The 142633-nt window shown below is 52.9% G+C and overlaps 2 protein-coding genes across 4 annotated transcripts in view; one reads left to right on the top strand and one right to left on the bottom strand.

Moving 5' to 3' along the window:
• Positions 1 to 6445: 6445 nt before the first annotated feature.
• LOC140392922 (arf-GAP with coiled-coil, ANK repeat and PH domain-containing protein 2-like) lies at positions 6446 to 82795 on the top strand. Its single transcript, XM_072478704.1, has 18 exons — positions 6446 to 6504; positions 7440 to 7623; positions 9722 to 9766; positions 11799 to 11894; positions 13705 to 13779; positions 21070 to 21179; positions 22313 to 22364; positions 45494 to 45603; positions 46160 to 46274; positions 48923 to 49104; positions 49392 to 49461; positions 50142 to 50236; positions 50888 to 50970; positions 52244 to 52431; positions 53362 to 53471; positions 74457 to 74567; positions 81027 to 81088; positions 82292 to 82795. Exons 1-18 carry the CDS (start codon positions 6446 to 6448, stop codon positions 82399 to 82401), a joined length of 1857 nt encoding a protein of 618 aa, XP_072334805.1. The 3' UTR covers positions 82402 to 82795.
• Positions 82796 to 83443: 648 nt separating this feature from the next.
• Positions 83444 to 142633, bottom strand: part of LOC140392386 (ATP-dependent RNA helicase DDX19A-like) — a 112044-nt gene continuing 52854 nt past the window's right edge. For 2 of the 3 annotated variants that reach the window (XM_072477675.1, XM_072477678.1), the window contains exons 4-12: positions 141140 to 141275; positions 137183 to 137275; positions 135542 to 135644; positions 135059 to 135173; positions 107893 to 108070; positions 93341 to 93578; positions 92246 to 92408; positions 84553 to 84744; positions 83444 to 83843 (exon numbers count right to left, since the gene is read on the bottom strand). In XM_072477675.1, the coding sequence (XP_072333776.1) occupies positions 83782 to 83843; positions 84553 to 84744; positions 92246 to 92408; positions 93341 to 93578; positions 107893 to 108070; positions 135059 to 135173; positions 135542 to 135644; positions 137183 to 137275; positions 141140 to 141275 (1280 nt within the window). In that variant the 3' untranslated portion in view covers positions 83444 to 83781. The remainder of the gene's footprint in view (positions 83844 to 84552; positions 84745 to 92245; positions 92409 to 93340; positions 93579 to 107892; positions 108071 to 135058; positions 135174 to 135541; positions 135645 to 137182; positions 137276 to 141139; positions 141276 to 142633) is intronic. The other variant, XM_072477676.1, reaches the window with a different exon arrangement.

Genomic DNA, 142633 nt, shown 5'->3' on the forward strand with positions numbered 1-142633 from the left:
CCCGTCCCCTCCCCCTCCCCCCGTCCCCTCCCCCTCCCCCCGTCCCCTCCCCCTCCCCCCCGTCCCCTCCCCCTCCCCCCCCCCGTCCCCTCCCCCTCCCCCCCGTCCCCTCCCCCTCCCCCCCCGTCCCCTCCCCCTCCCCCCCCGTCCCCTCCCCCTCCCCCCGTCCCCTCCCCCTCCCCCTCCCGCCCCCTCCCCCTCCGCCCCCTCCCCCTCCCCCCCTCCCCCTCCCCCCCCGTCCCCTCCCCCCCCCCCCCGGTCCCCTCCCCCTCCCCCCCGTCCCCTCCCCCTCCCCCCCGTCCCCTCCCCCTCCCCCCCGTCCCCTCCCCCTCCCCCCCGTCCCCTCCCCCTCCCCCCCGTCCCCTCCCCCTCCCCCCGTCCCCTCCCCCTCCCCCCCGTCCCCTCCCCCTCCCCCCCGTCCCCCTCCCCCTCCCCCCCGTCCCCCTCCCCCTCCCCCCCGTCCCCTCCCCCCTCCCCCCCCGTCCCCTCCCCCTCCCCCCCGTCCCCTCCCCCTCCCCCCCGTCCCCTCCCCCTCCCCCCGTCCCCTCCCCCTCCCCCCCGTCCCCTCCCCCTCCCCCCTCCCCCCGTCCCCTCCCCCTCCCCCCGTCCCCTCCCCCTCCCCCCCGTCCCCTCCCCCTCCCCCCGTCCCCTCCCCCTCCCCCCCGTCCCCGCCCCCTCCCCCCCGTCCCCTCCCCTCCCCCCGTCCCCTCCCCCTCCCCCCCGTCCCCTCCCCCTCCCCCCGTCCCCTCCCCCTCCCCCCGTCCCCTCCCCCTCCCCCCGTCCCCTCCCCCCTCCCCCCCCGTCCCCTCCCCCTCCCCCCCCGTCCCCTCCCCCTCCCCCCCGTCCCCTCCCCCTCCCCCCCCGTCCCCTCCCCCTCCCCCCGTCCCCTCCCCCTCCCCCCGTCCCCTCCCCCTCCCCCCGTCCCCTCCCCTCCCCCCCGTCCCCTCCCCCTCCCCCCCGTCCCCTCCCCCTCCCCCCCGTCCCCTCCCCCTCCCCCCGTCCCCTCCCCCCCCGTCCCCTCCCCCTCCCCCCGTCCCCTCCCCCTCCCCCCGTCCCCTCCCCTCCCCCCGTCCCCTCCCCCCGTCCCCTCCTCCCCTCCCCCTCCCCCCGTCCCCTCCCCCTCCCCCCGTCCCCTCCCCCTCCCCCCTCCCCCCTCCCCCCCGTCCCCCTCCCCTCCCCCCGTCCCCCTCCACCCCCGTCCCCTCCCCCTCCCCCCCGTCCCCTCCCCCTCCCCCCCCGTCCCCCTCCCCCTCCCCCCCCCCCCGTCCCCTCCCCCTCCCCGTCCCCTCCCCCTCCCCCTCCCCCCCCGTCCCCTCCCCCTCCCCCCCGTCCCCTCCCCCCCGTCCCCTCCCCCTCCCCCCCCGTCCCCTCCCCCTCCCCCCCCGTCCCCTCCCCCTCCCCCCCCCGTCCCCTCCCCCTCCCCCCCCCGTCCCCTCCCCCTCCCCCCCCCCGTCCCCTCCCCCTCCCCCCCGTCCCCTCCCCCTCCCCCCCGTCCCCTCCCCCTCCCCCTCCCCCCCGTCCCCTCCCCGTCTCCCCCTCCCCCCCGTCCCCTCCCCCCCCCCGTCTCCCCCTCCCCCCCCTCCCCCCCCCTCCCCCCCCCTCCCCCCCGTCCCCTCCCCCCCGTCCCTCCCCCCCGTCCCCTCCCCCCCGTCCCCTCCCCCCCGTCCCCTCCCCCCCGTCCCCTCCCCCCCGTCCCCTCCCCTCCCCCCCGTCCCCTCCCCCCCGTCCCCTCCCCCCCGTCCCCTCCCCCCCCCGTCCCCTCCCCCCCCCGTCCCCTCCCCCCCCGTCCCCTCCCCCTCCCCCCGTCCCCTCCCCCTCCCCCCGTCCCCTCCCCCTCCCCCCGTCCCCTCCCCCTCCCCCTCCCCCCCGTCCCCTCCCCCTCCCCCCCGTCCCCTCCCCCCTCCCCCCCGTCCCCTCCCCCTCCCCCCGTCCCCTCCCCCTCCCCCCGTCCCCTCCCCCTCCCCCCGTCCCCTCCCCCTCCCCCCCGTCCCCTCCCCCTCCCCCCGTCCCCTCCCCCTCCCCCCCGTCCCCTCCCCCTCCCCCCCGTCCCCTCCCCCTCCCCCCCGTCCCCTCCCCCTCCCCCCCGTCCCCTCCCCCTCCCCCCCGTCCCCTCCCCCTCCCCCCCGTCCCCTCCCCCTCCCCCCGTCCCCTCCCCCTCCCCCCCCGTCCCCTCCCCCTCCCCCCCGTCCCCTCCCCCTCCCCCCCCGTCCCCTCCCCCTCCCCCCCGTCCCCTCCCCCTCCCCCCCGTCCCCTCCCCCTCCCCCCCGTCCCCTCCCCCTCCCCCCCCGTCCCCTCCCCCTCCCCCCCCGTCCCCTCCCCCTCCCCCCCGTCCCCTCCCCCTCCCCCCCGTCCCCTCCCCCCCGTCCCCTCCCCCTCCCCCCCGTCCCCTCCCCCTCCCCCCCCGTCCCCTCCCCCCTCCCCCCCGTCCCCTCCCCCCCCGTCCCCTCCCCCTCCCCCCCCGTCCCCTCCCCCTCCCCCCCGTCCCCTCCCCCTCCCCCCCGTCCCCTCCCCCTCCCCCCGTCCCCTCCCCCTCCCCCCCGTCCCCTCCCCCTCCCCCCCGTCCCCTCCCCCTCCCCCCCGTCCCCTCCCCCTCCCCCCCGTCCCCTCCCCCTCCCCCCGTCCCCTCCCCCTCCCCCCGCCCCTCCCCCTCCCCCCGTCCCCTCCCCCTCCCCCCCCCGTCCCCTCCCCCCTCCCCCCCCCGTCCCCTCCCCCTCCCCCTCCCCCCCCGTCCCCTCCCCCTCCCCCCCCGTCCCCTCCCCCCTCCCCCGTCCCCTCCCCCTCCCCCGTCCCCTCCCCCTCCCCCGTCCCCTCCCCCTCCCCCGTCCCCTCCCCCTCCCCCCCGTCCCCTCCCCCTCCCCCCGTCCCCTCCCCCTCCCCCCGTCCCCTCCCCGTCCCCCTCCCCCTCCCCCTCCCCCCCCCGTCCCCTCCCCTCCCCCCCGTCCCCGTCCCCCCCACGTCCCGTCCCCCCCCCCACGTCCCGTCCCCCCCCCCCACGTCCCGTCCCCCCCCCCACGTCCCGTCTCCCCCCCCCCCACGTCCCGTCTCCCCCCCCCCCACGTCCCGTCTCCCCCCCCCCACGTCCCGCCCCCCCCCCCCCCACGTCCCCCCCCCCCACGTCCCCCCCCCCCACGTCCCGTCCCCCCACGTCCCCCCACGTCCCGTCCCCCCGCCCCCCCCCCCCACGTCCCGTCCCCCCCCCCCCACGTCCCGTCCCCACGTCCCCCCCCCCCCCACGTCCCGTCGTCCCCCCGTCCCCCCCCCACGTCCCGTCCCCCCCCCCCCCCAACGTCCCGTCCGTCCCCCCCCCCCACGTCCCCCCCCCCCACGTCCCGCCCCCCCCCCCACGTCCCGCCCCCCCCCCCCACGTCCCGCCCCCCCCCCCCACGTCCCGCCCCCCCCCCCCACGTCCCGTCCCCCTCCCCTCCCCCTCCCCCCGTCCCCTCCCCCTCCCCCCGTCCCCTCCCCCTCCCCCCCGTCCCCTCCCCCTCCCCCCCGTCCCCTCCCCCTCCCCCCCGTCCCCTCCCCCTCCCCCCCCGTCCCCTCCCCCTCCCCCCGTCCCCTCCCCCTCCCCCCCGTCCCCTCCCCCTCCCCCCCGTCCCCTCCCCCTCCCCCCCGTCCCCTCCCCCTCCCCCCCGTCCCCTCCCCCCTCCCCCCCGTCCCCTCCCCCTCCCCCCCGTCCCCTCCCCCTCCCCCCGTCCCCTCCCCCTCCCCCCCGTCCCCTCCCCCTCCCCCCCGTCCCCTCCCCCTCCCCCCCGTCCCCTCCCCCTCCCCCCCGTCCCCTCCCCCCCGTCCCCTCCCCCTCCCCCCCGTCCCCTCCCCCTCCCCCCCGTCCCCTCCCCCTCCCCCCCGTCCCCTCCCCCCCGTCCCCTCCCCCTCCCCCCCGTCCCCTCCCCCTCCCCCCCGTCCCCTCCCCCTCCCCCCGTCCCCTCCCCCTCCCCCCGTCCCCTCCCCCTCCCCCCCGTCCCCTCCCCCTCCCCCCCGTCCCCTCCCCCTCCCCCCGTCCCCTCCCCCTCCCCCCGCCCCTCCCCCTCCCCCCCGTCCCCTCCCCCTCCCCCCCCCGTCCCCTCCCCCTCCCCCCCCGTCCCCTCCCCCTCCCCCCCGTCCCCTCCCCCTCCCCCCCCGTCCCCTCCCCCTCCCCCCCGTCCCCTCCCCCTCCCCCGTCCCCTCCCCCTCCCCCGTCCCCTCCCCCTCCCCCGTCCCCTCCCCCTCCCCCCGTCCCCTCCCCCTCCCCCCCGTCCCCTCCCCCTCCCCCCGTCCCCTCCCCGTCCCCTCCCCCTCCCCCTCCCCCCCCCGTCCCCTCCCCTCCCCCCCGTCCCCGTCCCCCCCACGTCCCGTCCCCCCCCCCACGTCCCGTCCCCCCCCCCACGTCCCGTCCCCCCCCCACGTCCCGTCTCCCCCCCCCCCACGTCCCGTCTCCCCCCCCCCCACGTCCCGTCTCCCCCCCCCCCCACGTCCCGCCCCCCCCCCCCCCACGTCCCCCCCCCCCCACGTCCCCCCCCCCCACGTCCCGTCCCCCCACGTCCCCCCACGTCCCGTCCCCCCGCCCCCCCCCCCACGTCCCGTTCCCCCCCCCCCACGTCCCGTCCCCACGTCCCCCCCCCCCCCACGTCCCGTCGTCCCCCCGTCCCCCCCCCACGTCCCGTCCCCCCCCCCCCCAACGTCCCGTCCGTCCCCCCCCCCCCACGTCCCCCCCCCCCACGTCCCGCCCCCCCCCCCCACGTCCCGCCCCCCCCCCACGTCCCGCCCCCCCCCCCCCCCACGTCCCGCCCCCCCCCCCCACGTCCCGTCCCCCTCCCGTCCCCCCCCCCCCCACGTCCCGTCTCCCCCCCCCCCCCCCCACGTCCCGTCTCCCCCCCCCCCACGTCCCGTCTCCCCCCCCCCCCCCACGTCCCGTCCCCCCCCCCCCCACGTCCCGTTCCCCCCCCCCCCACGTCCCGTTCCCCCCCCCCCACGTCCCATCCCCCCCCCCCCCACGTCCCGTCCGTCCCCCCCCCCCACGTCCCCCCCCCCACATCCCCCCCCCCCCCCACGTCCCGTCCCGTCCCCCCACGTCCCCCCCCCCCACGTCCCCCCCCCCCACGTCCCGTCCCCCCACGTCCCGTCCCCCCCGCCCCCACGTCCCGTCCCCCCCCCCACGTCCCGTCTCCCCCCCCCCACGTTCCCCCCCTCCCCCTCCCCACGTCCCCTCCCCCCCCACGTCCCCTCCCCCCCCACGTCCCCTCCCCCCCCCCCCACGTCCCCTCCCCCCCCCCCACGTCCCCTCCCCCCCCCCCACGTCCCCTCCCCCCCCCCCCCACCCCACGTCCCCTCCCCCCCCCCCCCACGTCCCCTCCCCCCCCCACGTCCCCCCCCCCCACGCCCCCCCCCCACGCCCCCCCCCCACGCCCCCCCCCACGCCCCCCCCCACGCCCCCCCCCACGCCCCCCCCACGCCCCCCCCACGCCCCCCCCACGCCCCCCCCCACGCCCCCCCCCCCACGCCCCCCCTCCACGCCCCCCTCCCACGCCCCCCCCACGCCCCCCCCATGCCCCCCTCCCCACGCCCCCTCCCCACGCCCCCTCCCCACGCCACGCCCCCTCCCCACACCACGCCCCCTCCCCCCACGCCCCCCCACGCCCCCCCACGCCCCCCCACACCCCCCCACACCCCCCCACGCCCCCCACGCCCCCCCCACACCCCCCCACGCCCCCCCTCCCCCACGCCCCCCCTCCCCCCCACGCCCCCCCCCCTCCCCCCCCACGCCCCCCCCTCCTCCCCCCCCACCCCTCGCCTCCTCCCCCCCTCACCCCTCGCCTCCTCCCCCCCACCCCTCGCCTCCTCCCCCCCACCCCTCGCCTCCTCCCCCCCACCCCTCGCCCCCCCACCCCTCGCCTCCTCCCCCCCCACCACTCGCCCCCCCCCACCCCTCGCCTCCTCCCCCCCCCGCCCCTCGCCTCCTCCCCCCCCACCCCTCGCCTCCTCCCCCCCCACCACTCGCCCCCCCCCACCCCTCGCCTCCTCCCCCCCCCGCCCCTCGCCTCCTCCCCCCCCCGCCCCTCGCCTCCTCCCCCCCGCCCCTCGCCTCCTCCCCCCCCACCCCTCGCCTCCTCCCCCCCACCCCTCGCCTCCTCCCCCCCCCACCCCTCGCCCCCCCCACCCCTCGCCCCCCACCCCTCGCCTCCTCCCCCCCCCACCCCTCGCCCCCCCCACCCCTCGCCTCCTCCCCCCCCCACCCCTCGCCCCCCCACCCCTCGCCTCCTCCTCCCCCCCCGCCCCTCGCCTCCTCCCCCCCCGCCCCTCGCCTCCTCCCCCCCCACCCCACCCCTCCCCCTGCCCCCCTCTCTCTCTCTCTCTGCCTCCCCTCTCTGTCTCTCTAACCTGCCTGTCTTTCTATCTCTAATTGTTCTTCCTTGTCGATGTCTGTATGACAGTTGACACAGTGTTCATTGTGAACCTTTTCTTTCAGATGCTTTTAGATCAAACTGATCGTGCAATTAAAACCCAACTACAGAATATCATCACTCAGTGAGTATAACAGGAGAATGTATCTAACCCTGTGCTGTACCTCTCCTGGAAGTGTTTGATGGGGACAGTGTAGAGGGAGCTTTACTCTGTATCTAACCCTGTGCTGTACCTGTCCTGGGAGTGTTTGATGGGGACAGTGTAGTGGGAGCTTTACTCTGTATCTAACCCTGTGCTGTACCTGTCCTGGGAGTGTTTGATGAGGACAGTGTAGAGGGAGCTTTACTCTGTATCTAACCCTGTGCTGTACCTGTCCTGGGAGTGTTTGATGGGGACTGTGTAGAGGGGGCTTTACTCTGTATCCCCGTGCTGTACCTGCCCTGGGAGTGTTTGATGGGGACAGTGTAGTGGGAGCTTTACTCTGTATCTAACCCCGTGCTGTACCTGTCCTGGGAGTGTTTGATGGGGACAGTGTAGAGGGAGCTTTACTTTGAATCTAACCCCGTGCTGTACCTGTCCTGTGAATGTTTGATGGGGACAGTGTAGAGGGAGCTTTACTCTGTATCTAACCCGGTGCTGTACCTGTCCTGTGAATGTTTGATGGGGACAGTGTAGAGGGAGCTTTACTCTGTATCTAACCCGGTGCTGTACCTGTCCTGTGAATGTTTGATGGGGACAGTGTAGAGGGAGCTTTACTCTGTATCTAACCCCGTGCTGTACCTGTCCCAGGGAGTGTTTGTTGGGGACAGTGTAGAGGGAGCTTTACTCTGTATCTAACCCTGTGCTGTACCTGTCCTGGGAGTGTTTGATGGGGACAGTGTAGAGGGAGCTTTACTCTGTATCTAACCCCGTGCTGTACCTGTCCTGGGAGTGTTTGATGGGGACAGTGTAGGGGGAGCTTTATTCTGTATCTAACCCCATGCTGTACCTGTCCTGTGAGTGTTTGTTGGGGACAGTGTTGTGAGAGGTTTGAAATTTAACAGTGTGTTGTACCATAGGGATATTTGGAGATTGCGGGAAATGAAGAAAGACTTTGAGCGGATTAGCGAGGATCTGGAATCCGCTGTATTCAAGAATGGACAGGTGTCCAGGCATCGGATTCAGGAAGCTGAAGAATGTAGCCATATACTTGTTGCGACTCTCAAATGCTTCCGCCACATTGCACTCGACTACATCCTGCAGGTACACAGAGCGACACATCCAAGTGTTACAGTGAGGGGAATGGGATATATCAGAGTGTTACAGTGAGGGATGTGAGATATATCCGAGTGTTACAGTGAAGGGGTGTGGGATATATCAGAGTGTTACAGTGAGGGGTGTGGGATATATCAGAGTATTACAGTGAGGGGTGTGGGATATATCAGCGTTACAGCGAGGGGTGTGGGGTATATCAGTGTTACAATGATGGGTGTGGGATATGTAAGAGTGTTACAGTGAGGGGTGTGGGATATATGAGTGTTACAGTGAGGTGTGTGCGATATATCTGTGTTACAGTGAGGGGTGTGGATATATGAGAGTGTTATAGTGAGGGGTGTGGGATATATCAGTGTTACAGTGAGGGGTGTGGATATATGAGAGTGTTACAGTGAGGGATGTGGGATATATCAGTGTGTTACAGTGAGGGGTGTGGGATATATCAGTGTTACAGTGAGGGATGTGGGTATATCAGTGTTACAGTGAGGGGTGTGGGATATATCAGAGTATTACAGTGAGGGGTATGGGATATATCAGCGTTACAGCGAGGGGGGGTGGGATATATCAGTGTTACAGTGAGGGGTGTGGGATATATCAGTGTTACAGTGAGGGGTGTGGGATATATCAGAGTATTACAGTGAGGGTTGTGGGATATATCAGTGTTACAGTGAGGGGTGTGGGATATATCAGTGTTACAGTGAGGGGTGTGGGATATATCAGAGTGTTACAGTGAGGGGTGTGGGATATATCAGTGTTACAGTGAGGGGTGTGGGATATGTAACAGTGTTACAGTGAGGGGTGTGGGATATATGAGTGTTACAGTGAGGTGTGTGGGATATATCAGTGTGTTACAGTGAGGGGTGTGGGATATATCAGAGTGTTACAGTGAGGGGTGTGGGGTATATCAGAGTGTCACAGTGAGGGGTGTGGATATATCAGAGTGTTACAGTGAGGTGTGTGGGATATATCAGTGTGTTACAGTGAGGGGTGTGGGGTATATCAGAGTGTTACAGTGAGGGGTGTGGGGTATATCAGAGTGTTACAGTGAGGGGTGTGGGGTATATCAGAGTGTCACAGTGAGGGGTGTGGATATATCAGAGTGTTACAGTGAGGTGTGTGGGATATATCAGTGTGTTACAGTGAGGGGTGTGGGGTCATCAGAGTGTTACAGTGAGGGGTGTGGGGTATATCAGAGTGTCACAGTGAGGGGTGTGGATATATCAGAGTGTTACAGTGAGGTGTGTGGGATATATCAGCGTGTTACAGTGAGGGGTGTGGGGTCATCAGAGTGTTACAGTGAGGGGTGTGGGGTATATCAGAGTGTCACAGTGAGGGGTGTGGATATATCAGAGTGTTACAGTGAGGTGTGTGGGATATATCAGCGTGTTACAGTGAGGGGTGTGGGTATATGAGTGTTATAGTGAGGGGTGTGGGATATATCAGAGTGTTACAGTGAGAGGTGTGGGATATATCAGTGTTACAGTGAGGGGTGTGGGATATGTAACAGTGTTACAGTGAGGGGTGTGGGATGTATCAGTGTGTTACAGTGAGGGGTGTGGGATATATCAGAGTGTTACAGTGAGGTGTGTGGGATATATCAGTGTGTTACAGTGAGGGGTGTGGGGTATATCAGAGTGTTACAGTGAGAGGTGTGGGATATATGAGTGTTACAGTGAGGGGTGTGGGATATATGAATGTTACAGTGAGGGGTGTGGGATATATGAGTGTTACAGTGAGGGGTGTGGGATATATCAGAGTGTTACAATGAGGGGTGCGGGGTATATCAGAGTGTTACAGTGAGGAGTGTGGGATATATGAGTGTTACAGTGAGGGGTGTGGATATATCAGAGTGTTACAGTGAGGGGTGTGGGATATATCAGAGTGTTACACTGAGGGGTGTGGGATATATGAGTGTTACAGTGAGGGGTGTGGGATATATGAGTGTTACAGTGAGGGGTGTGGGATATATCAGAGTGTTACAGTGAGGGTTGTGGGATATATGAGTGTTACAGTGAGGGGTGTGGATATATCAGAGTGATGGTTTAAAAGTTGACTGATGGAGACTCTCCAACTATTTTTTTTTCAGCTCAACTCTTTTGCAATCGACGGGAAGTTTAAAATCATTAACACTGTAAGTCACACACAACATACAAGGATGTGAGTGTTGGTTTTGTCTGGCGCCATTCCCCAGCGCTGAACTTTGCAATGCCCCTCAGGGACTGATGAGGTTTCCTTCTCTCAAGTTCTTTTCCCATCCTGAAACAGGAAAGATAGCCGCCAACGATGTGCACAGCAAAATCCTAGAAATTGCAGTGAGATACTCCCTCACTACTCACCCTCCGACAGTGCGGCACTCCCTCACTACTCACCCTCCAACAGTGCGGCACTCCCTCACTACTCACCCTCCAATAGTGTGGCACTCCCTCACTACTCACCCTCCAATAGTGCGTCACTCCCTCACTACTCACCCTCCAATAGTGCGGCACTCCCTCACTACTCACCCTCCGACAGTGCGGCACTCCCTCACTACTCACCCTCCAACAGTGCGGCACTCCCTCACTACTCACCCTCCAATAGTGTGGCACTCCCTCACTACTCACCCTCCAATAGTGCGTCACTCCCTCACTACTCACCCTCCAATAGTGCGGCACTCCCTCACTACTCACCCTCGAATAGTGTGGCACTCCCTCACTACTCACCCTCCAAAGGTGCGGCACTCCCTCACTACTCGTCCTCCAATAGTGCGGCGCTCTCTCAGTACTGACCCTCCGACAGTGCGGCGCCCTCTCAGTACTGACCCTCCGACAGTGCGGCACTCCCTCAGTACTGCCCCTCTGACAGTGCGGCACTCCCTCAGTATTGAACCTCCAACAGTGCAGCACTCTCTCAGTACTGATCCTCCGACAATACGGTGCTCCCTAAGTACTGACCCTCCGACAGTGCGGCACTCTCCCGGTACTGACCCTCCGACAGTGTGGCACTCTCTCAGTACTGACCCTCCGACAGTGCGGCACTCTCCCGGTACTGACCCTCTGACAGTGCGGCACTCCCTCAGTACTGAACCTCCGACAGTGCGGCACCCTCTCAGTACTGACCCTCCGACAGTGCGGCACTCTCTCAGTACTGACCCTCTGACAGTGCGGCACTCCCTCAGCACTGACCCTCCAACAGTGCGGCACCCTCTCAGTACTGACCCTCTGACTGTGCAGCACTCTCTCAGTACTGACCCTCCGACAGTACGGGCACTGCCTCAGTGCTGACCCTCTGACAGTACGGCACTCCCTAAGTACTGACCCTCCGACAGTACGGCGCTCCCTAAGTACTGACCCTCTGACATTACCGCGCTCCCTCAGCACAGACCCTCCGACAGTATGGAGCACCCTCAATACTGACCCTCTGACAGTGCGGCGCTCTCTCAGCACTGACCCTCCGACAGTGTGCCGCTCCCTTAGTACTGACCTTCCAACAGTGTGGCACACCCTCAGTGCTGGCCCACCGACAGTGTGGCGCTCCCTCTGTATTGAACCTCCTTCTGTACTGACGTCTGATTTTGTACAGCGGGAGACAATGGGAAGGGTTTGGGGCCCATTAGGATTGTGTACATGGGAGTGAATGGAAAGGGTTTTGGGTCCATTGGGATTGTGTACAGTGGTAGTGAAAGGGAAGTGGTTTGGATCCATTGTGATTGCGTACAGTGGGAGCGAACGGGAATGGGTTTGGGCCCATTGGGATGTGTACCGTCGGAGTGAATGGGAAGGGGTTTGGATCCATTGGGATTGTGTACAGTTCGAGTGAACGAAGGGGTTTGGGTCCATTGGGATTGTGTACAGTGAGAGTGAAGGGGTTTGGGTCCATTGGGATTGTGTACAGTGGGGGTGAAGGGGAAGGGGTTTGGGTCCATTGGGATTTTGTACAGTAGGAGCGAACGGGAGGGGTTTGGGTCCATTGGGATGTGTATAGTGGGAGTAAACGGGAAGGAGTTTGGGTCCATTGGGATGTGTACAGTAGGAGTGAATGGGAATGGGTTTGGGTCCATTGGGATTGTGTACATTAGGAGTGAATGCAAAGGGGTTTGGGTCCATAGGGATGTGTTCACTGGGAGTGAATGGGAAACTTTGTTGTGAATTAATCTAATTTCTCTTCAACCCGTTTCAACTATTAAGATGCTGTCTTACCTCAACGCAGAGAACACCTTCTTCCACCAGGGCTATGATCTCATCACAGACCTGGACCCACTCATGAAGAACATGTCAGTTCAGGTATTTCTACTGTTGCACTGCTGTTCCCCATCTTGTCCTGGACGTCTCTCTACAGGGGAGTTTGTTTCTCTTCAGTGCTTGAAATATCTCCTTTCGATCACCCCTCAATCTTCGCCCCCTCATGAAGCCCAGTTTATGTAGCCCATCTTCAAACCTTACCCTTCTCTCTTCAGGATCCTTCCGCTCATTTGGCACCTGTGCCCAGAAACTGCCCTGGCGCATTTCCCCCAAGTCCTGTCCATCCTTCCCGAGGTGAGGTACACGCAACTGGGGCTTGAGCAGTCTCAAATGTAAACGGCAGCGATGGCTCCAACTTGCTTCAGTCTACAGATTCCTTCAAGGTCAATGCCGATACTCCACACGGGGTCATGGGGGTGAATGGGGAGGGATCTGGGTCCATTGGGATTGTTTATGGTGGGAATGACCCGGAAGGAGTCTGGGTCCATCGGGATTAAGCGCAGTGGGAATGAACAGGAGGGGGTTCGGGTCCATTGGGATTGTGTACAGTGGGAGTGAACGGGAAGGGGTTTGGGTCCATTGGGATTGTGTACAGTGGGAGTGAACAGGAAGGGGTTTGGGTCCATTGGGATTGTGTACAGTGGGAGTGAACGGGAAAGGGTTCAGGTCCATTGGGATTGTGTACAGTGGGAGTGAATGGGAAGGGGTTTGTGTCCATTGGGATTGTGTACAGTGGGAGTGAACGGGAAAGGGTTCAGGTTCATTGGGATTGTGTACAGTGGGAGTGAATGGGAAAGGGTTCAGGTCCATTGGGATTGTGTACAGTGGGAGTGAATGGGAAGGGGTTTGGGTCCATTGGGATTGTGTACAGTGGGAGTGAATGGGAAGGGGTTTGGGTCCATTAGGATTGTGTACAGTGGGAGTGAATGGGAAGGGGTTTGGGTCCATTGGGATTGTGTACAGTGGGAGTGAATGGGAAGGGGTTTGGGTTCATTGGGATTGTGTACAGTGGGAGAGAATGGGAAAGGGTTCAGGTCCATTGGGATTGTGTACAGTGGGAGTGAACGGGAAGGGGTTTGGGTCCATTGGGACTTGGTACAGTGGGAGTGAATGGGAAGGGGTTTGGGTCCAGTGGGATTGTATACAGTGGGTTTGTATACAGTGGGAGTGAACGGGAAAGGGTTTGGATCCATTGGGATTGTGTACAGTGGGAGTGAACGGGTAGGGTTTGAGCCCATTGGGATTGTGTACAATGGGAGTGATCGGGAAGGGGTTTGGGTCCATTGGGATTGTGTGCAGTGGGAGTGAACGTGAAGGGGTTTGGGTCCATTGGGACTTGGTACAGTGGGAGTGAACGGGAAAGGGTTCAGTTCCATTGGGATGGTGTACAGTGGGAGTCAACGGGAAGGGGTTTGGGTCCATTGGGACTGTGTACAGTGGGAGTGAATGGGAAAGGGTTCAGGTCCAGTGGGATTGTGTACAGTCGGAGTGAACGGGAAAGGGTTTGGGTCCATTGGAATTGTGTACAGTCGGAGTGAAGGGGAAGCGGTTTGGGTCCATTGGGACTTGGTACAGTGGGAGTGAACGGGAAGGGGTTTGGGTCCATTGGGATTGTGTACAGTGGGAGTGAACGGGAAGGGTTTGGGTCCATTGGGATTGTGTGCAGTGGGAGTGAACGTGAAGGGGTTTAGGTCCATTGGGATTGTGTGCAGTGGGAGTGAACGTGAAGGGGTTTGGGTCCATTGGGACTTGGTACAGTGAGAGTGAACGGGAAGGGGATGATGATGTTGGGAGAGTGAAATATCTTAATGTCTGTATTTCTCTAACTGTCCTTTTCCCTCTCCCAAATCAGATGGACCAAATCGCCACAAATTTAATCGTTCAACAGAAGGATATGGAGAGGAAGCAGATGACTACTCAACAACAGGTTAAAGAAGACCAGGCTTTGACATTGGTTATGCTGGGTATCCCCTGTCCCGGGGCTAACCCAGTCCTGACTGAATACTGACAGGTTTAGATCCACCTGTTCAGCGCCTCTCGAGCATGTTACACACGAACAGGAGAAGGCCCATTCAGCCCCCCTGGAGCATGTTACAGACGAACAGGAGGACGCCCAGCCTGTCCTTCTCGAGCCTGCTACACAGGCAAAGGAGGAGGCCCATTCACCCCTCTTGAGCTTGTTACATTGGAATAGGAGCATTTGTTGCCCATCGTTAATTGCCCCTTTGAGAAGGTGGTGGGTGAGCCACGATCCTGAACCTGGTGCAGTCCCCATGTGGTGTAGGTATACCCACGGTGCTGTTGGGTGGAGGTGGGGGGGTGGCGTGGAGGGGTGGAGTTCCAGGATTTTGACCCAGCAACTGTGAATGATCGGTCAATATATTTCCCAGTTGGGATGGTGTGTGGGGCTTGGAGTGGGAACTTGCAGCTGGTGGGTGTTCCCCATAAGTCTGCCCCCCCATGTCTTTCTAGATGTTAGAGATGGGGCCTGCTGTTGAAGGAGCCTTGACAAGTAGCTGTGGTCCATCTTGCAGACGGTACACACAGCTGCCAGTGTGTGCCGGTGGTGGGGGGAGTGAATGTTTGTGGTTAGCGTGTTGATCGAGAGGGGCTGCTTTGTCCTGGATGGTGTCGAGCTTCTTGAGTGTTGTTTGGAGCTGTACCCATCCAGGCAAGTGGGAGAGTATCCCATTACATTCCTGACTTGTGCCTTGTAGAAGGTGTGATGATATGCACAAAGCAATTTTGTATATAATATTGTACACGACCTCCAACCAGCAGGTGGCAGTGTAAATGTACCATGCGGCTCTATGCCTCAGCGAATTGGGAGTAAGCTGTGTTGATGGATAGATGTATTTTGCAGTAGCTCTATAATAGTTGGTAGTTTGTTATTTATTTATTCCAGTTGTCTTTACCACGCAGTTGTTTCATCATAAATTATTTAAATAAATGTTCTGTAGTGTATCATTCATATCGGCCAGTCTACAAAACAAAACATGTGATGGTTGACTAAGAACAGGAAAATTCTTTAATGACCCGAACAATTTAAAGATAACTTTGACGAAGAAGGAAGAAGACGCAATTTTTTTCACTAACCTTGCAAGCTCCTGGCAGCTGGTGCTCAACGCAAGGTCAAACTTCGAAGCCCAGAATGGAAGGTATCAAGGCACCTCAACGGTTTCGGATTCCCGTTAATGTAGACGAGAATTGGTGGGTGTTTAAGCAGCAATTCAAACTCTATGTTGCAGCCCTTGGTCTGCAGGCACAGCCTGATGAGAGACGTATCGCGTTGCTGCTCACTGTAGCAGGTCCCCAAGCAATGACATTTTCAACACGTTTGTCTTCAAAAGCGAGGCAGATAGCAAGAACACCAATGAAGTTCTCAAGCAATTTGATCGGCATTGCTCCCCTAAAAAAAATAAACCTTTGAGCGCTACATATTTCGCATGCACACCCAGAAAGCAGGCGAATCATTTGCTAGTTTTCTCACCGACTTGCGATTAAAGGCGCAGTTGTGTAATTTTAGTACCCTCCACTCATCAATGATCCACGATCAGATCGTATTCGGGATCTCCAACTATAAGGTACGCGAGAGGCATCTGAGAGAAACAGCTTCAACTTGAAAATGCTATCCAAATATGTCACGCTAGTGAGCTTGCAGCAAAACATATCAGAACATTGAATCTCGTCATTTTGGCGCGAAGGTAGAAGAGGTGGCCGACGCCATTAGTGTGATGACGCAGTTGAATAAAAAACATGGTCCCAGCGCAGGTGGCCATTTTGAGCGACCGACAAGATCCGCTATTTCATGCCAACGATGTGGCAAATGGCATTTGCCACGACAATGTCCACCGTTTGGAAAGATATGCTCCAAATATGGAAGAACAAATCATTTTTCATTTTGCTAGCCAATGTTTTTCTCGTCAAAAAGAGGAACAAACTAAAGCCATCAACACAGTTGATGAAGTGTGCCTTGAAGACATGTTCTTCATTGACATGATTGTTAGCCGGGGCAAGAATAGTCATTGCATGCAAAATGACAATTTGTAGCAACAGTGCAGTTAATGCGGAAACTCAAAAAGATAAATGACACAGTAATAACAAACTCGTCACGGGTGCGAGAGCCAACCTCATCAATTTGTCTGTTGTCAAAAAGCTGCAAATCAAACTTCAAGTAGTAAACAAAACATTGTAAGAGATTAAAATGGACATGAAATCACGCCGTTAGGAGCATGCGTGCTCAATGTCAATGTAAATTTTACACGTTGGCATTTTCCGTTGTGGCGGGGAACACGAGTCTCTGATAGGAGTGGAAGCATGTGAATAACTGCAGCTAGTTAAGCGGGTTTACTGTGCAGACAGCTCTGCAACAAGCCCACATGCCTCTGGAGACTCCATACTAAATGATTTTCCTGAGATTTTCCAAGGCTTTGGCGCTTTGGCATCACAGCTTGGTATGGAGCCTGCTCTTCCCAAGACCGCAGGAAACTACAAAATGTCGTGAATGTAGCCCAGTCCATCATGCAAACCAGCCTCCCATCCATTGACTCCGTCTATAATTCCCGCTGCCTCAGAAAGGCAGCCAGCAAAATTAAGGACCCCACGCACCCTGGACATACTCTCTTCCACCTTCTTCCGTCAGGAAAAAGATAACAAAGTTTGAGGTCACGTACCAACCGACTCAAGAACAGCTTCTTCCCTACTGCCATCAGACTTTTGAATGGACCTACCTTGTATTAAGTTGATCTTTTCTCTACACCCAGCTATAACTGTAACATTATATTCTGCAGTCTCTCCTTCCTTCCCTATGTACGGTATGCATTGTTTGTACAGCGTGCAAGAAACAATACTTTTCACTGTATACTAATACACGTGACAATAAATCAAATCAAACTTTTACTGTACATGTACAGAATCCAATTAAAGGAGAACGCGAAGCCAAAGATTCACGCACAGAGACGTGTATCAGCTTCATTGCGAGACAAATTGAAGGCTGAGCTAGATGAGATGACAGCTTTAGGCATAATTAAGTACATAGAAGAACCTACAGACTGGGTAAACTATGTTTGTGTCAAGAAGCGTAATGGCGACCACAAATGTATGGATCCTAAAGATCTGAACCTCAACATTGAGAGAACATTACCTTATACCAAAAAGGGAGGAAGTAACACGTGAGATGACAGGAACAACATGTTTCAGTAAATTAGACGCGTCACAGGGCTTCTGGAAACTTAGATTAGATAAAGCCCAAAGCTATGTACATTCAGCACACCCGTTGGAGGATATTCTTCTTAAGGATGCCATTTGGCATCATTTCTGCTTCTGAGATTTTTCATCGTGCCATGGATCACATAATAATAATCTTTATTGTCACAAGTAGGCTTACATTAACACTGCAATGAAGCTACTGTGAAAAACCCCTCGTCGCCACATTCCGGCAGTTGAAAGGATTCCAGAAATCCGAGTTTATGCGGTTTGCATCATTTGGGGATTAACACGGGAAGAACATGGCAAACGGCTTCTCGGGGCCCTGCAGAGCATTGAAAAAAATGGCTTGAAGTTGAACAGGGCGAAATGTCAAATAGATGTGGGCAGTATCACTTTCCTGGGAGACAAGCTCTTCGCAGAAGGCGTTCAGCCCGATCAAGATAAAATAATGGCAATCTTGCAGATGCCACGTCCCAAGGATAAAAAATGCATTTAAGAATTGCTGGGATGATAAATTTTGTGGGCAAATTCATTCCCAATCTGGCAGCTAAAACTGCACACCTTAGGGAAACTATAAAAAGAGACGCAACATTCCAGTGGTCTAACAGCCATGAACAAAAATGGTAAGCATTGCAAGTTTCACTGACCACAGCGCCAGTCCTGATATGGAACGCAGGTAAGCGCAAATTGAAAAGGAATGCCTCAGGCTGATTAATGGGCTCACAAAGTTCCATGATTATGGTCTTCCAATGTTTGTAGTGGAAACTGACCACAGACCACTGGTTGCCATAATTTCAAAGAATCTTAATGAGATGTCCCCTGGATTCAACGAATGATCATAATGCTACAACGGTATGACTTTGAGCTGATTTACATACCGGGCAAGCATCTCATTGTTGCTGATACATTATCTGGAGCCGCAGGCATAGAAGAAACACACCAGTTGGATGAGGATGTGCAGGTCCATGAAAACCTGGTCACGGAGTCTCTGCCAGTATCTGACAACAAGTCAAAACTCATTAAAGAAGAAACCACCAAAGAGACAGTCTTGCAGAAGGTGAGGAGATATCTCCATGAAGGATGGCCTAAAGGTTCCTGATCAAGTTTTTACAACGTACGAGCAGAGTTAAGTGATGTGAATGGATTTTTACTGCGGAAACAGGAAATTGTGATTCCACAGTCATTAAGGTCAATGATCCTAACAAATTTCCATGAAGGGCACTTGGGGATGGAAAAATGTGAGTGTAGAGCCAGAGATGCAGTTTATTGGCCAGGGATAAACCACGACATTGAAACGATGGTGAATAACTGGGAAACCTGTCAAAGTTTCAACGAAAACTGATGCAAGTGAGTGAGATAGTCACAATCCTGTGGCAGAAGGTTGGCATGGATCTCTTTCACTTGAATGGAAAGGAATACCTTCAGGTCATAGACTACTTTTCCAACTACCCGGAGATAGCACAGCTGTCGAATTCCACGGCCAGATGTGTCATTAAGGATGTTGAAGAGATTTTGGGGCGCCCTGGGATACCGAATGTAGTCATGGTCCCTGTTTTGACAGTTATGAGTGGACAGAATTTGCACGGCAGTATGATTTCAAAGACGTCACCTCGAGTCCTCTGTACCCTCAGTTGAACGGTAAGGCTGAGAAGAGCGTTCATATCGTTAAACAGCTCCTGAAAAAAGCATTAGATAGCTAAGATGACACCTATCTCGTGCTCCGAAGTTATCATTGTGCTCCACTAATCAATGGGCTTTCGCTAGCTCAGTTGCTGATGAACAGGCAACTCAGAACGACCTTGCCCTATATTCCTCAAGAACCAGTGAACCGTACTTTAGAGAAGTGACTGATCTCTCAAAAAAGGAGGCAAAAGGGATTTTACAATAGATCTGCAAAAGGATTCCAACCATTGCAGCCAGATGACACGGTCAGACTTGGAGATTCCAATGGGACTGGATGGTCTAAGTATGCGAAGGTACTGCGACAAGCAGGTCCAAACTCGTATCTCTTCATCACGAATGAAGGTGTTGTCTTGAGAAAGAACAGAAGAGTTCTGCTGAAAGTTCAGCAACCTTTTGTAATGCAACCACCAGAAGAAGTAGGTAGCGGTCCTAAGACAGCTGAAGAATATACAGTGCAGCATACGGAGCAGCAACAAGAAGAGAAAGACACAAAGGTACAAGAAGATCAACAAGCAGCATTCACAACTACAAAGGAAGATGAAGCAACTTCACAAGTTCAGCCGCCACTCATAAGATCAACAAGGCTAAGACGTAAACCTGAGAGAATTGTAAAAATGATCTAATCAATGTAAATAACTACATTTTCCAAAGGAAAGGGGATGTGATGATGTGCATAAAGCAATTCTGTACATAATATTGTACGCTACCTCCGACCAGCAAGTGGCAGTGTAAGTGCACCATACGGCTCTGTGCCTCGGGGAGTTGGGGGTAAGTCGTGATGGGGGATAGACGTATTTTGCTCTATAACAATTAGTGTTAGTAGTTCTTTATTTATTGAAGTTATCTTTACCACGCAGTTGTTTGATAATAAATTATTTAAACTAGATGTTTGGTAGTGCATCATTGATATTGGCCAGTCTACAGAACATGGTGGATAGGCTTTGGGGGGGTGGGGTGGGGGGTCAGGAGCTGCGTTACTCTCCACAGGATTCCCAGCCTCTGATCTGCTCTGGTAGCCACAGTATTTATATGACTGGTCCCAGTTCAGTTTCTGGTCAATGGTAATGCCAGGATATTGATAGTGGGGATGATTCAGCAATGGTAATGCCATTGAATGTTAAAGAAGGGGAGATGGTTAAATTCTGTTATGGATGCCTAGTCAGCTCAGCAGTGGGTAAGATTCTGGACCAGAGCCGCAACCTTTAGTTTTAAGGCGATGCAGAAAGATCGATTTGTTACTGGTGTGATAATATAAGAAATAGGGTTTGGTTATTTTACAAACACATTTTATCAAAACAAAACAAAAAAATATTTAAACTTCTAAACTTCAAGCCTGACAATAACAAATTACGTGTAGTTTCTTAACTTTAACACATTAGTTCCCACACATTAAACAGCACTTTACATGAACATGCAGTTGTCACGCCACTTGCACAGGAGGCAAACGTGCATACTTTCACTGACTAAACAATTTTTCTTCTGTTAGGGAAATTCTTTCAGAACCCTTTTCTAAAGCATTGGTGGCAAATTTCATGATGCCTCTCGGTCGCTTTCCAAAGCCTTCTTCCTGTACCTGTTCAAAACAGGATCATTCTCTCTCTCTGTCTCTAAGCTCCGTCCAGCTTCTCAAACAAAGGTTCTCCACTGGGGTGCCCATCTTGAACCTATCAGCGTTATCTTGGCTGTTTGATTGCCCACTACTGTTTATACAAAAGAACGGAACCATGCTATTTATATGCAACTAATCTCCCATCAGATTCTGTGATGGCCTAATAGCTGGTCAGACAGGAGTGTCCCGAAGGACAATGGATCTTGAGGGACCCACCCTTGCTAAACAGGGGCATCCTGTGTATTCCCATTAAGTCTGAATGGGGTAACGTAACTTATGTCAGGTGTGGGTGTATCCCCCTGACTTCGTGCTAGCACTTTTTCCCCCCTCAGTCTGTTTAACCCCTAAATTGCCTGTTCCATCTTGGATCTCATTTCTGGACCCAAGTTCCTAATATGTCCCTCGTGTAACATTTCTCTCAACTGGCTGGTCCCAGTTCAGTTTCTGGACAATGATAATCCCCAGGATGTTGATAGTGGGGGATTCAGTGATGGTGATGCCATTAATTGTCAGAGGGGGAGATGGTTAGATTCTCACTAATTGTTGGTCCAATTGAGCTGCTGGTCAATGGTAACCCCCAGTATGTTGATGGTGGGTGGAGGGGGATTTCGCGATTGTAATGGGCTGGGTCTCCCTGCATTCTGCGTTCCAGACTGGGGCCTGGGGCCAGGACTTCGCCACCAGGCTGAATTATTTTATTTCTGTTTTTCTCAGCAGGAGAACGTGGCTAACATCGGCACTGAGTTCCTGAGCAAGGCCCCACCGGGAATCGCCATTGAAGGCTACCTTTTCAAACGTGCAGCGAGGTCTTCGAAGACGTGGAACAGGTGAGGTTGTGGTGCCTTGCTGGGCAGAGCTGCAGGAGCAGGGGAGAGTTCTCTGTCTGATAGTCTTCCATCCTTGGGCGGGGAGAACTGGGGAGGTGTTGCGATGGATTACGTTTCGGTGTCAAGAGAACCCCACAAAATGTTTGCTCAGTACTGAGGGAGCGCTGCACTGTCCGAGATTCAGTACTGCGGGAGTGCCGCACTGTCGAAGGGTCAGTACTGAGGGAGTGCTGCACAGTCGAAGGATCAGTATTGAGGGAGTGCCGCACTGTCGGAGTGTCAGTACTGAGGGAGTGCTGCAATGTCGAAGGATCCGTACTGAGGGAGCGCAGCACTGTTGGAGGGTCAGTACTGAGGGAGTGCCACACTGTTGGAGGGTCAGTACTGAGGGAGTGCCACACTGTTGGAGGGTCAGTACTGAGGGAGTGCTACTCTGTCGGAAGGTCAGTACTTGGGGAGTGTTGCACTGTTGGAGGGTCAGTACTGAGGGAGCGCTGCACTGTAGGACGGTCAGTACTGGGGGAGTGCTGCACTGTCAAAGGATCAGTACTGAGGGAATGCTGCACTATCAGAGGGTCAGTACTGAGGGAGCGCCGCACTGTTGGAGGGGCAGTTGACACAGCTGCTCACCTGATGCTGGTCTGCGGAACTGTCCACGACTCTTGCCACTCCCTCTCTGGCTGACTTTGAAAGTCGTTTTCAGATCATGGGTCGACTTCGGAGCAAGTTTCATTGGCTTTTTGCTTCAGAACTGGGTCTGGAGCTACAGGAGCTACTCTCCTCTTCGCACCAAGTATTCCATAATTCCCATTTACTCCCTGAAGATGCAAAACCACCTTTTAAAACACCGTTTGTGTAACAACCCAAGAAGCACTATCTAATCCCTTTTGCCCATGGTCCACTACGGTAAAGAGGTTTCCAGCTTCTTTAAAACTGCTTTGTTGCCTTTTCTCATGAAAACAAATGTTGTCTTTCTTGGGGGAAGAGGAATAACCCTTGAATTAACCCTTTAAGGAACAGTGTTGTTTTAAAAAAACAAAATTCTTCCGGAATGTTCTTGGCCCTTGAAGGCGATTGCAGCATTTCTGACACTTTGCTCTTGTGTTTTTCTCCTCCTCCCCACCCCACTCCAGGAGCTGGTTCACCATTCAAAATAACCAGTTGGTCTACCAGAAGCATTGGAAGGTAGGGCTGCTGGAGTTCAGGGAGCAATCGGTCGCCTCAGCAACCCCACCTCCCAAACCCCAGGACTTGCTGGGGGGGGGGATCCTGGAGTTGGATATGCCTGGTGGTGAAGGGCGTTCCATGCAGGGGAGCGTAGGCCGCCCTGTTTGTAGAATCTCGGGAACGTTTTAACACGGGAAGAGGCAACTCTGTCCTGGTGTTCCGATCCCAGACCAGACCCCAACAGTGGATCGGACACTGGACACAAACCCCAGTGTTTCATTTTAATTTTGTCAGACAGCGATGAAAGGATACCTCGCTCCAAGCGTGATTTCACAAAGATATAGGGATATAGTATATTAAAACACACTTTATTACTAACCCTGTGTTAAAATATCTTTAACATCACCCCAGAAAATAACTTACAATTACCCCGTAAACATTGCTAATCAATACAGTCACACAATAACCCTTAACTGCTATCTTTATTCCCACTTAAACAACAAAACCATCTCAGCTCTCAATCCACTTTCAAATACAGTTAGCACTCAGGAATGCTTGCTGTAAAGGGATGTCTTGGACACTCCACCTCAGCCTCTGGCTCCTCCCACAGAATCCTAACAGTGCAGAAGGAGCCCACCTGGCCCATCAGGTCTACACTGGCCGTCGAGCACTCTTTCTTGGCCCACTCCCCCGTAACCTCCACCCAACCCTTGGACACTTATAGGGCAAGTCAGCATGGCCATTCTACATAACCTGCACATCTTTGGACTGTGGGAGGAAACCCAAGCAGATACAGGGAGAACTTACAAACGCCACACACAACAGTCACCCAAGGCCGGAATCGAACCGGGGTCCCTGGCGCTGTGAGGCAGCAGTGCTGACCCACTGTGCCATGGTGCTGCCCTAACTACATAATCTCACTAAACTCAGGTCTTTAAACCATACTGAACCAAATAGCTATAAAACAATGTATCTGAAATTCCTACATTTATCACAGCTCCCCCCTTAAAAACGCTGCTGTAACCTTTACTGCACCAAATAGCTATAATACAATACATCTGAAATTGCTACATTCACCACACTGCCCACAACCCACTGGGTGAAAACCTTTTTCCTCATGTCCTCTATAATCTTCCCAGCAATCGCACTCCCCTCCCCTCTCCCTCCCCCACTCGCTGACCTTTCTGCTCAAGCAAAATGGGGCCCCTCCCATCCACACTCTCGAGGCCCCCTGACAATTTTGTCCCACCTTGATCACATTTCCTCACGGCCTCCTTTGCTCCAAGGAAAGTAACCATGGCCTATCCAAACTTTCCTCAATGCTGCCATTTTCCAGTTCTGGGTGGTAAATCTCCCCTGTACCCCCTCTAATGTGGTTACCACATGTTGTGGCCTGGTCAATATGTTATATAGATCCAGCGTAACCTCCCTGCGCCAATGTGCTAATTTCCTGCCCACCTGACCAGTCCATTGGTATCTCCCTTTGAGTTTGGGTCTGTGTGAATTTGGGGGTACAGTGTGTACCTAGGTGTGTACGTACATGTATACGTGTGTGGATGTGTGCATGTTTTTGCTTGTATGTGCATTTGCGTGTGCGTCTATTTGTATGTGTGCATGTCTGTGTGCACGCATGTGTGTGTGCGTTTGGGTATGTGCACACGTGTGCTTTTGGGTGTATGTCGTGCGCACGTTTCCACATGTGTGCACAAATGCCCGTTTGTATGTGTACGTGTGCATTTGAGTATGTGTATTCGGTTGCGTATGTGCGTGCGTGTCCACATGTGCTCGGCTGTGTATGTGCATTTGGGTGTGTGTAAGACCATGTGTGTATGGCTGCGTGTACGTGTGCATGGAGGTGGGTATGCATGTTTGAATGCATGTGTATGTGTGTATATGTGTAGGGCTGTACAAATATATGCTAATCAGTGCTCACCTGCACTGAGTGCCTGCTTTGGCTGAGTGAGAGTGCTTTTGGAGTTGGGTGAACACAGGGAGTAAGATGAAACTGGGGTTGGATTCCTGTCCATCACCAGGGTTGGATTCCTGCCCCCATTGACTTTGCAGTCGGCATCACAGTGAAACAGTCGTGAGTTTCAAAAGTGTTTTCTTTATTTCTTTGTTTGGAGGAGGGGAATAACTGAGAAACAGTACAAAGAAGTGTAATCCAGGGGTTATTATAATGAAGTAATATAAATAAACAAAAGTAGGTTAAAGGAAGTAATATTAGCCTAAGGGAGATAAGTAAATAGTCTAATATAGCTTAAGTTTTGTTAAAAGGGTGTAATTAAGGGTAGTCATGGCAGGAGACCTTGCACCCGTGATATGTTCTGCACCCGTGATATGTTCTTCCTGGACGATGTGGCAAATCGGGCAGCACGGTAGCACAGTGGCTAGCATTGTTGCTTCACAGCTCCAAGGTCCCAGGTTTGATTCCCGGTTTGGGTCACTGTCTGTGTGGAGTCTGCACGTTCTCCCCGTGTGTGCGTGGGTTTCCTCCGGGTGCTCCGGTTTCCTCCCACAAGTCCAAAGATGTGCAGGTTAAGAGGACTGGCCACGCTAAATTTCCCTTAGTGTCCAAAAAGGATGGGTGGGGTTTACTGGGTTACGGGGATGGGGTGGAAGCCTGGGCTTAAGTGGGGTGCTCTTTCCAAGGGCTGGTGCAGACTCGATGGGCCGAATGGCCTCCTTTTGCACTGTAAATTCTTATGATTCTGTGAAATCATGGAAGCTTCAGTTGTGTCTGGTGACCACGTGTGCAGGAAGTGAGTCCAGCTGCAGCTTGTGGCTAACCGCATTTCGGAGCTGAGGGTGGGTTCACTGTGGAGCACCCGCGATGCTGAGCAGGTCGTGGATAGCACCTTTAGTGAGATAAATCCTCACCTGCGGTGTGACTAACAGGCTGAAAGGTGACCACCAGGCAGAGTAGAGGAAGGCAGGTAGTGCAGGAGTCCTCTGTGGCCATCCCCCTCTCTAACAGATATACCGTTTTAGATCTGTTGGGGAGGATGACTGTGTAGGGGAAAGCAGTGGCAGCCAACTTCATGACACCATGAGTGGGTCTGCTGCACAAGGGGGGAGGAGGAAGAATGTCAGGGCTACAGTGGTAGGGGATTCAAATGTAAGGGGAACAGGCAGGCGTTTCTGTGGCCGCAAAATAGACTCCAGGATGGTATGTTGCCTCGCTGGTGCCAGGGTCAGGGATGTCACTGAACTGCTGCAGGGCATTCTGAAAAGGGAGGGCAAACAGACAGATATTGTGATACACAATGATACCAACTATATAGGCAGAAAAAGGGAACAAGGAAGTAGATTAAAAAATAGGACCCAGAGGGTAGTAACCTCTGGATTACTTACGGTGCCACATGCTAGTGAGTATAGAAATAGTAGGTTAGTCCAGATGAATATGTTGCGGAGTGATGGTGCAGGGACGGAGGGCTTTAGATTTCTGGGACATGGGACCAGTTTTGCGTACGGTTGGACCTGTACAAGGCGGACGGTTTGCACCTCAACCCAAATGGGACCAGCGTCCTTGCAGGGAGGGTTTAAACTAACTTGGCAGCGGCCTGGGATCCTGAGAGAAGGTTCAGCAGGGATCGATGCACAGCCAAAATTAGAGGAGACATCAAGTGAGTCAGGAAGACATAGAATGTCTAGACCAATTAAGTCACAAGGGAGTTTGGCGAGATTAGATGGTATTTTAATGTGAGGAGGCTGACGAACAAAGCAGATAAATTGAGGGCACAAATTAAAACATGGCGGCATGATGTCACTGCTGTCACTGAGACATGGTTGAGAGAGGGGCAGGATTGGCAGCTCAATATTCCAGGATACAGGATTGTCATGTGAGATGGGGAAGGAGGTAAAAGAGGTGTCGCAATTTTGATCAGGGAATCAATTACAGCAGTAAGGAGGGACGACATCTTAGACGGCTCTTCAACTGAGGCCATATGGGTAGAACTTAAAAACCAAAAAAGGAGCAGTCACATCACTGCTGGGAGTGTTCCATCGTCCCCCTAACCGTCACGAGAGAAATAGAAGAGCAGATATGTAGCCAAATTTCAGAGAAGTTTAAAAGTAATAGGGTAGTGATAATGGGGGTTTTCAACTTCCCCTATTAACTGGGGAAGCCGAAGTGTGAAAGATTTAGAGGGGTGAAATTCTTAAAATGCATCCAGGAGAGGGCAGCACGGTGGCGCAATGGGTTTGCCCTGCTGCCTCATGGCGCCGAGGTCCCAGGTTCGACCCTGGCTCTGGGTCACTGTCCGTGTGGAGTTTGCACATTCTCCCCGTGTTTGCATGGGTTTCGCCCCACAACCCAAAGATGTGCAAGGTAGGTGGATTGAACACGCTAAATTGCCCCTTAATTGATAAAAAATGAATTGGGTACACTAAATTTTTTTTTTTTTTTTTAAATGCATTCAGGGGAACTTGTTAAGCCAGTACACAGGTCCTACAAGAGATGGGGAGTGGTCCTGGACTTAATTTTCGGTAACTAAGCTGGGCAAATGGTTGATGTATCCGTAGGGGAGCATTTTGCAGACATAGAACGTTACAGCGCAGTACAGGCCCTTCGGCCCTCGATGTTGCGCCGACCTGTGAAACCATTCTAAAGCCCATCTACACTATTCCCTTATCGTCCATATGTCTATCCAATGACCATTTGAATGCCCTTAGTGTTGGCGAGTCCACTACTGTTGCAGGCAGGGCATTCCACGCCCTTACTACTCTCTGAGTAAAGAACCTACCTCTGACATCTGTCTTATATCTATCGCCCCTCAATTTGAAGCTATGTCCCCTCGTGCTAGACATCACCATCTGAGGAAAAAGGCTCTGTCAACCCTATCCAATCCTCTAATCATCTTGTATGCCTCAATTAAGTCACCTCTTAACCACCTTCTCTCTAAAGAAAACAGCCTCAAGTCCCTCAGCCTTTCCTCAGAAGATCCTCCCTCCATACCAGGCAACATTCTGGTAAATCTCCTCTGCACCCTTTCCAATGCTTCCACATCCTTCCTATAATGCGACGACCAGAATTGCACACAATACTCCAAATGCGGCCGCACCAGAGTTTTGTACAGCTGCAACATGACCTCATGGCTCCGAAACTCAATCCCTCTACCAATAAAAGCTAACACACCGTACGCCTTCTTAACAACCTTCTCAACCTGGGTGGCAACTTTCAGGGATCTTTGTACATGGACACCGAGATCTCTCTGCTCATCTACACTGCCAAGAATCTTACCATTAGCCCAGTACTCTGTCCTCCTGTTATTCCTTCCAAAATGAATCACCTCACACTTTTCTGCATTAAACTCCATTTGCCACCTCTCAGCCCAGCTCTGCAGCTTATCTATGTCCCTCTGTAACTTGTAACATCCTTCTGCATTGTCCACAACTCCACCGACTTTAGTGTCATCTGCAAATTTACTCACCCATCCTTCTACGCCCTCCTCCAGGTCATTTATAAAAATGACAAACAGCAGTGGCCCCAAAACAGATCCTTGTGGTACACCACTAGTAACTGGACTCCATACAGTCTGAACATTTCCCATCAACCACCACCCTTTGTCTTCTTCCAGCTAGCCAATTTCTGATCCAAACTGCTAAATGACCCTGAGTCCCATGCCTCCATATTTTCTGCAGTAGCCTACCGTGGGGAACCTTATAAAATGCTTTACTGAAATCCATATACACCACATCAACTGCCCAACCCTCATCCACCTGTTTGGTCACCTTCTCAAAGAACTCAAGAAGGTTTGTGAGGCACGACCTACCCTTCACAAAACCATGTTGACTATCTCTAATCAAATTATTCCTTTCCAGATGATTATACATCCTATCTCTTATAAATCTTTCCAAGGTTTTGCCCACAACAGAAGTAAGGCTCACTGGTCTATAGTTACCGGGGTTGTCTCTACTCCCCTTCTTGAACAAGGGGACAACATTTGCTATCCTCCAGTCTTCTGGCACTATTCCTATAGACAAAGTTGACTTAAAGATCAAAGCCAAAGGCTCAGCAATTTCCTCCCTAGCTTCCCACAGAATCCTAGGATAAATCCCATCCGGCCCAGGGGACTTATCTATTTTCACACTTTCCAGAATTGCTAACACCTCCTCCTTGTGAACCTCAAGCCCTTCTAGTCTAGTAGCCTGAATCTCAGTATTCTCCGCGACAACATTGTCTTTTTCCTGTGTGAAAACTGACAAAAAATATTCATTTAGCACCTCTCCTATCTCCTCGGACTCCAAGCACAACTTCCCGCTACTGTCCTTGACTGGCCCTACTCTTACCCTAGTCATTTGTTTATTCCTGACATATCTATAGAAAGCTTTAGGGTTATCCTTGATCCTACCTGCCAAAGACTTCTCATGTCCCCTCCTGGCTCCTCTTAGCTCTCTCTTTCGGTCCTTCCTAGCTAACTTGTAACTCTCGAGCGCCCTAACTGAACCTTCATGTCTCATCTTTACATAAGCCTCCTTCTTCCTCTTGACAAGTGTTTCGACTGCTTTAGTAAACCACGGTTCCCTTGCTCGACCACTTCCTCCTTGCCAGACAGGTACATACTTATCAAGGACACGCAGTTGCTGTTCCTTGAACAAGCTCCACATTTCCATTGTGCCCATCCCCTGCAGTTTTCCTCTCCATCCGATGCATCCTAAGTCTTGCCTCATCGCATCATAATTGCCTTTCCCCCAGATATAACTCTTGCCCTGCGGTATATACCTATCCCTTTCCATCACTGAAGTAAACACAATGGAATTGTGGTCACTATCACCAAAGTGCTCACCTACCTCCAAATCTAACACCTGTCCTGGTTCATTACCTAGTACCAAATCCAATATGGCCTCGCGTCTCGTTGGCCTATCTACATACTGTGTCAGGAAACCCTCCTGCACACATTGGACAAAAACAGACCCATCTAAAGTACTCGAACTATAGCGTTTCCAGTCATTATTTGGAAAGGTAAAGTCCCCCATAACAACTATCCTGTTGCTTTCGCTCCTATTCAGAATCATCTTTGCAATCCTTTCCTCTACATCTCTGGAACTTTTTGGAGGCCTATAGAAAACCCCTAACAGGGTGACCTCTCTTTTCCTGTTTCTAACCTCAGCCCATACTACCTCAGTAGACGAGTCCTCATCAAACGTCCTTTCTGCCACCGTAATACTGTCCTTGACTAACAATGCCACCCCTCCCCCTCTTTTACCACCTTCCCTGAGCTTACTGAAATATCTAAACCCCGGCACCTGCAACAACCATTCCTGTCCCTGCTCTATCCATGTCTCCGAAATGGCCACAACATCGAAGTCCCAGGTACCAACCCATGCCGCAAGTTCACCCACCTTATTCCGGATGCTCCTGGAATTGAAGAAGACACACTTTAAACCACCTTCCTGCCTGCCGGTACACTCCTGCAACTTTGAAACCTTACTCATGACGTGATCATAACTCCGTTACATTCAAGATTGTTATGTAAAAGGACAAGGATGGGTCTGAGATCAAAGTTCCAAACTGGGGAAGGCCGATTTTAATAAGATCAGATATGATTTGGCTAGAGGCGACAGGGAGCAGACACTTTTAGTCAAATTTGTGACAAAACAGTGGGACGCATTCAAGAAGGAAATGGGGAGAATACGGGGCCAACATGTTCCAATCAAGGAAACAGGTGGGACCAACAAATCCAGTGAACCCTCGATATCGAGGGCTCAAAACAGCAGAAGCTCTAGAGGCATATAGAATGTGCAAGAGGAAACTTAGAAAGGAAATTCAGAGAGCAAAAAGGGGACATGAAAGAATACTGGCAGTGAATCCTTAATTGTTTGACAAGTACATTAAGGGTAAAAGGATAAGGAGGGAAAGAGTAGGCTCATTAAGGACCACAGTAGTACTTTGTGTGTGGAGCCGGAGGTAGGGTTCTAAATGAATACCTTGTGTCGGTGTTCACCCGTGAGAGGGACAGTGTGGGCATAGAAATCAGGGAGGATTGTAATAAAATTAAAGAGATTGACATGGGCAGAGAGGAGAACCTGCGTGGTTTGGCTGGCTTAAAGATAGACAAATCTCCAGGGCTGGGTGACATGTATCCCAGGCTGCTGAGTGAGGCAAGGGAGGAAATAGCAGGGGGCTGGCAATAACGTTCAATTACTCTCTGACTGGAGACCTGGAGGATCGCCATTATTCAAGAAGGGAGAAATGGGCAAACCAGGAAACTACAGGCCTGTCAGTCTAACCTCAGTGGTGGGGAAACTTTTGGAAGCAATTCTGAGAGTCAGAATTAATCTGTATTTGGAGATTAATCAAGAACAGTCAGCATGTTTTTGTTAAGGGGAGGTCATGTCTGACTAACTTGATTGAATTTTTTGAAGAGGTGACCAGGGGTGTAGATGAGGGCAATACATTTGACGTAGTCTACTTGGTCTTCATGATGTGGAGATGCCGGCGTTGGACTGGGGTGAGCACAGTAAGAAGTCTTTCAACACCAGGTTAAAGTCCAACAGGTTTGTTTGGAATCACGTGTTTTCGGAGCGCAGCTCCTTCATCACGCACCTGAGTGATGGTAGACATAAGGTAAGAGTCCATGGGATCCTAGGAAATTTGGCAAATTGGATCCAGAATTGGCTGAGTGGCAGGAAGGAGAGGGGTGGTCGAGGAGTGTTTTTCTGACTGGAAGCCTGTGTCCAGTGGGATCCTGCAGGGATCAATGTTGGGGCCCTGGCTGTTGGTGGTTTATATAAATGATTTAGACATGGATGTAGGAGGGTTGATCTATAAGCTTGCGGATGATATAATTGGTGGGGTGGTAAATAGTGAGGAGGATAGCCTGAGATTACAGGAGGATATAGACAGACTGGTCAGATGGTCTGATCAGTGGCAAATGGAATGCAATCCAGATAAGTGTGAAGGGTTACAGGACATTGAAAACAGCGCGGGAGGAGAGTGAGCCGGGACATTGAAAACAGCGCGAGTGGAGAGTGAGCCGGGACATTGAAAATAGCGCGAGTGGAGAGTGAGCCGGGACATTGAAAACAGCGCGAGAGGAGAGAGAGCCGGGACATTGAAAACAGCGCGAGTGGAGAGTGAGCGGGAGATTTAAAACAGCGCGGGAGGAGAGTGAGCCGGGACACTGAAAACAGCGCGAGTGGAGAGTGAGCCGGGACATTGAAAACAGCGCGAGTGGAGAGTGAGCGGGAGATTTAAAACAGCGCGAGAGGAGAGTGAGCCGGGACATTGAAAACAGCGCGAGAGGAGAGTGAGCCGGGACATTGAAAACAGCGCGAGAGGAGAGAAAGCCGGGACAGTGAAAACAGCGCGAGTGGAGAGTGAGCCGGGAGATTTAAAACAGCGCGGGAGGAGAGTGAGCCGGGACACTGAAAACAGCGCGAGTGGAGAGTGAGCCGGGACACTGAAAACAGCGCGAGTGGAGAGAGAGAGCCGGGACACTGAAAACAGCGCGAGTGGAGAGAGAAAGCCGGGACATTGAAAACAGCGCGAGAATAGAGAGAGCCGGGACATTCAAAACAGCGCGAGAGGAGAGAGAACTGGGACATTGAAAACAGCGCAAGAGGAGAGTGAGCCGGGACATTGAAAACAGCGCGAGTGGAGAGAGAGCCGGGACATTGAAAACAGCGCGGGAGGAGAGAAAGCCGGGACATTGGAAACAGCGCGAGTGGAGAGAGAGCCGGGACATTGAAAACAGCGCGGGAGGAGAGAAAGCCGGGACATTGGAAACAGCGCGAGTGGAGAGAAAGCCGGGACATTGAAAACAGCGCGAGAGGAGAGTGAGCCGGGACATTGAAAACAGCGCGAGTGGAGAGAGAGCCGGGACATTGGAAACAGCGCAAGTGGAGAGAAAGCCGGGACATTGAAAACAGCGTGGGAGGAGAGAAAGCCGGGACATTGGAAACAGCGCGAGTGGAGAGAGAGCCGGGACATTGAAAACAGCGCGAGTGGAGAGTGAGCCGGGACATTGAAAACAGCGCGAGTGGAGAGAGAGCCGGGACATTGAAAACAGCGCGAGTGGAGAGAGAGCCGGGACATTGGAAACAGCGCGAGTGGAGAGAGAGCCGGGACATTGAAAACAGTGCGAGTGGAGAGAAAGCCGGGACATTGAAAACAGCGCGAGTGGAGAGAGAGCCGGGACATTGAAAACAGTGCGAGTGGAGAGAAAGCCGGGACATTGGAAACAGCGCGAGTGGAGAGTGAGCCGGGACATTGAAAACAGCGTGAGTGGAGAGAGAGCCGGGACATTGAAAACAGCGCGGGAGGAGAGAAAGCCGGGACATTGGAAACAGCGCGAGTGGAGAGAGAGCCGGGACATTGGAAACAGCGCGGGAGGAGAGAAAGCCGGGACATTGGAAACAGCGCGAGTGGAGAGAAAGCCGGGACATTGAAAACAGCGCGAGTGGAGAGAGAGCCGGGACATTGGAAACAGCGCGGGAGGAGAGAAAGCCGGGACATTGGAAACAGCGCGAGTGGAGATAGAGCCGGGACATTGAAAACAGCGCGAGTGGAGAGAGAGCGTGAGATTTAAAAAGCGCGGGAGGAGAGACAGCCGGGACAGTGAAAACAGCGCGGGAGGAGAGAAAGCCAGGACATTGAAAACAGCGCGAGTGGAGAGAGAGCCGGGACATTGGAAACAGCGCGGGAGGAGAGAAAGCCAGGACATTGAAAACAGCGCGAGTGGAGAGTGAGCCAGGACATTGAAAACAGCGCGGGAGGAGAGAGAGCCGGGACATTGAAAACAGCGCGAGTGGAGAGTGAGCCGGGACATTGAAAACAGTGCGGGAGGAGAGAGAGCCGGGACATTGGAAACAGCGCGGGAGGAGAGTGAGCCGGGACATTGAAAACAGTGCGGGAGGAGAGAGAGCCGGGACATTGGAAACAGCGCGAGTGGAGAGAGAGCCGGGACATTGAAAACAGTGCTGGAGGAGAGAGAGCCGGGACATTGAAAACAGCGCGAGTGGAGAGTGAGCCGGGACATTGAAAACAGCGCGAGAGGAGAGAGAGCCGGGACATTGGAAACAGCGCGGGAGGAGAGAAAGCCGGGACATTGAAAACAGCGCGAGAGGAGAGAAAGCCGGGACATTGAAAACAGCGCGAGTGGAGAGAGAGCCGGGACATTGAAAACAGCGCGGGAGGAGAGAGAGCCGGGACATTGAAAACAGCGCGAGTGGAGAGTGAGCCGGGACATTGAAAACAGTGCGGGAGGAGAGAGAGCCGGGACATTGGAAACAGCGCGGGAGGAGAGAGAGCCGGGACATTGAAAACAGCGCGAGTGGAGAGTGAGCCGGGACATTGAAAACAGCGCGGGAGGAGAGTGAGCCGGGACACTGAAAACAGCGCGAGTGGAGAGTGAGCCGGGACACTGAAAACAGCGCGAGTGGAGAGAGAGAGCCGGGACACTGAAAACAGCGCGAGTGGAGAGAGAAAGCCGGGACATTGAAAACAGCGCGAGAATAGAGAGAGCCGGGACATTGAAAACAGCGCGAGAGGAGAGAGAGCTGGGACATTGAAAACAGCGCGAGAGGAGAGTGAGCCTCGACATTGAAAACAGCGCGAGTGGAGAGAGAGCCGGGACATTGAAAACAGCGCGAGTGGAGAGAGAGCCGGGACATTGAAAACAGCGCGGGAGGAGAGAAAGCCGGGACATTGGAAACAGCGCGAGTGGAGAGAAAGCCGGGACATTGGAAACAGCGCGAGTGGAGAGAAAGCCGGGACATTGAAAACAGCGCGAGTGGAGAGAGAGCCGGGACATTGAAAACAGCGCGGGAGGAGAGAAAGCCGGGACATTGGAAACAGCGCGAGTGGAGAGAAAGCCGGGACATTGAAAACAGCGTGGGAGGAGAGAAAGCCGGGACATTGGAAACAGCGCGAGTGGAGAGAGAGCCGGGACATTGAAAACAGCGCGAGTGGAGAGTGAGCCGGGACATTGAAAACAGCGCGAGTGGAGAGAGAGCCGGGACATTGAAAACAGCGCGAGTGGAGAGAGAGCCGGGACATTGGAAACAGCGCGAGTGGAGAGAGAGCCGGGACATTGAAAACAGTGCGAGTGGAGAGAAAGCCGGGACAATGGAAACAGCGCGGGAGGAGAGAAAGCCGGGACATTGGAAACAGCGCGAGTGGAGAGAAAGCCGGGACATTGGAAACAGCGCGAGTGGAGAGTGAGCCGGGACATTGATAACAGCGCGAGTGGAGAGAGAGCCGGGACATTGAAAACAGCGCGGGAGGAGAGAAAGCCGGGACATTGGAAACAGCGCGAGTGGAGAGAGAGCCGGGACATTGGAAACAGCGCGGGAGGAGAGAAAGCCGGGACATTGGAAACAGCGCGAGTGGAGAGAAAGCCGGGACATTGAAAACAGCGCGAGTGGAGAGAGAGCCGGGACATTGGAAACAGCGCGGGAGGAGAGAAAGCCGGGACATTGGAAACAGCGCGAGTGGAGATAGAGCCGGGACATTGAAAACAGCGCGAGTGGAGAGAGAGCGTGAGATTTAAAAAGCGCGGGAGGAGAGACAGCCGGGACAGTGAAAACAGCGCGGGAGGAGAGAAAGCCAGGACATTGAAAACAGCGCGAGTGGAGAGAGAGCCGGGACATTGGAAACAGCGCGGGAGGAGAGAAAGCCAGGACATTGAAAACAGCGCGAGTGGAGAGTGAGCCAGGACATTGAAAACAGCGTGGGAGGAGAGAGAGCCGGGACATTGAAAACAGCGCGAGTGGAGAGAGAGCCGGGACATTGAAAACAGCGCGAGAGGAGAGAGAGCCGGGACATTGAAAACAGCGCGAGTGGAGAGTGAGCCGGGACATTGAAAACAGTGCTGGAGGAGAGAGAGCCGGGACATTGAAAACAGCGCGAGTGGAGAGTGAGCCGGCACATTGAAAACAGCGCGAGAGGAGAGAAAGCCGGGACACTGAAAACAGTGCGGGAGGAGAGAGAGCCGGGACATTGGAAACAGCGCGGGAGGAGAGAAAGCCGGGACATTGAAAACAGTGCGGGAGGAGAGAGAGCCGGGACATTGAAAACAGCGCGAGTGGAGAGAGAGCCGGGACATTGAAAACAGCGCGGGAGGAGAGTGAGCCGGGACATTGAAAACAGCGCGAGAGGAGAGAAAGCCGGGACATTGAAAACAGCGCGGGAGGAGAGAGAGCCGGGACATTGGAAACAGCGCGGGAGGAGAGAAAGCCGGGACATTGAAAACAGCGCGAGTGGAGAGTGAGCCGGGTCATTGAAAACAGCGCGAGAGGACAGAAAGCCGGGACAGTGAAAACAGCGCGAGTGGAGAGAAAGCCGGGACATTGAAAACAGCGCGAGAGGAGAGAAAGCCGGGACATTGAAAACAGCGCGAGTGGAGAGAGAGCCGGGACATTGAAAACAGTGCGGGAGGAGAGAGAGCCGGGACATTGAAAACAGCGCGAGTGGAGAGTGAGACGGGACATTGAAAACAGCGCGAGTGGAGAGAGAGCCGGGACATTGAAAACAGCGCGGGAGGAGAGTGAGCCGGGACATTGAAAACAGCGCGAGAGGAGAGAAAGCCGGGACATTGAAAACAGTGCGGGAGGAGAGAGAGCCGGGACATTGGAAACAGCGCGGGAGGAGAGAAAGCCGGGACATTGAAAACAGCGCGAGTGGAGAGTGAGCCGGGTCATTGAAAACAGCGCGAGAGGACAGAAAGCCGGGACAGTGAAAACAGCGCGAGTGGAGAGAAAGCCGGGACATTGAAAACAGCGCGAGAGGAGAGTGAGCCGGGACATTGAAAACAGCGCGAGTGGAGAGTGAGCCGGGACATTGAAAACAGCGCGAGTGGAGAGTGAGCCGGGACACTGAAAACAGCGCGAGTGGAGAGAGAGCCGGGACACTGAAAACAGCGCGAGTGGAGAGTGAGCCGGGACACTGAAAACAGCGCGAGTGGAGAGAAAGCCGGGACATTGAAAACAGCGCGAGTGGAGAGAGAGCCGGGACATTGAAAACAGCGCGAGTGGAGAGAGAGCCGGGACATTGAAAACAGCGCGAGTGGAGAGAAAGCCGGGACATTGAAAACAGCGCGAGTGGAGAGAGAGCCGGGACACTGAAAACAGCGCGAGTGGAGAGAGAGCCGGGACACTGAAAACAGCGCGAGTGGAGAGTGAGCCGGGACACTGAAAACAGCGCGAGTGGAGAGAAAGCCGGGACATTGAAAACAGCGCGAGTGGAGAGAGAGCCGGGACACTGAAAACAGCGCGAGTGGAGAGTGAGCCGGGACACTGAAAACAGCGCGAGTGGAGAGTGAGCTGGGACATTGAAAACAGCGGGGGTGGAGAGAGAGCGGGAGATTTAAAACAGCGCGGGAGGAGAGTGAGCCGGGACATTGAAAACAGCGCGAGTGGAGAGTGAGCCGGGACAGTGAAAACAGCGCGAGTGGAGAGAGAGCCGGGACATTGAAAACAGCGCGGGAGGAGAGAAAGCCGGGACATTGGAAACAGCGCGAACGGGACATTGAAAACAGCGCGGGAGGAGAGTGAGCCGGGACAGTGAAAACAGCGTGAGTGGAGAGAGAGCCAGGACATTGAAAACAGCGCGAGTGGAGAGAAAGCCGGGGCATTGAAAACAGCGCGAGAGGAGAGAAAGCCGGGACATTGAAAACAGCGCGAGAGGAGAGAGAGCGGGAGATTTAAAAAGCGCGGGAGGAGAGACAGCCGGGACAGTGAAAACAGCGCGAGTGGAGAGAGAGCCGGGACATTGAAAACAGCGCGAGAGGAGAGAAAGCCGGGACATTGGAAACAGCGCGAGTGGAGAGAGAGCCGGGACGTTGGAAACAGCGCGGGAGGAGAGAAAGCCGGGACAGTGAAAACAGCGTGAGTGGAGAGAGAGCCGGGACATTGAAAACAGCGCGAGTGGAGAGAGAGCCGGGACATTGAAAACAGCGCGAGAGGAGAGAAAGCCGGGACATTGAAAACAGCGCGAGAGGAGAGAGAGCGGGAGATTTAAAAAGCGCGGGAGGAGAGACAGCCGGGACAGTGAAAACAGCGCGAGTGGAGAGAGAGCCGGGACATTGAAAACAGCGCGAGAGGAGAGAAAGCCGGGACATTGGAAACAGCGCGAGTGGAGAGAGAGCCGGGACGTTGGAAACAGCGCGGGAGGAGAGAAAGCCGGGACATTGAAAACAGCGCGAGAGGAGAGAAAGCCGGGACATTGAAAACAGCGCGAGTGGAGAGTGAGCCGGGACAGTGAAAACAGCGCGAGAGGAGAGAGAGGCGGGAGATTGAAAACAGCGCGAGTGGAGAGAAAGCCGGGACATTGAAAACAGCGCGGGAGGAGAGTGAGCTGGGACATTGAAAACAGCGCGAGTGGAGAGACAGCCGGGACATTGAAAACAGCGCGAGTGGCGAGTGAGCCGGGACATTGAAAACAGCGCGAGAGGAGAGAGAGGCGGGAGATTGAAAACAGCGCGAGTGGAGAGAAAGCCGGGACATTGAAAACAGCGCGAGTGGAGAGTGAGCCGGGACATTGAAAACAGCGCGGGAGGAGAGAAAGCCGGGACATTGAAAACAGCGCGAGAGGAGAGAGTGCGGGAGATTTAAAAAGCGCGGGAGGAGAGACAGCCGGGACAGTGAAAACAGCGCGAGTGGAGAGAGAGCCGGGACATTGAAAACAGCGCGGGAGGAGAGAAAGCCGGGACATTGGAAACAGCGCGAGTGGAGAGAAAGCCGGGATATTGAAAACAGCGCGAGTGGAGAGAGAGCCGGGACACTGAAAACAGCGCGAGTGGAGAGAGAGCCGGGACATTGAAAACAGTGCGGGAGGAGAGAGAGCCGGGACATTGGAAACAGCGCGGGAGGAGAGAGAGCCGGGACATTGGAAACAGCGCGAGTGGAGATAGAGCCGGGACATTGAAAACAGCGCGGGAGGGGAGATAGAGCGGGAGATTTAAAAAGCGCGGGAGGAGAGACAGCCGGGACAGTGAAAACAGCGCGAGTGGAGAGTGAGCCGGGACATTGAAAACAGCGCGAGAGGAGAGAGAGCCGGGACATTGAAAACAGCGCGAGGGGAGAGTGAGCCGGGACAGTGAAAACAGCGCGAGAGGAGAGAGAGCGGGAGATTTAAAAAGCGCGGGAGGAGAGACAGCCGGGACAGTGAAAACAGCGCGAGTGGAGAGTGAGCCGGGACATTGAAAACAGCGCGAGAGGAGAGAGAGCCGGGACATTGAAAACAGCGCGAGGGGAGAGTGAGCCGGGACAGTGAAAACAGCGCGAGAGGAGAGAGAGCGGGAGATTTAAAAAGCGCGGGAGGAGAGACAGCCGGGACAGTGAAAACAGCGCGAGTGGAGAGTGAGCCGGGACATTGAAAACAGCGCGAGAGGAGAGAGAGCCGGGACATTGAAAACAGCGCGAGGGGAGAGTGAGCCGGGACAGTGAAAACAGCGCGAGAGGAGAGAGAGCGGGAGATTTAAAAAGCGCGGGAGGAGAGACAGCCGGGACAGTGAAAACAGCGCGAGTGGAGAGTGAGCCGGGACATTGAAAACAGCGCGAGGGGAGAGTGAGCCGGGACATTGAAAACAGCGCGAGTGGAGAGAAAGCGCGGGAGATTTAAAAAGCGCAGGAGCTGCGAGTCAGAGCGGAGATTTTAAAAGATCACGGCCTAGTTTCGGGAGCCGTTCGGAGGAGGAGGAGCAGTCTCTGTCAGGGAGAGAACCTGAGAACATCTAAGACACTCAGAAGGTAAGAAGGTAAGTAAGTGATTTTTACTTTTATACCTTTTTCAAATTGTGTGTGTCGGGGGGAAACTGAAGTGACATCACAGAAAAGCTGTGACCTGAGTGGCTGGTTGGGAATCTACACTATATTTAAAAAATTAAGCATTGGTAACTAATTAAACATAATTACTTAATTATAATTTAGAGGGGTATCTAAGCCAGAGATCGGAGAGTACTATATTTAGCTTTCGCATTTATATTAGAAATCTAGTACTAGGAAACAGATAGTTAACAGTAACTTTAAAAAAAAATAAAAAAAATATATAATTAAAAAAAAAAAAACTTTTAATTTTAATTAATTGACGCAATGTCAGTTAGAGGGGTGCAGTGCTCTGACTGTGAGATGTGGCAGGTCCGGGAGGCTTCCAGCGTCCCGGATGGCTTCATCTGTAGAAAGTGCACCTAACTGGAGCTCCTCACAGACCGCATGGTTTGGTTGGAGCAGCAATTGGATGCACTTAGGAGCATGCAGGTGGCGGAAAGTGTCATAGATCGCAGTTATATAAATGTGGTCACACCCAAGGTGCAGGCAGAGAAATGGGTGACCACCAGAAAGGGCAGGCAGTCAGTGCAGGAATCCCCTGTGGTTGTCCCCCTCTTGAACAGGTATACCCCTTTGGATACTGTCGGGGGGATAGCCTATCAGGGGAAAACAGCAGCAGCCAGAGCAGTGGCACCACGGCTGGCTCTGATAGGGGACTCTATAGTCAGGGGCACAGATAGGCGCTTCTGTGGACATGAAAGAGACTCCAGGATGGTATGTTGCCTCCCTGGTGCCAGGGTCCAGGATGTCTCCGAACGGGTAGAGGGCATCCTGAAGGGGGAGGGCAAACAGGCAGAGGTCGTTGTACATATTGGTACTAACGACATAGGCAGGAAGGGGCATGAGGTCCTGCAGCAGGAGTTCAGGGAGCTAGGCAGAAAGTTAAAAGACAGGACCTCTAGGGTTGTAATCTCTGGATTACTCCCTGTGCCACGTGCCAGTGAGGCTAGAAATAGGAAGATAGAGCAGCTAAACACGTGGCTAAACAGCTGGTGTAGGAGGGAGGGTTTCCGTTATCTGGACCACTGGGAGCTCTTCTGGGGCAGGTGTGACCTATATAAGGACGGGTTGCATCTAAACTGGAGAGGCGTAAATATCCTGGCCGCGAGGTTTGCTAGTGTCACACGGGAGGGTTTAAACTAGTATGGCAGGGGGGTGGGCACGGGAGCAATAGGTCAGAAGGTGAGAGCATTAAGGGAGAACTAGGGAATAGGGACAGTGGGGCTCTGAGGCAGAGCAGACAGGGAGAAGTTGCTGAACACAGCTGGTCTGGTGGCCTGAAGTGCATATGTTTTAATGCAAGAATTATTACGGGTAAGGCAGATGAACTTAGAGCTTGGATTAGTACTTGGAACTATGATGTTGTTGCCATTACAGAGACCTGGTTGAGGGAAGGGCAGGATTGGCAGCTAAACGTTCCAGGATTTAGATGTTTCAGGCGGGATAGAGGGGGATGTAAAAGGGGTGGCGGAGTTGCGCTACTGGTTAGGGAGAATACCACAGCTGTACTGGGGGAGGACACCTCAGAGGGCAGTGAGGCTATATGGGTAGAGATCAGGAATAAGAAGGGTGCAGTCACAATGTTGGGGGTTTCCTACAGGCCTCCCAACAGCCAGCGGGAGCTAGAGGAGCAGATAGGTAGACAGATTTTGGAAAAGAGTAAAAACAACAGGGTTGTGGTGATGGGAGACTTCAACTTCCCCAATATTGACTGGGACTCACTTAGTGCCAGGGGCTTAGACGGGGCGGAGTTTGTAAGGAGCATCCAGGAGGGCTTCTTAAAACAATATGTAGACAGTCCAACTAGGGAAGGGGCGGTACTGGACCTGGTATTGGGGAAGGAGCCCGGCCAGGTGGTAGATGTTTCAGTAGGGGAGCATTTCGGAAACAGTGACCACAATTCAGTAAGTTTTAAAGTGCTGGTGGACAAGGATAAGAGTGGTCCTAGGATGAATGTGCTAAATTGGGGGAAGGCTAATTATAACAATATTAGGCGGGAACTGAAGAACATAGATTGGGGGCGGATGTTTGAGGGCAAATCAACATCTGACATGTGGGAGGCTTTCAAGTGTCAGTTGAAAGGAATTCAGGACTTAATATTGAAAAATATTAAGGTAGATAAGTCCCCAGGGCCTGATGGGATCTACCCCAGAATACATAGGAGGCTGGAGAGGAAATTGCTGAGGCCTTGACAGAAATCTTTGGATCCTCACTGTCTTCAGGTGATGTCCCGGAGGACTGGAGAATAGCCAATGTTGTTCCTCTGTTTAAGAAGGGTAGCAAGGATAATCCAGGGAACTACAGGCCAGTGAGCCTTACTTCAGTGGTAGGGAAATTACTGGAGAGAATTCTTCGAGACAGGATCTACTCCCATTTGGAAGCAAATGGACGTATTAGTGAGAGGCAGCATGGTTTTGTGAAGTGGAGGTCGTGTCTCACTAACTTGATAAGAGTTTTTCGAGGAGGTCACTAAGATGATTGATCCAAGTAGGGCAGTGGATGTTGTCTATATGGACTTTAGTAAGGCCTTTGACAAGGTCCCTCATGGTAGACTAGTACAAAATGTGAAGTCACACAGGATCAGGGGTGAGCTGGCAAATTAGATACAGAACTGGCTAGGTCATAGAAGGCAGAGAGTAACAATGGAAGGATGCTTTTCTAATTGGAGGGGTGTGACCAGTGGTGTTCCACAGGGATCAGTGCTGGGACCTTTGCTGTTTGTAGTATATAGAAATGATTTGGAGGAAAATGTAACTAGTCTGATTAGTAAGTTTGCAGACGACACAAAGGTTGGTGGAATTGCGGATAGCTATGAGGACTGTCAGAGGATACAGCAGGATTTAGATTGTTTGGAGACTTGGGCGGAGAGATGGCAGATGGAGTTTAATCCGGACAAATGTGAGGTAATGCAGTTTGGAAGGTCTAATGCAGGTAGGGAATATACAGTGAATGGTAGAACCCTCAAGAGTATTGAAAGTCAAAGAGATCTAGGGGTACAGGTCCACAGGTCACTGAAAGGGGCAACACAGGTGGAGAAGGTAGTCAAGAAGGCATACGGCATGCTTGCCTTCATTGGCCGGGGCACTGAGTATAAGAATTGGCAAGTCATGTTGCAGCTGTATAGAACCGTAGTTAGGCCACACTTGGAGTATAGTGTTCAATTCTGGTCGCCACACTACCAGAAGGATGTGGAGGCTTTAGAGAGGGTACAGAAGAGATTTACCAGAATGTTGCCTGGTATGGAGGGCATTAGCTATGAGGAGCGGTTGAATAAACTCGGTTTGTTCTCACTGGAACGAAGGAGGTTGAGGGGAGACCTGATAGAGGTCTACAAAATTATGAGGGGCATAGACAGAGTGGATAGTCAGAGGCTTTTCCCCAGGGTAGAGGGGTCAATTACTAGGGGAGATATGTTTAAGGTGAGAGGGAAAGGTTTAGAGTAGATGTATGAGGCAAGTTTTTTACGCAGAGGGTAGTGGGTGCCTGGAACTCGCTGCCGGAGGAGGTGGTGGAAGCAGGGACGATAGTGACATTTAAGGGGCATCTTGACAAATACATGAATAGGATGGGAATAGAGGGATACGGACCCAGGAAGTGTAGAAGATTGTAGTTTAGTCGGGCAGCATGGTCGGCACGGGCTTGGAGGGCCGAAGGGCCTGTTCCTGTGCTGTACATTTCTTTGTTCTTTGATGCATTTGGGCAGGATAAACAAGGCAAGGGAATAGACAATGAATGGCAGAACCCTGGGAAGCACCGAGGATCAAAGGAACCTTGGTGTGCATGTACACCTGTCCCATAAGGAAGCAAAGCAGGTGGACACGGTGGTTAAGAAGGCATTTGGCATTCTTGCCTTTATTAGCCAAGGCATGGAGTTTAAGAGCAGGGAGGTTATGCACTAACTGAATAAAACATTGGTTAGGCCATAGCAAGAGTGTTGTGTGTAGTTCTGGAATCCACATTACAGGAGGGACGTGACAGCACTGGAAAGGGTGCAGAGGAGATTTACCAGGATGTTGGCTGGGCTGGAGAGCGTTCGTTATGAAGAGAGATTGGATTGTTTTCCTTGAAGCAGAGGAGACTGAGGGGGACACGATTGAGATGTCTAAAATAATGTGGGGCATTGATAGATAGACGGGAAGAACCGTTTCCCTTTGGCGGAGGGATCAATGACCAGGAGGTATAGATTTAAGGTGAGGGGATGTGAGGAAAAGCCTTTTTACTCCGAGGGTGGTGGGAGTTTGGAATTTGCTGTCTGCAAGGCTGGTTGAGGCAGAGACCCTCATAACATTTGAGAAGCATTTAGATGTGCACTTGCGATGCCAGAGCACACAAGGCTATGGGCCAAGTGCTAGAAAATGAGATTTGAATTGTTGGTTGTTTTCGGTGACATAGATGCGATAGGCAGAAGGGCCTTTTCTTTGCTGTATGATTTTATAACATACAGCACATGGGTGTTTGATACATGTGTACAGGTATGTATGCATTTGGATATGTTTGCGTGGGGGCAGCGGGAAGGGGGCAGCGGGAAGGGGGCAGTGTCCGTGCGAGCCTGCCTGTGCCCGTGTGTGCACCCACATGTGCGTGCACCTGTGCCCCCGTCTGCATGCCTGCTTGTGCCAGTGTGCACCCACATGTGCGAGCACCTGTGCCCCCCTGTGCACTTGCCTGTGCCTGTGTGCGCGTGCATGCCTGTGCCCATGGGCATGCACTTGTGTGTGTGCACCTGTGTGCGTATAAGTAAGAAATTGAGCTGGTGAATAGATGGGGTCAAGTGCGAGGACAGACTGACTCTCTCTCGATCTTTCTTTGCCATTCGACGCTTGTCTCTTTCTGTCTCTCTCTTATGCTCACTCTTTATCTCACACTTACGCTCGGCCTCCCTCTGCCTCCCTCCCCTCTGCCTCCCTCCCCTCTGCCTCCCTCCCCTCTGCCTCCCTCCCCGCTGACCCCCTCCCCTCTGCCTCCCTCCCCTCTGCCTCCCTCCCCGCTGACCCCCTCCCCGCTGACCCCCTCCCCGCTGACCCCCTCCCCGCTGACCCCCTCCCCGCTGACCCCCTCCCCGCTGACCCCCTCCCCGCTGACCCCCTCCCCGCTGACCCCCTCCCCGCTGACCCCCTCCCCGCTGACCCCCTCCCCGCTGACCCCCTCCCCGCTGACCCCCTCCCCGCTGACCCCCTCCCCGCTGACCCCCTCCCCGCTGACCCCCTCCCCGCTGACCCCCTCCCCGCTGACCCCCTCCCCGCTGACCCCCTCCCCGCTGACCCCCTCCCCGCTGACCCCCTCCCCGCTGACCCCCTCCCCGCTGACCCCCTCCCCGCTGACCCCCTCCCCGCTGACCCCCTCCCCGCTGACCCCCTCCCCGCTGACCCCCTCCCCGCTGACCCCCTCCCCGCTGACCCCCTCCCCGCTGACCCCCTCCCCGCTGACCCCCTCCCCGCTGACCCCCTCCCCGCTGACCCCCTCCCCGCTGACCCCCTCCCCGCTGACCCCCTCCCCGCTGACCCCCTCCCCGCTGACCCCCCCTCCCCGCTGACCCCCCCTCCCCGCTGACCCCCCCTCCCCGCTGACCCCCCCTCCCCGCTGACCCCCCCCTCCCCGCTGATCCCCCCCCTCCCCGCTGATCCCCCCCCTCCCCGCTGATCCCCCCCCTCCCCGCTGATCCCCCCCCTCCCCGCTGATCCCCCCCCTCCCCGCTGATCCCCCCCCTCCCCGCTGATCCCCCCCCTCCCCGCTGATCCCCCCCCTCCCCGCTGATCCCCCCCCTCCCCGCTGATCCCCCCCTCCCCGCTGATCCCCCCCTCCCCGCTGATCCCCCCCCTCCCCGCTGATCCCCCCCCTCCCCGCTGATCCCCCCCCCTCCCCGCTGATCCCCCCCCCTCCCCGCTGATCCCCCCCTCCCCGCTGATCCCCCCCCTCCCCGCTGATCTCCCCGCTGATCCCCCCCCCCCGCTGATCCCCCCCTCCCCGCTGATCCCCCCCTCCCCGCTGATCCCCCCCTCCCCGCTGATCCCCCCCCTCCCCGCTGATCCCCCCCCCTCCCCGCTGATCCCCCCCCTCCCCGCTGATCCCCCCCCCCCTCACACCTCCCTCCGCCTCCCCATCTTGCCACACCTCCCTCCGCCACTCTCTCGCGCTCTCCCTCCTTCTGCCACTCTCTCGCGCTCTCCCTCCTTCTGCCACTCCCTCTCGCTCTGCCTCCCCATCTCGCTCCGCCTCCCTCTGTCCCTCTCCCTCCCTCCCTCTCCCTCCCTCCCTCTCTCCCTCTCCCTCCCTCTCTCCGCCTCCCTCCCTCCCTCTCTCCGCCTCCCCCACTCGTTTCCTTTCACCGTCTGTCTCTCTCCCTCTTTCTCTCTGTCACTCTCCCTCACTCCTGTCAGGTCTCCCAGGAGGAGGCGGTGCCGTTAATGGAGGATTTACGACTCTGCTCTGTCAGGCCGCTGGATGACCTGGAACGCCGTTTTTGTTTTGAGGTTTTCTCCGTTCGCACGTAAGTATTGGTGGAGGGAGGCACAGAGTGTTGTGATAAAGGGATTACAGGAAATGTCATGGCCCCCGGGGATGAGGTAGTGAGAAGAGGGCCTCGGAGATTTTATGATCGAGCGTCAGCTGGGGACGTGAGGGAGCGAGAGTGTAGGCCGGGGACTTGAGGGAGCGACGTAGGCCGGGCGCGTGAGTGTAGGCCAGGGACGTGAGGGAGCGCGAGGAGTACAAGCGTGGGCCCAGGATGTGAGGGAGCGCGAGTGTAGGCCGGGTTGTGACGGAGCGCGAGTGTAGGTAGAGGGCGCGAGTGTAGGGCGGGAAACTGAGGGGGCGTGAGTGTGGACCGGGGACATGAGGGAGTGCGCGTGTAGGCCGGGGAGGCAAGGGAGCGCCAATGTAGGCCGGGAACGTGAGGGAGCGCGAGTGTAGGCCGGGGATGTGAGAGAGCACGAATGTAGGCTGGGGACGTGAGTGAGCACGAGTGTAGGCCATGGATTTGGGGGGGAGCGAGGAAAGGCCCTGCGATTTCTGAGTAACGCCTCTCCCGCTGCTCTCCCTTACAGAAGCTGCGTTCTCCAAGCAGACACTGAGTCCATGAGGGAGGCCTGGATTCGGGCTATTGAATCCAGCATCCATTCGGCCTACAGGGTGAGCCAGGATCCGGATAACGACTCACAGGTGAGTGAAATGGGCGGCAATGAGGGGTGGGATCGGGGTGACATCCGGATGCTGACAGTGCGGCACTCCTCAGTACTGACCCTCCGACAGTCCGGCACTCCTCAGTACTGACCCACCGACAGTGCGGCGCTCCCTCAGTACTGACCCTCCGACAGTGCGGCGCTCCCTCAGTACTGACCCTCCGACAGTGCGGCGCTCCCTCAATACTGACCCTCCGACGGTGCGGCGTTCCCTCAGCTCTGACCCTCTGACAGTGTGGTGTTTCCTCAGTACTGACCCTCTGACAATGCGGCACTCCCTCACCATTCCCCCAGTACTGACGCTCTGACTGTGCAGCAGTACCTCGGTACTTTAAAAAAATAAATTTAGAGTACCCAATTATTTTTTTTCCAATTAAGGGGCAATTTAGCATAGCCAGTCCACCTACCCTGCATGTCCTTGGATTGTAGGGGTGAAACCCAGGCAGACACTGGGAGAATGTGCAAACTCCACATGGACAGTGACCCATGGTTGTGATTTGAACTCGGGTCCTCAGCGCCGTGCCGCCCGTAGCACTCTCAGTACTGACCCTCCGACAGTGTGAGGCTCTCTCAGTACTGACACTCCAACAGTGCGGCACTCCCTCAGTACTGACCCTCCGACAGTGCAGCACTCCCTCAGTACTGACCCTCCCACAGTGCGGCACTCCCTCAGTACTGACCCTCCGACTGTGTGGCACTCCCTCAGTACTGACCCTCTGACAGTGGGGCACTCCCTCAGTACTGACTCTCCGACAGTGCAGCACTCCCTCAGTACTGACCCTCCGACAGTGCAGCACTCACTCAGTACTGACCCTCCGACAGTGCGTCACTCCCTCAGTACTGACCCTCCAACAGTGCAGCGCTCCCTCAGTACTGACCCTCTGACAGTGCGGCACTCCTTCAGTACTGACCCTCCAACAGTGCAGCACTCCTTCAGTACTGACCCTCTGACAGTGCAGCACTCCCTCAGTACTGACCCTCCGACAGTGCAGCACTCCCTCAGTACTGACCCTCCGACAGTGCAGCACTCCTTCAGTACTGACTCTCCGACAGTGCAGCACTCCTTCAGTACTGACCCTCCGGCAGTGCGGCGCTCCCTCAGTACTGACCCTCTGACAGTGCGGCGCACCCTCAGTACTGACCGTCCCACAGTGCGGCGCACCCTCAGTACTGACCTTCCCACAGTGCGGCACTCCCTCAGTACTGACCCTCCCACAGTGCGGCGTTCCCTCAGTACTGACCCCCTGACAGTGCGGCGCTCCCTAGGTACTGACCCTCCGATAGTGCAGCACTCCTTCAGTACTGACCCTCCGACAGTGCAGCACTCCCTCAGTACTGACCCTCCGACAGTGTGGCACTCCCTTAGTACTGACCCTGTGACAGTGCAGCACTCCCTCAGTACTAACCCTCTGACAGTGCGGCACTCCCTAAGTACTGACCCTCCGACAGTGCAGCACTCCCTCAGTACTGACCCTCCGACAGTGCAGCACTCCCTCAGTACTGACCCTCCCACAGTGCGGCACTCCCTCAGTACTGACCCTCCGACAGTGCGGCACTCCCTAAGTACTGACCCTCCTACAGTGCAGCACTCCCTCAGTACTGACCCTCCGACAGTGCAGCACTCCCTCAGTACTGACCCTACGACAGTGCGGTACTCCCTCAGTACTGACCGTCTGACAGTGCGGCGCTCCCTCAGTACTGACCCTCTGACAGTACGGCGCACCCTCAGTACTGACCTTCCCACAGTGCGGCACTCCCTCAGTACTGATCCTCCCACAGTGCAGTGTTCCCTCAGTACTGACCCTCTGAAAGTGCGGCGCTCCCTGAGAACTGACCCTCTGACAGTGCGGTGCTCCCTAGGTACTGACCCTCCGACAGTGCAGCACTCCCTCAGTACTGACCCTCCGACAGTGCAGCACTCCCTCAGTACTGACCCTCCGACAGTGCAGCACTCCCTCAGTACTGGCCCTCTGACAGTGCGGTGCTCCCTCAGTACTGAACCTCCCACAGTGCGGCACTCCCTCAGTACTGATCCTCCCACAGTGCGGTGCTCCCTCAGTACTGATCCTCCCACAGTGCGGTGCTCCCTCAGTACTGACCCTCTGACAGTGCGGCACTCCCTCAGCACTGACCCTCTGACAGTGCGGCGCTCCCTCAGTACTGAACCTCCGACAGTGCGGCACTCCCTCAGTACTGATCCTCCCACAGTGCGGCGTTGCCTCAGTACTGAACCTCTGACAGTGCGGCGCTTCCTCTGTACTGACCCTCCGACAGTGCGGCACTCCCTCAGTACTGGCCCTCTGACAGTGCGGTGCTCCCTCAGTACTGACCCTCCCACAGTGCGGCATTCCCTCAGTACTGACCCTCCCACAGTGCGGCATTCCCTCAGTACTGACCCTCCCACAGTGCGGCATTCCCTCAGTACTGACCCTCTGACAGTGCAGCACTCCCTCAGTACTGGCCCTCTGACAGTGCGGCGCTTCCTCTGTACTGACCCTCTGACAGTGCGGTGCTCCCTCAGTACTGATCCTCCCACAGTGCAGCGTTCCCTCATACTGACCCTTGAACAGTGCACCAAGTTATAATCATACTGCTATGACCTGCTGCATTTGTTTTTTTTGCCCGCAGTGCTCAAAGGTCAGTGCCCCCTCAGTGGGCCGGGAATGTCCACCGGAAGGCCCAAGTGTCCTTCAGCAGGTTCTACGCTTGCCTGGCAATGAGAGGTGCTGTGATTGTGGGAGAGCCGATCCGCGATGGGCCAGTATTAACCTCGGCATCACGTTATGCATTGAATGCTCTGGTATCCACAGGTCAGCAGGCAATGGGTTAACAATGTAGCTGGGAGAAGGTGGGTGAGTGGGTTAATCCTCCTTCCGATAGGGGAAGAGGCTGCCTGGTGTGTAACTGGGAGGAGGTGGGCGCGAGGGTTAATCCTCGTCCGATAGGGGAAGGGGCTGCTTGGTGTGTGTAGCTGGGAGAAGGTGGGTGAGCGGGTTAATCCCCTCCCCCGATAGCGGAAGGGACTGCCAGACACCTCGATGGGCAATCGGAAGGGCAAGACTGAAGGGCTATTTCACTTTTGTTTCTTGCTTCTCAGGGGTCTTGGAGTCCATCATTCAAAGGTACGCTCACTCACACTGGACAGCTGGGAACCAGAACTGCTGAAGGTGAGATGAACATTGCACTCTTAAGATACCAGTGAGGTCAGGGGGTCATAGTTCACCGTTTACGCAGGGAGTGATGGGAAGGATTTGAGTCCACTGGGATTGTGTACAGTGTGAGTCAACGGGAAGGGGTTTGGGTCCATTGAGAGTGTGTGCAGTGGGAGTGAACGGGAAGAGGTTTGGGTCCATTGGGATTGTGTACAGTGGGAATGGAAGGGAAGGGGTTTGGGTCCAGTGGGATTGTGTACAGTGGGAGTGAACGGGAAAGGGTTTGGGTCCATTGGGATTGTGTACAGTGGGAGTGAACGGGAAGGAGTTTGGGTCCAGTGGGAATTGTGTGCAGTGGAATGAACGGGAAGGGGTTTGGGTCCAGTGGGAATTGTGTGCAGTGGGAGTGAACGGGAAGGGGTTTGGGTCCAGTGGGATTTTGTACAATGGGAGTGAACGGGAAGGGGTTTGGGTCTATTGGGATTGTGTACAATGGGAGTGAACGGAAGGATTTAGGGTCGATTGGGATTGTGTGCAGTGGGAGTGAATGGGAAGGGGTTTGGGTCGATTGGGATTGTGTGCAGTGGGAGTGAATGGGAAGGGGTTTGGGTCGATTGGGATTGTGCACAGTGGGAGTGAATGGGAAGAGGGCTGGGTGCATTTTTTGATTAAAGAATGTTGTTCTCTACATCCAGCTATTCTGTGCACTGGGCAATGTGGCCAATAATCACATATATGAAGCTGGGAGAGATGTGACTGGAGTGAACAAGGTCACAGCTGAGAGTTCACGGTAAGGAGAGTGTGGAGGGAGCTTTACTCTGTACCTGTCCTGGGAGTGTTTGATGGGGACAGTGTAGAGGGAGCTTTACTTTGTATCTAACCCCGTGCTGTACCTGTCTAAGGAGTGTTTGATGGGGACAGTGTAGAGGGAGCTTTACTCTGTATCTAACCCTGTGCTGTACCTGTCCTGGGAGTGTTTGATGGGGACAGTGTAGAGGGAGCTTTGCTCTGTATCTAACCCCATGCAGTACCTGTCCTGGGAGTGTTTGATGGGGACAGTGTAGAGGGAGCTTTACTCTGTATCTAACTCCCTGCTGTACCTGTCCTGGGAGTGTTTGATGGGGACAGTGTGGAAGGAGTTTTACTCTGTATCGAACCCCGTGCTGTACCTGTCCTGGGAGTGTTTGATGGGGACAGTGTGGAGGGAGCTTTACTCTGAATCTAACCCCGTGCTGTATCTATCCTGGGAGTGTTTGATGGGGACAGTGTAGAGGGAGCTTTACTCTGTATCTAACCCCGTGATGTACCTGTCCTGGGAGTTTTTGAAGGGGACAGTGCAGAGGGAGCTTTACTCTGTATCTAACCCCGTGCTGTACCCGTCCTGGGAGTGTTTGGTGGGGACAGTGTTGATGTGCAGAATTAACAGATATCTTATTTCTAGGCAGCAGAAGGAGCAGTGGATTAAAGCTAAATATGTTGAGAAGAGATTTCTGAAAGAACTGCCATCTCCTGCTAGCTGCACAGGTAAGAGAGAGAGAAAGCGAGAGAGGGGACTGACTGTTATGGGCCAGGGTTGAGAAAACTCCAAAGTATATAATAAGAGTTCCCCTGACCTACAACTGTTCAATGATTTTCGTTTTGGGGTGCACAAGGGCCTGCCTTTCAGGCCTTAAGCACTTTTAATCAAAAACAAAGTTTATTCTACAAATTTAGTTAACATTTGTATAAACACACACACTTTATCAACTACAAACATAAATACCCCACACAGCTACAGTACTCTGTATATAACCCTTAATAACTTTCCCCCTTTAACAGTTCCAATTTAGCAACAGGACCCCATAAACCAGAAAACCCTTTTCAAAGGTCTGCACAGCACAAAGATCTGATTTAGATGCTCTTGTGTCCTTTGCAAAACAGCAGGTTTGAATTTCTTCCAGAAAACAATTATTTCTTTTCAAGTTATCAATTAATCTGGAAACAGCTTTTAAAACAGAGAGAGAGAGACAGGACAAGACTTCTCTGTCTGAATCCAGCAGGCAAAATGTGAAAACGAAAGCAAAAACTCAGAGCCACAAAACAGCCCCAAACCAAAGCGAAAGTATAACTCAGAGCCACAGCCCAGCTTCACCCACACAATGACATCACTGAAGCCATGTGATAAGACAAAACATTTCTTAAAGGGACAATCCCATGACAAGAGGCACCAGTCAGTGTACAGATATCTCCCTGAGAGAGACGGAACTGAGATCTCCCTGAGTGAGAGGGGACTGCGAGACACTAGTCAGTATACAGATAACTCCCTGAGAGAGACCGGACTGAGAGATACCAGTCAGTGTACAGATATATCCCTGAGAGAGATGGGACTGAGAGACACCAGTCAGTGCACAGATATCTCCCTGAGAGAGAAGGGACTGAGAGACACCAGTCAGTGCACAGATATCTCCCTGAGAGAGAAGGGACTGAGAGACACCAGTCAGTGTACAGATATCTCCCTGAGAGAGAGGGGTCTGATAGACACCAGTCAGTGTACAGATATCTCGCTGAGAGAGAGGGGACTGATAGACACCAGTCAGTGTACAGATATCTCCCTGAGAGAGAGGGACTGAGAGACACCAGTCAGTGTACAGATATCTCCCTGAGAGAGAGAGGACTGAGAGACCCCAGTCAGTGTACAGATATCTCCCTGAGGAGGGGGGACTGAGAGACACCAGTCAGTGTACAGATATCTCCCTGAGAGAGTTAGGTGACCGGGAGGCACCTTCACACATTAACCTTTACTTTCTCCCTGTTTTAGATGGGACTGGTACTTTTACAGATCAGTCGGAAAGGTCACTGACTGTGTCTCAGGACCTTTGCCTGTTTCGTGCCGCTTCTGTAGGTGACCTGCCTGTGATGTGCGCCGCCTTGGCGCATGGCGCTAACGTTAACTGGACCAACAGTGAAGACATGAGGCGGACCCCACTGATAGCAGCTGCTGAAGTAGTAAGTGGTGAGGCCTTTCGTGGTCAAATTTCCTGTGAACTTGTATCTTGGTTAGACCACACACGGAGCACTGTGCACAGTTCTGGTCTCTGTATCCTCTTCTTAATCTTTCCTTCTCCACCCAGGGCGCCCTCCCCCGCGCTCGGGGCGCCCTCCCCCACGCTCGGGGCGCCCTCCCCCACGCTCGGGGCGCCCTCCCCCACGCTCGGGGCGCCCTCCCCCACGCTCGGGGCGCCCTCCCCCACGCTCGGGGCGCCCTCCCCCACGCTCGGGGCGCCCTCCCCCACGCTCGGGGCGCCCTCCCCCACGCTCGGGGCGCCCTCCCCCACGCTCGGGGCGCCCTCCCCCACGCTCGGGGCGCCCTCCCCCACGCTCGGGGCGCCCTCCCCCACGCTCGGGGCGCCCTCCCCCACGCTCGGGGCGCCCTCCCCCACGCTCGGGGCGCCCTCCCCCACGCTCGGGGCGCCCTCCCCCACGCTCGGGGCGCCCTCCCCCACGCTCGGGGCGCTCTCTTTCCCCTCCCACCCCCCCCCCACCCCCTCCCGGGGCACTCTCTTTCCCCTCCCACCCCCCCCCACCCCCTCCCGGGGCACTCTCTTTCCCCTCCCACCCCCCCCCACCCCCTCCCGGGGCACTCTCTCCCCCCTCGCCCAGCCCTCCCCTCGCCCGGGGCGCTCCCCTTTTAAGAGTCTCATTAAGATGTCCTTTGTTGGGGACTGGGTGGGGTTACTGGGTTATGGGGATCGGGTGGAGGTGTTAACCTTGGATAGGGTGCTCTTTCCAAGAGCCGGTGCAGACTCGATGGGCCGAATGGCCTCCTTCTGCACTGTAAATGCTATGATGATCTATGATGAAAAGGGCCTTGGCCGGGTGGGGGGGGAGGCTACATAAATCTGTGCGTTTGTTGACTTGATCCTTTGTGTGTTGCAGGGCTCCCTCACAGCCTGTGAGTTTTTGCTGCAGAATGGGGCCAACGTGAATTACAGAGATGCACGTGGGCAGGGGGCGATTCACATTGCCACTCGCGCAGGGCACACCGGGTAAGGACAGAGCTGGCAAATACTTGGTCCGAAATCGTGCCTCAGATAAGATTGCGTCCCATTCTATAGGAGCTGCGGGACCTCTGTGTGCGTGTATATGCTCTTCACAACCTTTATTCATGGTTTAGATGAGGGAACTAAATGTCCTGGGCGAGTGCGGTGGTACTTGCTAGAGATATTGAGCCGGGGATGGGAACCTGTGTCAGAATTCAGAGCAGGGAAAATCAAGAACTAGAGCAAAAGACAAGTGATAGGCAGCGAAATCAAGGGCCTGTCTCAAGTAATGACACTGTAAAGAAATGTAGGGATGGGACAAGACACATGAAGAGGACTAGCCTTAAGGTTTTGTATATGAACGTGCGGAGCATTCAAAATAAAATGGATGATTCAGTTGCAGATAGATGGAAAGGAATTACGGAGACATAGCTCCAAGGTGATCAAGGATGGGAACTAAACATTGAGGGCAATTCAGTTTTTAGGAAGTTTAGACAGAAAGGAAAAGGCAGTAAAGTTGTTGATTGAAGAAGATATTGATACAGATGATGTGGAACCTGACTGGGTCGAGTTAAGAAACATCAAGGGGCAAAAAACATTTGTGGGGTGGTATACAGACCTGCAGTGGTAATGTTGGGAATAGCATTAGACAGGAAATCAGAGATGCAGTGATAAAGGAACATCTATGGCTATGGGTGACTTTAACCTGCATATAGATGGGGTGACTCAAATTAGTCACAGTACAATAGAGGAGGAATTTCTGGAGTGTATACGAGATGGTTTTCTGGACCAGTACGTTGAGGAACCAACAAGGGAACAGGCCATCTTGGACTTGGTGTTGTGCAATGAGAAAGGATTAGTTGGCAATTTAGTTGTGAGAGAGCCCTTGGGGATGGGTAACCATAACATGGTAGAATTATTTATCAGAGTGAATAGAGAGGTAGTCCATTCAGAGACCAAGGTCCCGACTCTTCATTAAAGGTAACTATGATGGCATGAGCTGGCTATGACGGACTGGGAAATATTACTGAAAGGAAGGACAGCAGATCGGCAATGGCAGATATTCAAGGAACAAATAGGTGAACTCCAAGAGTTGTTTATTCCCTATTTGGCACAATCTTTTTCACTTTATATACCTATAGAAACTTTTACAGTCAGTTTTTATGTTCCCACTAGCTTACTTTCAAATTGTATTTTCCCCTTCTTAATCAATCTGCCTTTACTGAATTTTAGGTCTATTGTTTTTTTCTTGCTAATTTGTATCTTCTTTTAATCTAATACAATCTCAAATTTCCCTTGTAAGCCATGGTTTGGCCACTGTGGTCAACCCGACCAAACTCTGGGTGACCTTCAAGGGCAAAGAACATTATTTTACAATGCCGGAGGAGGCTGTCATGTGAGAGTACCTTTAAGAAATGGGTGTTTATTACTGCAGTGATGTCAGAGAGTGGGTAGAGCTGGGCTGTTGTCAGCTTTTTACTTTCGTTTTAGGCTGTTTGCTGCAGGGTGTGTTTTAGTTTCGTTTTCAGTGTTGGAGCTGAAACCAGACCAAGCAGGTGTACTGCTGTTCTCTCTGCCATCAAAAGACTATCTCTTGATCATTTGGTGAATTCAGAACTATAAATGTTTTCAGTCGTGACTTTAACCTGATGTGCTTCTATTAAAGGTTTTGTTTTTAAGTCGTATGGATGTTAAAAGGAAAGCTTAAAGGATTACTTAGTGTTGTATTCTTTGGGGGTTGTATTTGAATTGATGGTTGCTAAGATGTTCACTCTGTTTTAAAAAGGTTAACTTGAGTTCATAGAATAAACATTGTTTTGCTTTAAAAAATACTTTTCCGTTTCTGCTGTACCACCCCTGTAGAGTGGGCCGTGTGCTCCCCATACCACAATCTATTAAAAGTTGTGGGTCAGGTGAACTCCATGATACACTTTGGGGTTCTCTAAATCCTGGTCCATAACAAGGCGGATGACTTTGTCAAGGAGCAAGGGTTGGGGAGGGTTAATGGTGGGATTTGTTCTGTCTCGACGTGTATATACACGTTTTGTAAATGTTCTGTTGTTTTTTTGCACGTGTTAGTCTTGCTTTCGTTTTGGTCGATGAGGGGATGGTTCCGAGTTGCAGGTTTCTTTCTCCTGCTGGAGCAGGGGGTTGGGGGGGGGGTGTCCCAAAGCTTTTTATTCATATGTAAAAACCAAGAGGGTGGCCAGGGGGAGGATTGGACCATTTAAGGACAGTGGGGGGGAATCTGTGTGTTGAGCCAGAGGAAATGGCCCGGTACTAAATCAGTACTTTGCATCAGTGTTCACCAAAGAAAAGGACTTGGTGGAAGATGATTCTTGGGTAGGGTGTGTGGATAGTCTGGGTCATGTTGACATCAAAAAGGAGGAGATATTGGATGTTTTAAAAGCCATTAAGGTCGATAGGTCTCCTGGGCCTGATGAGATTTACCCCAAGAATACTGAGGGAAGCAAGGGAGGAAATTGCTGGGGCCTTGACTGACATCTTTGTATTCTCATTGGCTACAGGTGTGATCCCAGAGGACTGGAGAATAGCTAGTGTGGTACCGCTGTTTAAGAAAGGTAGCAGGGATAATGCAGGAAACTATAGGCCGGTGAGCCTCACGTCCGTTGTAGGTAAATTATTGGAGGGAATTCTCAGGATCTAGGATTTATACCCATTTGGAAACAAATGACCCATCAGCGATAGTCAGCATGGTTTTGCGAAGGGAAGGTCGTACCTCACTAACTTGATTGAGTTTTTTGGAGAGGTGACAAAGATGATTGATGAGGGGAGGACGGTGGATGTTGTTTACATGGATTTCAGTGGACAAGGTAGTCAAGAAAGCATATGGAATGCTTGCCTTCTTTGGACGGGACAAAAAACTGGCAAGTCATGCTACAGTTATCTAGAACCTTGATACAGCCATACTTGGAATATTGTGCACAATTCTGGTCGCCACACTACCAGAAGGATGTGGAGGCTTTGGAGAGGGTGCAGAGGAGGTTTACCAGGATGTTGCCTGGTCTGGAGGGTGTCAGCAATGCGGAGAGGCTGAATAGACTCTGATTGTTTTCATTAGAACGACTGAGGTTGAGGGGTGACCTGATAGACGTCTACAAGATTGAGGGGCATGGATAAAGTGGATGGGCAGGCACTCTTTCCCAGGGTGGAGAGGTCAGTCACTAGGGGGCAAAGTTTAGAGGAAATGTGCGAGCAGGCTTTTTTACACAAAGGGTGGGGAGTGCCCGGAACGCGTTGCCAGGGGAGGTTGTGGAAGCAGATACATTAACGGTGTTCAAAAGGCATCTTGATATGGTATAGAGGGTATATGGTATAGAGGGATACAGCACTAGGAAATGCTGAGGGTTTTGGCCAAGGGTGGTATGACCGGTCCAGGCTTGGAGGGCCGAAGGACCTGTTCCTGTGCTGTATTCTTTGTATGTCTTCCTTTGTGAAGACAGAAGCAATGTACCAGAAGCACAAGTTTTAGTGAGGAGCAGGGGTGAGCTGGCAAGGTGGATATAGAACTGGTTAGGTCATAGAAGGCAGAGAATAGCAATGGAAGGATGCTTTTCTAATTGGAGGGCTGTGATTAGTGGTGTTCCGCAGGGATCAGTGCTGGGACCTTTGCTGTTTGTATATATAAATGATTTGGAGGAAAATGTAACTGGTCTGATTAGTAAGTTTGCAGACGACACAAAGGTTGGTGGAATTGCGGATAGCTATGAGGACTGTCAGAGGATACAGCAGGATTTAGATTGTCTGGAGACTTGGGCGGAGAGATGGCAGATGGAGTTTAATCCGGACAAATGTGAGGTAATGCATTTTGGAAGGTCTAATGCAGGTAGGGAATATACAGTGAATGGTAGAACCCTCAAGAGTATTGAAAGTCAGAGCGATCTAGGTGTACAGGTCCACAGGTCACTGAAAGGGGCAACACAGGTGGAGAAGGTAGTCAAGAAGGCATACGGCATGCTTGCCTTCATTGGCCGGGCATTGAGTATAAGAATTGGCAAGTCCTGTTGCAGCTGTATAGAACCTTAGTTTTTTTCAAAAAAATAGTTTTTATTAAAGGTTTTCATAAAATATCAATAACAAAAACGAACCCAACAGGGTTAAGTACAAAAGTACTAAAGAACCCTTGTACCGACCCTCTCAAGGTGGATTTCACCCCCTCCAATTTAATGAACCCCGCCATATCGCTGATCCAGGATTCCACGCTTGGGGGCCTCGCATCTTTCCACTGAAGGAGAATCCTTCGCCGGGCTACCAGGGACGCAAAGGCCAGAATTCCGGCCTCTTTTGCTGCCTGCACTCCCGGCTCCTCTGCCACCCCAAATATTGCGAGTCCCAGCCCGGTTTGACCCTGGATCCTACCACCCTCGACACCGTCCTCGCTACGCCCTTCCAAAATTCCTCCAGCGCTGGGCATGCCCAGAACATATGGGTGTGATTTGCTGGGCTCCCTGAGCACCTAACACACCTGTCCTCACCCCCAAAGAACCGGCTTATCCTTGTCCCAGTCATGTGTGCCCTGTGCAGCACCTTAAACTGTATGAGGCTGAGCCTCGCGCACGAAGAGGAAGAGTTCACCCTCCCTCGGGCATTTGCCCACGTCCCCTCTTCGATCTCCTTATAGAACCTTAGTTAGGCCACACTTGGAGTATAGTGTTCAATTCTGGTCGCCACACTACCAGAAGGATGTGGAGGCTTTAGAGAGGGTACAGAAGAGATTTACCAGAATGTTGCCTGGTATGGAGGGCATTAGCTATGAGGAGCGGTTGAATAAACTCGGTTTGTTCTCACTGGAATGAAGGAGGTTGAGGGGCGACCTGATAGAGGTCTACAAGATTATGAGGGGCATAGAGAGAGTGGATAGTCAGAGGCTTTTCCCCAGGGTAGAGGGGTCAATTACTAGGGGGCATAGGTTTAAGGTGCGAGGGGCAAGGTTTAGAGTAGATGTACGAGGCAAGTTTTTTTACACAGGGTAGTGGGTGCCTGGAACTCGCTGCTGGAGGAGGTGGTAGAAGCAGGGACGATAGTGACATTTAAGGGGCATCTTGACAAATACATGAATAGGATGGGAATAGAGGGATACGGACCCAGGAAGTGTAGAAGATTGTAGTTTAGTCGGGCAGCATGGTCGGCACGGGCTTGGAGGGCCGAAGGGCCTGTTCCTGTGCTGTACTTTTCGTTGTTCTTTGAGCTGAAGGAAATTTAATTTTTTCAATAAATTTAGAGTACCCAATTATCTTTTCCAATTAAGAGGAAATTTTGAGTGGCCAATCCACCTAACCTGCACATCTTTGGATTGTTGGGGTGAAAACCACGCAGACACAAGCTGAAGGAAATACGTATTAGTAAAGAAATGGTTTTTGGGGAAATTAATGGGATTGAAGATGGACAGATCTCCAGGGCTTAATATTCTTCATCCCAGAGTACTTAAGGAAGTGGCCCCAGAAATAGTAGATTGGTGTTCATTTTCCAAAACCTTTTGGACACTGGAATTGTTCTTACAGATTGATAGGTAGTGAATGTAATCCCGCTATTCAAAAAGGGAAGTAGAGAGAAAACGGGGAACTACAGACCAGTGAGCCTAACGTCGGTCGTAGGGAAGTTGCTGGAGTCCATTATCAAGTATTTCATAGCACAGCATTTGGAAAGCAGTGGTGTATTCAGACAAAGTCAGCATGGATTTACAAAAGAAAATCATGCTGGACAAATCTACTCTATTATTTACATCTTCAAAGAATTAGAGTTGACAAGGGAGACCCGGTGGATGTGGTTTATTTAGATTTTCAGAAGGCTTTCAACGAGGTCTCACATAGCAGGTTAATATATAAAGTTAAAGAGCATGGGATTACAGATAGTGTCTCGAGATGGATAGAAAGCTGGTTAGCAGACAGGAAGCAAAACATTGGAATAAATGTGTCTTTTTCTGATTGGCAGGCAGTGACTAGTGGGGTACCGCAGGGATCTGTGCTGGGACCCCAACTGTTCACATTATATATTAATGATTTGGACGAGGAAACTAAATATTAGCTCCAAATTTTGCATTTGATACAAAGTTGGGTGGGAGGGTGAGCTGTGAGGAGGATGTAGAGATGCTTCAGCGGGATTTGGACAGGCGGAGTGAGTGGGCAATGCATGGCAAATGCACTATAATGTGGATAAATGTGAGGTTATCCGCTTCGGTAGCAAAAATAGGAAGGCAGATTATTATTTGAATGGGTGTAAATTGAGAGAGGTGGATACTCAGCGAGACCTTGTGTCCTTGTGCATCAGTTGCTGAAAGTAAGCGCACAGGTACAGCAGGCAGTAAAGAAAGCAAATGCTATGTTGGCCTTCATAGCGAGAGGATTTGAGTATAAGAATAGAGATGTTTTACTGCAATTGCATAGGGCATTGTTGAGGCCACACCTGGAGTATTGTGTGGGGTTTTGGTGTCCTTATCTGAGGAAGGATGCCCTTGTTATGGAGGCAGTGCAGCAAAGGTTTACCAGCCTGATTCCTTGGATGGCGGGACTGTCATATGAAGCGAGACTAAAAATCGGTTAGGATTATAATCATTGGAGTTTAGAAGAGTGAAAAGGGATCTCATTGAAAGTTATAAAATTCTAACAGGATTAGACCGGGTAGATTCAGAAAGAATGTTCCTGATGGTTGGGGAGTCCAGAACTAGGGGTCATAGATTGATGTTAAGGGGTAAACCTTTTGGGACTGGGGTGAGGAGAAATTTCTTCACCCAGAGAGTGGTGAATCTGGAATTAACTACCACAGAAAGTAGTTGAGGCCAAATTTTGTGTAATTTCAATAAGAAATTAGATATAGCCCTTGGGACTAAAGGGATGAAGGGATATGTGTGTGTTGGGGGGGAGAGAGATGGATCAGGGTATGATGATCAGCCATGACCATAATGAATGGTGGAGCAGGCTTGAAGGGCTTCCTCGTGCTTCTGTTTTCTATGTAATATCTCCAAATTTGCTGAGGACACAAAGCTGGGTGGGAGGGTGAACTGTGAGGAGGATACAATGTGAGGATCCTGCAGTGTGATTTGGACCAGTTAAGTGAGCGGGCAAATGCGCAGCAGATGCAGCATAATGTGGATAAATTTGAGGTTACCTGCTTTGGTAGCAAAAGCGAGAAGGCAGATTATTATCCAAATGGCCATAAATTATGAGGGAGGAATGTGCAATAAGACCTGGGCTTCCTTGTACACCAGTAATGAAGGTATAACAGGCGGTAAAGAGGACAAATTGTATGCTGCCCTTCGAAGCGAAAGAATTTGAGTGCAGGAACTGGGATGTCTTGCTGACGTACGAGGAGAGATTGAGTCGGTTAGGATTATATTCGCTGGTGTGTGGAAGAATGAGGGGGGGGGGGAGATGGAAGAATGAGGGGGGGTGGGTGGTGTCGTAGAAACTTGTTAAATTCTATCAGGACAGGGTGGCACGGTGGCACTGCTGCCTCACAGCGCTGAGGATCCGGGTTTGATCCCAGCCCCGAGTCACTGTCCGTCTGGAGTTTGCACATTCTCCCTTTGTCTGCGTGGCTCTCACCCCCACAACCCAAAAAGATGTGCAGGGTAAGTGAGTTGGCCAAGCTAAATTGCCCCCTTATTGGGGAAAAAAAAAAAAGAATTAGATACATGCAATTTTAAATAAAACAAAGTTCTAACAGGATTAGACAGGGTAAATGCAGGAAGAATGTTCCCAATGGTGGGAGAGTCTAGAACCAGGGGTCACATCTGAGGATACCATTTAGGACAGAGATGAGGAGAAATTTCTTCACCCAGAGAGTAGTTGCCTTGTGGAATTCGCTACCACAGACAGTAGGCCAAAACACTGCATGTTTTCAAGAAAGAGTTAGATATAGCACTTGGGGCAAAGGGGATCAAAGGATATTTGGGGGGGGGAAGACGGGATCAGGTTACTGAGTTGGATGATCAGCCATGATCATAATGAATGGAGGAGCAGGCTCGAAGGGCCGAATTGCCTCGTCCTGCTCCTATTTTCTATGCCACAAGTCATTGAAGGTGGAAGGTTAGGTGAATAGAGCGGTTAATAAAACAGTGTCCTGGGTTTTGTAAATAGGAGTGTAGAATACCCCCACTAACCTGTATGGACCGGACCCGCAGCGAAACGGCCAAAAAAACGGCACTGGAGCAACGGGAGAAGAAGGGTAAAACAAACAAAATGGCGGCGGCCGGGGACAAAGAAGAGATGCAAGAATTCATCGAGCGCTGCTTCGAGGAGCTGCGCAAGGAGATGGTAGCGCCTATGCTGGCAATAATTGAAGGACTTGGGGCAACCCAGAAAGCCCACGAGGTGAAGATCCAGGAGATCCAAGACAAAGTGAGTGAGAATGAGGACGAGCTCTTGGGCCTGGCGGTGAGAGTGGAGCGGCACGAGGCGCTACACAAGACGTGGGCGGGAAGACTCGAAGACCTGGAGAACAGGTCGAGGAGAAACAATCTGAGGATCCTGGGTCTCCCAGAAGGAGTGGAGGGGGCCGATGCCGCGGCATATGCGGGCATAATGATCGGGACGCTGATGGGTGCGGAGCTCCCCCCGGGATTGCTGGAGCTGGAAGGGGTACACCGGGTGCTGGCGAGGAAGCCCAAGGCAAACGAGCCGCCAAGGGTGATGGTGGTGAGATTTCACCGGTTCACAGATAGAGAGAGCCAAGAAGGAGCGGAGCAGCAAGTGGGACAATGCTGAGATTAGAATATGTCCGGACTGGAGCACTGAGGCCGCTAAGCGGAGAGCGGGTTTCAACCGGGCCAAAGCGGTGCTGCATCGGAAAGGAGTGAAATTTGGAATGTTGCAGCCAGCGCGACTGTGGGTCACATATAACGGCCAACACCACTACTTCGAAACGCCCGAAGAGGCGTGGACCTTTATACTAACTGAAAAGTTGAACTCTAATTGAGGGTTTGTGAGGGTGGGGGGTATTTGAGGGTTGAAGTATGATGGCGGTTGTATATAGGGGGGCAAGCATGCGCAGGGAATGTTACATGGGCTGGGGACGAGAGACAAGGCCGCAACAGAAGCTGCGTCGGGGGGGCGGGGCAGGCTCTGGAAAGCGCGGGTTTTTTTTCCCGCGACAATGTCGGAAGCGACAATTTCCTTGATTCTGAAGCGAGACAAGGACCCACTGCAATGTGGATCGTACAGGCCGATTTCGCTCCTTAATGTGGACGCTAAGCTATTGGCAAAAGTGCTGGCCACGAGGATTGAGGACTGTGTCCCGGGGCTGATACATGAGGACCAGACGGGATTTGTAAAGGGCAGGCAATTAAATACGAATGTGCGACGGCTCTTAAACGTGATAATGATGCCATCGGAGGAGGGAGAGGCGGAGATAGTGGCAGCCATGGACTCGGAAAAGGCCTTTGACCGAGTTGAGTGGGAGTACCTCTGGGAGGTGTTGCGTAGGTTTGGGTTCGGGAGAGGGTTTATTAGCTGGGTTAAGCTCCTTTACAGCGCCCCGGTGGCAAGTGTGGTGACGAACCGGCGGAGGTCGGAGTACTTTCGGCTGTACCGAGGAACGAGGCAGGGGTGCCCTCTGTCCCCCCTGTTGTTTGCATTGGCGATCGAACCCTTGGCCATATCACTTAGGGAGTCTCAGAAATGGAGGGGAGTGGTCCGCGGGGGAGAAGAGCATCGGGTGTCGCTATACACTGACGACCTGCTGCAGTACGTGGCGGACCCAATGGAGGGGTTGGTGGAGGTCATGCAGACTTTGAGGGAGTTTGGGGAGTTCTCGGGCTATAAGCTCAATGTAGGGAAGAGCGAGCTTTTTGTACTACAGGCAGGGGACCAAGAAAGAGGGATAGGGGACCTACCGCTGAGGAGGGTGGAGGGGAGTTTTCGGTATCTAGGGATCCAGATAGCCAGGAGCTGGGGGGCCCTACACGAACTGAATCTGACGAGGTTGGTGGACCAAATGGAGGTGGACTTGAAAAGATGGGACATGATGCCGCTCTCGTGGGCGGGTAGAGTGCAGTCGGTAAAAATGGTGGTCCTTCCGAGGTTTTTGTTTGTGTTCCAGTGCCTCCCCATCGTGATCACCAAGGGCTTTTTTAAGAGAGTAGGTAGGAGTATTATGGGGTTTGTGTGGGCGAACAAAACCCCGAGGGTAAGGAGAGGGTTCCTGGAACGCAGTAGGGACCGAGGAGGGCTGGCGCTGCCAAACCTAGGGAGCTACTACTGGGCAGCAAACGTGGCGATGATCCGTAAGTGGGTTATGGAGGGAGAGGGGGCGGCATGGAAGAGGATGGAGATGGCGTCCTGCAAAGGAACGAGCTTGGGGGCGCTGGTGACGGCACCGTTGCCGCTCTCGCCATCAAAGTACACCACTAGCCTGGTGGTGGCGGCCACGTTAAGGATCTGGGGCCAGTGGAGACGGCATAGGGGTGCAGTGGGAGCCCGGGGAGGCTCCAGGGCTGGCACTGGGCGGGGATTAGAAGAATGGGGGACCTGTTCATCGACGGGACATTTGCGAGCCTAGGGGCACTGGAGAAGTTTGAGCTACCCCCGGGAAATGCATTCAGATATATGCAGGTGAGGGCTTTTGTGAGGCGACAGGTCAGGGAATTCCCGCTGCTCCAGTCACAGGAAATTCAAGATAGGGTGATCTCGGATGTGTGGGTCGGGGAGGGCAAGGTTTCGGCAATACACCAAGAGATGAAAGAGGGGGAAGCGCTAGCAGAAGAGTTGATGGGTAAATGGGAGGAGGAGCTGGTGGAGGAGATAGAGGAAGGTTTGTGGGCTGACGCCCTGGGTAGGGTTAATTCCTCCTCCTCATGTGCCAGGCTCAGCCTGATACAATTTAAGGTGGTTCACAGAGCGCACCTGACGGGGGCGAGGTTGAGTAGGTTCTTTGGGGTAGAGGGCAGATGCGGAAGATGTTCAGGGAGCCCGGCGAACCATGTCCGGCACTGGAGGGGTTCTGGAGAGGAGTGGCGGGAGCAATATCTCAGGTGGTGAAAGTCCGGGTCAAGCCAAGCTGGGGGCTAGCAATATTTGGAGTAGTGGACAAGCCGGGAGTGCAGGAGGCGAAAGAGGCCGGCATTCTGGCCTTTGCGTCCCTGGTAGCCTGGCGAAGGATCTTGCTAATGTGGAAGGAGGCGAAGCCCCCTAGCGTGGAGGCCTGGACAAACGACATGGCTGGGTTCATAAAGTTGGAGAGGATTAAGTTTGCCTTAAGGGGGTCTGCGCAGGGGTTCTACAGGCGGTGGCAACCGTTCCTAGACTACCTCGCAGAGCGTTAGAGGAAGGTCGGTCAGCAGCAGCAGTAACCCTGGGGGGGGAGAAAGAGAGAACGAGAGATTGCTTGAGGGGACGAATGAGCGGGGGATAACATGGAGGGTGGGGGAAACTGGCACGAATGGGCGAGAGCCAGTGTATAAAGCTATGTAGATATATCATCTTACCATGTATATATCTTGCTCAGGACGATTTTGTGTTATTTTGTTACCGGGGGGGGGGGGGGGGTTTATTGTTTGTAAGGGGAAAAAATGGTTTTGTTTTGTTAAAAAACTTCAATAAATATTTTTTTTAAAAAGGAGTGTAGAATACAAATACAAATGCCGGGAGGTTATGTTGAACTTGTATAAGACACGTATTCAGTCTCAGTTGTGACTATCGCATCCTGTTCTGGGCTCTGTACTGTGGGGAAGGGTTCGAAGGCATTGGAGAGAGACACATGGAGAGTGCGAGACGGCGAGTGAGTGGGCGGGCGGGCTGGCTGTTGGTTGGTTGGTTCCGGGAATGAAGAACTTCAGCTACGTGGGAAGATTGTAGAAAGTGTGTGTCTGTTCCCCCTGGGGAAGAGGGAAGGCCGGGAGGAGATTTGATCGGGGGGTTCAAACTCACGAGCAGTAGGATTTGGGACAGAGTCAAGAGGGAGGGATGTGTCCCCATTGAAGAGGGGAGACGGGAAACATCAGGAACGAGAGGAGGGCACACAGATTCAAGGGGATTGATGAAAGATGCGATGGGGAGACATGATTGGAGACGACGAGCGGTCAGGGTGTGGAGCGAGCTGCACGAGAGAGTGGGGGCGGCCGGTTCAGTCGAGGGATTCATTCGAGAGGCGATTTAGACCGTTATCTGGAAGGAGAAATGTGCCAGGGTGACGGGGTGGGGAAGGCGAGGGGGAGGATGTGAGTTGCTCACTTGGACATCGGGTGCTGGTCACAGCTGACCTGATTATGTTCCAATGGCACTTTATTCTTGTCGAGAAGGTGGCTAAGAGGAGCAGGTGGGGGTGGCCGGTGTGTGCTGAATGGAGGGGATCGGGAGAAATAATTCCCGCTTGGCAAAGGATTGGGAATGAGAGCGCACACAGATGTAAAGTGATTCGTAAAGAAAAGCAAATGCAATGTGAGGAAGAACATTTTCACACAGCGAGCGGACTTGGGGTCTGGGACGCGCTGCCCTGGAGGTGTGGTGGAAGCAGGTTCAATCGAGGCGTTCAAGAGGGAGTTGGATGATTATTTGAATGGAAACAATGAGCAGAGGTACGGGAGAAAAGGCAGGGGAACGGCTCTGAGTCACGATGCTCGTTTGGAAAGCCGGGGCAGAGGCAATGGGCCCAGTGGCCGTCGCCTCTGGCGCCATAAAGATTCTGTGCTCTTACTGGATCTCCATCGGCAACTGGTAATTGAATAAAACATTGGATTAACTTCTCCACCCCTACTTTAACTGGAATTGTTCTGAAAGAGATTCTCTCTAACTGGCTGATCCCAGTTCAGTTTCTGGTTAGAGAGAATCTAACCATCTCTCTTCTTGACATTCAATGGCATTACCATTGCTGAATCCCCCCAACTATCAACATCCTGGGGGTTACCATTGACCAGAAACTGAACTGGGACCAGCCATATAAATACTGTGGCTACCAGAGCAGGTCAGAGGCTGGGAATCCTGCGGAGTGTAACTCACCTCCTGACTTCCCCAAAACCCTGTCCAGGAGTGTGGTCGGATATTCCCACTTCCCTGGATGAGTGCGGCTCCCAACAACACTCAAGAAACTTGGCACCATCCAGGACAAAGCAGCCCCGCTTGATTAACATACAAACCAGAAACATTCACTTCCTCCACTACCGACACAATGGCAACCATGTGTACCGTCTACAAGATGCACCACAGCCACTCGCCAAGGCTCCTTCGACAGCACCTTCCAAACCTGCCACCTCTACCAAAGGACAAGGGGGGCAGCAGACACATGGGGAACACCCACCGTCTGCAAGTTCCCCTCCGAGCCCCATGCACCATCCTGACTGGGAAATATATCAGCCGATCCTTCACTGTCGCTGGGTCAGAATCCTGGAGTTCCTTCCCTAACAGCACCGTGGGTGTACCTACACCATAAGGAACGGCAGCGGGTTCAAAATGGCAGCTCACCCACAACCTTCTCCAGGGGCAATTAGGGATGAGTAATAAAGTCTTGGCCTAGCCAGCAACGTCCACATCCCGTGAATGAATTTTTAAAAAGTACAAAGAATATGCTAGTGTCCCGCCTTCGTTTTAGGAAAGGGTCCCACAGTCTAAACTCCTGTCGAAATTGATTTGCGAATAAAGAGCTGGTTTGATTATAGGTTGTGGCTTTCCCCACAGAAATTTCACATGCTTTCCGTAATACATCTCCGCAATATTTCAGGCACCACAACTTGATGAACAATCATTTGCTTCCTTCACTGGCCTGAGGTTTATTCTAGAATTCAAATGTCACCATCGTCCAGGGTGGGATTGAAACCTGTAACCCCAGAGCGCTCGCTTTGTGGTTTACCACGATTTTGTATAAAACCAATCGAGAAAAATCAAATGAACGGAGGGGCAAATGAAAGGGACACTGCCTTAAACGGAAGCAAACTAAGCTTAAAACAACCAACCAAAATGTTGGTCGATCATGCACTCCAGCCCCGCGATGGCCGCCGGCTATGTAAGGCGTCAACGGTGGACTCTGCGTGTTCCCTCTCCGGAGACACCCGGCCGCGTGTCCAGGCAACAGCCAAAGAAGTAGAAGGTGGGCAGCAGCCCACACAGGAAACCCCTCCGCACAGTGCAAAAGGGGCATGGAGGGCATTTCCAACCAGGCGGCCAGGGTTCTGGCTCCGGAGGGGTGGAAATCGGGGCTTAGGACTAATGTGAAATTCTGCCATCCGAGCAGGGGTGGGTTCAGACACTCCTGTGCATCCTCGGGACCACAAGTGCTTTCAGGTCTGAACTTACGGATGGCATTGGCCGTGAGCTGGACGAATTGGGGGTGTCATCCAGCCCACTCCTTTGCCATGAGGCAGCATGTCCCCAATCCTGGTCATTCAGGCAGCCACAGCCTGTCCCTTCCCCAGCCACTTGATATGGTATTTGGTGGCAGTGCAGATTTGTGAACAGCGGCTCCCTGAAGACACGCTACGCCAGACCGTTGGGGGGGGGGGGGGAGAGAGAGCTGCATCATGAGGCGGCCATGTTCCAGACTTGGAATAGGTCAAGGTTTGTGGTTCACCCAATTTTAGGCAAATCGACTAACCAATTATAATAAACTAAACGACAATTTAAAAGGAACAGCCCCTCAAAGGGATTCTGCCTGAAATGAAAATAAATCACAAATGAAACTTTAAAAACTAAAAAGCGCACTCCAGTCTTCTCAACAGTGCCGGTGGGCGGCAGGCTCCCTCTCCAAGGTCACCAGGCCGCAAGTGTAGCCGAAACAGAGGGGCAGGCAGTCGGGTCAGACGAGCCCCCTCGGTCACCCGCAAATATTCAGCTCATGTTAGGTGAATTGGCCAATGATAAATTGCCCTTAATGTCCAAATTGCCCTTGGTGTTGGGTGGAGGTGTTGAGTTTGGGTATGGTGCTCTTTCCAAGAGCCGGTGCAGACTCAAGGGGCCGAGTGGCCTCCTTCTGCACTGTAAATTCAATGATAATCTATGATTAATCTAGGACAAAGGTTCGGCACAACATCGTGGGCCGAAGGGCCTGTTCTGTGCTGTATTTTTCTATGTTCTATGTTTGCCTGCCCCAGGAGGAGGCCGGTGTTTGACCATCGAGAAGATAGGATTCAATCCTAGGCATTGAACCCAGAGCATTGCTATGGTTTGTGGGCTACCAGGTCAGTGATTTATACCACTAGGGCCTCTCCATTATGTATCCCATTTTTAGTTATTATGATCCCAGACCAAACCCCAACAGTGGCTCAGATACTGGACAGGAACCCCAATATTTTAATTTTGTAAGAGTGCGAGGAAAGTATTTCTCACTCCAGGAATGATTTCACAAAGAAATAAGAATATGGTCTATTAAGACAACTTTATTACTAACACAGTATTAAAATATCTTTAACATCATACCAGAAAATAGCTTACAATTACCCCTTAAACAGTACTCAATACAGTAAATACAATACCCTTAACTGCTATCTTTACTCTCGCTCAAACCACAGGAACAAATCCATCCCAGCTCTCAATCCATTTTAACTACTCAAAAGCACATAAGAATACTTGCTTTACAGAGATGTTCTTTGAGAGAGAACTCTTTGATACGGCTTTAAAGAAAAGATCGGACTCCTGTCAGACCCACGCAGAAACTCTGGCTGTATGTCTTCAGAAGTTGCTTCTTTCAGCTTGTTTCAGCTCCCCGTTGTTCTCAGACACGTCTGCACTGCTTTAGAGGCTATTAATCTTATTTTAACTTATCTGCAGTGAGAGAAAAACTGCTTCACCTCTGATCACAGCTTCATTCAGATCACAACTGACCTGCTTCCTCAAAAAGCCTGATGCCCGAGCTCCACCCAGAAACAAACATCACGATACCAAGCTGAAGTCTAATTAACTCCACAGGCAATTCTCTTAATCAAAACAACATTCCATTAGCCCAAGCTTTTTACGATGCTTTAATTGCACCGACTCCCAACCTTTCACATTAGGATTTCTCTTAAAGCATGATTGCAGCAGTCAAACACACTCTAATCCAGGCTTTTAACCCTTACTGCACCAAATACCTATCATACAATACATCTGAAATTCCGACATTCATCACACAGTAAGGCAACATTCCGGAACCTCCTCTGCCATCTTCATCAACTCTAGATCGGCTGGTTGAGCCTCAACTGGAGGTGATTTATGAAGCGTCTCTTTCGGCTTATCGAAGTCTTCAATGGAAGTTTAAGTCAACCAAATATCTGTGGCCATGGTTGTCGTTTAGACCTCCAACCTTTGCTGAGCCACCACTCACGGCATAGCGGGAAAATTCCGGGATCCTTTTTTTTTGTAACTACTCCATCTTTTTAACCTCCCTTGGGAGACACCACTACCTTTGCTCTAGCAAAATAATTTCTCAGGAGTACGTCAGCTCCGCTCACATCGCCAGGGACCTGGGTTCGATTCCGACCTTGGGCAACTTGTGTGTGGCGTTTACACATTCTCCCCGTGTCTGCATGGGTTTTGTCCGATGGCTCCGGTTTCCTCCCACAGTCCAAAGATGTGGACTGGCAATGCTAAATTTCCCCTTAAAGTTTAGGTGGGGGTTACCGGGATGGGGTGGTGGAGTGCGCCTGGGTAGGGTGCTCTTTTGGAGGGTTGGTGCAGACACGATGGCTAAATGGCCTCGTTCTGCACAGTACAGATTCTATTATCCCCTGCCCTCATCACTGGCCCAGATATTGTCACCCTCCAAGTGCGCCCAGTACAAATATACAGGTACCTCCTTCCCGCCAATACCATTTATTAAAAACATTTGCTTTTAATCCACCCTCTGTGGGTGGTGGGGGAGAGACGGAGAAAGATTTTGCCTTTCCCGGCAAAAGGTGTTTGAGTGACTCCCATATCTCTCAATGCAATTATCGGTTTAGCTGCCTCATTAGAGGGAGATGAGGTTACTTTCCCTTTCAATATAAAACATTTAAAACAAAAAATAACTTGTGTCTTCATATTTCCTGAACTCCTAGCAGCATTCACACATGGTCTCACAGCTGTGTTTAACACTGCAACTTGATCTTGTTACGCTACCCTGGGCGAACGTGTGGTCAATTCCAGCCCCACAGGCCCCAGTCGCAACACAAGTGAATTATCCAATATTTCTTATCAAAATTCCTGACGCTTTTGGCCCTTGGATGTCCAATAATTACAGTCAGCAAATTTGTAAGTTGAAACACAATTACAGTTCATATTTATAACTAGAACAAATATCAGATCTGCAATAAATACAACTAATTAACGACGAGCTAATAACTGACTCCCATTTAACTGTCCCACCCTCTATCCACACATATGAGTGGGGTGGAAAGGGGTCAAAATAATAAGGATTAAGGTAAAAAGATGAGTTCTTTAGTGCATTTTCCTCAGTCTGAATTAGGATTATAAGGGGTCAAAATAATAAGGATTAAGGTAAAAAGATGAGTTCTTTAGTGCATTTTCCTCAGTCTGAATTAGGATTAAAGTCTCTGGTCTACAGCTAGTAATGATCTTTGCAGTTTAGCAGTGTATCTTACAGCTTCTCCAGGAGAAGCCCCTGGCTTCACATCAAACCTTCTCAGATCCCGGGTTCTGCTTGCGTCAGTCTTTTCTGCAGAGATTTGGTTCCCATTGACCTTTTGGTGAGAATGAGTTGGTTATTCCTGTAGGAAACAGAGTGCCGAAAAAGAGGTCTTCTCCCTTAGCTGCTAAAGCGAAACTGAAAGCTCTTTAGGCTGAACCATTTCCGTGGGAACAGAGCATTCCTCACCTGTTACAGGGCAGAGCAACGCCTTTTAGGCCTATTCATTTTGTCCAACAGCCAAATCAGTCAAACTGAGTTATCACTGATCTCTCCTGCTACTGAAATTCTCTGCTGGCATTAAAGGCACAGGCCACTTACAACTTGCTTTTCCTTAAAGTCACAGGTCCATCGATCATGAATCAAAATTGCAACAGCAAAAATTAAAGGAAGGAGAAACAGGGAGCAAACAAGAGGGGACCCTTACAATCTGTGGTAATTTTTCTTGTGGCTCCCTTTTTGCTGACTTTCCTTCACTCACCCCCACCAAGTAACACAGGTTTCCCATGCAAACTGCAGCAGTCTGCACAAAGATTCCCCACCTGGTTACAAATTGGAACACTCGAGGCCTCCAGGTCTCATACACTTAGCACTTCTCTTTCTAGCCTGACGAGAAGTTTCCCCTGGGGGAGGGTTCCCTCCTCTGGCTACTTGCCTTCCTTTCAGTTTCCCAAGTCTTCGTCTTGTGCTTGATGGTGGGGGAGAGGGGAGGGGAAGAGCAGAGATGATGGGAAAAGGGGTTTGGATTTCTGGACCAACTCTATTAGTCAGCCGCTCATCTGGCTGCCTTAACTTTATGGTCTTCAATGTGGATTCTAACTATTGGAGGGAGTGAATTTTTAAACTTTTCCAAGAGAATTGCTTCCCTAAAAGCTTCACATGTGACATCTACCCTAAATGCCCATACCCAACAGTCAAAATCACTTTGCCTTGCCTTTCGCAAATTCAATACAGGTCTACACCTCAGTAATCCTATACCTCATTAATCCTACTCCTTTGCTCTCAGAATAGCATTTTTTTTTTAAAAACTGCATGGGTGGCAACGTAGCACAGTGGTTAGCACTGGTGCTTCACAGCACCAGGGACCTAGGTTCAATTCTGGCTAGGGTCACTGTGCGGAGTCTGCATGTTCTCCAGTGTCTGCGTGGGTTTCCTCCGGGTGCTTCGGATTCCTCCCACAAGTCCCAAAAGATGCGCTGTTAGGTGAGTTGAACATTCTGAATTCTCCCTGTACTCCCAAATGTGATGACTATGGGCTTTTCACAGTGACTTCACTGCAGTGTTAATTTAAGCCTATTTGTGACAATAAAGATTATTATAAACCTATATCAAAAGTGATGCGTGAACCGTCACAAGCTCTGCCTGTCGATCTCCTTTGGAAGAGCAGTGTCTTTTTTTGGCCACTTGCTTTGCTTAGATAGCTTCTCAAATGAGATAAGTAATGCCTCCACATCTCTTCCCTCAAATGTTGTAAGGGATTGAGCAAGTTTATCTCCATGGTGCTTTGGGTTTGGGTTTTTTTTTTGTTGTCATCATCTGTGACCTTATTATTCCAGCCTGTTAATCTGGTCATTCTCTTTCTTTCTTTATCCTTTGCTCTTGCAGAAAATTCCAATTGCAAAACTCTTTTTCCTCTCTCGCCTTTCCAATTCCAATTCCCTTTCCTGTTGAAATGTTTTAAAGTTTCTCTACTGCTACATGTTCAAGCTACTACATTTGCAACTGAATCCCAGCTAGCTCCATTTACTCGCCATCCCATTGCCACTGAGAATGTGCTCTCTCTTTCCCTCTCTCTTGTATCCTTTCCAGTTTCAAATGCTGCCCGCTTTCCTCGCTGCTATGATTAATTCCAACTGCAATGTATCCGCCAATCCCATTATTTTAGCCTTGGTAACATTTTTGTGACCCAGTCAGGGATAAATCTTTCATCTTTAGAACAGTCTTAACAACTTCCAAAGCCATTCTGGTTTAACTAATGTTTAAAGAAACCTGACTTCCGCCCTTTTATCCTCTACTAGTTGTGGTTATTCCTCATTTCAATATTCCAGACGAGTCCCCAATCTGTGTTATGACCGGGATGGGAGGAGTGTGCAGTTTCTCTGGCCCGCCACAGGTCACACCACAGGTGTACATGTTTTATTTGCTCACCAGAATGGCCAGTTGCATAGAACCCCTGCAGTGCAGAAGGAGCCCATTCGGCTCATTGATTCAGCACCCTAGCTCGGCCCACTCCCCAGCCCTATCCCTGTAAACCCCACCTAACCTGCACATTTTTGGACTGTGGGAGGAAACCCACGCAGGCCAGCACAGAAGGTGCAAACTCCACACAATCACCTGAGGCTGGAATTGAACCCTAGTCCCTGGTACTGTGCTACCAGTTGTTTGCCATCGCTACTGTTAAGGCCTCTTTTGATAAACTCATGTAACTCGGAGGTATATACCTCTTAAAATCTCAACACGCACACCATCGTACAAAACAAATAGCGTCTCTACAGAGGTTGGCATTTAAGGGAAGAAGCACCTCTTTGGCTCATGGGATAACTATGAAAAAGTACAATGGGTTTTGTTGCTGTTGTTTCATAGAATCCCTACAGTGCAGAAGGAGGCCATTCTGCCCATCAAGTCTGCGCCAACCCTCAAAAGAGTACCCTACCTGGGCCCACTCCCCTGCCTATCCCCGTAACCTCACCAAACCTGCTCTTCTTTGTGTGCAGACTGGTCACAGTAATTGCCTGGACGTTCTTTCCAAAGGAGCTTTGGTGTGGGATCAATGACCTTGTAATCTTTCTCCCTCACATCTCAGCTTTCCAGATACAGACCAGTTATGCAGAGATGGGAATTTCTAGCTGGGCCCTGGTAGCTACACTGAATTTCAGCCAAGGTGGAGAGAGGGAGAGCAAGAATCGGGAAACCTTACCGGTTTCCTTCCAAAACTGGAGTGCAAAACATAAAAAAACAAGTTCAAAACAAAATTCATCTCAGTCAGGTGGTCTGCAGAAGATCACCAGAGCCACTGTTTTCCCCAGTAACTAAAGTTCACATAAACAAATAGTTCTGATCTCGTCTGGTGCCTTGCTGGTCATTCAGCTCAGGTTGTGGGACATCTCTGACAAAGCAGCCTACCCTCAGTCAAATGTTAACTTGTAATCTTCAAAATAAAAACCAGCATAAAGTGTCTAAATAATTCATTGTCTTTCCAAGTTCTTGGAGATATGTATTCCAACACTTACTGAGGGCATGAAGTGTCTTGAGCAGTCCAGTGGTTAAGGGGCATTGTCGAGATGCAAGCCTTTATTTCCGATGGTGAGACTCCAGCCCACGATGTGGATGGAGATTTATGTCACTTGCCCTGCACTTTGCTCCCTCATGAGTGGTTGTTCAGCCCCCTTGAGCTCTCTCGCGGCTCCTCTTATGACGAGGATCCAACTCCGTGTTTTCTTTCTCTCTCAGTCCTGTGTGCCTGCTGCTCAAGAGGGGAGCCAATCAGTATGCGGCGGATGAAACGGGGCAAGACCCCCTTAGTATTGCCGTGGCGACGGCCAACGCCGACATCGTCACGTTGTGAGTATCGGACCGTCAGCTGCATTTAGCCGCGCAGAGTGCGATTTAGGGCTCGCCACGCATCCAGCGTTGCACGCACTGGCTCACAGGGACTGCACTCGCAGGTACAGACACACAAAAACCCAGAGGAACATGTGCGGGCCTATTTAAGGACAGACAATCGCACAATACACACAGCAACATGCACAGAGAGACACAGACAAAAACACAAGCGACCAGGTTTGCACCATTATAGACACATAAAAACATTAATAATTACAGACTCATCGATAAACATGCATAGGCAATTACATATATAAAAACGTGCATGGACAATTAAACACACACGTGTGGGCAGGTTCAGATACAAAGACACGCGGACAGATTCAGATACAAACACGCGGACAGATTCGGATACGAACACACGGACAGGGACAGGTACACACAAACACACGCGGACCGATTCAGATACGAACATATGCGGACAGGTTCAGATACAAACACGTGACAGGTACACACGTGAACAGGTACAGGCACGAGCACACACAACCACCCTTGGAAATTTACCGTCAGAATTTCATGAAGCTACGTGAACAGTTTGAGACAAACACACATTACGTACATGCGGAGATATTTGAACGTGTGCAGAGCTAGACACACACACACATACCCAGAACATGCATTCACAAACACTAACATCTGTGCAGAAAAAACAAATGGAAAAAATATGCCAGCATGTTTATGGACGCACAGGAACATGACACGCAGGGTTATGGGTACACTGGAACATGACACAGTTTTTTAAAGAAAATATTTTATTCAAGCATTTGTAATTTTCAGTTTAACACATTAACATTTCTTAAACAACCGTGTGGGCCGACACATGTAAGAAAAAAACCACCCCAAAAATACAATGTCCACAACTGCCCGCGCCCTATTTTCTAACTGCCCGTCTACGGAGTTCCCTGTCCTTATCTAACACTGCCATGCCTATTTTCTTCCCCTCCCCCCTACTGCTGACATTCAATTTTCTTTGAAGAAGTCAATGAAAGGCTGCCATCTCTGGGCGAACCCGAGTTGATCCTCTCAAGACGAACTTGATTTTTTCCAGGCTGAGAAACCCTGCCATATCGCTGACCTTGGGGGCTCCGAGTCCCTCCATCCCAGCAAAATCCGTCTCCGGGCCACCAGGGAGGAGAAGGCCAGGACATTGATCTCTCTCCAACCCCCCCCCCTTGGCCCCGGATCATCCGATACCCCAAATATTGCCAGTTCTGGACTCGGGGTTACCCTCCCTTCCAGGTCTGACAATGTCCGCAAATCCCTGCCAGAATCCCCTCATCTACGGACAGGCCCAGAACATATGCACATGGTTAGCCTGGCTACCCCCACACTGCCCACATCTATCCTCCACCTCCTCAAAGAACCTGCTCATCCAGGCTACCGTCATGTGGGCCCTGTGGACCACTTTGAACTGGATCAGGCTAAGTCTGGCACAGGATGAAGATGAATTAACTCTTTTCAAGGCTTTTTCCCACTTTTCCATTTCCAGCTCCTCTTCCCATTTCACCTCCCTGATCGGGGCCCCCTCCCACTCCATCAATTCCTTGCATATCTCCGAAATCCTCCCCTCTCCAACCCCCGTTTTTGACATCACCTTATCCTGTAGTCCCCTCAGGGGGGAGGCGAGAGAAGCTGCCTCCGGACAAAGTCCTGGACCTGAAGGTATCGAAACCCATTCCTGCCCAGTAGTTCAAACGCTTCCTCTAGTGCCTCCAAGGTCGGAAAGCCCTCCTGGATAAATAAATCCCCAATCACTCGATCTCTGCCTGCTGCCACCTCCTGAAGCCCCCATCCAGCCTCCCTGGGACAAATCGGAGACTACACTGACCCCCCCTCCAATCCTATGTGCTGCCTCCATTGCCCCCACACCCTTAGGGCTACCACCACCACAGGGCTTGTAGAGTATCGAGCCGGCCAGAACGGCAGGGGTGCCGTCAGTAAAGCCTCCAAACTCGTGCCCTTACAGGATGCCGCTTCCACTCGCTCCCAGGCCGACCCCTCCCCCACTTCCTGACCATCGATACGTTGGCCGCCCAGTAATAATTAATAAAGCTCGGGAGGGCCAGGCCCCCCCTCTGTGACCCCGCTCCAGGAATGCCCTCTTTACTCTCGGGGTTTCCCCCGCCCACACACAACCTGTAATCGCCACTTTTATTTTTCTAAAAAAAGCCTTTGGGACAAAAATCGGAAGGCATTGAAAAAAGAAAAGCAATCTTGGGAGGACTGTCATCTTCACAGCCTGGACCCTTCCTGCTAGCGTCAGCAGGAGCATGTACCATCTATGGAAGTCCCTTTTCATTTGGTCGACCGCTTTGCCCAGATTTAACTTGTGGAGCTGCCCCCACTCTTTAGCCACTTGAATTCCTAAATATCTGAAACTCCCCGCCGCCACTTTAACAGGTAACTCCCTCAGTCTCCTTTCCTGCCATGTGCCTGGATCACAAACATCTCGCTCTTTCCCATATTCAACTTGTAGCTTGAAAATCGCCCAAATTCTCCCAGTACCTCCATGATTTCGGTCATTCCCCCCACCGGGTCTGTAACATAAAGCAGCAAGTCATCCGCATAGAGAGAAACAGTGTGCTCCACCGCCCCCCCGCCCCACTATCCCCCGCCACACATTTGATGCTCTCAGGGCCATTGCTAAAGGCTCTATATGCCCAGGACAAACAGTAGTGGGGAGAGCGGGCATCCCTGCCATGTCCCTCTCCCAAGATTAAAATATTCTGACCGGGTTTGGTTGGTTCTCACATTTGCCACCGGGGTCTGATACAGCAGCCAGACCCAGTCCACAAATCTCTGCCCGAACCCAAACCTGCCTAAAATATCCCATAGGTAAGTCCACTCCATCCTGTCGAAAGCCTTCTCCGCGTCCATGTCTACTACCACCTCAGCCTCCCGCCCTTCAGCTGGCATCATTATAACATTGAGAAGCCGTCTAATATTAGACGTCAGGTGCCTGCCCTTCACAAACCCCGTCTGATCCTCACCTATTACCTCCGGGACAATCCTCTATTCTGGTGGCCAAGATCTTTGCCCGTAATTTAGCATCTACATTTAAAAGGGAAATTGGTCTGTACGATCCACAGTTCTCCGGGGCCTTGTCTCGCTTCAAGATGAGAGAGATTGATGCCTGTGATAGCGTTGGGGGAAGCACTCCCAACTCCTTGGATTCATTGAAAGCCTTGACTAACAGCGGTCGCACTAGCCCCGAAAATCATTTATAAAATTCTACTGGGAATCCGTCAGGTCACGGGGCCTTACCTGATTGCATTGCCCCCAATCCGTCTATCACTTCACCAAGCCCAATTGGGCCCCCCAAGACTTCCACCAGCTCCTCATCTACCTTCGGGAACTCTAGCCTCTCCAAGAATTGGTTCGTTCCCTCCTCCCCCGCAAGGGGTTCCGACTCATAAACAACTATAGAATTCTCGAAACACGTCGTTAACCGCCCCCGGGTCCCTCGCTATTTTCCCCCTCACATCCTTAATTTTCCCTATCTCTCTCGCCGCCTCCTGCTTCCTCAGCTGATGTGCCAACATCCTGCTAGCTTTCTCCCCATATTCATATACTGCCCTTTTACCCTCCTTAGCTGTCCCCCCGCCTTGCCTGTGGAATGGAGCCCAAAATCCATTTGACGTCTCTGATGCTCCTTCAGGAGCTCCTCATTCGGAGACTCCGCATATCTCCTATCCACATGTAAGATTTCTCCTACCAGCCTGTCGAGCTCCGCCCATTGAGCCCTTTCCCTATGGGCCCGAATTGAAATATATTCCCCTCTGATGCCCGCTTTCAATGCCTCCCACACCACCCCAGCCGCGGTCTCGCCCGTGTCGTTGGTTTTTATATACCCCCGAATGGCCTCCCTCATTCGCTCATATATCTTGTCATCTGCTAACAGCCCTGTATCTAGCCTCCACGGTGGGCGCTGAGAATGTCCCGTGTTCACCTGTAGGTCCAGCCAATGTGGCGCATGGTCCGATACTACGATTGCTGAATACTGTGTCTACCACCCCCGCTAACAATGTTTTGTCCAATATAACAAAATCGATCCTGGAGTACGCTTTGTGCACATTAGAGTAGAATGAATCTTCCTTGCTCCTTGGCTTCTCAAATCTCCACGGATCACCACATCCCCATGTGCTCCATGAACCCCCGCATCTCTTTCGCCATTGCTGATACTTTCCCCAACCTAGAACTCGACCGGTCCATCCTAGGATCCAGGACCGTGTTAAAATCACCCCCCATGACCAAGTGGTGCGAGTCGAGGTCCGGGATTTTTCCTAGCATCTTCCTAACAAACGCAACGTCATCCCAGTTTGGGGCATATATATTTACCAGCACCACTACCATTCCCTCCAGTTTCCCACTCACCATGATAAATCTGCCTCCGGGGTCTGTCTCCATTATCCCCACCTCAAATGCCACCCTCTTGTTAATTAGGATGGCCACCCCCCTTGTTTTAAAGTTCAATCCTGAATGAAACACCTGCCCGACCCATCCCTTTTTCAGTCTAAATTGATCCCCCAGCTTCAAATGTGTCTCCTGTAACATGGCCACGTCCGCCTTTAACTGTCTCAAGTGTGCGAACACACGGGCCCTCTTGACCAGCCCATTCAGGCCACAAACATTCCACGTAACCAGTCATCTAGTCTCCACCTCCAGCCTCCTGGAAGTCCCCTAATCGTCAGCAGTCCCACCCCCTCGCCACTTTTCAGCTCACCTCCCACTTCGCTTCCGTGAGCCAGCCTTACCAGCTAGCCTAGCAGCTCCACCCCTGATGCCTAAAAGTCTACCGGCTGCTGGATCTTTACACCCCAGCTCTTAACAGAAGTTTTCAAAACAATAACACCAAGAGCAAAAAGCAAACACACCATCCACTTAAGGTCCAGCTTAATGGCCCACCCCTCCCCCTTTACAACATCTTATATTCTATGATTAATCTAGGACAAAGGTTCGGCACAGCATCGTGGGCCGAAGGGCCTGTTCTGTGCTGTATTTTTCTATCACCATCAAACAGAGCCCCAAACAATGGAAGTGAAAACAAACAGGATAAATGGAGAGACAGAAAACATTATGCATGTAAAAACTCAAACAGATGTCTTTCCTTCCTAGAACATCTCAATTTGAAAGCTTTTCTTCACCCCCCTCCATTCTTCGTTTTTATTTTCCCTTTTATCCCCCCTTTTTTACAAACACAAACAAAAAGGAAGAAACTGTATCTTAGTACATTAACTTAGATAACTCAAAGCAAAACCAAAAAAACCCTCTTCCCGGTCATCGCAACTCAAGTTACAGTGCACCACAGAACTTTCTGATTTAAATCGCTACTGACCAGTTTTTTTTTTTAGTCCTTATGGGTCCCCCAGGTTGTTGTCTTCCATAAAGCCCGCCACTTCTTCTAGCGAGCCAAAATATAGTTCCTGTTCCTCGTAGGTTACCCAAAGACGGGCCGGGTAGAGCAGCCCAAATTTTATTCCCTCTTCATACATGGCCGCTTTAACTTTATTAAAGCTCGCCCTCCTCTTAGCAAGTTCTGCTCCCAAATCTTGGTGGTCCTGGATCTTAGCTTCTTCCCATACGAACCGTTTTGTCTCTCTAGCCCATCTCATGATGCGTTGTTTGTCCAGGAATCGGTGTAGCCTCACCACCAACGACCCTGGGGCTTGCGCAAAAGTGCCCTGTGAGCCTGGTCCACCTCCAACGGCCTCTCGAATGCCTCTGCCCCATCATTTTCCCTAACATCTTCACAACATACGCACCGGCATCAGATCCTTCCTTTCCCTCTGGCAGACTGATGATCCGAATGTTCTGCCTGCGGGAACGATTCTCCAGGTCTTCCACCTTTTCCAGAAGCCGCTTTTGCCAATCCTGTAAAATTTGCAGTGCCATCCCAGTGGACTACCCCTTTCGCTCCGTCGCCTGCTTTTGGACTGACTGTCCCTGGGCCGTCACTATCACCTCCATCCGGTCGACAGCCTCCTTAATCGAGGCTACCACCTTGGTCAGGTCCTCCGCACACTCCTTACGGTGCCGGGCGAACTTCTCATCCAGGTATGTAACCAACCAATCCATCGACCATTGAGCCGACGGGGCCAGATCTCGCTTCTCTGCCATTGCAGCCACCAAGCTCAGATCCTCACTTCCAACCAACTTATGATTCCTTCTTTTGCGATTATTTTTCGAGCGTAATTCCATAGGATAGGGGTCGCCTTCTCCTCTCACTTTTGTCCACTTATGTCAGAAAGAATTTCTGTGAAAATCCAGCTTAAAAGCCGTCAAAAAACCACCAAGAGCAGGAGCTGCCAAATGTGCGACAGTTCACAGAATAGTCGCCACCGGAAGTCGGCACACTGTTATGGATACACAGGAACATGACACACATGCAACAACCCTGTTTCTGTTGATATTTCCCAGACTGCGGCTGGCGAGAATGAACGAGGAGATGCGCGAGGGCGAACCATTCTTCTGGCACACAGGTAACCGTGGCTCCGAACAAGTGGACTGCAGGTAGCCCACAGAGTGGCTCCGGGACCGGAGGAGTTCCCGCTGACCAAGCCACCCAACCAAACCTTTCATAACACATTTTACCCACTGTCCAGTCACGCCGTTGACCTTCCTCACATCCAGTCAAGGACCCCCCGCTACCCCCTCGCCGAGGGAAATTTAGGCCCACATTCTGGATCACAGTCTTGGGGAAGGTAAAGGAGCAGAAGGGTCGGGAGTCAGAGGCGCATAGGGATGGCCGCAATGTCCGAGTGTCAGTACTGAGGGAGGGCCGCACTGTCGGAGGGTCAGTACTGAGGGAGCGCTGCAATGTCCGAGGGTCAGTCCTGAGGGAGCGCTGCAATGTCTGAGGGTCAGTACTGAGGGAACGCTGCACTGTCAGAGGGTCAGTACTGAGGGAGCGCTGCACTGTCAGAGGGTCAGTACTGAGGGAACGCTGCAATCTCCGAGGATGAGTACTGAAGGAGGGCCGCAATTTCCGAGGGTCAGTACTGAAGGAGCGCCGCACTGTTGGAAGGTCAGTACTCAGGTAGCAAAGCACTGTAGGAGGATCAGTACTGAGGGAGCACTGCACTGTGGGAGGGTGGGCCGCAATGTTGGAGGATCAGTACTCAGGAAGTGCCGCATTGCCGGAGCATCAGTACTGAGGGTGCGCTGCTTGTCGGGGGGGGCAGTAGTGAGAGTGTGCCGCACCGTAGTGTCGGAGGGTCAGTACTCGGAGAGACCTCTAATTATAAAACTGCGCTCCTAGTTCTGGGCTCACACAAGAGGAAATGTCCTTTCCACGTCCACCTTGCTGATACCGTTCAGGATCTTGCATATTTCAAATTAAGTCACCACCTTCACTCATCTTAAATCTCAGCGAAAACAGGCCAGCCTATCGACCATTTCCTCACAAGGCAAACCGCTCTTTCCAGGCATCAACCCTTTGGGGCCGAATATCCATCCCCCCCCCCCCCCCCCCCCCCCCCCCCCACCTCTGTTGAGCAACAGGCGACCCAATCGTCATCACGTGGCCATCCGTGGGGTCTTGCTGTATGCAGAAACGGTCCCTGTAGCCCGATGAAAGCCTTTCTCTGTAGGCCGTGGGGAAGAGGGGAGGGGTACGCACATTTCTCCGACTGCCGCTCCCCACTGGTGACGTTTTGTCCTCCTAACCCCCTCCCCCCACACAGGCGATGACGAGACCTTCCAGGACATCTTCCGCGATTTCTCTCGGATGGCCTCAGATGATCCGGAGAAGCTGGCCCGGAGGCGGTTCGAATGCAGCGGGGCAGAAAAGTGACCCTTCCTCCTTCCCCCCTTTAAAATGCAGAGGAGCAATGGAGAAAAGGGGAGAGGAGAGGAGGGAAGGAGATATGGACCTATGGCTGCAAGGAAGAGGGTGCCCTTATTGCCTTGGCCTGCGTGGCGGGGCAGGAAAAGAGGGAAATGTGTCTGTCTGAACACTACTTCTCCCACGAACTGGGGGTTAACCCAGGGTCAATACGTCCCGGGTGATTTTTGTTTTAACACACGACAAACTGGCTGTGGAAAACAGAGTGAGAGAGAGTTAGAGGAGGAGGAGGGAGTGAGCGGGAGAGATGGAGGGAGCGAACAGGAGAGACAAGTGTGATCAAAAGACAGAGGGCACAATCGATGGGGAAAGAAATAAATGGAGGGATACAGAGCGAGAGGGGGACGGGGCGAGAGAGCGAGGGGGGGGAAACGGGGCGAGAGGGGGATGTGGCACGAGAGGGACAGAGCGAGGGGGACGGGGCGAGGGGCTGAAGCGAGAGTGTGACGTGGCGAGGGGGGCGGGGCGAGAGGGGGGGGTTGGGGTGAAAAAGCGAGAGGGGGACGGGGCGAAAGGGGAATGGGGCGAGAGAGCGAGGGGGGAAACGGGGCGAGAGGCGGACGGGGTGAGAGAGCGACGGGGCCGGAACGTCAGGGCAAGGGGGATGTGGCGAGAAAGCGAGGGGGGGGGGCGGAGCGAGAGGGCTAAGGGGCGAGAGGGGGACGGGGCGAGCAGGGGATAGGGAGAACGGGGAGAGCTAAAGGGTTGGAGTGAGAGATGAGGCGAGACAGCTGAGGGAGAACTGCAGGCTGGAGACACAAGTGAAGAGGTTCCCCCCATGAACTCTCCTGCAGACCAGTCACTGTAAAATCAGCAATAAACATAGTATCTGTAATCATGAGTGTCCGTATTCTTTCCAAGCGATGCAGAAGAGTGTGGAGTTGAGCAGAAGGGGAGCTTGCGGCGGTGAGAAAGTTGGCAACAGTGAAGATTGCAGCTCGTGCCCAATTGCAGAGGTGGGACTGAATGACAAACAGCCAACGCTGCTCTCTGGACATTTTATTACACAAGCTCTCGCTCACAAGATACAAGCAACATCCCGAAGAATAATAAAATCAATAAATTTGGTTTCCGATCAAATCAAAAAGAGGAGGGGGTGAAGGTGTGTGGGGCACAGAAGGGAACTGTGGTGATCCGAACTTCCTCTCCACCTCGTGGAGGGTCAAGGGGAGGCCAGGATATCTTCCAGTGTGCAAGCAAGATGCAATCCTTCCAGCGAGTTTGAATTTCAATGACGGTCCGCCTGGGCCCCTTTCAAATGATAGATTGTGCAGGGCAGGAAATTCTCTCCGACTGTGCACCCTGTCCCTCACACAAGCGGAATGCCACTCAGTATGCAATACGTTCAATCTGTTCGAGGTCCTTCGAGTCCAGCTGTTGGATCTTGCGGTCTGGGTGCAGAGAGAGAGGACACGAGGGGGGGGGGGGGGGGGGGAGGAGATTTAATAAAAACGGGCATTAACACATGGCAAGCAAAGAGTTGATTCAAACCCTTGCTGGTGTACGCTCGGAGTTGGCCTGGGCAGCCTTTCTGGGAGGGTGCAGGAGATAGAGGCCGTCTGTGCATCCGGCTCACTCATCCTCATCCCCACAGAGTGGATGTTCGTGGATGGTGTAAAGTTGTGTGTACCCTGACACAGGGAGCAGGCAGGCACACATGCACACTCGTGCTCTCGTGCATTGTCCTTTAACACACTCTTGCTCGCGCAAACTCTCCCCTCCCTCTCACGCCCACTCCCCCTTCCGCCAGCTTGCCTGCCCGCAACGTCCCCCTCCCTCAAGCACCTTTCGCCTCCATCACACGCTGTCTCACTCCACATTATAACCTGTCCTGGGACTGTTTAATGGGGACAGTTTAGAGGGAGCTTTACTCTGTATCTAACCCCGTGCTGTAGCTGTCCTGGGAGTGTTTGATGGGGACAGTGTAGAGGGAGCTTTACTCTGTATCTAACCCCGTGCTGTACCTGTCCTGGGAGTGTTTGATGGGGACTGTGTAGAGGGAGCTTTACTCTATCTAACCCCGTGCTGTACCTGTCCTGAGAGTTTTTCATGGGGACAGTGTGGAGGGAGCTTTACTCTGTATCTAAGTCGGGCACTCACTGAAATGGTCCTGAATCCTGTGCAGGATGTCCAGGCTCTTGCACCCATCCACCATGTTGACCGCCAGCCCTTGCTTCCCAAAACGTCCTGTCCGGCCGATTCTGTGGAGATATGTCTCGCAGTCTGGTTCCTTGTCGTGGGTCAATGGCAGGTCAAAGTTCACCACGATCGACACCTGTTCCACATCGATGCCTGGGTCAAAGGTGAGGGGGTGAAACACAGGTCCTTACAGATATATAAACACCCCGGGGTCAGGTTCTTGGAGATATATAAAACCCCTGGGATCAGGTCCTTACAGAGATATATATATATATATATATAAATACCCTGGGTATCAGGTCGTTACAGATATATAAACCTCAGGGATCTGATCCTTACAGATATAAAATGTCCTGGGGATCAGGTCCTTACAGATATATAAACCCTGAGGATAAGATCTTTACAGATATAGAAATGCCCTGGGGATCAGGTCCTTACAGATATAGAACTGCCCTGGAGATCAGATTCTTACAGATATTGAAATGCCCTGGGGATCAGGTCCTTACAGATATCTAAACATCCCGGAGTCAGGTCCTTAGAGGTATATAAAACCCCTGGGATCGGGTCCTTACATAAATCCCCAGGGATTGGTCCTTACAAATATATATAAATAACCTGGGTATCAGGTCGGAGGGGGGTCCCGTACCAGCCTCCCCGAACAGGCGCTGGAATGTGGCTTTTCACAGTATCTTCATTTGAAGCCTACTTGTGACAATAAGCGATTTTCATTACCCCTGGGGATCAGATCCTTATAGATATGTAAACTGCCCCCTCCCTCCCCGGATCAGGTCCTTACAGATAAAGAAACCGCCCCCCAACCTGGATCAGGTCCTTACAGATATATAAACCCATGATGGTCAGGTCCATACAGATACATAAACCCGTGTAGATGAGCTCCTTACAGACATAAAATGCCCTGGTTCTTACAGATATATAAACTGCCTTGCTGTTCATTACAGATATAGAAACTGACCCCCCCCCTCCCCCAGGATTAGGTCCTTACAGATATATAAACCCATGGTGATCAGGTCCTTACAGTGGTTAAATAGTCAGGAGGGAGTTTCCCAGTGAGTCCTCACCATTGACTCTGGACCCATGAAGGCTCATGGATTTAGATTAAACATGGGCAAGGAAACCTCCTGCTGATGACCACATATCGCCCACCATCAGTTGATGAATCAGTACTCCTCCATGTTGAACACTACTTAGAGGAAACACGGAGGGTGGCAAGGGCACAGACTATGCTCTGGTTAGAGATTTCAATGTCCATCACCAAGAATGGCTCGGTCGTACCATCACAAACCAAGCTGGCCGGGTCCTAAAGGACAAGCTGTTAGATTGTGAGTGCAGCAGGTAGTGAGGGAACCATCAAGAGGGAAAAACATACTTGATCTCATCCTCACCAACCTGCCTGCTGCATGTGTCTGTCCATGACAGTATCAGTAGAAGTGACCACCACACAGTCCTTGTGGAGATAAAGTCCCGTCTTCACATTGAGGATACCATCGTGTTGTGTGGCACTACCACCATGCTAAATGGGATAGACTTAAGGCCTTTGATCTGGTAGAGTGGAAGTACCTGTGGGATGTCCTGGGAAGGTTTGGGTTCGGGCAGGGATTCGTTGACTGGGTCCGGCTGTTATATCAAGCACCGGTGGCGAATGTCAGTTTGTGTAGGAGGACGAGACAGGGGTGTCCAGTCTCCCCAGTACTGTTTGCTCTGGCCATAGAGCCCTTGGCAATGGCACTTAGGTCACCAAACATCTGGCGGGGGATAGTGAGGGGGGAGGTGGGGGGGGGGGGGGGGGGGGGGAGCACAAGGTTTCACTCTACGCAGATGACTTGCTCCTTTACATAACAGACCATTTGGGAGGGGATGGCTGGGATTATGGAGATATTGGAGGAATTTGGTCGGTTCTCGGGCTACAAATTAAACATAGGTAAGAGTGAGGTGTTTGTGATCCAGGCACGGGGGCAGGAGAGGAGACTGAGGGAGGTTACCGGTTAAAGTGGTGGGTAAGAGGATCCAGGTGGCTAGGGACTGGGGTCAGCTCCATAAGTTAAATTTGGACAGGTTGATTGAGCAAATGAAAGGGGACTTCCGCAGGTGGGACGTGCTCCCGCTGTCATTGGCGGGGAGGATACCGACTGTGAAGATGACGGTCCTCCCGAGATTGCTGTTTGTGTTTCAATGTCTTCCATTTTTTATCCCTACGGCATTTTTCAGGAAGATGAATACGAGACCTCGGGTTTTGTATGGGCTGGTAAGGCCCCCCGAGGGTGAAGAAGGTCCTTCTGGAACGGGGGCACAGGATGGGGGGCTTGGCGCTTCCGAATTTGATTAATTATTACTGGGCGGCGAATATAGCGATGGTTAGAAAGTGGATAGTGGGGGAGGGGTCGGTGTGGGAGCGAGTGGAGGTGGCGTCCTGTCGGGGTACGTGTTTGGAGGCTTTGTTAACAGCACTGTAGCACCGTCAATATGACGCGAGGCAGGTTGAGGTAATGTCAATTGAAGGCTTTATTAAGCAGAACTTTATCCCCAGCAGCGTGGTTACAGAATACAACTGCTGAGGGAAATGGAGGGAAAAACTGGGTTCTTATACCGGCATTTCTGGGTGGAGTCCAGTAGGTGGCAGATCCTATCAGGACCTGGCATCCCTCCACCAATAGCCTGTCAACACGTGGTGTACCGTATTACCCCTAATATATACCACCACAAGCACCTCTGCCGTTCTCGCCGGCTCGTTACTCCACAAGCCCAGTGGTGGTGGCAGCCCTGAGGGTGTGGGGACAATGGAGGCAGCACATTAGACTGGAGGGGGCATCGGTGTGGTCACCGATTTGTGACAATCACCGGTTTGCTCCGGGGGGACTGGACGGGGGCTTGAGGAGGTGGCAGCGGGCAGGGATTGAGAGATTTGGGGATCTCTTCATTGAAGAGGGTTTCCTGGCAGCATTAGAGGAGGAGTTTGAGTTGCCGGGTAGGAACGGGTCCCGGTACCTGCCGGTACGGGACTTTGTCCGGAGGCAGGTTCCAAGCTTCCCTCTAAGGGGTCTACACGATAAGGTGATGTCAAAAACGGGGGTTGTGGAGGGGAGGGTCTCGGAAATATACAAGGAATTGATGGACTGGGAAGGGGTCCCATTCGGGGAGGTGAAGAGGAAGTGGGAGGAAGAGCTGGGAGAGGAGTTGGAAGTCAGACTATGGGAAAGGGCCTTGAGTCAATTCATTCTCGTTCTGTGCCAGTCTCAGCCTGATCCAGTTCAAGGTGGTCCACAGGGCTCATATAACTGTGGCCCGGATGAGTAGGTTTTTTGAGTAGGTGGAGGACAGATGTGGGCGGTGTGGGGGAAGTCCGGCGAATCAAGTACACATGTTTTGGGCTTGTCTGAAGCTGAGGGGATTTTGGCAGGGATTAGCGGACGTCATGTCCGAGGTCCTGGAAGGGACGGTTACTCCAAGTCCAGAGATGGCAATATTTGGGGTGTCGGAAGATCCGGGGGCCCAGGAGAGGAGAGAGTCCGATAGGGCAGCACGGTAGCACAAGTGGATAGCACTGTAGCTTCACAGCGCCAGGGTTCCAGGTTCGATTCCCTGCTGGGTCACTGTGCGGAGTCTGCACGTATTCCCTGTGTCTGCGTGGGTTTCCTCCAGGTGCTCCGGTTTCCTCCCACAGTCCAAAGACGTGCAGGTTTGGTGGATTGGCCATGATAAATTGCCCTTAGTGACCAAAAAGGTTAGATGGGGTTATTGGGTTACGGGGATAGGGGGGAAGTGAGGGCTTAAGTGGGTCGATGCAGACTCGATGGGCCGAATTGCCTCCTTCTGCACTGTATGTTCTATGTTTTGGCCTTTGCCTCCCTGGTGGCCCGGAGATGGATGTTTCTGGGATGGAGGAACTCGGAGCCTCCAAAGTCAGGAGTGTGGGTCAGCGACATGGCAGGGTTTCTCAGGCTGGAGAAGGTTAAGTTCACCTTAACAGGTTCAATTCAGTGGTTCGCTCGGAGGTGGCAGCCGTTCATCGACTTCCTTAAGGACAACTGACCGTCAGCAGAAGGGGGGGGGAGGCATGGCATTGTAGAATAAGGATAGGGAATCTAATATACGGGCAGTCAAGAAGTGGGAGCAGTCGGGTGTGTTATTGTGATGTTGTTGCGTGTCGGACCGCTGTTTAGAATGTTTAAATGTTAAAATTATAAATGCTTCAATAAAATGTTTTCTAAAAAAAGAAATGGGATAGACTTTGAACAGATCTAGCAACTCAAGACTGGGCATCTATGAGCCGCTGTGGGCCATCAGCAGCAGCAGAATTGTATTCAACACAACAACACAATCTGAAACCTCATGGCCCAGCATATATCCCATTCTACCATTACCACCATGCCAGGGGATCAACCCTGGTTCAATGAAGAATGCAGGAGAGCATCAGGCATTCTGAAAAATAAGGTGTCAACCTGGTGAAACTACAACACAGGACTACTTGTGTGCCAAACAGCATTAGCAGCAAGTAATAGACAGCTAAGCAATTCCACAACTAACGCATCAGATCTAAGCTCTGCAGTTCTGTCACATCAAGCCGTGAATGGTGGTGGACAATTAAAAAATTCACTGGAGGAGGAGGCGCCACAAATATCCCCATCCTCAATGATGGAGGAGAACATAAGAACTAGGAGCAGGAGTGGGCCATTGCCCCTCGAGCCTGCTCCGCCATTCAATAAGATGATGGCTGATCTTTTTGTGGACTCCGCTCCACTTACCCGCCCGTTCACCATTACCCTTTATTCCTTTACTGTTCAAAAATCTATCTTTGCCTTAAAAAAATTTAATGAGGTAGCCTCAGCTGCTTCACTGGGCAGGGAATTCCACAGAATATATGACCCTTTGGGTGAAGAAGTTCCTCCTCAACTCAGTCCTAAATATGCTCCCCTTTATTTTGAGACTATGCCCCCTAGTTCTAGTTTCACCCACAAGTGGAAAGAACCTCTTATCTATTCCTTTCATAATTTTTTAGGTTTCTTTAAGATCCTGCCTCATTCTTTTAAATTCCAATGAGTATAGTCCCAGTCTACTCAGTTTCTCCTCATAAGCCAAGGAGCCCAGCACATATGTACAAAAGACAAGGCTGAGGCATTCGCAACAATCTTCAGCGAGAAGTGCCGAGTGGATGATCCATCTCGGTCTCCTCCGGAGGTCCCCGGCATCGCAGATGAGTCTTCAGCCAACACGATTCACTCCACGTGATATCACGAAACGGCTGAAGGCACTAGATATTGCAAAGGCTATGGGCCCTGACAATATTCCGGCAATAGTACTGAAGACTTGTGCTCCAGAACGTGCCGCACCCCTAGCCAAGCTGTTCCAGTACACTGGCATCTACTTGGCAATGTGGAAAATTGCCCAGGGGTGTCCTGTACAAAGAAACAGGACAAATGCAACACAGTTAATTACAGCCCTATCAGTCTACTCTCCATCATCAGCAAAGTGATGGAAGGAGTCATCAACAGTGCTCTCAAGCGGCACTTACTCAGCAATGATCTGCTCACTGACGCTCGGTTTGGATTCCGTCAGTCACTCAGCTCCTGACCTTGTTACAGTCTTGGTTCAAACATGGACAAAAGAGCTGAATGCCAGAGGTTGAGATGAGAGTGACTGCACTTGACATCTTGGCAGCATTTGACCAAATGTGACATCAAGGAGACGTAGCAAAACTGGAGTCAATGGGAATCGGAGGGAAATCTCTGGTTAGACTCATACCTGGCACAAAGGAAGATTGTTGTGGTGGTTGGAGGTCAATCATCTCAGCTCCAGGACATCACTGCAGAAGTTCCTCAGGGTAGTGTCCTAGGCCCAACCTTCTTCAGCTGCTTCATCAATGACCTCCCTTCCATCATAAGGTCAAAAGTGGGGATGTTTGCGAATGACTGCATAATGTTCAGCACCATTCGTGACCCCTCGGATAATGAAGCAGTCCGTGTCCAAATGCAGCAAGACCTGGACAATATCCAGGCTCGGGCTGACAAATAGCAAGTTACATTTGCGCCACACAAGTGCTAGGCAATGACATCTCCAACAAGAGAGGATCGAACCATCGCCCTAGAGATTCAATGGCATTACCATCGCTGAATCCCCCACAATCAACATCCTCCACGTTACCATCGATCAGAAACTGAACTGGACTAGCCAGATTAATACTGTGGCTACCAAGGCAGGTTAAAGGCTAGGAATCCTATGGCGAGTAAATCACTTCCTGATCCCCCAAAGCTTATCCACCATCCAAAAGACACAAGTCAGGAATGTAATGGGAAACTCTCCCACTTGCCTGGATGAGTGCAGCTCCAACAACACTCAAGAAGCTCGACACCATCCAGGACAAAGCAGCCGGCTTGATTAAAAGCAAATTAGTGCGGATGCTGGAATCCAAAACCAAAGAGAAAATGCTGGAAAATCTCAGCAGGTATGGCAGCACCTGTAGGGAGAGAAAAGAGCTAATGTCAAAGCTTTGACAAAGGGTCATCTATACTCGAAACGTTAACTCTTTTCTCTCCCTACAGATGCTGCCAGGACTGCTGAGATTTTCCAGCATTTTCTCTTTGGTTTCAGCCCGCTTGATTGCTCCTCCTACATACATTCAAACCTCACCACCAACAAACAGTAGCAGCCGTGTGTACCATCTGCAAAATGCACTGCAGTAACTCACCAAGGTTCCTTACACAGCACTTTTCAAACTCACGACCACTACCATCTAGAAGGACAAGAGCAGCAGATACCTGGGAATCCATCGCCGGAAGGTTCCCCTACAAGTCACTAACCACCCTGAATTGGAAATATATTGCCATTCCTTCAATGTCGAGGGGCAAAATCCTGGAACTCCCTCCCTTACAGCATAGTGCGTGTACCTACACCTCAACGACTGCAACTCACCACCACCTTCTGAAGGGCAACTAGGGATGCTGAAGCGCAAATAAATGCTGGCCTAACCAGCGACACCCAGATCCGTAAATGAATTAAAAAAAATAAGCCTCAACGGATCAGGCGCTTACAGATATACAAGTCCCTAAAGATCAGGTCCTTACAGATATACAAAACACTGGAGATCAGGCCCTTACTGATATATATATACTGCCCCAGGGATAAGGTCCTTACAGATACATAAATTGTCCCGGGCATTAGGTCCTTACAGATATATAAACAGCCCCGGGGATCAGGTCCTTGCAGACATATAAACCCTCGGAGATCATGTCCTTACAAATACATAGACTGCCCCGGAGCCAGATCCTTACTGATATATAAATCCCTGGCGACCAGGTCCTTACAGATATATAAACTGCCCCTGGAGATCATGTCCTTACAGATCTTTAAAGTGCCACGGAGATGAGGTCCTGGCAGATATATAAACCCCTGGAGATCAGGTCCTTACAGATATACAAAGATCCAAGAATCGGGTCCTTGCAGATATATAGCCCCCGCCCCCTCAGAGGCCAGGTCCTTAGAGATATATAAACCCCTGGAGATCAGGTCTTTACAGATATTTAAATGCCTGGAGATCATAAACTTCCCAGGGACCTTACAGACCTTATAAATCGTCCACCCTCCAGGGATCACATATGGATCCCCCCCCTTCCTACAATCGGATCCCTACAGGTAAACAAACCTCTGGCGCAGACATTGGTGGTAACCAGGACCTTTTCCTTGCCATCTCGGAAACGTTGGATGATGGATGCCCTCTGCTCGACCATCAGATCGCCAGTCAGAAGTGCCACGCGGTGCCCGTCGTGCGTTAGCTTTATTGAAAGCCACTGGGCTGTCCTCCGTGTCTAGATGAGAGCACAGAAAGAGGGAGGAATTGTGGTACACCTTTTGGTCAAACAAAAGATAAACAGACTGATGTAATTCGAGGGAAGGGTCTGAATGGCGTCCTCCTGTTCCTGTATAACAGGCCCGAGAGGGGGGCTGAAAGGGCCTCCTCCTGTTCCTGTGTAACAGGCTCGGAGAGGCTGAATGACCCTCCTGTTCCCATGTAACAGGCTCGAAAAGAGCTGAACAGGCCTCCTGTTAATGTATACCTAGCTTGCGGAGGCTGAATGGGTTTCTTTCTGTTCCTGTGTAACAGGCTCGAGAGGGGCAGAATGGGCCTCCTCCTGTTCCTGTGTAACAGGCTCGAGAGGGGCAGAATGGGCCTCTGCCTGTTCTTGTGTAACAGGCTTGAGAGCGGCTGAATGGGCCTCCGCCTGTTCCTGTGTAACAGGCTCGAGAGGGGCAGAATGGGCCTCCTCCTGTTCCTGTGTAACAGGCTCGAGAGGGGCAGAATGGGCCTCCTCCTGTTCTTGTGTAACAGGCTCGAGAGGGGCAGAATGGGCCTCCTCCTGTTCCTGTGTAACAGGCTCGAGAGGGGCAGAATGGGCCTCCGCCTGTTCCTGTGTAACAGGCTCGAGAGGGGCTGAATGGGCCTCCTCCTGTTCTTGTGTAACAGGCTCGAGAGGGGCTGAATGGGCCTCCTCCTGTTCCTGTGTAACAGGCTCAAGAGGGGCAGAATGGGCCTCCTCCTGTTCTTGGCTAACAGACCCGAGAAGGATTGAATGGACCTCCTCCTATTCCTTTGACAAAGGGTCATCTGGACTCAAAAATTTAGCTCTTTTCTCGCCCTACAGATGCTGCCAGACGTGCTGAGATTTTCCAGCATTTTCTCTTTGGCTCCTCCTATTCCTTTGTACCAGGTTCCCACCCTCCATCCCAGGGATATCCAGACCTGGCAGAAGATGATGGCTTGGGCAATGGTGATGGCAGTGTAGATGTTGGTGAGGGCCTGATATTTATCTTCCTTCTGGTTACACATGACAAAGTACTGCTTGATGTTGTCCAGAGTTAGCTGCTCCCGGCGCAGTTTGATCACGTTGGGCTCGGGGACGATCTTCTTCGCAAACCTGAGTACCGGATCCTCGAATGTGGCCGAGAACAGAAGCATCTGGCAGTCCTTGGGCAGCATCCTGAGAAGGAGTGAGGGAGAGGGAGAGAGAGATAGAGAGAGAGATAATCCACTCGAGCATGATTCAGATTCATTTGTTAGCGCGGCGCTCCCCAAGTAATGACCCACAATGCAGTAAAGTCGCCATAGTCCCAGATGACCATAGTCTGCTTTCCCCTTTGAGGGGGAGAGCTGACTGGTGGTGGTTTAACCTGAGGATCACCACACCTTAGGCGAAAGGTAAGGTTGAGAAGGCAGGGGCCTTCATGAATAACCTCAGCTGGTTCGGGAATTGAACCGCTTGTGGTAGTCTGTATTAGGGGTATTACGGTACCTAGGTTGAGGCTGTAAGATCATTGGTGTAGGACATGAAGATCATTGGTGAAGCCTGCCTGCTGGTTCCGCCCAGTAAGGCGGAGTATAAGAGTCTGTGTCTCCTTAGCTGCCGCATTCTGTAACTGCGCTGGTACAGATGGTAAGGCGCTGTTCTCTTCCCATACACCAAGTTAACCAAAAAATCCCCCTGGCCTCCGGGTCTCACTCTGTAGAGCTCAAGGGGTTCTGCGTAGCAAACCTCACGGTCCAGGGAAGAGAATTAAAAAATTTCCGACTTTACGTCCTCCCTCACCTCTGCGCTGCCATGCTCCTGGGGTTGGACTTCCAATGCAACCTCCAGAGCTTAACTTTTGAATTCGGCGGCCCTATACCCCCCTCACTGTCTGCAGCCTCGCGACCCTCAAGGTCGACCCGCCTTCCCTTTTTGCGCACCTCACCCTGGATTGCAAACCCGTCGCCACCAGTTCCCCGCCTACATACACAGCGATAGGGGGTCCTCCTTCATGAGCGACGAACTGCGTCAATTCCTGCTCAGCAAGGGCATCGCCTCGAGCAGGATGACCAGTTATAACCCCCGGGGAAACGGACAGGTAGAGAGGGAGAACGGAACGGTCTGAAAGACCGTCCTACTGGCCCTACGGTCCTTCCCGATGCACTCCACTCCATCCGATCACTGCTGTGTACCATGACAAACGAAACACCTCATGAACGTCTCCTTACTTCCTCCGGGACCTCGCTCCCAACATGGCTGGCAGCTCCTGGACACATTCTGCTCCGCAAAGACGTGCGGGCGCACAAGTCGGACCCATTGGTAGAGAGGGTCCGCCTCCTTCACATTAGCCCTCAGTACACCCATGTGGCGTACCCCGACGGCCGGCAGGATACGGTCTCCCTAGGGGACCTGGCGCCTGTTGGATCCCCTCCCACAACCAAATCCACCCTCCCTCCCACCGGCGCACCCCACGGCTGCCTCCTTTCCAGGTGGATCGGTTCTTCCACTGGTCCCACCCAGGGGTGATGAAGCTACCGAAGAAGCCAAAGTCACGCTCCCGGAGTCACGGATGCCCGAGCCGGCGCCTGCATCACCACCAAAACTGCGACGATCACAGAGGACGACCAGGGCCCCCGAACGACTAGTTGCTTAATTCTGATATGTACATGTAAAATACATACTGTAAATAGTTGTGACATGTAATAAGGCAAAACACTGTTCCACTGACAGGTAGCACCATAACCTCTACCACTATGACGCGAGACCACCACCGGACTAGTTTTTAATAGGGGGTGAATGCGGTAGTCTGTATTAGGGGTATTACGGTACCTAGGTTGAGGCTGTAAGACCATTGGTGTAGGATATGAAGATCATTGGTGAAGCCTGCCTGCTGGTTCCGCCCAGTAAGGCGGAGTATAAGAGTCTGTGTCTCCTTAGCAGCCGTATTCTGTACCTGTGCTGCTGGGGGAAACATCTAGTCCAATAAAGCCTTCAATTGTCATCCAATCTCGCTTCTGGAGTTATTGATCGCGCATCACCGCTGCTGGCCTTGTTCTACATCAGAAACCAGCTGTCTAGCTCACTGAGCTAAACCGGCCCCCCACTCCCTCAGCACTGACCCTTTGACAGTACAAATCTCTCTCAGCCTTTTAAGGAGGAACATTAACCTGATATCTCCAGATGCCCTCACCCCATAGTCTTGTAGGTGAGGTAAATCACCCAACAACTTATATTTGGATAGTGCCTTCAGTATGTTGGCACGGTAGCAGAGTGGTTAGTACTGTTACTTCACGGCGCCAGGGTCCCAGATTCGATTCCTGGCTTGGGTCACTGTCTGTGCGGAGTCTGCACGTACTCAGTGTGTCTGCGTGGGTTTCCTCCGGGTGCTCCGGTTTCCTCCCACAGTCCAAAGATGTACAGGTCAGGTGGATTGGTTAGGTGGGGTTATTGGATTACGGGGATAGGGTGGAGATGTGTGCTTAAGTAGGGTGCTCTTAGGAGACTTCCGGTGGCGGCCATGGAGGAGTAGGTCGCACATTTGATAGCTCCCGCCTGTGACGGATATTTTGGACCTTTTTCTCCCATTTTCCCCTGGATTTTATCGGACGAATCGGTGGAGAGTGAGACGGTGCGGAGAGGTCCCCCTCCAGTGCATGGAGAATTGGACCAGAAGTGGCCGTCTGAGAAGGCAAAGTTTTACAAGAAAGACACAAGCAGAGCTGGCAACGCGGGAAAGCATGGCGGAGGAGCAGGGCAGATGGCACAGTGGTCGATGGAGCAGCTGGTGGAGTTTTTTGAAGAATGCTTCGCCAAGCTTAAGAACAACACGCTGGACCAAATGATCAAGGCTTCGATTGATCAGGTGGTGCAGAATCAAGAAATCCACGGATGTGCGATCCAGGAGGTGGAGAAAAAGGTGTCCGAGCACGAGGAATACATAACAGTGTTGGCGACCAAGGTGGAGATGATGAATGACCGCCAGAAAAGAATGCAGGAGAAGCTGGAGGACTCGGAGAATAGGGCCAGGAGGCAGAACTTGAGAATCTTCGGCCTCCCTGAGGGCAGTGAAGGATCGGATGCGAGGGCCTATGTGACGAGCATGTTGGAGAAGTTGATGGGGGCTGAGGCGTTCCCTCGGATCCTGGAAGTGGACAGAGCGCACTGAGCCCTCGCGAAAAAGCCCCGAGCGAATGAGCCGCCGAGGGTGATGGTGGTACGCTTTCACCATTTCCTGGACACATTCTGCGGTGGACCAAGAAAGAACAGAGCAGCAGGTGGGAGATTTGTGAGCTGCGCATCTATCAAGACCCGGAGGCGAGCCAGGTTTAATCTGGCAAATCGACCCTCTTTAAGAAGAGGGTGAAGTTCGGGATGCTGTACCCAGCACATATGAGGACCGGGAACTCTACTTTGAAACATCGGACGATGCATTGACTTTCATCAGGGAAAAAAGACTGGATGTGAACGAAAGACACTGGAACCTTGGGGAGAGTATTGCAATGGCGATTTGTTGATAATCACTTTTGTGCTGGTTTGAATAAGTAGTGTTATGTGGAATATGGGGCTGTTTCGAGGTCTAAAGTTAACTTTGTTTTACTGGGGGGGGGGGGGGATGCTGTTGTTTTTCCACTGTTTTTTCTACTGATTGTTTACAGGGGAATGTGATGCTTTGAATATGTATGTCCAAGTGGGGGGGGGGGGGGGGGGGGGGGCGGGAGGAGAGAGAACAATGGTCAGTTTGGTGCCATGGGCGGGAGCTATCAGGTCAGCTAGGTCAGCTGGCTCACAGAAGCACAGTGGGGGGCGAGCAGGTGATAAGCTTGAGCTTGATATGGGGGGGGTTGGGTTTCTGGTGCTGTTACCAGGGGGGAGGGGGGAGAGCTGCTTTGCTGACAAGGGAGGAACTGCTACTAGGGGACAAGTGGGAGATCGGGTACGGCAGATGCCAGAGGGCGGGCTCGCTCGAGGAGGCCGGGGACGCGAGCTGGAGGCTGGCGTAAAAGGGGTGATGGCTAATCGGCAGGCGGGGGGGGGGGGGGGGGGGGGGGGGGCGTCGAGTCCCCCGACCAGGCTGATTACATGGAACGTTAGACGGCTGAATGGGCTGGTCAAGAGGGCTCGCGTGTTCGCGCATCTGAGGGGGCTGAAGGCAGACGTGGCAATGTTACAAGAGACACACCTAAAGATTACAGACCAGACGAGATTGAGAAAGTGGTGGGTCAGCCAAGTGTTCCACTCAGGGCAGGACTCAAAGACCTTGGGCGCAATTCTCCCATTGGGAGGCTAAGTCCCGACGCCGGAGTGAAAACCGGAGTGTTTCACTCCGGCTTCGGAGGCCGTTCCCAGCCCCCTATTCTCCCGCCCCCGGGGGGGCTAGGAGTGGCGCCGTGTCATTTACGCGCGCTGGGCTTTGGCGCCGCGTGAAAGCGGCGCTACGTAAATGACGCGACCGCCACCACGTAAATGACGTCACCCGTGCATGCACGGATTTTCCGGCGCCAACCCGCGCATGCGCGGTTGCCGTCCTCCACGCAGCTGCCCCGCAAGAAGATGGCAGATCGATCTTGCGGGGCAGCGGAGGAAAGGAGGTCCTCCTTCAGAGAGGCCGGCCCGCCGGTTGGTGGGCACCGATCGCGGGCCAGACCCCTTTTGAGCACCCCCCCCCCCCCCCCCCCCCCCCCCCGGGTGCAGGAACCCCCCTCGCCCCCCCACAGGCCGCCCCCCCCCCCCCCCCCCAGCGTTCCCGCCGGCAGCGACCAGGTGTGGATGGCGCCAGCGGGAACCTGTCGTGTTGGGCAGGCCGCTCGGCCCATACGGGCCGGAGAATCGCCGCTCGCGCATTACCAATGGCAAGCGCCGATTCTCCCAGCGGCCAGCCGTGATTCGCGCACGCCGGTTTGGGGGGTGGGAGAATCTCGTGCGGGCATCAGGACGGCGTGGCGGGACTCGCGCGGCGCCCGGGCGATTCTCCCACCCAGCGTGTGGGGGGGGGGGGGGGGGGGGGGGGAATTCCGCCCCAGGGGTGTAGCGATTCTGATTAATAAATGGGTGGCATTTGAGGCAGGGAGAATCGTGTCAGGGATAATGGTACGGGGGGCAGGTACATAATGGTGAGTGGGAAGCTGGAGGGGGTGCAGGTGGTACTTGTGAACGTATATGCTCCAAACTGGAGCGATGTGGAATTTATGAGGCGGGTGTTAGGTAAGATCCCAGACTTAGTCACAAAACTTGATCATGGAGGGAGATTTTAAGTCATTGATCCGGAATTGGACCGGTCAAAATTCAGGACAAGGAGGGTGCCAGCAGCGGCAAAGGAATTGAAAGGGTTTATGGAACAGATGGTGGGGGGGGGGGGGGGGGGGGGGGAGTAGACCCATGGAGGTTTGGACGGCCAAGAGCTAGAGAGTTTTCTTTTTCCTCCCACGTCCGCAAGGTATACTCTTGGATCGACTTTTTTGTTCTGAGCAGGGCTCTACTACCGAAGGTGGCGGATACCGAGTACTCGGCAATCGCAGTATTGGATCATGCCCCACATTGGGTGGATCTACGGGTTAGTTTGGAGAGAGGTAAACGCCCGCTATGGAGGCTGGATGTGGGGTTGTTAGCGGACGAAGCGGTGAACAAGTCCATCGAGAACTACCTAGAAACAAATGATACGGCGGAGGTCTCTGCAGCAACGGTCTGGGAAGCTTTGAAGGCTGTGGTCAGAGGGGGATTAATCTCGATACGCGCCCACAGAGAAAAGGTGGAACTGGCTGAGAGGGACAGGTTAGTTGGGGAGATACTCCAGGTGCACAGGAGATACTCGGAAGCCCCGGACGCGGGGTTACTGAAGGGTGGAGGTTACAGGTGGAATTTGGGCTGTTGACCACAGGGAAGGCGGTGGAAAGCTAAGGAAGGCAAGGGGGGTGATCTACGAGTATGGGGAAAAGGCAAGCAGAATGTTAGCGTACCAGCTCAGAAAAAGGGAGGCGGCCAGGGAAATAGGGAGAGTAAAGAGTAGAGGTGGGAATACGGTCCTGGACCCAGTGGGGGTGAATGAGGTGTTTAAGGACTTTTACAGCAAATTATATGAGTAGGAACCCCCGGCTGGGGTGGAGGGGATGAGGCAGTTCTTGGGTCAGTTGAGGTTCCCAAGGGTGGATGAGGATCTGGTGAAAGGGCTGGGAGCCCCAATTGAAATTGAAGAAATAACGGAGGGGTTGGAAGGTATGTAATCTGGCAAGGCCCCGGCCACCCGGTGGAATTCTAAAAGAAGTTTTCTGAGATATTGAGCCCACTGCTGGTGAGGGCATTTAATGAAGCAAGAGAGAATGGAGTCCTCCCCCCAACAATGTCTCAGGCCTCGATTTCATTGATCCTGAAACGGGAGAAGGATCCAGTGCAATGCGATACAGGTCAATTTCTCTACTGAATGTGGATGCCAAACTGCTGGCTAAGATATTGGCCACAAGGACAGAGTAGTGTCCCCCGGGGGTGATAGGGGAAGACCAGACGGGATTTGTAAAGGGCAGGCAACTCATGGCCAATGTTCGAAGGCTCATAATGTTATTATGATACCCTCAGAAGGAGGGGAGTTACATAGAACATAGAACGATACAGCGCAGTACAGGCCCTTCGGCCCACGGTGTTGCACCGAAACAAAAGCCATCTAACATAGACTATGCCATTATCATCCATATGTTTATCCAATAAACTTTTAAATGCCCTCAATGTTGGCGAGTTCACTACTGTAGCAGGTAGGGCATTCCACGGCCTCACTACTCTTTGCGTAAAGAACCTACCTCTGACCTCTGTCCTATATCTATTACCCCTCAGTTTAAAGCTATGTCCCCTCGTGCCAGCCATTTCTATCCGCGGGAGAAGGCTCTCACTGTCCACCCTATCTAACCCCCTGATCATTTTGTATGCCTCTATTAAGTCTCCTCTTAACCTTCTTCTCTCCAACGAAAACAACCTCAAGTCCATCAGTCTTTCCTCATAAGATTTTCCCTCCATACCAGGCAACATCCTGGTAAATCTCCTCTGCACCCACTCCAAAGCCTCCACGTCCTTCCTATAATGCGGTGACCAGAACTGTACGCAATACTCCAAATGCGGCCGTACCAGAGTTCTGTACAGCTGCAACATGACTTCCTGACTCCGGAACTCAATCCCTCTACCAATAAAGGCCAACACTCCATAGGCCTTCTTCACAACCCTATCAACCTGGGTGGCAACTTTCAGGGATCTATGTACATGGACACCTAGATCCCTCTGCTCATCCACACTTCCAAGAACTTTACCATTAGCCAAATATTCTGCATTCCTGTTATTCCTTCCAAAGTGAATCACCTCACACTTCTCTACATTAAACTCCATTTGCCACCTCTCAGCCCAGCTCTGCAGCTTATCTATATCCCTCTGTAACCTGCTACATCCTTCCACACTATCGACAACACCACCGACTTTAGTATCGTCTGCAAATTTACTCACCCACCCTTCTGCACCTTCCTCTAGGTCATTGATAAAAATGACAAACAGCAACGGCCCCAGAACAGATCCTTGTGGTACTCCACTTGTAACTGAACTCCATTCTGAACATTTCCCATCAACCACCACCCTCTGTCTTCTTTCAGCTAGCCAATTTCTGATCCACATCTCTCAATCACCCTCAATCCCCAGCCTCCGTATTTTCTGCAATAGCCTACCGTGGGGAACCTTATCAAACGCTTTGCTGAAATCCATATACACCACATCAACTGCTCTACCCTCGTCTATCTGTTCAGTCACCTTCTCAAAGAACTCGATAAGGTTTGTGAGGCATGACCTACCCTTCACAAAGCCATGCTGACTATCCCTGATCATATTATTCCTATCTAGATGATTATAAATCTTGTCTCTTATAATCCCCTCCAAGACTTTACCCACTACAGACGTGAGGCTCACCGGTCTATAGTTGCCGGGATTGTCTCTGCTCCCCTTTTTGAACAAAGGGACCACATTGCTATCCTCCAGTCCTCTGGCACTATTCCTGTAGCCAATGATGACATAAAAATCAAAGCCAAAGGTCCAGCAATCTCTTCCCTGGCCTCCCAGAGAATCCTAGGCTAAATCCCATCAGGACCCGGGGACTTATCTATTTTCAGCCTGTCCAGAATTGCCAACACCTCTTCCCTACGTACCTCAATGCCATCTATTCTATTAGCCTGGGGCTCAGCATTCTCCTCCACAACATTATCTTTTTCCTGAGTGAATACTGATGAAAAATATTCATTTAGTATCTCGCCTATCTCTTCAGACTCCACACACAACTTCCCATCCCTGTCCTTGACTGGTCCTGCTCTTTCCCTAGTCATTCGCTTCTTCCTGACATACCTATAGAAAGCTTTTGGGTTTTCCTTGATCCTACTTGCCAAATACTTCTCCTGTCCCCTCCTTGCTCGTCTTAGCTCTCTCTTTAGATCCTTCCTCGCTACCTTGTAACTATCCATCGCCCCAACTGAAACTTCACACCTCATCTTCACATAGGCCTCCTTCTTCCTCTTAACAAGAGATTCCACTTATTTGGTAAACCACGGTTCCCTCGCTCGACGCCTTCCTCCCTGCCTGACCGGTACATACTTATCAAGAACACGCAATAGCTGATCCTTGAACAAGCTCCACTTATCCAGTGTGCCCAACACTTGCAGCCTACTTCTCCACCTTATCCTCCCCAAGTCACGTCTAATGGCATCATAATTGCCCTTCCCCCAGCTATAACTCTTGCCCTGCGGTGTATACTTATCCCTTTCCATCATTAACGTAAACGTCACCGAATTGTGGTCACTGTCCCCAAAGTGCTCTCCTACCTCCAAATCCAACACCTGGCCTGGTTCATTACCCAAATCCAACGTGGCCTCGCCTCTTGTTGGCCTGTCAACATATTGTGTCAGGAAACCCTCCTGCACACACTGTACAAAAAACGACCCATCTAATGTACTCGAACTATATCTTTTCCAGTCAATATTTGGAACGTTAAAGTCTCCCATAATAACTACCCTGTTACTTTCGCTCTTATCCAGGATCATCCTCGCCATCCTTTCCTCTACATCCCTAGAACTATTTGGAGGCCTATAGAAGACTCCCAACAGGGTGACCTTTCCTTTCATGTTTCTAACCTCAGCCCATACTACCTCGGAAGATGAGTCCCCATATAGCATCCTCTCCGCCACCGTAATACTGCTCTTGGCTAGCAGCGCCACACCTCCCCCTCTTTTGCCTCCTTCTCTGAGCTTACTAAAACACCTAAACCCCGGAACCTGCAACATCCATTCCTGTCCCTGCTCTATCCATGTCTCCGAAATGGCCACAACATCGAAGTCCCAGGTACCAACCCATGCTGCCAGTTCCCCTACCTTATTTCGTATACTCCTGGCATTGAAGTAGACACACTTCAAACCACCTACCTGAACACTGGCCCCCTCCTGCGACGTCAAATCTGTGCTCCTGACCTCTATACTCTCATTCTCCCTTATCCTAAAACTACAATCCAGGTTCCCATGCCCCTGCTGCATTAGTTTAAACCCCCCCAAAGAGCACTAACAAATCTCCCCCCCAGGATATTTGTGCCCCTCAGGTTCAGATGTAGACCATCCTGTCTGTAGAGGTCCCACCTTCCCCAGAAAGAGCCCCGGTTATCCAGAAATCTGAATCCCTCCCGCCTGCACCATCCCTGTAGCCACGTGTTTAAATGCTCTCTCTCCCTATTCCTCATCTCACTATCACGTGGCACGGTGATACCCAGCAACAACCCAGAGATAACAACTCTGATTGTTCTAGTTCTGAGCTTCCATCCTAGCTCCCTGAAAGCCTGCCTGACATCCTTGTCCCCTTTCCTACCTATGTCGTTAGTGCCAATGTGGACCACGACTTGGGGCTGCTCCCCCTCCCCCTAAGGACCCGGAAAACACGATCCGAGACATCACGTACCCTTGCACCTGGGAGGCAACATACCAAACGCGAGTCTCTCACGCTCCCACAAAATCTCCTCTCTGTGCCCCTGACTATCGAGTCCCCAATTACTAATGCTCTGCTCCTTTCCCCCCTTCCCTTCTGAGCAACAGGGACAGACTCCGTGCCAGAGGCCCGTACCCCATGGCTTATCCCTGGTAAGTCGTCCCCCCGGAGGTGGTGGTAGCGATGGATGCGGAGAAGGCTTTTGATCGGGTTGAGTGGGATTACCTGTGGGAGGTGCTGGGAAGGTTTGGGTTTGGTGAGGGCTTCATTGACTGGGTGCGGTTGCTCTAACAGGCACCAGTAGCGAGTGTGTACACAAACCGGTTGAGGTCGGATTATTTTAAACTACACCGAGGGACGAGACAAGGGTGTCCCCTCTCCCCGCTACTGTTTGCTCTGGCCATAGAGCCACTGGCCATGGCGTTAAGAGCCTCTATGAACTGGAAAGGGCTGGTCGGGGAGGGGGTGGAGCACCGGGTTTCGCTTTACGCAGATGACTTGCTCTTGTACATCTCAGACCCATTGGAGGGGATGGGGGAAGTTATGCGGATCTTAGGGAATTTGTTAATTTTTCGGGGTATAAATTGAACATGGGGAAAAGCGAGATGTTTGTGATCCAGGCAAGAGGACAGGAGAAGAGACTGGGAGAGCTACCGTTTAGAATGGTAGGAAAAAGCTTTCGATAGTTGGGAATCCAGGTGGCTCGGGAATGGGAGGCACTGCACAAGTTAAACCTATCCCGGCTCGTCAAACAAATGAAAGAGGACTTTAAGAGATGGGACATGCTCCCGCTATCACTGGTGGGGAGGGTACAGACCATGAAAATGAAGGTCCTCCCCAGATTTTTGTTTGTCTTTCAGTGCCTCCCCATCTTCATCCCGAGGGCCTTTTGTAAACGGGTGAATAAGGTTATTTTGGGCTGTGTGTGGGCGGATAAAACCCCGCGAGTGAAGAAAGTGTTACTGGAGTGCAGTCGGGTGGTAGGTGGGTTGGCGCTGTCGAACTTTTGTAATTACTACTGGGCGGCAAATATAGCCATGATTAGGAAGTGGGTAGTGGGGGAGGAGTCGGTGTGGGAGCGGATGGAGGCGGTGTCATGTAAAGACACAAGTTTGGGAGCACTGATAACAGCACCCCTCTCGTTCTCGCCGGCTCGATACTCCACAAGTGAGATAGTGGTGACGGCTCTGAGAATCTGGGGGCAATGGAGGAGATATAAGAGAGTGAAGGGAGCATCGATTTGGACCTCGATTTATAATAATCATCGGTTTGTACCAGGTAGGCTGGATGGTGGGTTCCGGAGATGGCAGAGGGCAGGAATTAGGAGGATGGGGGATCTATTTATAGAGGGGAGCTTCCCCAGCTTGAAAGCTTTGGGAGGATAAATTTGAATTGCCAGCAGGGAATAGGTTTAGGTATCTGCAGGTCCGAGACTTTTTGAGAAAGCAGGTTCCGGCCTTCCCGCTGCTGCCGCCACGGGGAATTCAGGACAGAGTAGTATGGGTGGAAGAGGGGAAGGTATCAGACATCTACCAAGAACTTACGGAATCGGAGGAAACTCCGGTGGAGGAGCTAAAGGGCAAGTGGGAAGACGAGCTGGGAGGAGAGAGGAGAGTTAGAGGCGGGCCTGTGGGCGGATGCCCCAAGCTGGGTTAACACATCCTCATCATGTGCCAGCCTTAGCCTGATACAATTCAAGGTAGTCCACACATGACAGTGGCCCGGATTAACAGGTCTTTTGGGGTAGAGGACAGGTGTGCGAGGTGCTCGGGAAGCTCAGCAAACCATGTCCACATGTTTTAGGCATGCCCGAAGGTTAGAGTGTGCGTTGGTGACATGGCTGGGTTTCTCAGTCTCGAGAAAATAAAGTTTGCCTTAAGAGGATGAATGCTAGGGTTTACCCGGAGGTAGTAGCTGTTCGACGACTTTCTCGGTGAAAATTAAAATGTCAGCAGAAACGGAATTCAAAAATTGGGGGTGGGTGGGCACACTGTTGTTTTATTGTTGGGTGGGGTGACGATTGTGATGGTGGTGGAAATGTTTATTGTGCCATGTTTATGTCACTGTTATTATTATTGTATTGGGCAGCACGGTGTCATAGTGTTAGCACAATGGCTTCACAGCTCCAGGGTCCCAGGTTCGATTCCCGGCTTGGGCCACTGTCTGTGCGGAGTCTGCTCATTTTCCCCGTGTCTGCGTGGGTTTCCTCCGGGTGCTCCGGTTTCCTCCCACAAAGTCCAAAGATGTGCAGGTGAAGGTGGATTGGCTATGCTAAATTGCCCTTAGTGTCCAAATAAGGTAAGGTGGTGTTACAGGGATAGGGTGGAGATGTGGGTTTAGATAGGGTGCTCTTTCCAAGCGCTGGCGCAGACTCGATGGGCCGAATGGCCTCCTTCTGCACTGTAAATTCTGTGATCTGTGATTATAAAAATTGCAAATACCTACCCCCGGGAAATGCCTTTAGGTACATGCAAGTGAGGGCGTTTGTGAGGCGGCAGGTGAGGGAATTCCCACTGCTCCCGGCACAGGGGATTCAAGACAGGGTGATTTCGGGCGTATGGGTCAGGGAGGGCAAGGTGTCAGCGATATACCAGGAGATGAAAGAAGAGGGGGAGGCTTTGGTAGAGGAGCTGAAAGGTAAATGGGAAGAGGAGCTGGGGGAGGAGATTGAGGAAGGGCTGTGGGCTGATGCCCTAAGTAGTGTTAATTCCTCTTCCTCGTGTGCCAGGCTTAGCCTGATACAATTTAAGGTAGTTCACAGAGAGCATGACAGGGGCGAGGCTGAGTAGGTTCTTTGGGGTGGAGGACAGATGTGGGAGGTGCTCAGGAAGTCCGGCGAACCATGTCCATATGTTTTGGTCATGCCGGCACTGGAGGGGTTCTGGAGGGGAGTTGCGGGAACAGTATCTAAGGTGGTGAAAGTCCGGGTCAAGCCAAGCTGGGGGCTAGCACTATTTGGAGTAGTGGACGAGCCGGGAGTGCAGGAGGCGCAATAGGCTGGCATTCTGGCCTTTGCGTCCCTAGTAGCCCGACGAAGGATCTTGTTAATGTGGAAAGAGGCAAAGCCCCCTAGCGTGGAGGCCTGGATAAATGATATGGCTGGGTTTATCAAGTTGGAGAGGGTCTGCGCAGGGGTTCTACAGGCGGTGCAACTGTTCCTAGACTACCTCGCGGAGCGATAGATGAAGGTCAGACAGCAGCAGCAACGGGATATCTTTCACGGGGAAGGGGGGGGAGGAGGGGGAAGGGGGGTTTATCTGGGGGGCATTTGAGCAAGAAAACACATGAATGATCCGGAAAACTGACATGTACGGGAGGAATCCAATGTACAAAGTTCTGTATCATATTGATTTGCCATGTTCATGTCTTGCTATGCAAGCTTTCTTTCTTTCTGTTACGGGGGGGTTGTTTGTAAGGTTGAAAATTTTGTTTAAAAATTCTTAATAAACATTTAAAAAAAAAAAAATTTAAATTGCAAATACCCTACTAAAAATATTTTTAAAAAAATATTTTAAAAAGTAGGGTGCTCTTTTCAAGGGCCGGTGCAGACCCGATGGGCCGAATGGCCTCCTTCCAGACTGTAAATTCTATGAAGCCCAAGCACTTCACAGAAGCCGAATGAAACAGAATTCAACAGTGAGCCAGGAGACGAAAACCTCCATCAAAGCGGACGGGGCAGTGAGAAAGAGAGGGACTGAGAGAGTGAAAGAGACAGAAAAAAGAAAAAGAGCAAAAGATGAGAGAAAGAGACAGGGGAGAGGAAGAGACAGAGGGTGAGGGTTATAGGGGGCTGGAGGAGGTTACAGAGATAAGGAGAACTGTAGGAGATAGAGGAGGTTAGAGATAGGGAAGGTTGTAGGCACTGGAGAAGGTTACAGATAGGGAGGGTAGGGGCAGCACAGTGACGCAGTGATTAGCACTGCTGCCTCGCGGCGCCGAGGACCCAGGTTCGATCTTGGCCCCGGGTCACTGCCCATGTGAAGTTTGCACAATCTCCCCGTGTCTGCATGTGTCACAACGCAAAGATGTTCAGGGTAGGTGGGTTGGCCATGCTCAATTGCCCCTTAATTGGAAAAACAATAAAATTGGGGCCTCTAATTTAAAAGAGATAGGGAGGGGTATAGGGACTGGAGGAGGTTACAGAGATGGGGAGGGATGTAGGGGCTGGAGGAGGTTACAGAGATAGGGAGGGATGTAGGGGCTGGAGGAGGTTACAGAGATAGGGAGGGCTGTAGGGGCTGAAGGAGGTTACAGAGATAGGGAGGGCTGCATGAGGTTACAGAGACAGGGAGGGGTGTCAGTACTGGAGGAAGTTACAAACATAGGGAGGGGTGTTGACGCTGGAGGTTACAGAAATAGGGAGATGGGCAGTGGCTGTAGGAGGTTAGAGTGATCGGGAGAGTACGGGGGCTGAAGGAGGTTAGAGATAGGAAGGGCTGTCGGAGGTTACAGAGATAGGGAGGGTTTGTGGGGTTCATTATGCCAGAAGCTGCTGGGAGGTGGCGAGAGTGCAGGGGCTGCATTTTTTCACCTGTGAATGCGGTAGCTCTGGTCGAGGTAGCCCTGGGTGGCGATCATGACATCTGCCTCGTCCAGCACGAACACCCGGATTTTCTTCACATCCACCTGCCCCAGCTTGAAGCACCAATCCAGTACGGTCCCTGGCGTGCCGATGACTATTTGTTCCTCTACCTGGGAGCCACGCCTAACTTAGCGGCAAGAAGGAACAGAGAAACAAAAAACAATTCAAGAGATGGAGCGGCCAATTAAATCGTCGCCACCCGACGCCTCTGCGCAACACTGGCACGCAAGCATTCAAATAGCCTGTGAAGGGGCAGGAGTGAAACTGAGTAAATGGGTTTCGGGTTACGGTTTCAGGTTTAGGATCACAGTTTTTAGTGTCAACAATGGTCAGGGTTGTGATTTGGGGGTCAGGGTTGAGTCTTTAGGTTACAGTTCGGGTCAGTGTTTACTGATTTTTTTCGGGTCAGTTTAATGAAGGCATTTTCAATATATACATAATCAAGAAGTACAAAAGCCAATCATGGCAATAGGAAACAAACCTCTCCATTCACGGCACCCCCCACCCCCGCCCCCCAACAAACACACCCCGCTGCCACCCCAGCACCCACTCTCCTTTCCCAGTTTTGCACCCCCACCCAAAAAACACACCCCACTGCCACCCACTCTCCTGTCCCAGTTTTTTTACCCCACCCGGACAAAAAATCCCCCCCCCCACCGCAACGGCTCAAAATTCCTTAAAGAAGTCAATGATCAGCTTGCACCCTAAGGTGAACCCCTCCTCCGAACCAAGAATGACGAACTTGATCTTTTCCAACTGCAGGAACTCTGCCAAATCGCTCACTCATACCCCGCCTTCGGTGGCTCAGAGTATCGCCAGCACAACAAAATCTGTCTCCGGGCTATCAGCGAGGCAAAGGCTAACGGTGGGGGTCCTGACATGAGCCCCTTAAAACCAGATATCTAGGATAACACTCGAACAACACTCGAACAACACTCGAACAACACTCGAACAACACTCGAACAACACTCGAACAGTTAGTTTATTGAGGATTGAAACTAATCATAAATAGTATATCCACTATCATTATTAACCGTTAAACAGGTATTCTTAGAACATAGCAGTAACAAGCATTTAAACTCTTGTTAATAATAGTGGCCGCAATGTCTGATGGGATTTAAGCTAGCTAACTTGACCACATTCCGAAGACAGGCAGAATCAGACAGAAATAATGTGGTCAACAATAACACAGCCAGCTCAAGAAGCAGTTCTTATCAGCAGCTCCAGCATCCTGCGCTCAAACAGACCATGGTACGAGCAGGGACCACACAAAGATAAGGGAATTGGGAGTTGTGAGTGGATGTGAGGGTCTTGAATAACAACAGATGGCCAGGTAACAGGCTAAATGACAATCACACAGTCACCATACTGCCTAAAGTGAAATTCATTGGTCAAGGTAACATCTATAGCTACAAGGATTGGATCAAGTCCAACTGGGGGTGGGCTACTGATCTTTGTAAATTGTTGAACCTAAAACAATGTAAAGCGGAGTGGTTTTGCATTTATCCTAATCACTCTCACTCATACGTTGAACAAAGCTTAGATGGTAAAGCCATCTTAACCAGAGTTGTTGTCTCCTGAGTCTTCCTGTTAGCTGAACTACAATTAGGTGGGGAAAATTCCTCATGTAAAAGCCAGCTCAATACTCAGTCTCTGAAAACCCTCCTACAAAGGCCAACATGCTGGCCTCTCTTCCCACCTGCACTCCCGGATCCTCCAACACTCCAAATATCTCCACCTCCAGACTCGCAGCTACCTCTACCCCCAAAGATTTTGACATTACGTCTGAAAATCCCGTCCAAAACTCCCTAAACCTCGGACACGCCCAAAATATATGCATATGGTTCGCCAGCCCCCTGCACACTGCCCACACCTATTCTCCATCCCTGAAAGAGCCCACTCATCCTGGACACTGTCATAACCAAGAGGTAGGTCCTGAACACCACCTTAAGTTGGATAAGGCCTAGTCTTGCACACAACGAGGACGCATATGCCCTCTGCAAAGCTTCACTCCATACTTTGGCCTCCAACCTCTCCTCCCACTTACACCCAACCCCCTCCACGCAAGCACTGTCCCTCTTCAACAGCTCCCCACATATATCCAAAATCCCGGCCTCCCCTATTTCACCCTCAGACAGAAGCTTATCCTGCAGCACCGGGGCCGGCAACATCGGGAATGATGGCACTTCCTTCCTCATGAAGTCCCTAACCTGCAGATTTCTGAACCTATTCCCCTTCAGTAACTCATATGTCCCGTCCAACTCCTCCAGGCCTGCAAACTTCCCTCCCACAAACAAATCCCTAAAATATTCTATCCCTACCTGCCGCCACCCCAGGAACCTCTCATCCAACCCCACCGGAGCAAACATATGATTATTGCAAATCGGCACCCACGTTGACATGCCTTCCAATCCAAAAGGGCTGCCGACACTGGTTCCACCACCAGGCTCGTGGAATACCTGACCGGTTGAGAAAGGAAGGGGCGCCAACAACAGTGCCTTCAGGTTGTTCCCCTTAAATGAGACCACCTCCAACGCCCCCAAACCGACCGCTCCTCCACCGCCTATTTCCTAGCCATGCAATATTAGCTGCCTAGTAGTTCGACAAACTCGACAATGCTTACCACCCCACCGCCTCTCCAACATCGATCCCCCTCCTCCCCCACATTAATCCCTCTCCAAAAACACCTTCCTAATCCATGGAGCCTTCCTCGCCATCATCTTTATTGTCTGGACCCGACCTGCCAACAACACATCCCACCTCTTAAAGTCCACCTTCATTCCCTCCACCAGCCATGCCAAGTTCAACATATGCAGCTGGGCCCAACTCCGTGCCACCTGTATCCCAAAGTAGTGAAAGCTCGCCCCCACCAACCGAAGCGGCAATTTCCCCAACCTCCTCTCCTGTCTCTGTGAATGAATTGGGGATACCTCACTTTTCCCCATATTAAGCTTGTCGGCCGAAAACTGGCCAAACTCCCCCAAAATCCCCATGATCCTATTAAAGCTCCAAAACAGGTCTGAAATGTACAAAGAAACTCGGTGCTCAACCAGCTCCCCCCCCCCCCCTCCCACTCCACTCAATGCCCCTCCACTCCCTCGAACCCTAAGTGCCATAGCCAGCGGTTCAATCGCAAACGCAAAGAGCAGTGAAGAGAGGAGGCACCCCTGCCTTGTCCCCCAGTGTAACCCAAAATAATCTGAGCTGATCTGGTGAGTCCAAACATTCACCTTAGGCACCTTATTCACCAACCAAACCCAATCCACAAATCCGTGGCCAAATCTGAACCGCCCCAACACCTCAGACAAATACGCCCAGTCGACTCGGTCGAACACTTTTTCCATGTCCATCATCACAACCATTTCCACTCCTCGACCCTCCGAGGGCATCATTAGAACATTAAGCAGCCTCCGTACATTCGCCGACAACTGCCGCCCCTTCACAAATCCGGTCTGGTCCTCACCTATCACCCCGGCACACAATCCTCTATCCGCATCGCCAGCACCTTCGCCAACAACATCACATCTACATTCAACAGAGACATCAGGAGGTACAATCCACACTGCTCCAGGTCCTTGTCCTTCTTTGGAATGAGCGGTACTGAAACCTGAGACAGCATTGGGGGGGGGGGGCGGGGGGCGCTTCCCCCCTCACCGTCAACTCATTACACATTTTCACTAGCAGGGGGCTCCAGTTCCTACCAGAACTTCTTACAGAACCCGACTGGGAACGCATCTGGACCCGGGGCCTTCCCCGACGACATCGACCCCACTCAATCCATCACCTCCCTCAGCCCATCCACCTTCGCTTCCTCAACCCTCGGGAACTCCAACCCATCCAAAAACCGCCCCATCCCTTCACCCCCCACCAGAGGCTCTGAACTATACAATCTGTGGTAAAAACGCAAAGACCCCGTTCACCCCCTCCGGCTCCAATACCACCGTGCCCCTATTGTCTCTCACCCTTCCAATTTCCCTCGCCATCGCCTGCTTCCTCAACTGGTGCGCCAGCATCCTGCTTGCTTTCTCCCCACAGAACATACAGTGCAGAAGGAGGCCATTAGGCCCATCGAACCTGCACCGACCTACTTAAGCCCTTACTTGCAGCTTATCCCCGTAACCCAATAACCCCTCCTAACCTTTTTGGTCACTAGGGGCAATTTATCACGGCCAATCCACCTAACCTGCACATCTTTGGACTGTAGGAGGAAACCAGAGCACCCGGAGGAAACCCACGCAGACATGGGGTCACACAGACAGTGCCCCAGCGGGGAATCGAACCTGGGACCCTGGCGCTGTGAAGCCACAGTGCTATCCACTTGTGCTACCGTGCTGCCCACTCATATACCGCCCCTCTGGCTCTACGCAATTGTCCCACCGCTTTTCCCGTGGCCACCAGCCCAAACTCCACCTGGAGCCTCTGCCTCTCCTTTAGTTATGCCTCCTCGGGCGCCACTGAATATCTCTGATCCATCCTCAGAATGTCCTCAACCTGCTCAACCCTCTTACATGTGCGCCTGAATGGATATAAATTCTCCCCTTACCACCGCCTTCAGCGCCTCCCACAACCTGGAGGAAACCTCCTCGACCTTTCCTGCTCTACATAATTCCGGCACCCGTTTGGAATCCCCCTACCCCCCACATCCAACCTCCACTGCGTTGAGCCTCACCCTTTGCCACCCGCAAGTCCATCCAATGCGGTGTGTGTTCAGAGACCACAATCGCGAATATTCTGATCCAACCAACAGCACCTTATCCAAGACTAAGAAATTAATCAACCCGGTGCGCATTCGAGAAAAGCTCCTCCACCCTCCGGCCTCTCAACCCGTCACGGGTCCGATTCCCCACCCCCTGTACATTCTATAAACCCCAGCAGATTCTTTGCCATGGCCGAAGCCTTCAGGGACTAGTCCAATCTAGGATCCAGCACAGTATTAAAATCCTGCCTCCCCAATAATCTGGGTGCCCAGCTTCAGAATCTTTGCTAAAACCCCAACAGAAAATCCACATCCTCCCAATTTGGGGCATATACATTCACTAACACCACCAGAGTCCCCTTCAATTTCCCACTCACCATCAAAACCTATCCCAGTGCTGACCCGATGGGCCAAATGGCCTCCTTCTGCACTGTAGGGATTCTATGATTATTTCTCAGTTTAATTTACAATATTTCCGACCTCAAAAACCATCCTCTTATTGATCAACACAGCTTCATATCCAACTCCATGTCTGTTCCACCTAGCCCTTCCTCAGCCTCGTCTGATCCCACAACTTCAGGTGCATCTCCTGAAGAAACATCTGCCTTCAAACCCCTTAAATACACAAAAACGTGAGACCTTTTAACCGGGCCATTCAGACCCCGAAAGTTCCACATAACCAACCAGGTCAAGGGCTCCTCACCACCACCCCCTCACTATCAGCCATAGCTCCTCTTTAACTAGATACCCTAGGTCCACGCCTCGCTCACCCTCGGGCCCTCCCCAAGATATCTGCCACCATCTCCCCTTGATCAACTGCAAACCAACTCCACCCACGTCAGCATCCCTCTCCAACCCCGTCCCTCTCATGAACAAAGAAAAAGAAAACCCTCCCCCACTCCCTCCACAGAACGACAACCACTTCACCCCCATTTATAGCCACCCAGCTAGCATGGTGGGACCCACTCGAGACCGCCACCTACCCTCCCTTCCCCCTAGCCACCCTTCACCCGCAATTCCAAAAAACAGTAAAATACACTGACCCACTCCGCTCCCTGTCACATTAAATACACTAAGCTGCCCAGTAAGCAGACCCAAATTCCCCACATTAACATTTCCAAAATTCAGAGTCCTAACACACCTCCCAGTCCGTGGTCTCTCAAATTGACTTGCCACCTCCAGAGTGTCAAAATAAAACTCTCAATTCTGAGAACCTGTGAACCACAGACGAGCACAACACAACACTCCAAACCTCGCTCCTTCCTTGTAGAGGGCAGCCTTGAAACTAGCCCGCCGCTTGGCCAACTCAGCACCCAAGTACTGGTGGATCCTCAGCATGTTCCCTTCCCAGGTGTACTTTCTCATTTCCTTCGCCCACCTCAATATCTTCTCTTTGTCGAGAAAACAATGCAGCAGAACCATCATCGCCTTCGGCCTCCTCCTCAATGCCCTGTGCGCTAGATCCACCTCGGGGGTGGCCCGAGGTGGTTGTTCAAGGAACCATACTTTGGTTCCCTCAATCCCTTCAGGCAGCCCATGATCTGGAGATTTTGCATCCTGGAGCGATTCTCCAGGTCCTCCACCTTCTCCCGCCACCTCTTCTGGCTCTCTGCCACAATCACAATCTCTGCCTCCAATGAGGCCAGCCAGTTCTCATGCTCGTCCACCGCCTCCTCCACCTTCTGGAGCACCAAACCATGCGCCTCCAGTCTCTGCTCCATTTCCTCGATAGCCACCCTAAGCGGCTCCACCACCACGTTGCCAGGTCCTCTAAGGCTTCCTGCCTCTGTTGCTGGAACTTAGCATTCAGAAAGTCCACCAGTTGCTCAGTAGACCACTGCGCAGGCACGGCCACCCCAGAACCCTCTGCCATCTTTTCCTCTGTCGCATCTTGAATAACCTCTCGACCAGGCTGCTTGGTACATTCCTCGTCTGGTAAGCCATAAACCGGCCCCACTGATGAAGCACGACTATTCTTGAAGTCTTGGTGCACCTCACATCAGCAAAAAACCCTTAAATCGGGTAAAAAAAGCACCAAGCAATTCCACCACTCACTTCATAGCCAGCGGAAGTCGACAGGGTTCACTGTTAAGAGTTATGGTTGAGGGTTAGAGTTATGGTTGAGGGTTAGCATTCAGGGTTAGGATCAGGTTGAGGGTTAGCATTCAGGGTTAGGATCAGGTTAAGGATTACAGTCAGGTTAAGGGTTACAGTTTAGTGTAAATGGTCAGGGTTGTGGGTTACGGTCAACAGGTGATGGCTACAGTTTTGGGTTATAGGTCAGGGTTAAGGATTCGCATTAAGGGTTAGGGTTAGGTTTAGACTTAGGGTTACAGGTTAGTGTTGATGGTCGGGGTTGTGGATTAGGGTCAGCTTTGGGGGTTTGGGGTTGAGGTGAGGGCTACAGTTTCTGTTTAAGGTTCAGGGATAGGGATTAGTGTTAGGGATTAGGGTCAGGGTTAGGTTTAGGGTTACAGTTTAGTGCCGATCGTTAGGGCTGTGGGTTTGGGTCAGCATTAGGGGTGAGGGTTACAGTTTTGGGTTCAGGGTTAGGGTCAGAGTTAGGTTTAAGGCCGATGGTCAGAGTTGTGGGTTAGGGTCAGCTTTGGGGGTGAGGACTGCAATTCTGGGGTAAGGTTCAGGGTTAAGGGTTAGTAATAGGGGTTAGGGTCAGGGTTAGGTTTCGGGTTAGAGTTTAGTGCCGATGGTCAGGGTTGTGAGTTAGTGTCAACATTGGGTGTGAGGGTTACAGTTTTGGGTTAAGGGTTAGGATTAGTGATAGGGATAGGGTCAGAGTTAGGTTTAGGGCCGGTGCTCAGAGTTGTGGGTTAGGGTCAGCTTTGGGGATGAGGGCTACAGTTTTGCATTAAGGGTCAGAGTTAGGAGTTAGCGGTAGGGGGTCGAGTTGGGGCTTAGTAGGTTTAGGGGCAAGATTACAGTTCAACAAGGGCAGCATGGTGGCACAGTGGGTTAGCCCTGCAGCCTCACGGCGCCGAGGTCCCAGGTTCAATCCCGGCTCTGGGTCACTGTCCGTGTGGAGTTTGCACATTCTCCCCGTGTTTGCGTGGGTTTCGCCCCCACAACCCAAAAATGTGCAAGCTAGGTGGATTGGCCATGCTAAATTGCCCCTTAATTGGAAAAAAATAATTGGGTACACTAAATTTACAAAAACAAAAAGATTACAGTTCAACATAAAGATCAGGGTTAGAAGTGAACAAAATCAGCAAAATCAAAACATTAAAGTCTCTCGACCTGACAAGGCCACAGTTGCTGAGCAACCATTGCTGAGTTCCTTTACTCTTCCCGCCATAGCCCTCTCTAAGCACAATGAGATCACAGTTAGAATTGAAACCAAGACTTCCGGGTGCGGCAATGACCAGCTAAGTCGCACGTTGGCAGCTCCCGGTGGAACGGACTTTTGGGCTCTTGATAGGAGCCCCAACGGCAATTTTAACGGCTAAAAACACCGTGCGGTAAACCAGAAGGGTGTTCCCCCTGGACACGGATGGAAAAAGGAGAGGAAAGTGGCCGGATTGCAGCGGATCCTTTGGAACAACGGCAAGGAAGGCAAGCAAAAACCAAGATGGCGTCGGAAGGGGCAGTTTCATATGGGGCCCTGAACAACAAGAGTTCTTGAAATGCTGCGTGGAGGAGATAAAAAAGGAAAAGAAGAAAGAGTTGTTGGCCCCGATACTACAGGCGATCGAAGGGCTAAAGGAGGAACAAAAGACCCAGGAGCAGGAGCTTCGGGTCGTGAAGGCGAAAGCAGCCGAGAATGAGAACGATATACAGGGCCTGGTAGTGAAGTCGGAGATACAGCAGGCACATCAGAAACGATGTGTGGAGAGGTTGGAGGCACTGGAAAACAACGCAAGGAGGAACAACCTGAGGATTCTTGGCCTTCCTGAAGGTGTGGAGGGGGCGGACGTTGGGGCATATGTGAGCACGATGCTGCACTCGTTAATGGGAGTGGAGGCCCCGACGGGTCCGTTGGAGGTGGAGGGAGCGTACCGAGTTATGGTGCGAGGATCGAGAGCAGGAGAAACTCCCAGAGCCATAGTGGTGAGATTCCTCCGTTTTAAGGATAGAGAAATGGTCCTTAGATGGGCGAAGAAAACTCGGTGCAGTAAATGGGAGAACGCGGTGATCCGCGTTTATCAAGACTGGAGTGCGGAGGTGGCGAGAAGGAGGGCGAGCTTTAATCGGGCCAAGGCGGGTACTTCATAAAAGGAAGATAAAATTTGGAATGCTGCAACCGGCAAGACTGTGGGTCACATATCAAGGGAGGCACCACTACTTTGAGACGGCGGATGAAGCGTGGACTTTTATTGTAGAAGAAAAACTGGAATGAGTGGAGTATGAAAAAGAACGTTTGGACAAAGCGGTGGGGCGAATGTGGGGGGCGAAGAGGGGTTTTATGTTCTAATCCTGCGGTATGGGAGCAACATGGGGGGAGTAATTACACTAGCGGGGGGTCTAGCGGGGGGGGGGGGGGGTGGTGGGAGGGAGGAATTACTGGGTTGCTGCTGCTGGGGAAAGGGGGGGAGTGGGTACGGGAGAGGATGGGCGGGGGGGCACCGCCTGGGGGAGATACAGCTGCGTGAGAACTGGGGGAGAAGCTGGAAAAAGATGATGGCTAACCGGCAAGGGGGGGGGGGGTGGGAAGCCCCCCAACTCGGCTGATCACGTGGAACGTGAGAGGGCTCAACGGGCCGATAAAGAGGGCACGAGTACTCGCACACCTTAAGAAACTTAAAGCAGATGTGGTTATGTTACAGGAAACGCACCTGAAACTGATAGACCAGGTTAGGCTGCGCAAAGGATGGGTGGGGCAAGTGTTCCATTCGGGGCTGGATGCGAAAAACAGGGGGGTGGCTATATTAGTGGGGAAGCGGGTAATGTTCGAGGCAAAGACTATAGTGGCGGATAACGGGGGCAGATACGTGATGGTGAGTGGCAAATTACAGGGAGAGATGGTGGTTTTGGTAAACGTGTATGCCCCGAACTGGGATGATGCCAACTTTATGAGGCGAATGCTAGGACGCATCCCGGACCTAGAGACGGGAAAGCTGATAATGGGGGGAGACTTTAACACGGTGTTGGAACCAGGGCTGGATAGGTCGAAGTCCAGGACTGGTACGAGGCCGGCCGCAGCCAAGGTGCTTAAGGATTTTATGGAGCAGATGGGGGGTGTGGACCCGTGGAGATTCAGTAGACCGAGGAGTAAGGAGTTCTCGTTTTTCTCCTATGTCCATAAAGTCTATTCGCGCATAGACTTTTGTGTGTTGGGTAGGGCATTGATCCCGAAGGTGAGGGGAACGGAATATACGGCTATAGCCATTTCGGATCATGCCCCACACTGGGTAGACTTGGAGATAGGGGAGGAAACAGGAGGGCGCCCACCCTGGAGAATGGACATGGGACTAATGGCGGATGAGGGGGTGTGCCTAAGGGTGAGGGGATGTATTGAAAAGTACTTGGAACTCAATGACAATGGGGAGGTTCAGGTGGGAGTGCTCTGGGAGGCGTTGAAGGCGGTGGTTAGGGGGGAGCTGATATCAATAAGGGCACATAAAGGGAAGCAGGAGAGTAAGGAACGGGAGCGGTTGCTGCAAGAACTTTTGAGGGTGGACAGACAATATGCGGAAGCACCGGAGGAGGGATTGTACAGGGAAAGGCAAAGGCTGCATGTGGAATTTGACTTGCTGACTACAGGCACTGCAGAGGCACAATGGAGGAAGGCGCAGGGTGTACAATATGAATATGGGGAGAAGGCGAGCAGATTGCTGGCACACCAATTGAGGAAAAGGGGAGCAGCGAGGGAAATAGGGGGAGTGAGGGATAAGGAAGGAGAGATGGAGCGGGGAGTGGAGAGAGTGAATGAAGTGTTCAAGACATTTTATAAAAAATTATATGAAGCTCAACCCCCGGATGGGAGGGAGAGAATGATGGACTTTTTGAATCGGCTGGAAATTCCCAAGGTGAAAGAGCAGGAAAGGGTGGGACTGGGAGCACAGATCAAGGTAGAAGAAGTGGTGAAAGGAATTAGGAACATGCAGACGGGAAAGGCCCCGGGACCGGACGGATTCCCAGTTGAATTTTACAGAAAATATTTGGACTTGCTCGCCCCGGTACTGACGAGGACCTTTAACGAGGCAAAGGAAAGGGGACAACTGCCCCCGACTATGTCTGAAGCAACGATATCGCTTCTCTTAAAGAAGGAAAAGGACCCGCTACAATGCGGGTCCTACAGACCAATTTCCCTCCTAAATGTGGATGCCAAGGTCCTGGCCAAGGTAATGGCAATGAGAATAGAGGAATGTGTCCCGGGGGTGGTTCACGAGGACCAAACTGGGTTTGTGAAGGGGAGACAGCTGAACACGAATATACGGAGGCTGTTAGGGGTAATGATGATGGCCCCACCAGAGGGTGAAACGGAGATAGTAGTGGCGATGGATGCCGAGAAAGCATTTGATAGAGTGGAATGGGATTATTTGTGGGAGGTGTTGAGGAGATTTGGTTTTGGAGAGGGGTATGTTAGATGGGTGCAGCTATTGTATAGGGCCCCAGTGGCGAGTGTGGTCACGAATGGACGGGGATCGGCATATTTTCGGCTCCATAGAGGGACAAGGCAGGGATGTCCTCTGTCCCCATTACTGTTTGCACTGGCGATTGAGCCCCTGGCGATAGCGCTGAGGGGTTCCAAGAGTTGGAGGGGAATACTTAGGGGAGGAGAAGAACACCGGGTATCTTTATATGCGGATGATTTGCTACTATATGTGGCGGATCCGGCGGAGGGGATGCCAGAAATAATGCGGATACTTGGGGAGTTTGGGGATTTTTCAGGGTATAAATTGAACATGGGGAAGAGTGAGCTGTTTGTGGTGCATCCAGGGGAGCAGAGTAGAGAAATAGAAGACCTACCGTTGAGGAAGGTAACAAGAGACTTTCGTTACCTGGGGATCCAGATAGCTAAGAATTGGGGCACATTGCACAGGCTAAATTTAACGCGGTTGGTGGAACAGATGGAGGAAGATTTCAAGAGATGGGATATGGTAGCACTGTCAATGGCAGGGAGGGTGCAGGCGGTTAAGATGGTGGTCCTCCCGAGATTCCTCTGTGTTTCAGTGCCTCCCGGTGGTGATCACGAAGGCTTTTTTTAAAAGGATAGAAAAGAGCATCATGGGTTTTGTTTGGGCTGGCTCCGAGGGTGAGGAAGGGACTCTTACAGCGTAGTAGGGATAGGGGGGGCGCTGGCACTACCGAGCCTAAGTGAGTACTATTGGGCCGCTAATATTTCAATGGTGAGTAAGTGGATGGGAGAGGAGGAGGGAGCGGCATGGAAGAGATTAGAGAGGGCGTCCTGTAGGGGGACCAGCCTGCAGGCTATGGTGACAGCCCCATTGCCGTTCTCACCGAGGAACTACACCACGAGCCCGGTGGTGGTAGCTACACTGAAGATTTGAGGACAGTGGAGACGGCAGAGGGGAAAGACCGGAGCATTGGGGGGGTCCCCGATAAGAAACAACCATAGGTTTGCCCCGGGGAAAATGGATGGGGGATATGGAATGTGGCAAAGAGCAGGAATAACGCAACTGAAAGATCTATTTGTGGATGGGAAGTTCGCAAGTCTGGGAGCGCTGACCGAGAAATATGGGTTGCCCCAAGGGAATGCATTCAGGTACATGCAATTGAGGGCTTTTGCGAGGCAACAGGTGAGGGAATTCCCGCAGCTCCCGACACAAGAGGTACAGGACAGAGTCATCTCAAAGAAATGGGTGGGGGATGGTAAGGTGTCGGATATATATAGGGAAATGAGGGACGAAGGGGAGACTATGGTGGATGAACTAAAAGGGAAATGGGAAGAAGAGCTAGGGGAGGAGATCGAGGAGGGGCTGTGGGCAGATGCCCTAAACAGGGTAAACTCGTCGTCCTCGTGTGCCAGGCTAAGCCTGATTCAGTTTAAGGTATTACACAGGGCACATATGACTGGAACACGGCTCAGTAAATTTTTTGGGGTGGAGGATAGGTGTGCGAGGTGCTCGAGAAGCCCAGCGAATCATACCCATATGTTTTGGTCATGCCCGGCACTACAGGGGTTTTGGGTGGGGGTGACAAAGGCGCTTTCAAAAGTAGTAGGAGTCCGGGTCGAACCAAGCTGGGGGTTGGCTATATTTGGGGTTGCACAAGAGCCGGGAGTACAGGAGGCGAGAGAGGCCGATGTTTTGGCCTTTGCGTCTCTAGTAGCCCGGCGCAGGATATTGCTAATGTGGAAAGAAGCCAAGCCCCCAGGGGTGGAGACCTGGATAAATGACATGGCGGGGTTCATAAAGCTAGAGCGGATTAAGTTCGTCCTAAGGGGGTCGGCTCAAGGGTTCACCAGGCGGTGGCAACCGTTCGTCGAATATCTTGCGGAAAGATAGTGGGGGGAAAAAGAAGGCAGCAGCAGCAGCCCAGGATTTGGGGGGGGGGGGGGGGGGGGGGGGGGAGGGATGGGGGGTGTAGCCTGTGACAAGGCAGTTGCCAATTAGGGCTAGTTTTCATTTTTGTTATTTAATATTTATTTATTTTTTGTTTTTTGTTTATATAAAAAAAAAGGTCATTGTTATCTGTATTGTTATAATGTTGTGTAAAGGATGCACAATGTACTGTGTTGGTTGACCAAAAATTTTCAATAAAATATTTATTAAAAAAAAAGAATTGAAACCAACCCCCAGAGATACAAACACATTTTGTCCAGTATGAATCCAACTATAGATTGGATAGTCGGCTGCACAGAAGGAAGATTGAGGGCCATGCTGATATTATCAGCATTGCTTGTGTGTGATGCGGTGTACTGGACTGTATTACGATCCTGGACGAGACCCCAACAGTGGCTAGGATACTGAACAGAAACACTAATATTTCATTTTAATTCTGGAAAGCTGTGAGGAAAGGATTCCTTGCTCTAGATGTGATCTCGCACACAAATCGGATTATGGTACAATAACAAACCTTAATATTAAAACATCCTTAACATAACACAAACTTAACTGCGATCTTTACTTCATTCGAACAACAAAACCATCTCAGCTCTCAATCCACTTTTAAACACAGTTTAAGATACTTGCTTAAGAGACATTCTTTGAGACTGTTTTAAGAGATAGACCTGAATCCTGACAGAATAATGCAGGATCTCTAGCTCAAGTCTTCAAAAATGGTCTTCATGGTTTGACGTCCAGGAATCAACTGCCCTAGTGGGGGGGTGCAGGTTGGATAGGTAGAGGTTAGTGGGTCTTTGGGGGGCTTTCGGGTGAGAGTCACCACGCTAGCAAGGAATGCTAGTGAACAGAAATAAAGGAGGGGGGATTTGCAGTGGTTAGTCAGTTTGGGGGGGGGGGATGGGGGAGGCGACGTGGCAGTTATGGAGGATGAGTTTGGCCATGGTCAGGGCAGGGGGCCATCTTAGCTGGGCCCGATTCAGAGTGGGAATGGGGGGGGAGCGGAGCCCAAGGGTGACGATGGGGAACTTTAGGGGGGAGGGGAGGCAGAAGCCTCCAGTGAGAATCATGACATGGAATGTCCATGGCGAAATAAGCCGGTTAAACGGTCCCGGATGTTTGTGCACTTGAAGAGTTTGAGAGCAGTGGTGATTTCTTGCAGGAGACCTATCTCCAGGTGAAAGATCAGATGAGGTTGAAGAAGGGTGGGTGGGCAAGTGTTCCACTCAGGGTTTGACTCGAAATCAAGAGGGGGATGCCATATTGTTGAGCAAGAAAATGGGGTTTACTAGGAAAGTGCGAGTTCCAGGGGGGAGGGTGGGGTGGTGTTTATGATAGTGAGTGGGGTACTATTGGGAATTCCGGTGGTGTTGGTGAATGAGTATCCGCTTAATTGGGACGATCCCGGTTCATGAAGAGACTATTGGGGACGATCCCGGACTTGGACTCTCACCAGCTGATTATTGGGGGGGGGGGTTCCAATTGTGTATTGGAGCCGAGGGTCGAGCACTACGTTGATGGGGAGGCGCAAGAATTGGGAGGGTTTATGGAGAGGATGGGGATGGTGAATACGTGGAGGTTCGGGCACCTGCGAGAGAGGGAGTATTCCTTCTTCTCGCATGTGTATAGGGTTTATTCCAGGATTGACTTTTTTTGTGGTGAGCCAGGTGGTGTTGATGGGGGTGGAAGGTGCGGAATATGCAGAATTAAAGATTTTGGACCACGCTCTGCACTTTCTATTTTTTTTTTTGGAAGTTTTTTTTATTTAAAACAGATTTGTAACATTTACAGAGAAAAAAGGCCATATACAAAAGCCTTAACATATTGAAAACGAACAGTGGGAAAGAATAAACATATTAATAAGGCAATTCCCCCATCAGCTCTGTTTGCCCATGCCCCACGTGTTCAACTAAACTAATGGCTCTCCTTCCCTGCTGCCCCCCCCCCCCCCACACCTCCCCCCCGCCCCCCTCGGAGTAGTGATGGAGTTCCTCAAACGTAACCCAAAGCTTCGCAGGATACAGCATTCCAAACCTCACCTGCTTTTTGTAGAGGGCTGCCTTTACCTTGATGAATCCTGCTCGCCTCTTGGCCAGCTCCGTTCCCAAGTCCTGCAGTTTCCAAGTTCTCCCATCTGCTGCTCCTCTCCGCCTTGGCCCATCGCAGCACACAATCCCTGTCAGCAAGCCGGTGAAAGCGAACCACCAAGGCCCTCGGTCGGTCGCCCGTCCTGGGCTTCCTTGCAGGGGCTCTATGCGCCCCATCCAACTCCAGGGGTCGAGGGAAGGCCTCCGGTCCCATCAGCGCCCCGAGCATATCCATCACGTATGCACCCGCATCCGATCCCTCACAGCCCTCGGGGAGGCCAACGATCCTCAGGTTCTGCCTCTTGGCTCTATTCCCCAGCTCTTCAAGCTGCTCCTGCATCCTCCTCTGGCGGGAGTTCAGCTCCTCCACCTTGTGCTCCAGCTCCGTTACTGTGTCCGCCTGGGTGGAGAGCTTCACCTCGACCTCCCTTAGCCCTTCTCTTGGACCGCCTGCGCCTCGACCATTCGGTCCATCACCGCCCTCATCAGGTCCAACGTGTCCCTCTTCGGTTCAGTGAAGCAGTTCCTAAAAAACTCCATCTGTTGCTCCCTTGGCCAGTGAGCCTCCGCTCCCTGGTCCCTGCTGGCCGCCATGCTTAGCCGCCCGGTCTGGGGTCCCCGCTGCTCCTGCTTCGATCTTTGCCTCTCCACTCGACCACTTCTGGTCCAACTGTCCACACCCCGAGGGGGAAACCTTTTCCTTTCGTCTCCTCCACCAATTCAGGTCGTCAGGTCCCGAAAGAATCCTGTGAAACAGGTCCGTTTGCCCATTGCGGGCGGGAGTGATCCGACCTGCGACCTCGAGGGCACCCAATTCAGCACCACTCTGCACTTTCTAGACGCGAGGTTTAGGTTGGATCAGGTGCAGAGGCTGGTGTGGAAGTTGGATTTGGGGCTTTTGGCTGACAAGGATTTGTGTGGGAAGGTGACGGTACCAATTAAGAATTATGTTGAGCTCAATCAGAATGGAGAGGTATCAGCAGTCACGTTTTGGGAGGCCCTGAAGGCAGTGGTTCGGGGGGGGGGGGGGGGGGGGGGGGGGGGGGGGGGGGGCGGGCGGGGGAATATTTAGTTCAAGGCCGATAAGAATAGGATGTGGAGCACAGGCATCAATTTCGCTGATCCCGAAAAAAGGGAAGGATCCATTGGAGTGCAGGTCCTATAGGCCCATCTCGCTGCTAAGCACGGACATTAAAATACTGGCATTGGTATTGGCGAGAAGGTTGGAGGGATGCGAGCATTTGATTTCGGAGGACCAAAGAGGCTTTGTGAAGCACGGTAGCATAATGGTTAGCACAGTTGCTGGGTTACGGGGATAGAGTAGATACGTGGGCTTCAGTAGGGTGCTCTTTGTAAGGGCCGGTGCAGACTCAATGGGCCGAACGGCCTCCTTCTGCACTGTAAATTCTATGATTCTATGAAGAAGAAGCAGTCTTGAGTAATATTAGGAGGTTGTTGAATGTAATTATGACCTCTTCAGGGGGTTGAGAGCCGGAAGTGATCGTGTCCACGGATGCGGAGAAGGCCTTTGATCGGATAGAGTGGAGGTATCAGTTTTGAGGAGGTTTAGGTTTGGGCCGAAGTTTGTGGTGTGGGTCCGGCTGTTGTATGCGTCCCCCATGGCAAGTGTGCGAACGAATGGGACAAACTTGGGGTGTTTTGGGTTGTATGGAAGGATGGGGCAGGGGGCCTGCTAACGCCACTGTTGTTTGTGTTGGCAACTGAGCCCTTGGCAATGGCACTTTGGGCCTCAGTTGAGCGGCAGGGGATTGTGAGGGGGGCAGGGAACACCGGGTGTCGTTGTACGCCGATGACCTGTTGTTGTTCGTGTCCGTTCCCTTGGAAAGCATGGAAGGAATCATGGGCTCACTGAAGAGGTTTGGGGCTTTTTCGGCTTATAAACTGAATGTAGGGAAAAGTGAGGTGTTTCCGGTAAATGCAGCGGGGCAGGGTACGACCTTGGGGGCTCTACCATTTAAGGTGGCAACGGAGCGGTTTCAATACCTGGGCATCCAGGTAGCGCATGAGTGGGCCGAAGTGCATAGGTGGAACCTGACCGGGATGGTGGAGAAGATCAAGGGGAGGGACCTTAAAAGGTGGGATACGCTGCACCGATATTGGTGGGGAGGGTGCAGGTGGTGAAGATCTACCTGCTGCCAAGATTTCTGTTTGTGTTTCAGTCCCTCCTGATTTTTCTCCCCAAAGCCTTTTTCCAGAGGGTGGATGCGTTAGTTTCAGAATTTGTGTGGGCAGGGAAGGTGCCGAGGGTGAAGAGGGCTTTGTTGCAAAGGGAAAGGGGGTTGGCGCTCCCGAATCTGTTGCATTGTTGTTGGGCAGCGACTGTGGAGAAGGTGAGGCGATGATGGGAGGGGGTAGGTTGGGTCAGGTTGGTGGAGGAGTTGTGTAAGGGTATGAGCCGGAGAGCCCTGCTTAAAGCTCCGTTGCTGCTCACACTGAGGAAGTATACGGGAAGTCCGGTGGTGGAGTCGTGTATAAAAATCTGGAACCAGTTGAGGAGGCACTTTAAACTGGGTCACGTGTCGTGTTGACGCCACTGTGTGGAATCATAGGTTCAAGAGTGGGGGAGGTGTATATGTGTGTGGGGGATGGATGGTTTGTATAGGCAGTGGAGGGAGATGGGGATGGGGCAGGTCAGGGACATGCTTTCGGAGGGGAGATTCGCTGGACTAGAGGTGCTGCGGGAGAGGTTTGAGACACCAACAGGAAGTGAGTTTAGGCACTGGCACGTGAGGGATTTGCACGTAAAGAGCTGTCATTGTTCCCTCACCACCTGGAGAAATTGCTGCTCCTGGATAAGGTGGGGATGGCAGGATTGGGGAAAAATATGAGTGGTTGGGAGAGCAGGGGAAGACAGCAGTGAAAAGAATCAAGCAGAAGTGGGAGGAGGAGTTGGGAAGATAAGATGGAGGCTTTGGTGTGAGGTAATGCAGTGAGTGAACACAGCCTGCTCCTGCGCAAGAATGAGTTTGATACAATTCAAGGTGGTGCACATGGTCCACCTGACTGGGGGTCGGATGAGAGGGTTTTTTCCAGGGGTAGCAGATAGGTGTGAGAAGTGTGGGAGGGGGCTAGCGAATCCTGCTCGTATGTTCTGGGGGTGTGAGGAGTTGGAGAACTTTTGGGAGACGGTCTTCAGAACCCTATAAAATGATTGTAGGGTGAAGCCGGACCCTATAGTGGCAATTTATGGGATGTCGGAGGTGCCGGAGGGGAACAGGGCCGATGTTGTGGCCTTCACCTCTGATTGCCTGGTGATGGATACTTTTGAATTGGAGGTCGGCTATGCCACCAGGGGTCGCAGCTTGGCTGGGGGATCTGTGCAAATTTCTCAGGTTGGAGAAAATCAAATTTACCTCAAGGGGTCAGATGAGGACTTTGAGGTACAGTGGAGGCCATTCATGGCTATATTTGAGGAGCCGTTTGTCGCGGGGGAATTAAAAGGGGAAATATATACAAACTGTATCCTGGATGTTAAACTTGTGTTATTTTATTGATGTGGAGATGCCGGCGTTGGACTGGGGTGAGCACAGTAAGAAGTTTTACAACACCAGGTTAAAGTCCAACAGGTTTGTTTCGATGTCACTAGCTTTCGGAGCGCTGCTCCTTCCTCAGGTGAATGAAGAGGTATGCTCCAGAAACATATATATATTGACAAATTCAAAGACGCCAGACAATGCTTGGAATGTGAGCATTAGCAGGTGATTAAATCTTTACAGATCCAGAGATGGGGTAACCCCAGGTTAAAGAGGTATGAATTGTGTCAAGCCAGGACAGTTGGTAGGATTTCGCAGGCCAGATGGTGGGGGATGAATGTAATGCGACATGAATCCCAGGTCCCGGTTGAGGCCGCACTCATGTGTGCGGAACTTGGCTATAAGCTTCTGCTCGGCGATTCTGCGTTGTCGCGCGTCCTGAAGGCCGCCTTGGAGAACGCTTACCCGGAGATCAGAGGCTGAATGCCCTTGACTGCTGAAGTGTTCCCCGACTGGAAGGGAACATTCCTGCCTGGTGATTGTCGCACGATGTCCGTTCATTCGTTGTTGCAGCGTCTGCATGGTCTCGCTAATGTACCACGCTTCGGGACATCCTTTCCTGCAGCGTATGAGGTAGACAACATTGGCCGAGTCGCACGAGTATGTACCGCGTACCTGGTGGGTGGTGTTCTCACGTGTAATGGTAGTATCCATGTCGATGATCTGGCACGTCTTGCAGAGATTGCCATGGCAGGGTTGTGTGGTGTCGTGGTCACTGTTCTGAAGGCTGAGTAGTTTGCTGCAAACAATGGTTTGTTTGAGGTTGCGCGGTTGTTTGAAGGCAAGTAGTGGGGGTGTGGGGATGACCTTGGCTAGACGTTCACCTTCATCGATGACGTGTTGAAGGCTGTGAAGAAGATGTCGTAGTTTCTCCGCTCCGGGAAAGTACTGGACAACGAAGGGTATTCTGTCGGTTGTATCCCATGTTTGTCTTCTGAGGAGGTCGGTGCGGTTTTTTGCCGTGGCGCGTTGGAACTGTCGATCGATGAGTCGAGCGCCATATCCCGTTCGTACGAGGGCATCTTTCAACGTCTGTAGATGTCTGTTACGCTCCTCCTCGTCTGAGCAGATCCTGTGTATACGGAGAGCTTATCCATAGGGGATGGCTTCTTTAATGTGTTTAGGGTGGAAGCTGGAGAAGTGGAGCATCGTGAGGTTATCTGTGGGTTTGCGGTAAAGCAAAGTGCTGAGGTGACCATCCTTGGTGGAGACGAGTGTGTCCAAGAATGCAACTGATTTTGGAGAGTAGTCCATGGTGAGTCTGATGGTTGGATGGAACTTATTGATGTCATCGTGTAGTCGTTTCAGTGATTCTTCACCGTGGGTCCAAAGGAAAACAATATCATCGATGTATCTGGTGTATAACGTTGGTTGAAGGTCCTGTGCGGTGAGTAGGTCTTGTTCAAACTTGTGCATGAAGATGTTGGTGTATTGGGGTGCGGATTTGGTCCCATGGCTGTTCCGTGTGTCTGGATGAAGAACTTGTTGTCGAAGGTGAAGACGTTGTGATCCAGAATGAAGCGGAGGAGTTGCCGAATTGCGTATGGAGATTGCGTCCTCACTAATAGCGGAGCCAACAGGTCTACGTACTTCCTGTAGAACTCCACCGGGAACCCGTCCGGTCCCGGGGCCTTCCCCGCTTGCATACTCCCCAAACCCTTGCTCAGCTCCTCCAACCCAATTGGTGCCCCCAAACCAGCCACCTCTTGCTCCTTCACCCTCGGGAATCTCAGCCGGTCTAGGAATCGTCTCGTCCCCTCTTCCCCCGCTGGGGGCTGTGATCTGTACAGCTCTTCATAGAAGGCCTTAAATATCTCGTTTATTTTCGTCGCACCCCGGATCGTGGCACCCCTTCCATCTCTGACTCCCGCTATTTCCCTCGCTGCCATCCTCTTACGGAGCTGGTGTGCCAGCATCCGACTAGCCTTTTCCCCATACTCGTAGGTCGCCCCCTGCGCTTTCCTCCACTGTGCCTCCGCTTTCCCTGTGGTCAACAGGTCAAACTACGTCTGGAGCCGTCGTCTTTCCCCAAGTAATCTTTCCTCCGGGGCCTCTGCGTATCTCCTGCCCACTCTCAAAATCTCCCCACTAACCTCTCCCTTTCCATGCCCTCTGTCTTCTCCCTATGGGCCCTAATGGAGATTAGCTCTCCCCTGATCACTGCCTCCCATACCACCCCCACCCGCACCTCCCCGTTGTCGTTGGCCTCCAAGTACCTTTCGATACACCCACTCACCTTCCCACACACCACCTCGTCCTCCAGCAGTCCCACATCCAGCCGCCACAGCGGGCGTTGGTCCCTCTCCTCTCCCAGCTCCAGTTCCACCCAGTGCGGGGCATGGTCCGAAACGGCTATGGCCGAATACTCCATCCCCTCCACCCGCGGGATGAGCGCCCTACCCAGAACAAAGAAATCTATCCGGGAGTAGGCTTTGTGTACATGGGAGAAGAAAGAAAATTCCCTGGCCTGCGGCCTTGCAAACCGCCATGGGTCCACTCCCCCCACCTGATCCATAAACCCCCTAAGTACCTTGGCCGCCGCCAGCCTCTTTCCAGTCCTTGATTTGGAGCGGTCCAGTGCTGGATCCAACACTGTATTGAAGTCCCCTCCCAATATCAGGCCTCCTATCTCCAGGTCTGGACTGCGCCCCAACATGCGCTTCATGAATCCTGCATCATCCCAGTTCGGGGCGTATACGTTTACCAACACCACCCACGTCCCTTGCAGCCTACCGCTCACCATTACATATCGCCCTCCATTGTCCACTACAATAGTCTTGGCCTCAAATGACACCCGCTTTCCCACCAATATTGCCACCCCTCTATTCTTCGCGTCCAGTCCCGAGTGGAATACCTGTCCTACCCATCCCTTTCTTAGTCTGACCTGGTCCGCCACCTTCAGGTGTGTCTCTTGGAGCATGACCACGTCTGCCTTCAGTCCCTTTAAGTGCGCGAACACTCGAGCCCTCTTCACCGGCCCATTCAGGCCCCTCACGTTCCACGTTATCAGCCGGATTGGAGGGGCTCTCACCCCCCCCATCCCCGTCGACTAGCCATCTCCTTTTCTGGGCCAGTCCCGTGTCCACGTCTCCCTCACCCTCCAGTCCCCCAGACGGGGGACCCCCGCCCCGACCACCTCTTCTGTGTCCCATTCCCTTTCGGCCAGTGCAGCAGCAACCCTTCCCCCACCCCCCCCCCCGGCTAGGCCCCTGTTTAGCTTTTTTGCTCCCCCCATGTCACTCCCGTAAGTCAGCTAACACCTGCTTCCCCCGCCGTCCCATTGATCTCCCCGTGTGGGAGTCCCCCAATCTATCTGCGTTCCTTCGTTCCCCTTCCCGCCTTTCTTCCCGCGCGCGGGAAAAACCCCGCGCTTTCCACAGCCCACTCCACCCCCTCTAGCGCAGCTCCTGTCGCGGCCTTGTCTCTCTCCCCCAGCCCATATAACATTTCCTGCGCGTGGTTGACCCCCTATATACATCAACCATCACACATCAAACCTCAAACATCCCCCCCCACCCTCACAAACCCTCAGTTAGAGTTCAACTTTTCGGTTTGAATAAAGGTCCACGCCTCTTCAGGCGTTTCGAAGTAATAGTGTTGGCCCTTGTATGTGACCCACAGTCGCGCTGGCTGCAGCATTCCGAATTTCACTTCCTTCCGGTACAACGCGCTTTGGCCCGGTTGAAACCCGCTCTCCGCTTTGCAACCTCCGTGCTCCAGTCCGGGTATATTCGGATCTCTGCATTGTCCCACTTACTGCTTCGCTCCTTCTTGGCCCATTTCAGGACCCACTCTCTGTCCATGAACCGGTGAAACCTCACCACCATCGCCTTTGGCGGCTCATTTGCCTGGGGCTTCCTCGCCAGCACCCGGTGTGCCCCGTCCAACTCCAGCGGCCTCGAAGGGGCCTCCTTGCCCATCATCGCTCCGAGCATCGTGCTCGCGTATGCCCCGGCATCGGCCCCCTCCAATCCTTCAGGGAGACCCAGGATCCGCAGATTCTTTCTCCTCGACCTGTTCTCCAGGTCTTCGAGTCTTCCCGCCCACCTCTTGTGTAGCGCCTCGTGCTGCTCCACTCTCACCGCCAGGCCCAAGAGCTCGTCCTCGTTCTGACTGACTCTTTTCGCTACCTCCTGGATCTTAACCTCGTGGGCCTTCTGGGTGATCCAGAGTCCTTCAATTGCCGAAAGCATAGGCGCCAGCATCTCCTTGCGCATCTCCTCGACGCAGCGCTTGATGAACTCCTGCAGCTCCCCTTTGTCTCTGGCCGCCGCCATTTTGTTTTCTTTCCCTCGCTTCGCCCGCTGCTCCAGTGCCGATTTTTTGGCCATTACACTTCTGGTCCCTTTCATAGAAGTTGGAGGGGGACCTCTCTCTTCCCTTCCCCACGGGTTGACGTCAAAAAAAGTTCCGTTGGGGCTCTTCTAGCGAGCCCGAAAGTCCGTGGTAGCGGGAGCTGCCGAATCGTGCGGCTTAGCTCTGCATAGCCGCAACCGGAAGTTGTGGGAACTAGAATTGACTCAAAAGCTGTCGGAGGCCATCAAGATCACCAATCAGAGCTGAGGAACAGGCTCTGCCAGCCCTCTACCGGTCTGGTTACGTTTTAGTGTCTCCTGTCGGTGGCACAGTTGGTTAGCAGTGCTGCCTTACACTGCCAGGGATGTGGGTTCAATTCCAGCCTTTGATGACTGCTTTGTGCGTGGAGTTTGCATGTTCTCCTCATGTCTGCGTGGGTTTCCTTTGGGTGCTCCAGATTCCTCCCACAGTTGAACGATGTGCAGATTAGGTGGATTGGCCAATGCTAAATTGCCCCTTAGTGTCGAAAGATATAGGTGGGGCCTACTCCCCCATCTTTTCCCAATAACCCCACCTGACATGTACATCTTTGGACACGAAGGGCAATTTTAGCCACTAAGTGTTAGTTGTGTTAATAAGTGGCATGTAACCTGGGTGTGTGGACTTTGCTCAATTGAATATTTAGAAGTCGTACAAAATTATGATGGATATAGATCAGAGTAGACAGAAATAACTTTTTTTTCCCCCCTTAGTTGAGAGGTCAATAGCCAGGGGGTATAAATTTATGGTAAGGGGCAGGAGATTTGAGGAGAAACCTTTTTCACCCGGAGGGTGGTGGGTATCTGGAACTCACTGCCTGAAAACGTGATAGAGATGGGAACCCCTCACAACATTTAAGCATTTAGACGAACACTTGAAACGCCATCAAATACAAGGCTATGGACACAAGTGCTGGCAAATGGGATTAAAATTGATGGATGTTCGATGGGCCAGCGCATTCTCGATGGGCCGAAGGGCCTCTTTCTGTGCTGTGAAGTTCTACGTAAACTCAAGGATCTTTATTTTTTTGGAAGGATTGTTTAGCTGTTATTTTATTTCCTCCCTTGGATGTCAATGAAGTAAATTCTGTGTTAATAATAGTTTGTTTTAATATAGAAACATAGCAAGAACATCCTTCCTCAGGTAAGGACACCAAAACACCAGGTGTGGCCTCACCAACACCCCACACAATTGCAGTAAAAACGTGGTATGGCGGCGCAGTGGTTAGCACTGCTGACTCACAGCACTGAGGACCCAGGTTCGATCCCAATCCCTGGTCATTGTCCGTCTGGAGTTTGCACATTTTCCCCGTGTCTGCGTGGGACTCACCCCTACAACGCAAAGGTATGCAGGGTAGGTGCATTGGCCATGCTAAATTACCCCTTAATTGGAAAAAAATAATTGGGTACTTTCATTTTTTTTTTTTTAATTAGAAAATAAAACATTTGCAGTAGAATCATCAGGGACAGTCAGCATGGCTTTGTCAAAGGGAGGTCATGCCCATCGAATTTAACCAAATCTTTCAAAGGTGATCGGGTGTGTAGATGAGGGGAGTGCAGCTGTGTAGTCTATCTGGATTTCCACAAAACCTTTGACAAGGTCTCCACATGGGAGACTGATAAAGGGGTAAATAATAATAATCTTTATTGTCACAAGTAGGCTTACATTACCACTGCAACAAAGTTACTGTGAAAATCCCTTAGTCGCCACATTCCGGCGCCTGTTCGGGTACACAGAGGGAGAATTCAGAATATCCAATTCACCTAACAGCACGTCTTTTGGGACTTGTGGGAGGAAACCGGAGCACCCGGAGGAAACCCACGCAGACACAGGGAGAACGTGCAAACTCCACACACAGTGACCCAAGCCAGGAATCGAACCTGGGACCCTGGAGCTGTGAAGCAACAGTGCTACCCAGTGTGCTACCGTGCCACACTACCCACTGTGCTACCGTGGGATTCAGGGTAACTTAGCAAGTTGGATCCTAAACTGGCTTAGTGGTAGGAGACAGACATGGTGGGAGAAGGCCGTTTACTTGATTGGAGGCCGGTGTCCAGTGGCATGCCACAGGGATCAGTGGATTATTGTTCATGATATACATATATAAACGATATAGATGAGAACGAGACAGTGGGGGGGGGGGGGGGGGGGGGGGGGAACAGAGGGATCTTGGGGTGCTTGCCACAGATCCCTGAAGGCGGCAGGACATGTTAATAGGGTAATTAAGAAGGCATACGGGACACTTTGTGGCGTAGATTATAAGAGCAGAAAGGTTCTGATAGGAACTGTATAAATCTTTGGTTAGGCCACAGGTAGAGTACTGTGCGCAGTTCTGGTCGCCACACAATAAGGAAGGATCTGATTGCACTAGAAAGGGTGCAGAGGAGATTTGCCAGGATGTTGCCTGGCCTGGAGTGTTTCAGCTATGAAGAGAGGTTGGTTATGCTGGGGTTGTTTTCCTTAGAGCAGAGAAGGCTGAGGGGCGACCTAATCAAAAGGTACAAAATTATGAATGACATAGAGGGTAGAGAGGAAGAAACTTTTCTCCTCCTTAGTAGAGGGATCAATGACCGTGGGGCGGGCAGGTGGGTGCTAGGGGTCAAGGGTTAGCGTTATGGTTTAGGGTCAGGGTTTGTGTTTTGGTTGAGGGTTGGAGGTTAGGGTCAGGGGTTAGTGTTACGGTTTACGGTTCAGGGTCAGGATTGGAGTTGAAGGGTTAGAGTTGCAGAATAGGGTCAGGGGTCAAGATGCAGTCATGTTCGATAAATGGCAACCCTTTGATCAATTCTTAATTTGAAACCTCTGATTGACAGTTTCTGCTCATGAAAGCATTCAGAAACAGGGTGGGACTTGGGCCATATGGCCCACTCGAACCTTCCCCATTGCTCAACGCAGCCACTGCCAACCTTGGAACCTAGCTGCCCGCTTTCCTACCCTCTCGCCTCCCTCCCTTGACCTCCAGAAATCTATAACGCTCGAATACACTGACCCTTTCTGGGTGTCGGAATTCCAAAGATTCTCCACTCTCGGTGGAACATGGGGCGTCATTCTCCGACCCCCCAGCGGGTCGGAGAATGGCCGTTGGCCGCCGTGAATCCTGCCCCCGCCGGTTGCCGAAGTCTCCGGTACCGGATATTCGGCGGGGGTGGGAATCGGGCCGCGCCGGTTGGCGGGCCCCCCTGCTCGATTCTCCGGCCCGGATGGGCCGAAGTCCCGCCGAGAAATTGCCTGTCCCGCCGGCGTATTATTAGAGTTGCTATTTACCGGCGGGACACGGCGGCGTGGGCGGGCTCCGGGGTCCTGGCCCCGGGGGGTGCCCCCACGGTGGCCTGGCCCGCGATCGGGGCCCACCGATCCACGGGTGGGCCTGTGCCGTGGGGGCACTCTTTCCCTTCCGCCTCCGCAACGGTCTCCACCATGGCGGAGGCGGAAGAGACTCTCCCCACTGTGCATGCGTGGGAAACTGTCAGCGGCCGCTGACGCTCCCGCGCATGCGCCGCCCTGACATGTCATTTCCGCGCCAGCTGGCGGGGCAACAAACGCCGTTTCCGCCAGCTGGTGGGGCGGAAATCCCTCCGGCGCCGGCCTAGCCCCTCAATGTTGGGGCTCGGCCCCCAAAGATGCGGAGCATTCCGCACCTTTGGGGCGGCGCGATGCCCGTCTGATTGGCGCCGTTTTGGGCGCCAGTTGGCGGACATCACGCCGTTTGGGGAGAATTTCGCCCATGATCCTCACAACAGTCCTGTGGCGATCGGCCCCGATTATTCCAAGACAGCCAGAGTGATTGAGATTCCCTGAAACCGTCGGAAACTTTCCCTTGGCTTCCAACTTACCCCAGCCCCTTCAGAGTCTGGAGCATTTCAGTGACACCGCCTCTCATTCTCACAAACATCAGAGGACATCGGCCCAATTTTCACACGCCAAGCTTTCCACCCGCCCCCACCCCCACGCTTGAAGACTCACTGCGGTTGCCACGAACGGCGTAGCCAACTCGAATGTCCGTACAGTACACACCCATCTGCTCGATCACTTGCCCCGTTTGCAAGGCCAGCTCGTACGTGGGGCACAGGCAGAGACACTGGACAGAGAGCGGGAAAAAATAAGTTTATCAGCCACATTGCATTTCTATTCCCTTCAGTACTGACCATCCAACAGTGTTGCGCTCCCTCAGTACTGAGCCTCCGACAGTGCGGCGCTCCCTCAATCCTGACCCTCCAACAGTGCGGCGCTCCCTCAGTACCGAGTCTCCGACAGTGCGGCGCTCCCTCAGTACTAACCCTCAGACAATGCGGTGCTCCCTCAGAATTGACCCTCTGACAGTGCTGTGCTTCCCCAGTACTGACCCTCCCACAGTACGGCGCTCCCTCAGTGGTGACCCTCAGACAGTGTGGCATTCCCTTAGTACTGACCCTCCGACCCTCATTACTGAGCCTCTCCTGATCTTACCTGTGTGTATTGCTGCTTTGGGTCTGTACGACTCAGCATTGCAAGCGCGAACGCAGCCGTCTTTCCCGTGCCCGACTGCGACTGAGCAATGAGGTTCTGTGGCCTAATGACGGGAACAGTGTGGAGATTATGGGAAGTGGACAGACACTGATTGCAGACTACACCCTCCAACCCCCAGCCTCGCACTTCGAGAGGTGTCACTCAGGCAGCATACATGGTGTTAAGGGAGAAATGAAGAAAGACGTCCAGGAGAACATGATTTCCCCAATAAGCACTTCCACTCATGTCGTCAGCTGGAGGGAAAGGCGGCGAGGGGCGGAAGGCCCCCGGGGCGGGTGGGGAGGCGACGGGGCCGAGGGGGACGGAACGGGCCGGGGGGTGGGTGGGCGACGGGCCGTGGGGGGGGGGGGGGGGGGGAGGCGATGGGCCGAGGGGGGGGGGGGGGGGGCGCGACGGGCCGAGGGGGGCGACGGGGCGACGGGTGCGCGACGGGCCGAGGGGGGGGCCACGGGCCGAGGAGGGGGAGGGGGGCGATGGCCGAGGGGGGGGGGGGGGGCGACGGGCCGAGGGGGGCGACGGGCCGAGGGGTGGGCGACGGGCCGAGGGGGGTGCAACTGGCCGAGGGGGGGGGCGACGGGCCGAGGGCGACGGGCCGAGGGGGCGACGGGCCGAGGGGGCGACGGGCCGAGGGGGGGGCGACGGGCCGAGGGGGGGGGGGGGCGACGGGCCGAGGGGGGGTGGGGGGGGCGACGGGCCGGGGGGGGGGGGGCGACGGGCCGAGGGGGGGGGGGCGACGGGCCGAGGGGGGGGGCGCGACGGGCCGAGGGGGGGGGGGGGGGGCGCGACGGGCCGAGGGGGGGGGGGCGACGGGCCGAGGGGGGGGGGGGGGGCGACGGCCGGGGGGCGATGGGCCGACGGGGGGGGGGGGGGGGGGCCGGGCCGGGGGGGGCGACGGGCCGAGGGGGGCGGGGAGGGGGGGGGGGGGCGGCGACGGGCCGGGGGGGGGCGACCGATGGGCCGACGGGGGGGGGGGGGGGGCGACGGGCCGAGGGGGGGGGGGGGGGGCGACGGGCTGAGGGGGGGGGGGGGGCGACGGGCCGAGGGGGGGGGGGGGGGCGACGGGCCGAGGGGGGGGGGGGGCGACGGGCCGAGGGGGTGGGGTGGGGGGGGCGACGGGCCGAGGGGGGGGGGGGTGGGGGGGCGACGGGCCAGGGGGGGGGGGGCGACGGGCCGAGGGGGGGGGGGGGGCGACGGGCCGAGGGGGGGGGCGACGGGCCGAGGGGGGGGGGGGGGGGGCGACGGGCCGGGGGGGGGGGGGGGGGGCGATGGGCCGGGGGGGGGGGGCGACGGGCCGGGGGGGGGGGCGACGGGCCGGGGGGGGGGGGGCGACGGGCCGGGGGGGGGGGGGGGCGACGGGCCGGGGGGGGGGGGGGGGGGCGACGGGCCGGGGGGGGGGGGGGCGACGGGCCGGGGGGGGGGGGGGGGGGGGGGGGGGCGCGCGCGCGGGTGGGGCGACGGGCCGGGGGGGGGCGAGAGAGAATAATGATCTCCACACACACACACTATCTCATATTCCCGATATTAGCACGTGCTCAGGCACACAGGACACATATCACGTTTTAACACATGACAGCCACTCACGGGTCAGCAAGCATCATTGGGAGTGCAGCTTCCTGGATCTTAGACGGTCGGTTAAAACCCATCGAGTATACCCCCTGGAGCAATGGTCCCTTCCTGTGTGAGCAGAGAGAGAGTTTGAAGGGGACACAGTAAAAGGGTTCGCCAGTCTGGAGGAGCTAAGGGAGAGGGTAGAGCTGCCGAGGGGTAATGGGTTCAGGTATCTACAGGTTAGGGACTTTGCACAAAAGGTCTGGAAGGGGTTCCCTAGATTGCCGGGATACACCCTGCTGGAGCGACTGCTGTTTCCGGATGTGAAGGAGAGGGAAGAATTGGGCATATATACAAGTGGGGAGCAGGGAGGCGAGCTGGTGGTGAAGATCAAGGAAATGAAATGAAAATGAAAATCGCTTGTCACAAGTGGGCTTCAAATGAAGTTACTGTGAAAAGCCCCTAGTCGCCACATTCCGGCGCCTGTTCGGGGAGGCTTGTACAGGAATTGAATTGTGCTGCTGGCCTGCCTTGGTCTGCTTTCAAAGCCAGCGATTTAGCCTTGTGCTAAACCAGCCCCTGGGAGGAATGGGAAGCGGAGTTGGGAGTGGAGATCAATTGCGGAGTATGGAGTGAGGCACTGTGAAGGGTAAACGGGACCTCCTCTTGTGCAAGGATGAGCCTGGTACAGTTTAAGGTGGTGCACAGAGTGTGTATGACTGGGGCGAGAATGAGTGGGTTCTTTCAGGGGGTAGCAGATGAGTGTGAGAGGTGTGGGTGGGGGGGCAGCAAATCATGCGCACATGTTTTGGGGTTGTGAAAAAGTGGGAAGATTCTGGGCGGGAGTGTTCGCGGTCTTAGCCAGGATAGTGGAGGAGGAGGAGGTGGACCCGGACCGTTTGGTGGCGATATTTGGGGTTTCAAAGAAGCCGGAGCTCATGGAGAGGAGGAAGGCCGATGTCTTGGCCTTCGCCTCTCTGATTGCGGCGAATTTTGCTGGAGTGGCGGTCGGCATCGCCACTGGGGGTAGCAGCTTGGTTGGGTGACCTGTATGACTTCCTGCGGTTGGAGAAGATAAAGTATGAGTTAAGGGGCTCAGCAGGGGAGTTTGAAAAAAGGTGGGGGTGTTTGTGACCGTGTTTGAGGAGCTGTTCATCGCAGGGGGGTGAGGGGGGGGGGGGGTGAAAAAGGAGAAAAATCTGTACAAACTGTATAGTTGATTGTTGGGAAGAATGTTTCCCGGGGTGCTTATTTGCTGTAACCTACATTGATACATGTCTGAATAAAATGCGTTTAAAAACAAAAAGAAGGGGACACAGTCACTTGAATACTGCAATGGGCAGGTCTCGCACCATGGAGGTGACAGTTCTGGTAGGCAATCAACTTTAACTAGTGCACAGTTTACAATCAGGTCTCTATGCCCATCAGCTTTGTAATGGCGTCTGTACGTCACATCAATCTTCTCCCATTCCCTCTACATCTCCCATTCCCTCAACACCTACCCCCCCCCCAACATCAACAGCTCCTTCTGTTCCTGTATCGCTCCTGATTTTATTCAGCTCCCCCCGCACGCCCCCATTAAACAAATAGATGTGTTTTCGCGTCAACCACTCTCGCTGAGTCTGTGATCTAACAGGGATACGGAGACCAGAATTGTGCACGGTGCACCAGGTGTGGTCTAAACAAGGGATACAGAGACCAGAACTGTTCATGGTGCTCCGAGTGTGGTCGAACTGAGGGATACGGAGACCAGAATTGTGCATGGTGCTCAGAGTGTGGTCGAAACTGAGGGATACGGAGACCAGAATTGTGCACGGTGCTCCGAGTGTGGTCTAACCGAGGGATATGGAGACCAGAATTGTGCACGGTGCTCCGAGTGTGGTCGAACTGAGGGATACGGAGACCAGAATTGTGCACGGTGTTCCGAGTGTGGTCTAACCGAAGGATACGGAGACCAGAATTGTGCGCGGTGCTCCGAGTGTGGTCTAACCGAGGGATACGGAGACCAGAATTGTGCACGGTGCTCTGAGTGTGGTCTAACTGAGGGATACGGAGACCAGAATTGTGCATGGTGCACCGGATGCGGTCTAAACAAGGGATACTGAGACCAGAACTGTGCATGGTGCACCGGGTGCGGTCTAAACAAGGGATACTGAGACCAGAACTGTGCACGGTGTTCAGAGTGTGGTCTAACCGAGGGATACAGAGACCAGAATTGTGCATGGTGCTCCGAGTGTGGTCTAACCGAGGGATACGGAGACCAGAACTGTGCACGGTGCTCCGAGTGTGGTCTAACTGAGGGATACGGAGACCAGAACTGTGCACAGTGCTCCGTGTGTGGTCTAACCGAGGCATACAGAGAGCAGAACTGTGCACAGTGCTCCGTGTGTGGTCTAACCGAGGGATACGGAGACCAGAACTGTGCACAGTGCTCCGAGTGTGGTCTAACCGAGGGATACGGAGACCAGAATTGTGCACGGTGCTCTGAGTGTGGTCTAACTGAGGGATACGGAGACCAGAATTGTGCATGGTGCACCGGATGCGGTCTAAACAAGGGATACTGAGACCAGAACTGTGCATGGTGCACCGGGTGCGGTCTAAACAAGGGATACTGAGACCAGAACTGTGCACGGTGTTCAGAGTGTGGTCTAACCGAGGGATACAGAGACCAGAATTGTGCATGGTGCTCCGAGTGTGGTCTAACCGAGGGATACGGAGACCAGAACTGTGCACGGTGCTCCGAGTGTGGTCTAACTGAGGGATACGGAGACCAGAACTGTGCACAGTGCTCCGTGTGTGGTCTAACCGAGGCATACAGAGAGCAGAACTGTGCACAGTGCTCCGTGTGTGGTCTAACCGAGGGATACGGAGACCAGAACTGTGCACGGTGTTCCGAGTGTGGTCTAACCGAAGGATATGGAGCCCAGAACTGTGCACAGTGCTCCGTGTGTGGTCTAACCGAGGCATACAGAGAGCAGAACTGTGCACAGTGCTCCGTGTGTGGTCTAACCGAGGGATACGGAGACCAGAACTGTGCACGGTGTTCCGAGTTTTTTTTTCGTTCATGGGGCGTGGGCGTCGCAGGCTGTGCCAGCATTCATTGCCCATCCCTAATTGCCCTCGAGGGGGCAGTTAAGAGTCAACCACATTGCTGTGGGTCTGGAGTCATATATATGTAGGCCAGACCAAGTAAGGATGTCAGATTTCCTTCCCTAAAGGACATCAGTGAACCAGATGGGTTTTTCTAACAATCGCCAATGGTTTCATGGTCAACATTAGATGTTTAATTCCAGATTTTTATTGAATTCAAATTTCACCATCTGCAGTTGCGGGATTTGAACTTGGATCCCCAGAGCATTACTCTAGGTCTTTGGTTTACTAGTCCAGTGACAATACCACCACGCCACTGCCTCCCTCACCGAGGGATACGGAGACCCGAACTCTGCATGGTACTCAAGTGTGCTCCGAGTGTTGTGTAACCGAGGTTTACGGAAACCAGAATTGTGCACAATGCTCCGAGTGTGGTCTAACCGTGGGATACAGGCACCAGAACTGTGCGCAGTGCCCCGAGTGTTGTCTAACCGAGGGATACGGAGACCAGAACTGTGCGCAGTGCTCCGAGTGTGGTCTAACCGAGGGATACGGAGACCAGAACTGTGCGCAGTGCTCCGAGTGTTGTCTAACTGAGGGATATGGAGACCAGAACTGTGCGCAGTGCTCCGAGTGTTGTCTAACTGAGGGATATGGAGACCAGAACTGTGCACGGTGCTCAGAGTGTGGTCTAACCAAATCTCGCTAAATATTTATCAAACATTCTCTGCTGTACACATTGAAAATGAACCTCAATGTTCAGTTTGATTTTTGTTTTTAAATCTCGTTTACTGTTATCTGACTGACGTACCCCTACCCTAACGCCTCCCTCTGGTCCTACAGCCCAATTTCTCAGTAATGGAGGCCTAATTTGGAAGAATACCAAGGTTGAATACTTACAGCCGAAGCTCTTCGAAGCTCTTGACAGAGTAGAGGGGAGAGCTGGGGTCCTTCTGCAGCACCTCAACACTGTGGCTGGGCTCGAAGAGTGTTTTCCGAATCAGCTTGTTCAGGAGCGACTGGGTGGCGAGGTCAGCTGATAGAGGGGGAGAAGACTGTGATGACTGAAGGAATTTCATATATATTGCATTATAGGTATTTGGTACAGTAAGGATTAAAAGCCTGGGTCAGAGTAGTAATTTTATGAGGGCGAGGTGTGATGAATATAGGAATTTCAGATATATTGTATTGTAAGTATTTGGTGCAGTAAGAATTAAAAGCTTGAGTTTGTGGAAGTGTGACAGCAGTAGTCATGCTTTTAAAATAAATCCTAGTACTAAACACAACTATGTATTGGAGCCAGAGGTGTAATTAAAGCATTGTAAAAGCTTGGGCTAATGCAGTTTTGTTTGGATTAGGGGGATTCCCAGTGGAGTTAAATAGACCTCAGCTTGGTATGATGATGCAAGGTAAGACGATGGGAGGAGTCGAGGTATCAGCAGTGTTAGTTGAGCGTTATAGTTGAAGATGTGGGCAGAGGTCCAGCATCTCAGTTCAGTTAAAAATATATCTGGGGGCAGCACGGTGGCGCAGTGGGTTAGCCCTGCTGCCTCACGGCACCGAGGTCCCAGTTTCGATCCCGGCTCTGGGTCACTGTCCGTGTGGAGTTTGCATATTCTCCCCGTGTTTGCGTGGGTTTCACCCCCTCAACACAAAAAATGTGCAGGGTAGGTGGATTGGCCACACTAAATTGCCCCTTAATTGGAAAAAATGAATTGGGTATTCTAAATTTATTTAAAAATATATATCTGTAGCTAGATTAGCAGTGTTTTTACCAGCAGTTCAGAAGAATGTACTTAGGTGAACTGAAACAAGTGTGTCAAAGGACAACTCGGAACAACCCTCGTGGCGTGGGGGGAGAGGAGACAACGGTGAAGGGAAATTTGGATCGATGGAAAAATGAAAATGAATTGATGGAAAGAAAAATGGGGTGAAGGTGGAAGAGTTTGCGTTCTGAAGTTGTTGAAATCAATGTTTTGCCTGAAGACTGTAACAAAAGAACAAACAAAGAACAAAGAAATGTACAGCACAGGAACAGGCCCTTCGGCCCTCCAAGCCCGTGCTGACCATACTGCCCGACTAAACTACAATCTTCTACACTTCCTGGGTCCGTATCCTTCTATTCCCATCCTATTCATATATTTGTCAAGATGCCCCTTAAATGTCCCTATCGTCCCTGCCTCCACTACCTCCTCCGGTAGTGAGTTCCAGGCACCCACTACCCTCTGCGTAAAAAACTTGCCTCGTACATCTACTCTAAACTTTGCCCCTCTCACCTTAAACCTATGCCCCCTAGTAATTGACCCCTCTACCCTGGGGAAAAGCCTAATTGGAAGACAGTGGTGTGTAGTAACGTGCCTAATTGGAAGACAGTGGTGGATGTTCCTCCAGGTT

This window comes from Scyliorhinus torazame, chromosome 16, assembly GCF_047496885.1.
Source record: "Scyliorhinus torazame isolate Kashiwa2021f chromosome 16, sScyTor2.1, whole genome shotgun sequence".
NCBI classification, from domain to species: Eukaryota; Metazoa; Chordata; class Chondrichthyes; order Carcharhiniformes; family Scyliorhinidae; genus Scyliorhinus; species Scyliorhinus torazame.

Coding starts and splice junctions, on each gene's coding strand:
- LOC140392922 (XM_072478704.1), top strand. CDS start 6,446: ATGCTTTTAGATCAAACTGATCGTGCAATTAAAACCCAACTACAGAAT. Junction 6,505..7,439: donor CTACAGAATATCATCACTCA/GTGAGTATAACA, acceptor GTTGTACCATAG/GGATATTTGGAGATTGCGGG. Junction 50,971..52,243: donor ATCTCCTGCTAGCTGCACAG/GTAAGAGAGAGA, acceptor TCCCTGTTTTAG/ATGGGACTGGTACTTTTACA.